Source organism: Ambystoma mexicanum, chromosome 6p, assembly GCF_040938575.1.
Source record: "Ambystoma mexicanum isolate Mex_15411 chromosome 6p, UKY_AmexF1_1, whole genome shotgun sequence".
In the NCBI taxonomy this organism is placed as follows: domain Eukaryota; kingdom Metazoa; phylum Chordata; class Amphibia; order Caudata; family Ambystomatidae; genus Ambystoma; species Ambystoma mexicanum.
The window spans coordinates 1532445265-1532589443 of NC_090935.1; the positions used below are offsets into that span (position 1 = coordinate 1532445265).

Here is a 144179-nt window from a genome sequence, read left to right on the forward strand (position 1 = left end):
TAATCAGCTGCAGCACATGGATTATAGTTGCCGTGAGCAACTATAAGTCCTCCAGATGTATGTATCTGTTAGTGCCCATAAGGTTACTCTGATCCTGGAAATTGGAGGCATTCACCTCTTTCTCTGTCCTTGTTGGCCCATCTAATGCATGCTTACTGCATTCCTCAAGCCATCAAAAGCCGATGCAGCATCCCTGGGTATATTAGCAGTGCCCCACGTGGCTGCATGTTGCTGTTGGTTTTGGGAGTGGTCTGGTGTAGGTTTCTTAACTTGGGAAGGCTAATTGCGTGCACCTTTGATTGATTGTGCCACTCCAGCCCTACATTTCCACCTCCTTTGTCATGCCAGTAATTCCATTTCGTGTTTCATGTGTAATTTTACCCAGTAATGTTATTCAGAACTATGTGCTAAATACTCCATCAGATATTGCCCAGTCTATGCATCCAGTATTATGCGGAGGCAGTAAGACTGCTCTGAGCTGGGGGTAAACATGCCATACTCATGATTGGTCAGACCCTGTTACCCTGTTACCACCGCATTTATGGCCTACCGCCCATCTCTTGATGAAGACAATAGTGTCAAATTCAGGAAAAGTAATGAAAGTAAAAAAAAATGCAGAGAGGATTTATTCTTTTTAGAATATTTTGAGATATGCACACGTCACTTTATTCACAAACTTTGTGAATAGAGTACATCCTTTTTGGGCACAAGTGATGAGATGCATTTGTGAATATCGTCACTTGAAACAACAAACGGTTTTTGAATAGGCCTCTTATTGTAGATGTCTTTTTCCCCCCCAAGCACAGAGCTCATAACGTACTCTCCTAACTGACTAAATAGTATTCCTTCAAAGGACGTCAGAGATGACATCATGGATCCTTGACATGTAACTGAATCTGCCTCAGCTCTTCTGGCCTTTTTGTGGTCATTGTCCTGCGGCCATGGACACTGCCTAGTATTATATAAATACCCTTAGTGATTCTCTTGGAAGCATACTAAACAAGATGCATGACTGCCCTTTTCCCCAGCCGTATAGGCTTTTCAGAGTTCCACATTAGATATGAATTCATTGTAATGTTATATCATAAACCGCTATAATATTCAATTTTTCAATCTCTGAATGCTAAAAGCAGACCCAGGCATGTCTGGCATGTGACTAGCTCTTCTGGTTTTCCCAGCAATCTTACAATTACCCAATTCAACTTATCAAATGTAATCAATTTCAGATAGATGAAAGACTGAGTTCTTCCGCACACTTTCAAACCTGGAGCTTCAGGTAACACATAGATCTCTGCAATATGAGATATCTTACTGTGGAGATCAATGTGGTGTTATACTTGTCATACGTGTCATACAGCTCTAGTTCACTGACTCTGATATATACATATATGTTGGCGCATGCAGCAATCTATTCACTACATAGCTAGCCTTAAGAATACGTGTAAAATGACTTAATGTCTTCATCTTTTCTGTAGCATAAGCATCTTCATCTCAAACCCAAAATGTTGGTTATCTTTGATACTTTCTTGACACCTATAGAATGTCTATGTTCTCTTGTTGCATCTCTTCTGGATGCATCAGTCTTGCTCCATATGACGTCACCAATATGCTCTTTTGCATTTTTCACACTCCTTCTGGTATCTGATTCAAATGGCCATCATATTGTCGCGCATGCAGTTATGGTTTTCGCAATGGGAACCCTGCTTCCAGGATTCTCCTTGGTGTTGGTATCTTCACTGGTACTGCACGTGTTTCACATTCTGGTTCCCAGCATATAGGCAACATGGGCGCGATGCTTGAGGTGGGGGTACTTGGCTCTTTCTCTACACTCCGATTGGCATTAATTAGCGATTCCATTGGGGGCAGGAGCCCTGGAATTCTTTAGGCCCTTAATAATAACCAGGATATCGTCCACATCAAAATGTAAGAGTCCAGCCAAAGAGGAAGGAAGCAAACCCTGAATGATGCAATTGCATCGGGCATCATATTACAATGTTTTTATTGCTGCTACCTACGCCGTCTCAGAGATGATCTTATCTTCCAGAGGTATATTGCCGGCAGTGTATCTTCTCGTCATTGACCAGAACTACTTGTTGTCATTAGTTTACAGCAAATTAAAGAGCAACATCCAGTCATTGTTGCACACTGACATTTTATGGACTTTTAACCACATTTATTAGTCTATCTTTCTCCATGACTGACAGAGAGGCATTTTCGTTGATCTGTGCACACGCCCAACAGCGTTCTCTTTTTTTGTTGTGTATTAGAATGTCAAAAGGGGGTTTACTATGATCATTGCAACCAGCTGCCCCATGGTTAGAGTAAAACAGGTGACCCAAAGAACTCAGCAACAATTGAAAGTCCCAATTGTGGTAGGGCAACCGTACTGACAGACTCAGCTCATTTTTTTACATGAAACTGGTAAAAATATTGATGTTCCACCCCATCCAAATTAGAGAGTTACCGCGAGAATTTACTGTTATCCTAGGTTGGATGTAATTTGAATAGCAAGCAGAATCTAGCGTCATAGACCATTTCAGAATCATATGATGACTGAGGCCAATGTGTTTCAACACCAGTTCATCACACTTCAATCTGGTCTCATAATCAGTAAAAAAGTAATCTAGACAAGAAAAGGAGCGTCCGTTAGATAAGTAGGTCCGACCGGCTTATCAGCCAAAATTCCTTGATTCAAAAGTGTAGACCATATGAGCCAATCAAGGCTCCTCATTTAAGACTTCAGAGGGATTCTTTCTTTGTTTTGGGAGTTAATTATAGGATAATTACAATAATTTCCTGCAAAAAGAGTCAGATGGGCGACTAATGTTGGTGAATTAAAATCACCTGCAAGAGTTACCTTTCCAATAGGGTGGGATTTCAACCATGAAGCCAGATTACCTACTACCGTGCTCTGTACGTTGTGTGGACCAGTACCTTTCGGTGGATCATATTTGTTGATTATCAAAATCTGAGTTTGGAGGCATTTAGTGCTACTTATGATTGCGGAAAGGACATATGGAGAATAAAGGCCGACGTCATAAGAAGTTCATTTATATTTGATCCGTGCACCAATAGCAAGGCCCCCCATCGGCCTACCCCTCAGTCCACTAATGGGAGGTGCGACATAAGACTTGAAAGCCATCGATGTAAAAATACTTTTTCAAGGATCACACGGTGAGATGCACTAAAAGTGCATCCTGGGCACATTTCGCTTTGCTCTATTTAAAGTGGGCCTGGCCTATGAACTTTGGCTCTACAGTGTATACTGCCTTTATTCCCTTGCTGAGAACTCCTAAAAGTGTTGGGATCTGTTTTATTTCTATGCTATGCCTTTTTCTCTCCCTTTAACCGAACTATTGGAGTGACATCAGATTATGTGCTCACATCTGTTTAACAAAATTGTGGTGTTTTAATTCTGACTTGTCTGATAGTTATTAAGGGAGGAGTGTATACTTTCCCTGACTGTGTTTTAACTTGCTTTTTATTTAGAGTGCTAGTGTATTGCCTAAAGTGTGTTTGAAATAAATAATTATATACTTTTTATACAAAGCTCTGGACAGTGTTTGTTTGCTCTACTGTGTTTTGGCCCTATTGTGTATACTCTATATACTGCCCTACTCTTCTTAAGAGAAGTCTGACTGCTCAGCCACAGCTACCAGGTAAATCTGGGTGGTGCAGACTGCTACCAATTGGGCTTACTGCTTACTCCTGTAGTTTTAGGGCCTCATTACAACCCTGGCGTTAAGTGGTTAACGGCGCCGTAAAAGGCTGCGGCATCGTTAAACCCGTAGCGCCCGATTCACGCTTTAACGCCTCCTTTTTGCAAGTCCAACCTGCTAAGGGACCTTGGTGCTAATTACGGCACCGTAATTTACGGTGCCGTAATTAGCGCCTTCCCCATTTCCATTGTGCCCTATGGGCCAAAAATGGGAATGGGGAAGGGACCATGGTGAATGGGGAATTACCGCCCCACCAACCTTGTAATGGGGCGGTAATTCCGCCACCCACCATGGCAGAATCCAGCATGGACCATGGTGCTAATAGGCAGGAGTCCCTTTCTGCAAAAACTGCTGATTGTTTAAGAGTTATTTGTAGACATAAGGATCTCCCTGCAAAAGGCAAGAAAATGGAACTTATAGAAAGATTGTTAGAAAATCAAAGTCTGGGTAGTGGTTCAGAGGAGCCTACCTCCCCAGCAAATGCAGACAACAGTAATGAAGGTAATATGGATCAAAGTATTGATAATATTGTTGTAGATTCAGAAGAGGAAAGTGAGACTAATATAACTGTCCTCACTGGCCCTCTGCCTGCTCTAGCACCTCAAGCTATGTCTACTGGACCTTTGTCAGGTCCCACATTAAGTGCTGAATCCATTGAACTAGAGAAAATGACACTTGAATTAGAAATCAAAAGAATTAGTGCCCAATCTGAACAAAAGCACCAAGAACTAAGGCTCAGAGAAATGGAGCTCAAGCATGAGCTAGAGATGAAGAAATTGTCTGTTGAAAATCCTTCTCTCCCCGGATCCTCTAGGAGTTCCAGTCCCAAAAGACCCCGGATGCCTAAAGAGAATGTGGGTATGTATGAACCTAAGTTGGACGTGTTGGATTGGTTGGCTATGTTTGAGTATAATCATGGGCTCCAGGACATCACAGGGAATCAGTTGCTTCCTTGGTTGTTCTCTAGGCTCCCCCCTGTTGCATCTGATGTGGTAATGGAGTTGGGGGAGGTGGATAGGATGGACTATGAATGTGTGAAGCTAGCTTTAATAGCTAGATTTGGGAAGACCCCTTCTCAGTACCTTAAAAGGTTTAGGACCCTCAAAAAGCATGATGGTACCCTTTAGGCTACCTGGGTGAATGAAAGTTTGAAAAACCTAGAGGGATGGATTAAGTGTTACAGAGTGAACACTTATGAGGGGATGAGAAATCTTGTTATGTTGGAGTCAATTTATGATGCCTGCTCTCCTGAGTTCAGACAGCACTTGGCTGATTCTAAGGAAAAAGATTCCAAGAAGCTAGCTAAGGCTGCTGGCTTGTGGGTTGCCAACAGGGACACTCACAAGGATTCTGGGGAAACTCAGAAAAAGGATGAGGGAAAACAGCCAAAAAAGGACTCCAACGAGAATTCAAATAATTCCTATTCCAAAGAGGGCCCCAAACAGCACCATAAGCGTAAGCCGCATGGGAAACCAAATCAGGCTAGTGTACCTTCTGGTCCCAGACCAGAAGGAGGTCAGACCAAGCCACCATTCCAGAAAGCATTTGGAACATGCTATGTGTGTAAGGCCACTGGCCATGTGAAAGGGGATCCCAGATGTAAAGGTAAACCTTCAGGGGTCCACACTGTCTCCCTAGCCTTCGCTCCAGAGGAGGAAGTACCAATGACAAGTGGAAACTTTCTACTACTGGATGATGATCCCATTGGAGTCTCAGCCAGTGTTTCTTTAGTGTCCCTGGGGTTGTGGGAACAACGGAATTTAGATGTCTATAATTCTATCCCAGATAATATTAAAGAGTATTATAAGGACAGTGTCCAAGTGAATGGTCAGGAGACCCCTGCCATTAGGGACACTGGAGCCAGCAAAACTGTGGTGGATGAATCTTTTTTCAAAGCAGAGGAGATTGCTAGGGCTCCCAAACGCCTCACCAAGTTAGCTGGAGGGCCTGTGCAGATGTGTCCCCAGTTACCAGTTCTCATCCAGTGCAATGATTTGACTGTGAAGATACCTGTCAGTGTACAATGTGAGGTACCAGGAAGGGTTCTGTTGGGAAATGACCTGAAAACTCTTGGAGTTGTGTCACATACCCCCAGACCTCCGAGTAAAAGGTTACAGGAACTAACCAGACCTGCAGAGGAGAACACCTTGAGAGGTTCTCCTAAGGAGATGATGAAGAGAAAATCACTTCTACTCCACTGGAGCTACTTACTGCTATAGCTGAACAACCAGAAGCAAAGGGGAAACCCAAGACTTCTAGAAGGAAACCAGCAGCAAGCACTCCAGTGCTTCCAACAAGGACTTCTCCCAGGTTGTCCAAAGTTACACCAGTAACTCCACCTCCAGCTGAGGCTGAGAGGGCGGTACAACCCTGTGTGGTTGAACTAGACTCTGAAGAAGAGCTAGTAGGGGGCCAAGAACTTATTGGAGATCTGGACCCAGCTGACCATCCTGAGCTGCAGTCTCTACTGGCAGAAGGTGAACCCAGAAGGTCAGCTTTTCATAAGGGACAAAGAGAATGTCCAACTCCGGAAGGTCTCTGCCACCAGGCAGCTTCTCAGGCTAATGGGCAAGAGCCTGGGAAGTATAGGTTTCACTGGGAAGATGGCCTCTTCTACAGTGAACCGACTGAGCCTGCACATGGAGACTACAAACGACTTGTAGTCCCTCAAGAAAACAGACTCCAGTTCTTGCAGCTAGCCCATGAGATTCCTTTGGCTGGTCACTTGAGTTTCAAGAAGACCAAGGAAAGGCTCTCATTCTACTTTTATTGGCCAAAAATGGGGGCTGAAGTATTTAAGTTCTGCAAGAGCTGTCACACTTGCCAAACTTCTGGTAAGAGTGGTTCCAAGAATGTGGCACCTTTAGTGCCCCTCCCAGTAGTGGGAGTCCCATTTGAGAGGGTAGGGGTTTGACATTGTTGGTCCCCTTGATCCCCCAACCTCCTCAGGCAACAGGTTTATCCGTGTTGTAGTAGACCATGCTACTAGGTATCCTGAGGCAATTCCTATGAGGACTGTTACAGCTCAGGCTGTGGCTAAGGCCCTTCTTGGTATTTTTACCAGGGTTGGGTTTCCTAAGGAGGTAATCTCTGACAGGGGGTCAAATTGTATGTCCCACTACATGAAAGCCATGTGGAAAAACTGTGGAGTTACCTAGAATTTCTCTACCTCCTACCACCCTCAGACAAATGGATTGGTTGAAAGGTTTAATCGGACAATGAAGGGCATGATAGGTGCTTTAGAGGAGCCCCTTAAAAGAAAGTGGGATCTTCTACTGCCATGCCTTCTCTTTGGTTATAGAGAAGTCCCTCAAGAGGGAGTAGGTTATAGTCCCTTTGAACTTCTCTATGGCCATCCAGTCAGAGGTCCATTGGCCCTGATTAAGGAGGGGTTGGAGAGTGCTCCTACCCCCAAGTCAGTCAGAGTGACTGACTACGTGATAGGACTCCAGAGAAGAATGTCACAGATGATGGCCCAAGCAAGTGATAACTTGAAGGCTGGTCAAGCTTTGGTCAAGCATTGGCATGATCAAAAGGCTAACATGGTTGAGTTCACTCAAGACCAGCTAGTTCTTGTTATGATTCCAACAAGGCAGAGGGCCTTGCAAGACAAATGAATAGGACCCTTCAAGGTTGTGGGAAAACTTGGAGAGGTGAACTATCTGGTGGACTTGGGCAATCCCAAGGAGGCTCCCAGAGTCTTCCACACCAACAGACTAAAAGCGTATGTCTCCAGACCTGAAGTAGGAGCCTTGCTTCTGGCTTCAGCAGAAGAGTAAGAAGAGAGTGAACCTCTCCCTGATCTCCTCAGAGGCCTACCTTTGGATGAAACGATTGAAGGAGTTAACCTCTCTTCAAATCTGACACCTGAGCAAAAAGAGGAGTGCAAATCTATGTTAAATCAGTTTGCCCTCCTGTTCTCACTTTCACTAGGCTTGACCCCTTGGGGCCAGCATGACATACTCACTGGTGACTGTCTGCCAGTAAAAAGCAGAGGATACAGAATGTCAGAGAATTTAAGAACCCACATCAAAGGGGAGGTCAGCATGATGCTTGACCTCGGGGTAATAGAGCACTCTACTAGTCCATGGTTTAGCCCAGTTGTGTTAGTTCCAAAGGCAGGATCCAAAGAATTGAGATTCTGTGTGGACTATAGAGCTCTTAATGCAGTCACCAAGACTGATGCCCACCTTTTACCAAGGACAGATGAGTTGGTGGATAGACTTGGTTCAGCCAAGTACCTCAGCACATTTGACCTGACGTCAGGCTATTGGCAATTAGCACTGACAGACCATGCCATGGAGAAAACTGCATTTTCTACCCCAGTTGGCTTATACCAATTTAAGGTTATGCCTTTTGGACTGAAAAATGCACCTGCTACATTCCAAAGGATGGTAAATCAGGTTCTGGCTGGGATGGAGGACTTCTGCATGGCATACTTGGATGACATTGCAGTGTTCAGCCAATCCTGGGTTGAGCATGTTGACCACCTAGGGCATGTTTTGCAGGCTCCCGAGAAGGCCAATCTGACCATAAAGGCAAGTAAATGCCAGATTGGACAGAGTAAAGTGGTCTACCTTGGACATGAGGTAGGAAGTGGTGAAATAAGGCCTTTGTCCAGTAAGATTGAAGCTGTGCAAAATTGGACAACACCTACTACTCAGACCCAGGTGAGAGCTTTCTTAGGCCTCACTGGGTACTACAGGAATTTCATAGAGAACTATGGGACCATAGCTTCTCCACAGAATGTGATCTCCTCTCCTAAGTTCCCTAAAAAGGTCAAATTGAATGAGGAGTGCAATCTGGCCTTTGAAAACCTGAAGAAAGCCATTTGTCAAGCTCCAGTGCTAAGAGCTCCTGACTACCACCAAACTTTCATTGTACAGACAGATGCCTCTAATGCAGGTATAGGTGCAGTCCTTAGTCAAATGGATGGGAAAGGTAGGGAACACCCCTTTTGCTTCATCAGTAGAAAACTGAAGAATCCTGAGACAAGGTGGGCAACTATTGAAAGAGAGTACCTCCTCACTGATGACGCGCAACAAGGCTGAAACATGTCTGGGAATGCATGTGATATCGTACAGAAGGGATGTGACCTAGCAGTTCGGGCTGGACTGCCCCTTTTGGGGTAGGACCAAGCCTGATTTGCATATGGTGTTTCCCCTTCTGTAATGGCTTGGCAGGCTGAAAAGCGATGGTCTGGAGGGATGCCCAGAGCGGTGACCGTGGTTATGATTAATTCAAAACCTTCCAGCCATCACCTTTTGGTTTGTTAAAGTCACACCGAGTGATACGGCTATGCCCAGATGTGGGTCCCGAGTCTCCCAGGCCTAGAGACCGAAGTTACTCCTCACTGATGACACCCAACAAGGCTGAAACATGTCTGGGATGCTTGTGGTCTCATGCAGAAGGGATGTGACCTAGCAGTTCGGGCTGGACTGCCCCTTTTGGGGTAGGACGAAGCTTGATTTGCATATGGTTTTTCACTTTCTGTAATGGCTTGCCAGGCTGAAAAACGATGGTCTGGAGGGTTGCCCAGAGCTGTTCCTGTGTTTATGATTAATTCAAAACCTTCTAGCCATCACCCTTTGGTTTTTCTGTTCGAAACAAGTACATGTACATTAGATAAAGAACCTTGAGTAATAGGTTTTGTCTGTAAATCAATTTGACCGGAGGGAATTGGTTTCAATATGCAAGACGCAGGAACATGTGATACAAAAGTAATGGGGGTCTGAGCAATCTGTTGGTGCAAGACAGGAGCAATAACATTAACACAATTACCATTATTGTGAACTTGTCTCAAATTAATGCTAGTGGTAGTAGTTGAAAGCACAGTAGGAGTGGTGTGAGTCATCCGAGTATTAGCGATAGTGTGCGCTATGGGTTGGAGCTATCTGTCAGGGGGCTCCTGAAAATATACCTGCCTTCTGATTCCATCTCCTTACTCTCTAATGATCTTCGTTAGAGTGCCCGTAGAAAGAATGGAAGAGAGCACAATACAATCCTGAGATTCACTAGGATAAAAAGTATTAGTTTCTAGTTCGATTTTATAGTGCTTGTACGTTTAGTGTTCTTGCGTCTATCTGATCGAGGGGGAACGAGAAGATGCCACTGGCACATTTCCTACCCTATTATAAATGGACACAGCCTCAGCAGGAGCCGGCAGCAGGATTAAGTGTGATATTACGCTAGCAGGATTATGGTTGTGCACATTTTGAGTAGGGGGGCAGGCTTTGTAGGGACATGGCGGAATAGATTCAACATCAATAACATTTTACGCGACAGCAGCAACGTGGCACGTTGATCAATACCACACTTAAAAATCACGTCTGCAACTTTCGCCAAAATGGATTTCAGTTCCTGTTGCTCTTTCGCAATTACTGAGCACAGGTCAGAAGAGTCTCAATTTTAGCCGAGACTGTGTTAATTGCTGTAGAAGGTGTCGAGATTTCGGTAACTTCGGCAAAGGAAATTGCCTGGGATAAAAGCGTACATTCACCTTTACTAGTCGAATCAAAATCTAAAGAATCAGATGAAGGTAACAGCAGATCATTATGTGCCTATTATGTTCTCAAGTCCCAGGGCTGTTGATATTTGATGCTGCGTACCTCCCAAAGAATGGCTTTGTAGTCCGATACGCATTTCATTTTTAATAGGCAATTGTCATTTTCAATGGTGGGAGAACCAGGCATTTTTTTCTCAGTTTGTGTATCTTTTATGGCAATTTGAGAGGATTATACATTCTGTTAGGAGTTCAGCTTATCTTTTTTCCTAAGTGCTGAAGGGGGCTATTTGTCGGGCTATGTGTTCTTTTGCCGATTGACCAGTCGTGCTGCACAGCGCATATTACCGTTGTCTGGGCGTTTTCATTATAGATCAATAAATATAAAAATAATTGGATCACGCAGTAACATATTCGAGGTGTGAAGGTTAATACCAAAAACTCAGTAGTTACAGACGTAAGCCCAGCAGTTGCCAATTTCAACACCTAACGGTGCCGAATTCACTAGCCAGCAGCCATGTGTTGCGGAATAAAAAGCGAGGATAAAGGGCTATGCGCCTACTGCTTATGGCACGCACTCCCGATATCTCTCGGAGCGTTTAATAGTGAAACAGCTGATGCCATGCGGGGCCAGAGGGGATAGTACATATTAAACTCACTGCACAACAAACACCAAAACACACTGCGCCTGATCTTTATTTTATGCCGGTGTTTAAATTTGATCTCTTTGGCTAATTTTGTGTGCCTTTCTTTCTGTGTTATTTGAGGTGTATTTTTCACTGGGAGAAAAGAATCATGGGAGACATTTTTCCTTCTGATTCTTCGTGTATTAAATGCGCCCCGTAGTGGGTCAGCTATCAGGATCACCCAGAGTCAACTCAATTTGGAAACTAAACCCTGCTTACAATGTTAACTAACTCACTTGCCTAAGACCGCAGCTTCACTGGCTGCCCAAAGAGAATATACGATGCATTCATGGTCCTCAAATACCATAAAACAGGGCTAGTTTAGATTACTTGAGTTTTTAAGGCCCGATTCCAATTGTATAATCCACTTTTAATAGCTGTGGTTATCCTGTTTCTAAGCACTCCGAAAGATTGACTGTTCAGAAATCATAAATACTCGGAGATGAAGTGAAGGGCTAAGAAAATCACAATGTTATGAAGCTAGAAAACCAAATTTGTAAAAGTAGTTTTCCTGTGCTGGCTTCCCACCACGAATAAGCAAAGACACCCTATAGTTTGGGCAAGGCCCTGTAATTAATAGGTTGTTTGCAACATCTAGAGCAGGAGTCTTTGGTTCCCCAGTTGTTTTGGACTGCACAACATCTGGAGTAGCACAGGGTTCAGGCACCAGTCTTTTTGCCCACTGTCTCTGAAAAGATTTCCAATTGCCTACACAATCAAACCATGAATTTATGAGTTTAAAAAACATAAATGGCACGAAGCCAAGACCAAAACAAAATCCTACCTACAGTGTAAACTTACAAGTATGGACTTTCCAGAAATTGTACAAATGAAGCCCACCATAAAATGATCCCTCTGACCATTGAAGGCATATACCTCTGTGCCTACACTCCAGAGTAAATACAACCCACTAGGGAATAAAGCCAAGCGATAGTTTTGCAACGATAACAAGGTTTTACTCATACAAAATACATGTGTCAGCAAAGGACTCTGTTGCCCGAGAGCGCTCAGGTCTCACATCAGAAGACTTGGTGTTATAAACAGAAAACATGTCATAGCTATGTGACAAATTTTGGTGCTCCCAATTGGAGGCACCTTACACATGCGCTCACTCCATAGTGGATTTCAAGCACTAATTGGCTGGCTCTTCTCCGTCGATCTGGTTCGACGTGGGTCAGGTGGGCTCATCCTAGCAATGAAGGTCAAAGCACACATTTGGTACAATATATTTAATCAAAGCTAAACACACATGTCACCTTGCACTACTGATCATCAACTCATGTCCCCCTGCACTCCCACCCCCCAGCAGTGCAGGGCACCTGCCAGCAGGCCCACACTCATGTCCCACTCATGTCCCCTTGCACCACCACCCCCCAGCAGTGCAGGGCACCTTCCAGCAGGCCCCCACTCATGTCCCACTCATGTCCCCTTGCACCCCCACCCCCCAGCAGTGCAGGGCACCTGCCAGCAGGCCCCCACTCATGTCCCACTCATGTCCCCATGCACCCCCACCCCCCAGCAGTGCAGGGCACCTGCCAGCAGGCCCCACTCATGTCCCCTTGCACCCCCACCCCCCAGCAGTGCAGGGCACCTGCCAGCAGGCCCCCACTCATGTCCCACTCATGTCCCCTTGCACCCCCACCCCCCAGAAGTGAAATGCTGATCTCACGACACAAACCAAAAGTCAAAACTATGTACATCAACACATGTCCGTCACACACATACACTGGTTAGCATTGCTTGTGTAAACCCACATTTTCACATGCATCAACCCAATGAGCGAATCCCACACATGGAACTAAAAAATGAAAATGTATTATGTACATGAAATCAAAAATGAAATGAAAGCATACCAGAATATGAAACATGAAATGAAAAGCATGTGAAAAAGATGATTGAATGAAAATGATAACCAATCCATATAAATTTGAAAGAAAAACAGTCCAAAGACACCCTCTAACAACGCAAATCCAAAGGAAATGTAAAAAAAAAAATCCATTGCTTCATGTTCATAAAAAAATAAAAGAGAAATCAATCCATAGTCCAACTATTTACAATCCATTGTCCGAGGAAAAAAAAGAGGAAAAAAAATCCATTGCTCCATGTCCATAATGCACAACCAACAAAAAGAAAACATGATTAAACTATATACAATCCATTGTCCAAGGATGTAAAGGGTCCATGATCCCAACCAAACAAATTAAACCTACCTACCTAACTACCTAAAAATATAACTATATACAAATTTGGGTGGCATTGTCCATTGACCACAAATAAAAGGAAAACATGAAGGAAACCTAACTCTAAAAACTATTTACAAGGGCAGCGGGCTAGTCCGACGGCTCACTTTTGGATGTCCCGGGCCAGAGCATCATCGAACTCCTTCTCAATGTCCTGGAGGCGGTCCTCTTCCATGGCCCCGAGGGTTCGCAGGGATGACGACATGTTCTCCTCCAACTCCCTGCGAATTGCCTCGAGGCACTAGTCCCGCCTCAGGGCACTCCGCATGGAGTTCTCCGCCCTGACCATCGTGAGCCGTGCCTCTTCTGCCCGCTGCCGCTCCACATCTATAGCATGGCCTAACTGCTGCCACACGGAAGACACTTCCAGTCCTGGGTCCTCCTGCCCTCTGGCCGATGCCTGCCACTCCGATGTCGAAGGCCCCGAGCCATCATTGCTCCCACCTAGAGCCTGCTCCTGCTGCTGCTGTCCATGTGCCGTGTCTGATGGTGCCTGCACATTCTCCATCAGCTGGTCTCCAGTTGTGGTGTCCACCCCTGCTGGGCCAACGACTCCCGACTGTGGCAGAGATGTGAGCTCCACCAAGCTGGCTGTGTTGGTCGGGCCAGGTCCACAGGGGGCCCTGGTGGAATCTGGGCCGGAAGACGGTGTGGAGAACGACTGGCGCATAGTCTCCACAGATGAGGAGAGGTCCGCCAGAGTGCGCGACACATGTAGGGACCCACCAACCAGGACGGAGCCCATACGTTCGTGGGACCCCTCGTCCACAGGAAGTGGAGAGGCAGATGACATGGCACTCTCCCCTACCTGCGGACTGGCCTGGGATGGGGCCTCCCTGCTGGTGCATGGTGGTGCAGCCACAGGGTCAGGGAAAGGCCCTTCCGCGGTGACCTGTGCTGCCTCCTGCCCCTGGTCCTGGACTGTGGTGGTACTACCCCCACCAGGCCCCATGTGCGGCTCAGTAGCAGGCTCCTCCTCCTCTGTGGAGACCACCAACCTGGATGTCTCCACACAGTCTTCCGCCATTGGAAGCCCCTGTGGGGGCTCACCCGGCCCTTCCACCACAGCCGTTGTGGCAGACGCAGCACCAGCCCCCTCGGTCCCGGATGATGGTAATTCCTGGGAGGGTGGCTGGGCCTTGCGTCGCAGCCCAGTGGAGGCATCCCCGCTGCTTGGCTCCACAGCGCCGTCTCCGCCCTCTTCTTCACTTGACGCTGCGTAGAGGGAGACATAGAACACAAGCATCAGGGTACAGTACAAAATACCCTAGACAGGAAGCTATAACACATGAGTGGCACTGTCAAATGTCACTTCCATCCTGTCATTCCACAACCCATGGGTCAATGCACACAACACACATGCAGAAACAGTCCCGTCGTCTGCAATCAACATCAAAATCCATATAGAAGGGCCCCTGTAAACCAAGATGTTGCCTTCAAAGTCACATGCAGCCATGGTGTTTCAAAGTCACACACACACTTCTCTGGCACACACACACACGTGCACCATACAAGTACATGACGTCAGCACCCATTCCTCACCCCCCCTTCATGTCCAGGAACAGAGACAGCCATGCTTTCATGTGTGCATTCCGCATAGAGCTCCCCATGTTGCATTAAAACACATGCACCAACCATGTGGTTCACACATAACCGGTCTCACATGCATGACCATGATGTCCCTGCACACACACATCCATACATGGCCCATGTCACACATACAGACAAGCATCAGACTAGCAGCACACTGCAACATGCCCTGTCTCACACAGCATTGCTTGGCCACTTACCGCTCAACTCCGGACAGGTCTGCCTCCGAAGGATCTGGGCGTGGAGCGCTGGGCCTACACGTTCCAGGACCCTCATCTGGATGTTACTCATGCGTGCCTGGCCCCCCTCCGTGAGGTGCCGGGCCTTGTGGAGGGTCCTGGACCTGAAGTCCTCCCAGCGCTTCTTGACGTGCTTGATGTCGCGGGTTGCCACCCCCTCCGCGTTGATGGCAACCACTACGTCGTCCCAGATCCTCTCCCGTCCTTCCTTGTTGGCGCATGATGTTCCGAAGAGGGCATCATAATGCCCCAGGACATGCTCCACCAGGACACCAACTTCGGTGGCAGTGAAGCTCTTGGCCCTCTGCCTCTCTGGCTGGGGGTTGGCAGTGGTGCCAGATGGAGATGTGCCCGACATGGCAACCCGAGAGGCAGGAGTGAGTGGGCAACTGGGTCCAGGGGCTGGGCTGTGGAGCGATGGTATCCCAGTCGGGAGTCTTCTGTTCCAGCAGGGGTGGACACAGCAACTGGACCCCTGCAGATGGCTGATGTGCAGGCACCAAATAGCAGGTCACGTGGGCAGCAGACAGTCAGGCAGTGTAACGCTCACCTGATTCCCGTAGAGGCGCCGGTCTTGACTGGGCGTATACCGTATCTTCAAAGGTGATGTGTAACACACGGCTGGCTCTTTGGGCTGGACCTCTGTGCACTGTATGTCTGACTCGAAGGGTAAAATGTCTGCAGATAGAAAATATGGGATTAAGGAACTGGGTTATTGAATGTCTCTCTCTTCTTCCCTTTCTCTTCTCCTGTAGAACCCCAAAGGTTAACGCTCTCACCTTAGGTAAGTGAATGCCGTGCTCTCCATCTGCCTCGGGGCAGGGTGCTGTAACCAGTTTCTTCACTGGATAAGGGGAGCAGGCCTCTTGACTTCAGAGGACTGCTGTCCGTCGTTTACTGCACGAACGGTAAGTTTCGAGTAATTCTAATGTCTTTAAAGTCTTTAGTAATGATGTTTCTTGTTTTGCAGGGTTCCGGCGATGGCGGATGACGGGCTGAAGTGAGTTGAAGATGGAGCCCGTGCGATGAATAGAAGCGCCTGGAAGCACGTAAGTAAGCGCTTGTTGCCTGCTTCACGATGCGCTCTAACTGTCTTTTTATTTTGCAGGTACAAGTTCGGAGCGGCTGCAGGGTGCCGGAATACCCACTGGGTTAGATGTGGAAAGGAGTAATGGCACGTGAGTATTAAAGTTCCCCAATGTCTTTAAACGCACCTTGTTTTGTCTTTCAGATGCGGAATGCAACGCCGAAGGCCTCCGGAGCGTGCGAAGAGTTGGTAAGCTTTTGTCTTTCAGATGCCGGAATGCAGTGTGAAGACCTCCGGAGCGCACGAAGTGTAGGTAAGCCTTTGTCTTTCAGATGCCGGAATGCAGCGCGAGGCGTTAGTGACAGCCGATGGACCAGGTAAGTGAAGAGCTGTCACTGAAGACCGTAATGCTAACCTGTTCTTTCTTGTCTTTATAGGTGTTGCTGAAGACTGGATTCAGGATGGTAAGCCTTTTTCCTTAGGCCCAGGATCAGATGCAGAAGACACGATGAGCGTTCTGCTGCAGAGGATGCAGAATAACGCAAAGCAAGATTCATCCATCGGGTGTGGTTTAAATAGCCTCTGTAGTGCTTAGGTGTCTCCTTCCACAGCCACGCCTAGGTAAGAAAAGAGTTCCTGCTTTCCAGAAGAGTTCCAGTGTTCTGAATCTAGGGAGTGGCTCCAGCCCCACCCAACAGGAAAAGTAGTTCCAAACAGAAGAGGATCAGAGGCTCAACTGGCAGGCAAGTAAGCAGCATGGTCTGCTGCAGGTAAGTCCACCCAAGCATTATGAGCCCGGCGCTTCCAGCGCTGGGACTGGGCATATTTATGAGCCTGGTGCCACTGGCGCCAGGACTGGGTCCAAAAGGTCCCAATTGGGACTGGTTGGCACTCGGAACCTGGGTTATGGATCTGCTTCCAAGGGAGTTGGGAAAACCCTGACCTTTTGGAAGCAGAGATCATGACAGGCAGCAGCAGATGGCAGGTGGGAGTGTGCTCGGGCCTCTGGGGGCAGAAAAATGGCCTTCAGGACAGGAGCGTGGTCTTCCGTGTGTATATGCGTGGCCAGCTTGATACGGAGTGATTTGGCACGTGAAGAATTTGCACGTCAGCGTGTAATTCGAGGAAAGGCCCTTAGCGCGTAAGCGGGTCAGCACTCGTACGCGATTTCATTGGACCAAATGCCCTTAGCGCATAAGCGCGTCTGTGACGTGTCACGCACAGGCCTTGCCCTTTCGCGTGTCAAACTTCACGCGAACTCCAGGAATACACGTACCCCACTCGCACAGGGCCCTTTCGCGTGTAAAACTTCAAGCGAACCCCAGGAATACACGTACCCCACTCACACAGGGCCCTTTTGCGTGTAAAACCTCCTGCGAACCCCAGTTATACACGTACCCTGCTGAAATCGCATGTGAGACTTCCCACGAACCCCAGTTATACACGTACCCTGCTGAAATCGCGTGTGAGACTTCCCGCGAACCCAGTAATACACGTACCCTGCTGAAATCGCATGTGAGACTTCCCGCGAACCCCATAATACAAGTACCCCGCTCGCACAGGGCCCTTTCGCGTGTAAAACTTCACGCGAACCCCAGGAATACACGTAACTCACTCGCACAGGGCCCTTTCGCGTGTAAAACTTCCCGCGAACCCCAGTTATACACGTACCCCACTCGCACAGGCCCTTTCGTATGTGAAACTTCCCGCGCACCCCTGAAATACACGTAACCGGATCCAATCGCATGTGTGACTTCCCATGAACCCCCGTAATACACGTACTCTGCTGAAATCGTGTGTGAAACTTCACGCGAGCCCCAGTTATACACGTACCCCACTCGCACAGGCCCTTTCGCGTGTGAGACTTCCCACGCACCACAGTAATACACGTACCTGGATCGAATCGCGTGTGTGACTTCCTGCGAACCCCAGTTATACACGTACCCCACTCGCACAGGCCCTTTCGCCTGTGAAACTTCACGCGCACCCCAGTAATACACGTTCCCCGATTGGCTTTGCTGTTTGGCAGGCCTGTAAACTGGTCCAGGGTTAGCGCAGCCCTTTGCGCTGAATTGGGGATTTTGATGGCTTTTCCTTGCACGAGGCGTTCTTGGGGGCGTAACTGGTGCTGCTGCAGCATCGCTGCGCCACTCTGCGCCACGGCTGGTTTTGGAGGCTAAAATCCATGAATACGTTGTACGCGGAAATCGATTTTAGTGCACGCGGCTGGCGCAGACATTCGCATGCGCACACTGTGTGCCAGACGCATGCGCCACTTTTGTGCGAAATTCTATGAATTACCCTGAAAGTTGTTTACTTGACTTGTTGCTGAAACTGGTTTAAGGAAACTAAAGTGGCATTTGGTGTAGTATTTCCCTTTGTTTTTATATTTGCGCCAACAATACTTCCCACATTTGTGTCTTTGAAATTGTAAAATTTGTGCATGAAGGTCACCATGTGTTGTTTGTGAAGGGATTTCACAAGTGACATATTTTTGGATGAACTGCAAATACAGTGGCATCACTGTCCTCACCAAATTTAGGAGCATCTTTAATCCACAAAAGCATATGGATGTGTGGTGCTCCTCTGGCTTGGTATTCTTTTCTCCAAAAGAAGTGTTGCACTTCTCAGAGGGGAGGAACAGTTTTATTACAAATGAAGTGTAGCATAGCAATGAAGAGATGATGGAAATATCTTGATACATTTACAGGATCTAAAGAGTAGAGTTCTCCTGGTGTTTTTATATCTATATTTGTTTTGTTTTTGTTTGCTAGGCATAGGAAATCATGTAAATCTTCCCATGCATATTCTGCACAACTTAATGTCACAAACCAGGTGGGTGGAGCAAGGTTTCTTATCATACAGCGTACATCTCTGTGACGTCGGAACCAGTATTCTTTTGTACCACGCATGTTTGCTAAAAGATTTGTAATGCTTGACTGTAAAACCTCATCTTTTTCTTGCACTTTTTGTAGTAATTGCTTAGGTGACATATTTTGAAAATTGGTACCTGATTTCAATGTGTGTGCAACTCCATAGCATAGAGTTGCTAGTTCACTTTCAAAGAAAATGTGGAGTATGTATTCCACGTTTTGTCTGAATCTGGGGTCTTCAGAATACATTTGTAAAGAGTAATATTGTGATGCTGTTATTTGTGTGGGTCTATCATCGTACCTTCCTCCTTTTCGAGTAGGAAAGAGTAGAGGTGCTGATGTGAGATCCTTTGGCTTCTCACAATTTGGTACGTTTCCCGTGCGTCATCTATGGTGTCTTTAGAGTGTAATGGTCGAATTGTATAATGGTCTAAAATATTGGATTCTGCAGCAGGAGCTAGAAGTTGAAATTGACCAGTTTCTGATGAGTCTTGAATTATTTCAGCGGTTTCCCTCAGGTTTTCTTCAATACTTATTTCTTTGTAGTATTCATTGTTGTCTTTTAGATATTGCAGTGCTTGTCTTACTTTTCCATGAGTTATTGCCTAATGTTTTTGTCTTTTGTAGGTACGCCATTTACTAAGATTATTAAAGATTGATGTTTTTGATGTTGCACTCCCATAGTGTGTACATTTTCTTTGAGATCTAATGGCAAATAAAGTACTTTGTCACAAAGGCCTTTCAGTAACTGGGAGGTAGTTTTGCTAGTTTTGGGTAAAGGCGTATTCTTGCTTGAAATGGGTGCTTTGTTTGAATTATGATGCTCTCATACAAGTTAAGTTGATGCAAGGGTTTTGGTAGTGGCAATAATTCCAAGTTATTTGTGATACCACGTGAAGGTGTTTGGTTGTTGTCAAGTTTTGCAGTGCAGTAACTGTGAAGTATTAAGGGGTCAGTAATTTCGTATTTGTTAGAGAGCTAATTGCAACCACTTGGAATCTTCATTGTCTTCTATTTTGTACATTATGCCTACAGTTTTTGTGCTATTCTTATAAAAAGTCCTGCGGCAACACACACACACATGGTTTGGTACTTCAGCAGATGTACTTTTAAACTTTAGTATTTCTTTTTTGTATGTGTGTAGTAGAAGGTTGCCATTTGTAAAGTTGTTGGTAGTCTGTTCTAGCATTAGCCGTTTCCATTAATGGGGTTTGGGGCTTAGCTGCTGGGGGTTATAAAACTATGATTAAATTAGCCTGTCTGGTGTTGAAGGGGCTTAATGAGACCTCACAAGCCTTGACTGAACTGCTGTTAGACAATAGAAACTTTAGGAAAGCAATTTTGCAAAACAGAGCAGCTATAGATTATTTGTTTTTGAAGCATAATTTAGGTTGTGAAGCAGTGGGAGGCATGTGTTGTTTCGACCTGGGTGACCATTCCCTTTCTATTGAAAAACATATTAAGGGTATAAAGGATCTGGTGGGCCGGGTAACACTAGATCAAGACAGGGATTTGTGGGAAAACTTATTTTCATGGATTGCTGATGCACTGCATTCCGCATTGGTTTGGCTTTTTGGATTTGCTATTGTAGTAATTAGCTTTTATTGTTGTGCTTCATGCATTCCTAATTTCTGGAGAATGAATGCCCGTCGGCTTATGGCAGTTGAGTGTCCAAGGGGTGGAGTGTAATGCTTGTGCAAAATGCGAGCTAGAACAACATCGCATCGGTGTGCAGCCATTTTGGACACACATCTCCCATCACGGTAATAAAGCCTACTTCTCTGCGGGCCTCAGATAAATAAACAAGCATTTCAGTAGCGAAAACAGAGCAAGGTCACATAGCTACGTAAATATTATTGCTGAGTGGACTTACTGTGGAGAATAGTTATTGTATTGTCCACTGAAGGAGGGAGTCGGAATGTCCTGCAGGTGCATGATAAGGGGTTCTGGGAATGAATGCGAGGAGAGGGGAGCTGGGTTTTTCCACTTCTGACAGTTTTTTTCCACCCTCTATCCCTTCGACTTGTGATCTGCTCTTCGGCCGAGCGCAGACACAACTGAGAAGGGAGGGGATATTCCCCCATAAATGTGAGGGCATTGCGTGGCAGAGTTAATTAGAAGTTGGACCCCCAGGTGATGAAGGCCCGCTGAGAGGAAGGACGCTCCGCCTCAGACCCCGTTAGCACGCGTGCTTTCTTCAACTACCTGCTGAGGGACTAAGCAGTGTCGTAGTGGCCAAGATGAAGGTGTCTTTGACTTCTTTACTAACAGTGAAGCCAATTATATCTATACTTCTTTATATCTAAGTGTATGTTTGTTTATGTACGCCAAGTTCATATATATATATATATATATATATATATATATATATATATATATATTTTGTGTGAGTAAAGGGCCTGTAACGAGCCATTGGTGTTATCATAACAACTAGCCTATGTGTGATTTCTTGCCTGTCTGAGTCCAACAACTTGTTTTGCCAGGGGGCCCGGGAAACATAAGTGTAAGTGTTCTCCTAATGTGGCCAAGCAAAAGCAAAACAATCAGCAGCACTGGCACTCTTTGCCACTGGATCCTACCTTTTCTGGTGATAATCCGGCCGCTCAAACCTGCATTCGAGACTTAGATAAGCTGCAAAAGGACATCCGGCTGCAACTGCTTCCTGCACAGGAAAGGGCCAAAGTTTTGCGGACGCTCATCATTCTCCAGCCACGGCCTATCAGGTTGGAATGCAGGTTTGGCTCTCCACCCGCAACCTAAATATCCCAGGTAAATTATTGCTTCTCCCTCGCTATGTGGGTCCTTACAAAATAACCTTGCCCATCAACCCTGTGCCGGTGCGCTTGTCCCTTCTGCTTCCTGGCGAGTGCACCCGGTAATTCATGTCTCATTGCTCAAACCATGTTAACCTGATACTCGCCTGCCCTCCCTTCCGGCCCCTCTCATGGTGGATGGTGAGGAAGAGTACAAGGTAGCTCGGTTTCTAGACTACCAACTATGGGGTGGTCACCTGTACTATTTGGTTGATTGGAAAGGCTATGGCCCTGATGACAGGACCTGGGAACTGTTATCCAACCTGCATGCCCCGGATCATCTACATTCTTCCATGGGTCCAGGGGGTTGCCGCTGCCTTTGGGGGGGGATGCTGTTACGATTCGGGGTTCCCGCTCCTGAGGTCTGGCTTCAAAGCCTTGTGTTACCTTTTTGTTTCCCGATAGGAATCATTGTGCCACTGTTCCATTCTTCAGTCATTGGCAGTTGCCTTGGAGACAAGCCAATGCGTCCTTCCATGCAAGAAAAGCTGTTGCCATGACTCCCACATGGAGAGCACCCCATCTGATCACAGCAGCTATTTGCTTTCGCAGGTTCCACCCTCAACAAAAGCATAAAAGCCGCACCAGCCCAGTGAGCGCTGCTTCTGTTTGCAGCTAATCACCTGCGACCTTGATTCTGTGTTTCCGTCTGATCCTGCCTTCTCTCCACAGACCTCCCTTTGCCTGATGATTTGGTACCTTTCAGACCACTGTTGCCAACCTCTGCCTGCTGAACGGACTCTAGCCTCCTCCTAGGAACCTGTTTGATTATTGTGTTGCAGACCCTGCCTTCCGTACAGACCGCCTTTGTCTTCCCGTTACGGGACGAACAAATACTACTTGCATAGCATTTGGCAATCTTTCACCAGAGCCTAGCTCCAACTCCCGCCACGCAACGCTGCACTTACCCTGCTTTCATTCTTACATAAATTCAGGAGTAGGACTGCCCCTCTCATGCCTCTGTGTAGTCTTCTGGTGATTCCTGCTGAAGGGGCTCACTTCTTGTCCTACGGTTCTGGACTTACCTACACACACGCATACCCCACTACAGGATTCGTAAGAACTATTCTGCTGCTTTTTTAAGTCTGATCCTGGAACTAGTGCACTAAGAGACGCTCTGCTGAACCATGCACCATCCCAGCGCTAGTGCGTCCCTCGTGCCGCCTGGGTTTATTACCCTACTAACTCCCTGTTTGTTGTTTTCTCCTTTATTGTTGAGGTTAACTGACTTCAGTCCTCCTGATCACCATTTTCCAAACCTTCTGTCCTCTCTTTATTTGCACTGATAAGACTTTTGTTTTTCCTATGTCACGTGGTATAAACAACCTCTAGCTTCCTAGATTGATCTGGTGTTATTATCTTGTTGTTTTTAGTAAACCTGTGTTCAGACAGATATTCATCCAGGCTTAATCCAAGAGGGGAATCAGGTGGCTATTAAGGTTGATATTGTAGTATCCAAACCCTTAACGCCTATTGACCTGCCTCTTTTTACCTTGCAGCCTGTAGCCGTGGTTTGGTGTGCTTTCCACTCTTTTATTTGATTTACCCCTCTGTCTGTTTTGTTGTCACAGCAGAGGGGCGTATCATAGAAAATAGTTTCCTCAAGTGAGGAGCCCTGCGTTTAGGAAAACCCATGCTCGACTACCCAGGCTGAGACCCAAGGGAATCGGCTTATCTCATCTCTCCAGCTGTAATCAAGTTGGTGAGTAACATGCACAGTCTCTATATTGTTGAAACTTTGCGTTACTACTCTGGGGTCTGTGAGTGGAAAAGACAGCTTCCCTCCCAGTTCGAGCAGGTGTAAGACTTGAAGAAGCAGAGTATTTTGACTACCTGGGTGTCAGCTTCATTAGAAATACCGAATGGGGACCACAACTCAACTGAAAAGGAATATGCTGGTTTTAGCAACGCAGACAGGAGCCGTTTTTTTTCTAATTGGTTTGGAAGTAAAGGCATACAGTCCACTATGTAAATACAAAAAGCATTAGCTGTCCTAACCTATGCACATGAAGCGCACATTTTTGACCTTTTCAGAAACCCTCTCAATCAAAAAATCTGAAAATAGGATTCTGTAAATGTTATTGGGAATGCATAGAAATGGCCCAACAATTCCGTTACTTTTGGAGCTGGGTCATGTGGGCATTGATAACTTGATTAGGTTGGAACCACTGTTATAATTGGCTCAGTTATGGAGTAACCTTTGTCTAGCGAAACATACGCAGGCTGCTAATGATTGTTTGTCAATTCCAGGTGCTCTATGACGTCACTGGCTTAAAGCTGTCAAGTGTATGTGTTATGCATTACAACTCCCGGATGCAGAGGTAAATTGGGCAAATATATGAAAAGAAAGAAATTGGGAATTAAAAATGCGTTTGATTTTTGGCTCTTGAGAGAATGGCTATGTGAACTAGATCTGCTGCATCATTGTTGAATTAACTTGCAAATAAAACTACACATGCATTGAAGCGGTATTTGGAGACGCGGTCCCATTTTTATATGAAATATCATATGTGAATACTCTCAATAGCCTTTGCTCTTTGGTGGTCCGGTAACTTCGCACGGGCAGACTCTTGTCTGGCTTGGAAGGGGATTAAGGAAAACCTTAAGCATTTCCTGTTATTCTGATCACTTTATTATAAGCCAAGGAACCAGTGGTGAAGACCAATTTTGGAGAATTTGGTTATCCGAAAGGTAAAGAAGCAGTTTTATTTACGAAACAATCAGATAATGTGCATATTACCCTTTATACACTGATATGTTTAAGGGAAGCCTGGAAAAAAACGTTTAAATGACTCCCCCTTCTAGAGAAATGACCACAGAAGGCCCATAGTTTTCTGTTAAAACCTTGCTCCTATTCAATGTTATAACCAGTATGTGTTTCATGAAGAGGGTTGGCATAAGTGAATGACGCAATCGCAATCTACATGTAGCACAGTAGATGCAGATTACATAACATTATATGTACTAATTATTTAAGCATTTGCGTTTTTGCTTCTGGATACTTATTTTATAATAGTCTGTCCCAGCAAATTCTTCCCAAAGAGACTGACAGCCTTTTGAAACTCAATACAAAAGCTAATAGAGCCAACGGATTTTAATGAGCAATTCAAAAATCCAGGCCGCCAGTCCTGTCTAAGCATATGCTGAATTGTATTTCTTGAAACCGACTCTATATCATTGAGGAAGTTGGGCGTTCGTTTTAGACTCAATGTTTTAGGAAGTAGTGAGGAATTCTGAGACGCAATGTTTTATGTATTAGCTGCACATTTTATGAGGGAACCACGTGGTCATTGATAGTTCATAATAGATCATTGTTTTGGCACATGATTCTTACTACTATTTCCTATGTATGTTATTTTGTGTATCTTTCATGATAACTGATGCCGTAATAAAGATTGCTGACTGACTGATATAAAATATTGAACATTTTGACTGCAAAAAATATTGACGCAAAGTTATAAATTGGAACACGAAGAGGGTTAGAATGTACAACTAAGCCACAAATGATATTGCCCTTTTAGGTTTGCAATTGTATCTGTTCAATAAAAACACTGGGAATGCAGTGGGGTGAGTGATATGGGCATTGACAGGTGCAGTGGGGTCGTTTTCATGGGACAAGAAGTGGAAAGAATCCATGGGGATATGGAACAGTCTGGGAGGAGCATCAAAGATTGATGTGGAATAGCAGAGGCCACGTGTCAGAAAGTGGGACAACACAGTGGTGAGATTGAGACAGTCAGTCAGGTAGATCACAGACAGTCACAGTGCAACAGGTGCATCCTGGTCTGTGGGCAGAGCACACAAAGTCAAGCGGCCTCTGCACATGAATGGTGATCTCTCCAGTGTTTATGGCTGGAGGCGTACTGGTGCAGTAAGCATGCCGTACTTGTGATCAACAGTTGTAAACAGTACACCACTGCACACCTCTACTAACCGGGCACTGAAAACAGCTACAGTAAGTACCACGGTTGATATTGTTCTAGATGCATACAGGTATTGTCAGAAAAGGAAACTACAGTACAGTAAACACACTCTATCTGGAAAAATAAAGTACATGTACCACCCACTAGTAACCAAACACACACAGCAATTGGCTCTCCTTGCTTTGACTGAAAGATGTTGCCATATCCAAGATGGTCGTCTGCCATCTTGTAGTTAACAGTCTCAACGGACTAAGGAAGGAATTACCAGATCAGTATTTTGATTGGCTCAAATATAATGACATTTGCATTTTGATTTTAGTCTGACATTATTCAATCGTGTGTTCACATTTCTGAGATCTCCTGGAGTCTCATTCTGAAATAGGCACTAAAACCTGGCAGATTCACATCATTTAAGTACTTTAACTGCTAGTCTGCCCTGTCTCTAATGTTATGACTCAGCACCTATCCTTGCTCTTTATTCAATGCGCTTTCAGCTTTAACACAAACCAACTTCTTTTCTCTCCAGCGTGACTGAGGTATTTTTCCTTGAGCAAAGCTTTTGAGTCATATAATAAAAATGGTGACTCAAACCTGCATACAGTTGTTGCACTTATTCCACCCACTATTTATTCAGCCCCCAGTTTCTTAATCAACTGAACATATTCCTGCCTCTCTGCTCCTGTGCAACAGTAATATGCTTCTTTTCTCCATAATGTAAAGCTTGCCACATTCTGCTCTGGCCGGTATTTAGCCTTCCAGTGTCAACTACTTATAGTGCCATACCGCTGATATGTTTTCTAAAATGGCCGGATGCATGCAGACAGGAACACTGGCTATTAAAGGGCTGCAGAAGATGAGGATGTGAAACTGGAATGCTGTGAAGAAGCAGGAAGAGAGAAGTAGGCTTGCAACGAGACAGTGCCATGACAGATGTGGTTCAACACATCAGCTGCCTGGTAAGGACTTACCATGTATCCATAAACTGCATTTTTTTATGTCTTATGAATAGAACATATTGTGCTGTCTTGGCTTGCTACGTTGCATTGCAGTTTACCTTCATTCGTTTGATTGTGAAGCTCTGTTTAACGATTCCCTTTGATCCTGTCACTTAGGGATATTATGAAGGGTACACATCTAGCATTAGGTGTTTTAAAATCACACAACACGTGCCACCGCTCTATTGCATGCAAAGATTTAATGTGACACCTTGGAAAATGAAAAAGAATGTTGTGCAGCATCACCAGCGATGAAAAACTTATCCATGTACATTTTTGGCATTGAAATGCCCGTCAGACATTTGTCTTTTAATACACGGGTATGAAATAACCCGGCTTATTTGTTAAGGAGCTGGTTGAAATCTGTAACGTGCAGATTCGCCAAAACTTGCGATTTATTCGACCTTTCTTTTAAAGTAAATATTGTTAACAGCATGTTCCTGCATAATGAAAGTCGGTATGAAAATGTGGGCAATTGACCAAAAATCAAACAGGAAACAGATGCTGCGTTTTGAAGTTGGATTCTAACAGAACGCATACAAAATGTCACCTTCCAATAATTCAGTGGCGTAGCTAAAGTGTGACGCAGTACTCCTTTGCATCTCAGATAGAATTCGCATTCCAAACGTATTGAAGTGTTGACTTAACTTCTATGTATCTTGTGCAGGGTAAGGTTTGTAGTGACTGAGTAGAGGAAGGAAAGAAGAAAGTCGTATCAATTGGTGTAACATCGCATCTTTATATGTTGCGTGTGCCTTGACCTTTGGCAGAATGCGCATGGCCATGTCAGCTGTTGCCATAAATAGCTCATTAGGAAAACCCAGTCTCCATAGCCAAATTATTTGAATCCGCGTGCATAGGCGTTGCTAGGGGGCTACAACCAAAGGGCTAGCTAGCCCTGAGTCCTGACAGCCCTGATATTAGGGTACATCTTTTCCAGACCTAGCAACGCTCCCGTTCATGGGTGCTACCTCCAGGAGGATGTTTGAGAGAACACATGCCTATTGTGCATTAATAGACCTCCAGCTACAGTTTATGTCAACGTCCTGTTTAATTGGTTAATTCTGAAAACGGAAATACTCTTCTCATCGTTTGCTTTGAGGAGCTTGACAGATAAACCCTCGTTCCACTGATGAGGCTTTTTGTGTACATTTTCTGTTTCTTGATGTTTACCGCTGCACTTGAAAATGTTATTCTACAATGTTGCACTGACAACGTATACTGCATTCTTTCTTACATGTTTAATGCATGGGCTGGATGTTCATTTGTTAATGGTACCCTCTATACACTTTCTGTGTTCCAATGAACTTGATGACCAATGTGCTGCAATGCATTTTTAGTTTACTAGGTAGGTAACTTATCCACCAACTGCCACCTGCTATCGTCTCAGTGTGGTAGTGTTAAAAGTTGTGAGGAGACCCTACCCAATGAGCTGAGCTGGCCTACGCACTACTTTGGGATCCAGGATAGTGCCCAATAGGGCAGACTAGGCGATGTTGCATCAACCCCCTATTTTCGCCAGATGTCAAAGTGGGCGGGAACTAAAGTGTAGGTCGTTCCCTTACTTTTCTGGAAAATGCGGTTCCTTTAACTGAAGCTGCACATATTTGGTGATCTACCTGCCTTGGACATTACTCTCCAGTCACTGGGAATGCATCATATAGCTAAACACACGATTTCATATGATATAATAATGGGCTAACATGCATAGCTCTTCAAGAATCTGAAGGCAGGAAGCCTAAACAGCATAACATATTCCTAACAAAATATTTCACCAAATTGAGAACGTCTATAAACTGTACATTATCTAGATATGATAGTAAAGCTCTCAGCTGCTTCTCCAAGCTAGGGCTGCGGTCGTTAAATACCCAAATAAAAATAATAATAATAATAATAGATGACTGAGATAGGTGGCAAGGATTAATAAGAACATGAACGACAAAGGAACGTAGCTGGTGACATATCTAACATAACTGATTGACGAGTTAATAGTGATTGATAGCAAATGCTTACCTATTATAACTCAGGTGTCTTCTTTGCCTAAGGGTGCATGTGTGGGTTAATGATGTGGATTAATAGAGTGGACTCAGAGATGGGTGTGATCAGATTTGGTGTTTTCTGGAAATAGGCTGCGCATGGTAGTGGCTGTCAGGCCTGCAGCAGAAGAAGGGGAACCAGCATAATGCAGAGCGTAGGACATTGTTTACGAAGACAGGTAGTTCCCTTCTCTTCTCCCTAGTCCATGGCAGCCATCTTGGTGTGTACATTTTTTTCATGTTGAGAAACAGTAAACACAATGTTTTTAAACTTGAAAAATACTATTGGCATGCCGGTAAAACATGCCGTGATGCTAATAGCATTAAAACCCTCTGGGCAGAGGCATTACCGGGTCTGGTAATGCCTGAGGCTAACATTAAGACCCTTGCTCTACTCGAGCCTGTATCCCGGGCCCAGGGCATTACCCGACCCAAAAATACCCCTACTTGTCAAGGTATATTGCTTACATACATACTCAATGAAAAACATCCACATTATAGTAAGCAGCAGATTGGAAGTGGTTTGTCTTCAGTAACTCACGTTGGTGTCCTCTTCTATAAAGTGCTTTTACATTTCACCTTAACATGTAGTTTACTTTCAATTTTTAAACTGCCATGCAAGTTGCATAACACACCATATAAGAACACTGTTTGACTTTCTTTCGATTGGGACCATACATAGATGAATTTAATACATGGCAACCAGCAAGATTTGTATAAATGCCGACACATATTTATGTTATTACATGCTAGTTGTGACATCACTACTGACCTATGATAAGAAAATGACATCAATACTAATCTATAATCAGTTATTACAATTCATTTGTGACGTCACAATGCCTGCTGCTTGAGCCAGCACAGAATGGAATTTCACCTGCCACTGCCAAGCTGTACACATTCCTTTCTTGTAAAATCGCTTTCTGTGACACTTTACAGCAATGAAAAGATAGGGAGCTATTTATGGTAGCATGTTTATTTTGTGCACTGCTAGAGTTTAACACATGTGAGCAGGAATCGGCATGCTATTCCTTATTTCAAAGCACAAAAAGAAAACATTCTTAGACACATTTTATTAAACTGCTTAAATAGTTTGTCTGCAACACATTAGAATCTTCATATTAGATTTTGCTAATCCAAACTGATTCTGCATTGATTATATGTATCAGCAACTGGAGGATCTCTTACAATATATTAAACAAGGGGCCACATATTATCAAATACTCAAACACTGTGCTGTCAGAGGAGGAAGAGCGAGAGGGAGAGAAAAGAGCAGGAGAAGGAGAGAAAACGAGGGAGAGAACGAAAGGTACAGATGGAGAGAGGGAGAGAGAGTGGTGCAGCATGGCAAGCTTGCTTTATTTAGTACATACCAAAGGGTATGCCTATTACCCTTTAAAATGTGTTGTACTGTAACTAATGTTGATGTCTCAGCAGAGATGGTCTGTGATGATATGGCTTGATGAATGATTTTATCCAAAGGAAGGCACATGATTATATTGAAAGAGACATGGCAGCGTTGTATGTAAATTGTAAGGATGGCAGCCCAAAAACGGGGGAATAAAAACAATCCAAATGACAAAATAATCACTGCACTTCTTTGCAAGGGAAAACAAGATTCATTACATGCAAAAAGGGCCTCAGATGGTCCCGTAAAACTGAGCTAACACACAGCTCATTTTATCTCAAGACGTTACATCTTTTATAGTGGAAAAACCTAAAGTTAACAATAGTATGCATAATAATGAGCACAACATAATCCCACCACACCACCCTTATTGGCTGCCACCTGTAGAAAATGCTAATCACTCCTATAGTCCCATGAACGATTGGCCACATCTACTCTACTCCCATTCCCTAAGACATGCGGTCCTTTACATTGTCACTGTCGAACCCAGGTATATGATTGGTGGGTCCTTATCAATAGGTTCGTAAACTTGGAGCCATCACGTGATATGCTCCCTCCAGTTCCAGACCGGATCAAAATAACTTGGCGAGGCCAACCCTGCTTTTGAGTGAGACTATAGGCTTCCTCATTAACCCAGACTCCATGGGCACATGATCTGCACTTCCAAACTTGTACTAAATTTATTGACATCACCCCCGCTTCTTCTGCCTCAAATCACAAGATGTTCCAGACACAGCTCCCCCCTTATCTCCTCCCAATTCCAGGTGCCCAGGGGTGACGTGTCCCGGACACCACTCTTGAGCATACATTTCGAGAATTTGTTTGCTTAAGGTATGTGTCAAGGTGCAATTCATATGAGGTGTCTGCCCCGGAGGGAGGGCAGTAGTGTTCTAAATCTTTGCTTGAGTCATTGGCATCACAGATCCTCGTGCCCTATTCTTATGAATTTGTCCTTCAAAGGGCGCATCCCATCCTGCTCATCTACAAACTAACATTCCATTCCTTCACATTCAGGCCCTGCAGCTGGATATAATTGGTGCTTATCTGCGCACCATGGGTGCCTGTGGCCTCAGCTTCTCTCCTGGAGAACGGGAAAGGGGATTTGTTTTTGGAGCTGAACTACCAAAGCTACAGCACCTCACCAATGCCTGTGTTCTCTTGTTCATCATGTTCTACACCTTAACATAAAACATTGTGACAAGTTAATACACTGACCTCTCTTCAACCCCACTACCTTGCTGACTCCATCTTCTGCTTATTTAAATCCTTTACACATATCACGCTATCATATGCCACTACAGTACATCAACTAAACACTGGGCCTATAATACTGCCCTATCTATGACATCTGAATGACACAAGGCCTAGTAAGGTAGTTGTTTTGTCCTTCTTCTGTCCTCCCTTCCTTGTCTTGTCATGCCTAGAAACACTTGTGTACAGGCGCGTTATAAATTACTTATCATATCATAACTCTGCACCCACAACATTAATACATTTGTTGCTCTTTCTGCGTTGCTACATATGAGAATCTAATATGTTTCAGACCTAACTAAGACAATGTAGGCTCTGTCTACAGCACAACCTTCACTCTGCTCCCACGATTTTGCACTCTAATAGGTTTCCCTCAAACTGAAACTTTTTGCCTGGCTGCGACGCTGCATGTACATCCCAAAAGAATATACTGAAACTCTCATATAAATTGCGTGCAATGATATAAATGTTAATATAAGATTAATATTTAAGCAATAAACCCTGACCTGCGGGGGCATTACCAAGTCAGGTAATGCCCCAGGCCCATAGTTACAGGCCCGAGCGAAGCATATGCATATGGTCTTTCCCCTTCTGTAATGGGTTGGCAGGCGAAGAACGATGGTCTGAAGGGTTGCCTAGAGCAATGCTAGAGGTTAAGATTCATTCTAAACCTTCCAGTCCTCACCTCTTTGTTTTTGATAATTCAATGGCATCAAGCAACTCTTTCTGAGTTTTACGTTTTTTCAAGGTTTGGCACAAAAGTGCTCTTGGCACAGAATCATATGCCTTTTTAAGGTCCAAAAACATAACATATGGCTTCATGTTTTGTAATTTTGCATATTTCTGGATTAACATAAATAGTAGAAACCAACGATCCACTGTGCCCCGGCCAGTTCGAAAACCCAGCTTGGGCATTGCTAATGGGCTCTGTGTCATTACCCATTTTTGAAATTTTCCCAGCAAAACTTTGCCGAACGTTTTTCCGGCGCAATTGAGTAGTGAGATCAAACGATAGTTTTCAGGCTGGTCTTTAGGCCCTTTTTTGTGTATCGGTACTATTGTCGCCTCCCGCCAAGTTCCTAGTACTTCTTTGGCACCAATGACAGCATCAAATACTTTGCATATATCTGGCACTTGTGAGCCATTTCATCACGGTAGAAATCTAGCAGAATAAAATCAGGCCTTGCTGCTTTCCCCCTTTTTAGAGAACCCAATTCCGCTTCCATCTCCTTGCGTGTTACAACCAAAACTGCCTCTAGGGAATTTGTGGCTGGCTCCTCCCCGCAGTGCTGTGCAACCTGCCTTCCCAGACTTGAATAAAGATAAGGAAAGTGCCTTCTCCAGGTCGTGCCCGAAATACAGCATTGCGGGGACTGTTCGTCAACCAACTTGCAGGGAGAGGCGAACTTCCATAAACGCACTATATCCCCTTCTTCCATTGCCTCCCGAAGGGCGTCCCAAGAAGCTTTTGCATGTGGATTATTTTGATGAGTGCACAAGGGATTTGTGGTTTGCCCTCAATGGGTGCAGGGCCCCTTTATATATGATCGCTTTGTGGTGCAGGGTGGGTTAACTGGGGACTCTTATGTTTTAGGGGGATTGTAGTCATGTAGCATTTGTTATTTTACATCCAGAGATGTGTTTATGGTGAGAGGTTACAGTGCTATTATGCATTGTGTTGGTGGGTAGTTGAGTGTTTCTTTGTATGATCCTTAATGGGGATTTAGGAGCCCTCCATTGTTTTCCTGTTGGGGAATGTATGGTGGCGGGAGCCCTTGGAGTTGGTTTCCTCTCCTACAGGCTTTGTCAGAGTTGTGTTTGCGATGACGAGGTGGTCATTTTTTGTGAGCTGATCAGTAAAACGTCTCTGTGTGTCCTCCACTGTTTTTCAAGTGAACAACAGGAACCAGTGCGGATTTCCCTCTGAGTTTGTTTGTATTCATGATTCTGAGTGCCATGTCCACTAATTTTGCTTCCTTTATTTACGCTAAGCCGTTTGACTTCTCTATCAATTATGCATTGAACAGAAAATTCAAGATTCTTTCTGACTTTAATGTGCTCCTCCATATTGTGCTCTTCACAAGGCAGTCTGTTACAAGGTGTTGCCACAGTGATGGAGAAGGCATTGCCTCCGTGCTTTTCTTTGGAGTATTGCCTTTTTTCGATTTGTGGGTCTTTACTCAATTTTAGTTCTCTGGTTGGTTGGTTTTGTGAGATTTTGGATCTGATCAAATCAGCTCCTCGACCTTGCAGAAGCCTGTGGGTTATGCAGAGCACTTTTAAGTGGATTCTTTTCTTATGCCGTAGGGAACCCATAGCACTTAGAGCTGCGGTCATATATTCCCTCTTGTCCATTTTGAGTATTGGTCTAGCCTCTGTGCTTTCGGTATGTTGTAGTTTCATTTTGAGTTATCCATAGATAGATGCTTTTAGCTTAATCAAATTGGCCAGAGAGGTGAACATATTTCTAATAAAATAATCTAATGAGGCAATGGGGTACATCAACAAATTAGTATTTACTTCCTAAATGAGGAGAGAATGCTGGGTGTGAAATTGGTCAAACACGAGAAGATCAGTTAGAGCAAAATAGCTCACAAGGTAGTTTGATGTATTTAGGGTGTGTGGGATACAATACTAAAACTAGTTGTAACAATATAATACACTAGGCGAAATAATGTATTTGGGCTTGTATGGGATAGCACTCTTTACAAAGCGATGCCTAGAACACAGGAGTGGGGTACAGTGTAATGTGCCTTATCTTTGACAAGGTACTTCTTACATAGGATCATGTTTATAGCAGGATACATGCTTACAATGTGAGCAAAACACAGTGGTGTAATGTAGGGTATCTTTAATTATTAGATGGCTTGGGAAGGCAAGGCCATATACATTAGGGCGTCAGTCTTTATGTGGTTATAGATACATCTGGTGCAGGGGCTGACCCTGGGTTGGGCTCTAGGCAAACTGGCAAAGAGGCTGCACCCTTTGCAGTGCCCTTTTGCTGGGTGCCTGGGAAAGCTGCCATAGGCAATCTGGATTTGTCTCCAGGCAGCAATATCCCCAACAACACCAATCTGTTGCAGATAGAGTAGGAGAATGAACATAATAGTATGTGCACCCTTTTCAAAATACTATATGGGCTCACTAGAGTCCTGTTGCTGGCTTAAGGTTTGAGGAGGGGATAACTCAAGATATCCAGCATCAACGGTCTTCTGGGCCAATGGGGAGTCTGAGGCATTGAAGTAGGCCACAGGAGAAGGAGAGGGTGCAGATCTATCAGAGGAAGACTCAGCAGCAACATGTGGCACAGAATCATGGAAGGAAGTTTCCCATGTGGATGAACCCACAAGGGATGGAAATTAAGTAATTGGAGGAGCGGACAGCATGTTCCTCATGTGGATGGATGGGGAAGTCACAGCATGCAGACTGGAAGAGGAGTTTGGGATGGCTTATGTCTGTTTCTCCTCATAGTGCAGAACGTGGTCTCCATCCACCAGAAGTGTGATGATGCTGCTGAAGATGATGGGGTCCTGAGGAGAAGGCTCAACAGAAGGTCCAGCCTATGGGGGTGGTACAGCAGATGGCATCTCTACATCAGGGGAGGAGGAACAAGTAGAGGCGGTGGCAGTGGAGAAGAAGGAAAAAACACTTACTTTTCCTGCAATGATGGAGGTGACAGGTCATGCCCAGGATGGGTCACAGTGAACTGAGACTATGTGTCCATGCTGCCAAGGAAGACTGCCAGAGGGTAGTAGCCTGAGGTCTTCTGAAGAAGTGAGGGTAGAAGGGAACGGGCAAGGACAGTGTCCTAGAGACAATACCCATGAGAAACGGCATGCACCAGTGGCACAGGACAGTTTAACATGTGCATCCAAAGACACCACTAGCAACCATGCAGCCACCACTATCTACAGTGCTGGTGAGGAGGCAGAGTGCACCACCACATCCCTGGGGTGGGGTGAAGCAATGCAGAAGAATTATGTATTTCATGCCAAATCCCCACACCCATCCAGATTTCCCAAATTATGCGAATGGGAAAGGTAACTTTGTCCAGTGGCAGACAAGCGGTTGGGGTGGAGCACCACAGCTAGTGCACATCTTTGGGCAAGGATGCAAGGTCTACATAATGTGGCATTGCCAGGACCTTCAGCAGTTATTGCAGACACTTGTTTAGCTGGGGGAGTTGAATATCGGACTGATTGTGAGGAAGCATATGAAGCTCCACCCCCCCTTCCCTCTTGTAAGGTACTGTTCAGAGGGAAACAATGAGGAAGTCATGGACAAGAAACTGACCACATAGAAAATTCCCCAGGCATGAGAATTTCTGTAGTTTTTGGTAGACCAGAAGAACTATAATAAATGCACTGTGGTAGAATTTAAGAATTTTAATGGCTTGCTGTGCTCTGTGTGAGGATCCAAGATCCTTGAGGGGTTGCTAGATCATGTGAAAACACCGTGAGACCCTTGGTGTGTACTTACACTGTATGGGAGAACCTCAAATCCCAAGTGCATGACTGTGCCCTGTGAAAGAGCCTGAAAACCTCAGTTAAATCCTGCACACATCTGTGAAAGAATTATACAGTCTTAGTGTATGGTAGTGCTCTGTGAAAGACCCTCAGCACCTTGGCCTTGATGGATGACTGTTCCCCCTGTGGAAGAACCCAAGAAACCTGGTTGCTAGATGCACTCTGTGAATTAGCCCAAGAACTGTAGTATGTGGCTGCCCCTGAGAACTTTGGTGGATTGCTGCACCCTTTGAAAGAGCCCAAGAGCCTGGGTGGCTGGCTGTGCACCACCTCGCCTGGGGGGGCAGGAACATTAGTGAGTGGAACCACCCTTTCAAATAGCAAGAGAAACTTGCTGGTTAGCTGCACCCTGTTAAGGAGCACAAGAACCTTAGCCATTGTTTGTCAAGAATCTTAGTCATTGTGCCCTGTGAACGAGCCCAGGAAACTTGGTGGGTGACTGTGCCCTCCTGTAGAAGAATCCGAGAACTTTGGGGGATGGCTGCACCCTGTAAAAGAGTGAGAGGACTTTGGTGGGTGACTGTGCATGGCATCACGCTATGAAAGATCATGGGAACACTTGACAAGTGTATGTTAAGCATCTGAAAACATTAGTTGCTATGTAGCCGAACCAACAGTATGTGAAAGACAATAATGTCTGGGCCTCTGAGTCTTTATTTATTTTATTTATTGGATATTGTTAAGGTGCCTATAGAACAAATGGTGTTTCAACACTCCATAAGACAAAAAGGGGGGGGGAACAATGGAGAAGATAAGCAACTATCTGCAGTCAGTCAAGTGGCACAGTGAGTAGAGCGCTCGCTTTGACATCCGTGCAAGAGCATGCTAACGCGGGTTTGAATCCCAGCAGGGCCAAACTCATACCTGAGGGTTCGTAGCGCTATATAAATGCAAAATTATTATTATTATATGGTCACAGTCATTGGTTATCGTTTTTCTCAGGTGTTTTTGGAAAGGAAACGGCTGCCATATTTTTTTTCTTCTTGATGCAAGAGATAGCCACGGCTATAGCCGAAGGTATCGGAAAATTAAACACAGAAAAAAGGCATTTGCAGGACAAAAAACATGAAAATGCCATCAGGCAAGAGAACACCAACTGAAATTTGGGAGTTGGAAGTGGTCTTTTCTGTAACCTCAGCTATTGGACAGAATAGCTGCGAATAGCTGACATCCCAAAAACAGCATGTGCTGTGGAGGGGATAGGAATGGGCACGGAAGGCGAGAGGCCATCATGGGTGTGTGGCGAGTGTGGGCAGGGAAGCATATTTTCTTCATCAGTGTTCCCAATATTCGTGGTTATAATGACTACAGATATCTGTAGTTCTGGCGATAGAAAACAATATATCTTCACAGCTACAGTGATATCAGGGGTGAAAATGGCCATTGTTGATCTGGGACTCCCATAGATGCAGTAACCAGGACTGACCTTGCTTATCTTCAAAGTAAGAAAGCCACTGGCCCTCTTAGGCCATGTTGCCTAATAATTGAGTGTAAGTTACAAGACCACTTAGAGCAATATGGTTTTAGGGGGCCGGCCCCTTGCTTGCTTTGAAGCTAAGCAGGGTCTGTCCCAATATTCTACTGTCTCGGAAGCTGTGTGTTTTCTTAGTTTTAACTATCTCATAACACACTAAGAAAACAGACGGCATCTGCATTCTTTTTTTTAAACCCTGCGCTGCCAGACCTTGCAGTTGTTGCACACTAAAGGCCAAGCTGCCATGAGTCACACATGAAAAGAGCAGGTATATCTGGGTATGGAGTTTGCAAATCCAGCTTGCAGGTGCAAAGCAAACAAGAATAACCTTTTGATGTATATAATATATTATGCTCCAATATGGTTTAAAGATCTTCTACATTCCCAGTAATGTCGCAGAGACAATTTTTGTTGCCTTTTGCTGAATTTCATTATGGCATTTGTAGTCTCCTATTTGATATTTTTATTTATATTTTATTCTCCCCTTCTCCTACTCAAGAACAGAGGAATAATAACACAATTGTACACGTTTTGGGCTAATATATTTCTATAAGGATTAATATATTTGAGTAACACTATGCTACTTGTACTTTTCAAGTTATCTTTATAATGCAGAGCATTGCTGAAAGCCAGAAATTATGAAAGTGCAAGTAAGTCATGAGTATTTGCCCAGGATATGGCAAGAGAGGTTTCAATCCTGTAACTGCTTTATTTTCCCCTGATTGTAGCTGCATTTCAGGGCACAAGTAAAGGGCACATGTGGGTGGACAGCGTGACTTTTCTAGAGGGCAGACACAACACTTTGTTTTTTTTTTGAGGTTGGCAAGCTTGCACAAGTAGTTGGCTACGAGGATATTACTCATGTTGTCACGTTCCCAGTGCAGACGCTTACCCACAAGACCACATGCACTTGTCTCGTATTTGGGATTTTGTTTTCCAGGGATTATTTCACTAGATATTGCTGGGTTTGAAACAAGAGCACCTTTTAGACCATGCCAGCATATTTAATTTCCTCTCTCAGGTTATTTATTCTGGTGTACATTACTTTTTTTAAAAGTCCAATTGAACAACATTTGTATATTTCACTTTAAGATATATGTTCACTTACTTTGCGTATATTCATGGTTGCCAGCTTTTGATTTTCGCTACGGGGGCAAGAGTAACTGGGCATTTGTTATTCTTGCAATTAGTAATTCTTTTCCATTTTCTGTGCTGTTTAAATGTGGTTAGTTGAGGTAATGCGATGTATCACACCAGTCACCAAGAGACAGGCCATAAAAATAGGGGCTTGTAGCACGCTGCTTAACCGAAGTGTCTGATCCATGGAAAATAATGTACTCTCACTGCGCACTGCCTACAACAATTGTGAGTTCCCAAAGCCTGTCATCTTTTATACATAACAATACCACTGTCAACACAGGTCAAAATCAGTCTGTAATTGATTAATGTCTTTGAGCGATGGGTTGCAAGTGTTCTAAAGAATACAGTGGAAACGGCCAAAGGCTGTGGCCGGTGGTGCATAAAAAATCTATGGAACCCTTGAAATTCAAGAAAAAAACCTTTGTTGCGGGGACTTTAAGGGACTTTAAGGTAAGAACGCAACAAAATCCCTGAAATTTAGCAAAAGCCATCTTAACTTTGCGCCCCTGTTGTGCAGCCAATGGCCACAATGGTGACATCACAGATGTAGCGGCTCTGTAGTTATGGTTAAGTTGCTCAACCCATAGGAAGAGTACTTTTTGGATGGTGTATAACTTTGCCCCCCTGGACGAATCCTCACTCTGCAAAAAAGGTATATGGCCACATCAGAATGATTCTGCAAAATTTGGTGATGTTTCGTATAGGGGGTGGTATGAGGGGTTCCATGAAGTGGGGTTTTTCAAGTAGACGCAATGGAATAAAATGTTTGCTCACATCTATAGCCCCAACCGCTGGACGGATTTTGCACAAAATTTGTGCCATGAGCAGTGGCTTGGTCCCAAAAGTATGCTTTTGTAAATTTGGTGTAAATCCGTCTAGTATTTCTTTTTAAAACGCAGACTCACTTCCCTGTTCGGTTCACGGATGGGCCTCCGATTGGTTATGAGTATGAGGTGCGTCATATTTTCGTAAACGCCTGCCATGATGGATCCACGGACACCAGCCGTTGTTCTCTGATAGCACAGCAAAGAAAAAGTCTGGAAAACACTTTTTGGGTTATTCATTGGTGGAAAGAGGGGCTGTTAAGGGTGGTGTAGTGGCAATAAGATGATATGGGGCTATTTCTGTAGGTGAAAAAAGGTTGGGCTGGTGTTGTAGCAGTCTGCGCACTGCCGTAGTTTATGGACAGCGCTGTGAACCGACGGCTTGGTAAACACATTTAGAGTTATTTGGTGGTAAAAGAGTGTTTGGAAATGGTGGAGTAGGGGTATGAACATGATATGGAGCTGTTTGAATAGGTGAAAATAAGGGTTTGCAGATGCCGCCGAGTCCATGATCAATTTCGTTGTCCGCAGACATTGTTTCATTTTCAGGGGGTGCAGGGTGAGTTTTATTAATTGACAGTGTATGGTACATACTTGTTATATGGTTAATTGTATTGTGGCGGTTGTAACTCATGTCTTCTTTAAAGACTGTGCTGCCAATATCAATCAATGCTTGATCTAGGGTTAGACCTTGTGATTAGTCCGCGGGCGCAGCATCTGTTCTATGGACTCCCTTCGGCAGGTATTACAGGGTGCATGTGCTGGGTGTCCATAGAAAAGGCGTGGTGTCTGTGGACTAATTAAAAGTGCATCAGGCAAAACAGATATGTCCGGACATCACACCTGACTAAGGGCACCTTCATCTTGGGTTTCGGACACCCGGACATTGGTAGTGTCCATGGACCCATAATTGGGGTTTAAAAAAAAATAGAAATGTCACAAACGAATATACAACACATTTATAGTATAAACAATATATTTATTTATGAAAGGTATCGGGTATCAGAATGGTAAATATAAATGAGGGAATTAAGAATTTCCATATAATAATGATCAGGGGAAGAAGGGAGTGAGGTTTCATCAAAGTGTCTTTGATTTAAATGTTTGGAATTTGTTGGGGATGATTGCTGGAGACAAGGGGACCAAGTGCAAGATCCTTCTGTTCTCAGTGATAGGGAAACATTGTAATTACATGATTTTTCATATATTGTAAACGTTCTTTAAAATCATTACTTAGTTCATCCAATTTTGGAGACAAGTTCATGATTATGTACAGTTGATTGTGTTCAGTTGGAGATAGGGCTTATCTTTGTGATTCTTGGGATTCTGAATAATTAAAGTAGGCATGTTTTCTTCATGAAAACTATGCACTGTAAGAAAAAAACATAATTTTAGTGAGGTCTATTCAAATTTCATTATTTGTTTACACCACAACATGTTTTGTATACAATTAGAGATGTTATCGTCACTGATGTCTTCTTTTGGGAAGTTCTCCATTCAAGTGGTTTGCCATTTCGGTGAGTAAAATAAGTGCTACTGTCTTATAACAAATGTTTATATAATGAATGTTAATAATATAGAAATAAAGGCAATACACTTAATATTTAGTGAGAATTTGGATTTCCAATAGGCACCTGGTGTTTCTTGATCTTTGTGCTTAGTTGTACTGAGGAGATTATATGAAGTGTACAGTTATGGTTTCTGATTGGTGCATTCCATTACAATGTGTGCTAAATGAAAAAATATTTAGAATTTTTTTTAAGTAATTTTAGAAAAGGGTATATTTGTGTGTCGTAAACATTAGCAATGATGTTATGTACATCTGTTTCTTGATTGATGGGTACAACCTTTTTGAGTCTCTGCTATGATTGTAGACTTTGTGAATGCTGTTCCAGATCTGCGGACTACCGCATTGTCCATGCACTCCATATCTGCCACATTTGGGGTGAGTATCATATAAGGAACTTGTAGCAGATTAAGGGTGCACTAGTAAAAACCTATAAAATTCACTGAAACTGTTTTGTTAAAGCAACGTCATGGTTAAGCTACACTAACAAAAACCTATGAAATTCAATGAAAAACCTTTGCTAAAGAGACATTAAGGTTACAAGTAAAGCCGAAAAACCCTTGGAATTCGTGCTAAGACTAGCACCCAGGACATCAAAGATGCATCACAAATGTCATTGATGACATCACCAATGACATCACATATGAAATTAATTTTGATAAAGTCTCTAAAAGGGGTTGTGTTCATAATGTTAGTAACAAGATGTCAGGGGTGATCGGGAGACCTGTCATTAACTACTTAATGAATTAAAGAATGTAATCATCTGAACAAAACAGGATATTGGAGTGTTGTTGTTTATACATGAACCTAATCATACGTACACATCAGCAATGGCTGCAGCTGGTACTACAGAAGTACAATATTTTTAATCTGGTAATTGTGGAAACTTACACTAACATATTATATCCATACTACCACACACATGTATTCTGTATGATGTATATTATTTAAAACTACGTATTATTTATGAAGGTCAAAAAAGTAAATCTGTATATACAATCGAATGCAATTAAAGGTTTTAAACTATCTTTTTTAATACCATATTACAAATGCTGTATACTCCCCCCTATTGTACCTATAATAGCTATATACATATTACTATAATGTGTGCTGCAAGAGGCCATATTTGTGGGGACACAGCCTATTGCCATGCCCCCAAGAATCTGGGCACTGGCCACAACCACCACAATAGATGCAATCTGCGGGTGCAATATGGCGACCGGTTCAAACATTATGACGCACCTTACATTTTTGAACATCCAATCACCATGCCCATTTGATGTCCGCAAACATGACACAACCCCCTTATTGGTCCAGAGGTGTCAGTGGACTCCGGATCAGGAAATAGGCCCACGGGCAGGATGCAGATATCAAAAATTGTGTTTGACCTACTTTTTGACAACTTTTAAAAACTACAGGAAGGATTACACCAAATTTTCAAAAACATGCTTTGGGACCAATACGCCACTCCTCACGCAAGTTTGGTGAAAATCCATACAGCGGTTTGGGCTATAGGGACGAGAAAATTTTGCTTCCATTGTCTATTAGCATTTCAAACCCCCCCTTCAATAACTCTGCCACCCCTCAACAAAACCGCACCAAACTTCACAAAATTGTTCCGAGTTGGCCATATACGTTTTTTGCAAATTTTGGTGAGAATTTGTCAAACGAAAGTTATAAGCCAACCAAAAAGTGTTCTTTCATTGAAGTGAGCAACGGAACCATAACTGCACGGCCACTACTGCAGGCCGTGTAATATATATATATATATATATATTACATGGACTATGGTTAAGTTGGTGTTTCCATAGGAAGAGCATTTTTTGGGTGGCTTATAACTTTGCTCCCCCTGGACGAATCCTCACCAAACTTTGCAAAAAAAAAAGTATACGGCCCACTCTGAATTTGTTTGCAAAGTTTGGAGAGGTTTAGTCCAGAGGGGGCAAAGTTATAGGGGGGTCCCAAAACCTTTGTTTTTTCCCATAGACATAATGGGGAAAAACTTTGCGCACGCCTACAGTCCAAACTGCTGGACGGATTTACACCAAATTTGTGGCAGGAGCGGGGGCTTGGTCCCGAAAGCGTGCTTTTGCAAATTTGGTATAATACCATTCAGTAGTTTTTTTTAAAATGACCAAAATGTATGGCAAAGAAATTAATGATATCTCCGTTCGCTCCGCGGATGGACTTCCCGGTTCGCTCCGCGGACAGTGACCTGATTGGCCGAGCAGCTTGCGTGATGTCTGTGGACATGCGACGTGTTTGGTGATTGGACGGCGTGGTGCGTGAAGCGCGTCAGATTTTCTGTGGCGCCCGCCATCTTGCGTTTGCAGACGACCGCGGACAGCGCGGTGAAACTTGGATTAAAAATGGTATTTAGTGGAGTGTGTTGGTGTGTAAGAGTGTTTGGGGACGGTGGGGGAGTATGAGATCGGTTCAATGTTCTGTTTTCTTTATGTGCTAGACACTTTTGTTGTGTTCGATTTTTCTGCGGACAACACGGCTGTTCTGAAATGTTCGTAAATAAACAGAATGGATTTGGTGTCAAGTTGAAAGTGTTCTAAGAAGACTCGTGGGGTCCTGGAATGTTCACAGGGGTGTCCTGAAGACGTTGGGCCTCATTACGACCCAGGCGTTAAGGGTTAACGCCGTCGTTAACCCTTAACGCCTATTCTGATTTTAACGGCTGCTCTTAGCAGCCATTAAAATCCATGGCGCTAACCTGCCATGATGCTAATTACGCCACCGTAATTTACGGTGGCGTAATTAGCGCCTTCCCCACTCCCATTATGCCCTATGGGGCAAAAATGGGAATGGGGAAGGGAAAATGGGAAATGGGGATTTACCACCCCACTCACCTTGGAATGGGGCGGTAAATCCGCCATCCACCATGGTGTAAACGTAGTTTACACCATGGTGGTAAAGTTGGCGCAATTAGCGCCTGGGTTGTAATGACCCCGGTTGTCTGTATTGTTCGTTGTCAAGCTGAAAGTGTTCTAAGAACACTCGCGGTGTCCTGAAATGTTCATACATAAAGGAAATGGGGATGTTCTGAGGATGTTGTCCGTATTGTTCGCTGGCAAGTTGAATGTGTTCTAAGAACACTTACGGTGTTCTGAGGACGTTCTCCATATTATGTGCCTGGTTAGCTGTATCCAATGAGGGAATGGCACAGTGAATGAAGTAGAAATGGTAGAAGGCTGTCTAAGAGTTATGCATTCTACTGACAGGGCGTTCTACATCCGGGATTTTCCAGCAAATCCAGCATGGAAAAAAGACTGTAGGGATCAGCCAATCAGATGTTGAGGTTGTGGATTTGTGTTCAAAGAGACTGTGTGTAGTGAAGATGGCAGAAGTGGAGAAAGTCAGGGTGTTGGTGCTCGGAGATATGTTTGTGCAAGGTTTACAACAGTATGCTCAATGCAGGCATGTTGCAAAGAATGTTAATGTTAAAAGAGTGGAGGTGGTGTGGAGCACTGTGTCTGATTGCAATGTGCAGGGAATTGTACAAGTTTGTGAAGATATGGGCAGGATCAACAGTCCCCATGTGGTAGTTTTGCACTATGGTGCTTTCCATTTGGGCTATGTCAGTGCCCCTACTTTGTTGGCAGATTTGGTACACTTGGTTCAAGCAGTAATGAACATCCTTCCAAATGCCAAAGTATTTTTTTCTGGATTAATACCTAGGGCAATATGGGACAATAGTTCAGTTTTTTGTCCTCAGCAAAACAATGCTAGGTGTGTAATCAACCTAGGCATGTGTGCCTTCATAATGAGAATATTGATTCCAGTAATGCTGTTTATTTTAAAGAAGATGGCATTTCCTTATCTTTTATGGGAAATGCCATTCTGTTTTGGAATGTAAGGGTTGCTTTGGAGAAGGTTATGTGAAGATTTTAGGAGTAAAGTAAGAAAAATAAAAAAATAAAAATACAAAATAACAGGTGTCTGTCAAGCATCTGCAAAAAAACCCAAAAAAAGAGGAAATGGGGCACACCATTTAAATTTACATTCACCACGCTCAGATTTTCGATATGTCCGCGGACATGGCGGTGGTCCGCGGACATCGAAATCACTAGCTAGGGGTTCAGTATGTTCTATGTTACATGTATATAAAGTCAGGGATATTATGGTTAAGTTGTGCTACTAAAAACATGAAATTCAGTAAAAAACGTTGTTAAAGGGACGTTATGGTCAAGTTGCGCTACTAAAAACCTCTGAAATTCAGTGAAAAAACTTTGTTAAAAGGGACGTTATGGTTAAGTTGCGCTACTAAAAACCTATGAAATTCAGTGAAAAAACTTTGTTAAAAGGGACGTTATGGTTAAGTTGCGCTACTAAAAACCTATGAAATTCAGTAAAAAAAACTTTGTTAAAGGGACGTTATGGTTCAAAGTAAAATCGAAAAACCCCTGAAATTCAGCAGTTATGGTAAGATAAGCAACCATAACTCGCGCCACTGTGCACTGCTAACACTAACACCCAGGACATCAAAGATGACATCACAAATGTCATTGATGACATCACTGATGACATCACATGTGCATTTACTTTTCATGAAAACTCTGTAAGAGGGATTCTTATAATGTTGACCAAAAAGCGTGAAGGATCATTTCAATAAATATCATGAGCTAATTAGTGCATTAAGCAGTGCATTGATATAAATAGCATTCTATTATGAAGTTCTATCAAGTATACTAAGCAACTCATGCAGAAACATAGGCAGTGTGTGCAGTATACATGATGAAGGTGCAATATTCATAATCTAACATGTAATAAGTAGCTAATAAAACCCACTTAATACATAATTACACTTAATACAGACAAAACACAAAGAGACAACAACACATACAAATATGAGTATATACAGGGACAGAGAAGTAAGCAAACAAGCAGAAGTAGTAGCAGAAAGAGTTCATAACCTAACTGATTATCTTTATGCAGAGAAATTATTGCTCTGTTTTAAAAGGTGCTACTTACTGTATGTATGTGTATCAAATGATGTCAGTGAACCCTAAGGAAAGGAGTGGGAGTACAATGTATACAAATATGAGCATATAAAGGGAAGGTATAGTAATAAAAATAAAACTATGAGAAAGTGCTGATAACTCTAATGATAACTCTAATGATTATCTTCATGCACAGAAAGGATTGCTCTCTTTCAAGCCTGTGTCTTCCGCTATATATGTGTTTCATATGATATGACTTGACCCCAAGTCTACAAATATAGTACCTTTTCAATTTATACTTCCTGACTGTTACTGAAGAAAACTATGTGGCTTAGATATGTCAGTAAAGGAAAGAAAGGGCGAGCCAGCCATGTGATGTCATCAGTGATGTCATCAATGACATTTGTGATGTCATCTTTGATGTCCTGGGTGTTAGTGTTAGCAGTGCACGGTGGCGCGAGTTATGGTTGCTTATCTTACCATAACTGCCGAATTTCAGGGGGTTTTCGGTTTTACTTTGAACCATAACGTCCCTTTAACAAAGTTTTTTTACTGAATTTGATAGGTTTTTAGTAGTGCAACTTAACCATAACGTCCCCTTTAGCAACATTTTTTCACTGAATTTCATAGGTTTTTAGTAGCGCAACTTAACCATAACGTCCCTTTTAACAAAGTTTTTTCACTGAATATATATATATGTGTTTATATTACACAGAGAAGGTAGTGGCTGTGTAGTTAAGGTTAAGTTGCTGTTTCCATAGGAAGAGCACTTTTTGGGCGGCTTATAACTTCGCTCCCCCTGGACGAATCCTCACCAAACCTTATTGGGGGAGTCCCAAAATGTCTTTTTCTCCCATAGCCTTAATGGGGGAAAAACTTTGCACACGCCTACAGCCCAAACCGCTGGACGGATTTTCAGCAAATTTGCGGCAGGAGCTTGGTCCTGAAAGCGTGCTTTTGTAAATTTGGTGACAAACCATCCAGTAGTTTTCTTTAAATATAATCAAAACCAAAAAGTATGTCTCAAAAAATTAGTGATATCTATGTCCACTCTGCGGTCACACTTCCCTGTTCGCTCCGATAGATAACGATTGGCTAATGGGCTTGTGTCATGTCCACGGACATGTGACGCATTCACTCATTGGACGGTGAAGAGCGTGAAGTGCGTCAGATTGTTCCAATGCGCCCGCCATCTTTCATCTGTGTTTTGGTGTCTGGGGACATTGCCTCTAAAACATATAAAAAAACACAACATTGCACTTGTTAAACTTATCAAATACTTTCAAATACTGTCTTGGAAGGTCAGGGTTGATGAGGCTGGGATGGGATGTGACAGCAGGAAGAAAAAAAGTGGTGTTTTTTTGTCACGAAAGTCATACGGTACATTTGAAGTTGTTGCTCAATATAATGTCCATAAAGTACAGGCGAAGAATTAATGTGTCTGTGTTACAATGTATTTAAAGTAATATTGTAGTCAGACTGGCACCCTAGAGTTTGAAATCTGAGGCAGCCACCTGCAGTGTTTGATGGAAACAGAGGGTCTCCAAGTGTATGGGAGTACCAGTTCTCATGAATGCATTGAGCCATGTTGTTGCAAAGTGAAAATGTATTTGGATTCTGAGCGAAGGTCACTGGCTTTGCCTTTTTGGTTGCAAACTGAGGAGGCCCACGCATTGGACTGAACCCATAAGGGTCAATTGTTTTTTTACCTTGAGCGAAAGGGAATATTCAGTAGGAATGCAGGGAGTGGAAGTTTGCAATAAGGCAAATTTGATAAGGTTATGCATTCCGAACGTTTGTAAGGCACATGTAATATCAGTTCATAAAGATTCTTTGGTGCAAGCACATTGCTGTCTGAGTTTCACGAAGAGAATGGAGACGGTCAATATCGTGTAAGTTTGCTTTTGACAACTCTACACCGGAACAAGATTTTATTTTTTATTACCTGAACATTAATTTTGCCAATGTAACTGAAGTCCTATCTTTCTGTGTAGTTGTCATCTTTTTGTAGTTATGGGGAGTCCAAAATCTCGGCGTTTGTATACTATCACTAGATTCACCCATGTTCAACGCTAATATTTCTTTAAAATGTCATGTATGACCACATCGATTTGTGTATCAGTTTCTACTTTCTTTTTGTCATTTTTGAAATTGTTTGCTGTGTATAGTTAAACTGTATGCCGAATTAAGAAATCAATAGATGTATTGTAATAAAGGGTGGGTATTGATACGTATTTTCTGTTATGTTTTCGAAATAGTTACATGCTGCCTTACTGTGATAGCCATGGATTCCAGATGCCAAGTGATGGATTTTTTGCACACCAGGTGCACGTACTCGTGAACGGGACGATTGCGCAGGGCCCATGTGTCCATACGCTGCACTGGCGCTTAGGAGTAACATAACACCTTTTATGGTGGTCTAGGCCCAAGTTCATGCCGACGCCCTGGAATTCACTGTGCGACCGAAGCGGTTCATTTATCGAAAACAAATACATTTGTGATGTCATCTTTAATGTCCTGGGTGTTAGTCTTAGCAGTGCACAATGGTGGCGCGAGTTATGGTTGCTTACCTTACCATAACTGGCGAATTTCAAGGGTTTTTCGGTTTTACTTGGAACCATAACGTCCCGTTAACAAAGTTTTTTTAGTGAATTTCCTAGGTTTTTAGTAGCGCAACTTAACCAGAACGTCCCTTTAACAAAGTTTTTTTACTGAAAAAAAAAAAATATATATATATATATATGTATATGTATATATATATATATATATATATATAAAACAAAAAAGGAAGATTGGAAGCCAATCAGGGGCACAACGGCACTCCGGCTATGCTCTTGATGAAAAACTGGATATCACAAACAAATCCGCAGACAGTCAATGTGTACCGTACAGCCAAAGTGTCCATTATTAATTAAACATGCATGGACAAAGAAGGCAGCAATAGTTTCAGTGCAAAGAAGAACGACGCGTTTCAGCCTACTCGGGCTTCGTCTGCTATGTGACAGAGAGAGAGGACTGTAGTATTATAGACAATGGTGTGTAAGTCCATTTTCAGTGTTTAGCACTTAGGTGAAATAGCAGTTGTCAGACATAAACATGGCCATGTTGGAACTATGTGACCACTCTTTTAGTGTCCTCATTTGAAACATATTGTTAAGAGTACAATATTATAATTCCTCTTGCATTTGTCCCGAACACCAATTTTCCCTAGTGGGTTAAAGGTGGACAGTTAGCACGGGATTAGTAGTTTCATATATGTGCCATTCCGATTTCCACCGTTACAAAAGTTGTTTAAAGGAATAATTGTTCAACATTTCCTTTTTACATCGGCCAAATTTTTTCAGCCCAAGTGGGCAAACACAATGTCATTACTTACACTACAATAAAATGTCTGGTGCTTACAAAGTACATATTGCAAACATTACTATTAAAAATACAGATTATTCATATGTATTAAAGTGCTATGTCCTATGTAAACATCAATGGACTATTGAATAACAAAGTGCTAAGTGCTATCATAAAAGTGCATGTTGTAAAGCCACGTATGATTCATACATAAACCTGTGAGGCTGTATGTAACCCTTGCGGGTGCCTCTATGGTATGTTCTATCATACGCATTTCAACATGAGTATACAGAAAGAAACAGGAAGATCAAAAATATGTGTTATACGTATTCATAGTAAAACACATGAGTTGATCTAATGTAACAATGGAGGTAGTGTGTTACCCTTGCGGGCGCCTATATGTTGTGACTTAACCAACCTATATCTTAGATAGTCTAATAAAGGGTAACAAATGTAAATACAAAAATATATGTTACCTTTTCACATTATTATAACGACATATCTGGTATGTTAAAGTGCTCAGTATATATATGTTAGTATTCTATATGTTAGAATCACATCTCTTGAATTAAATACAAACATATTAAAAATAAATGATCCACAATGTGTAAATATGTCGCTTAATGAGATAAAATCTACAGCTAAAAATTCAAAGTGCAGGGTGCTGGATGTTACAATCATATACTAATATATTATACCTTAGGATTTTTTCGGGGAAAATAGGTCATAATATTTCTAACATTAAGGTTATTATCTTATCCTTGGTCTAAATCCTATTGGTTATATTGGAAGCAATCCGTGCAATTCGTAAATGATTTTAAACTTTCCATACAGTCCACAACTTAATGATAGTACATTTTGCATATTAATAAAGACAACACACAATTTCTATGCATATAAAACATCCTCTCCTATTTTCCAAACATATGTGCTAGAATAGTGATTTAAAATTGTTACTAAATAAGGAAAAACAATAAAAAATAAATGCAAAAAAACTGCAAACTGCTGCATGAACGTCCAAATCAAACATAATATACTAGAAACCTTAATTTGTTATGTTTGCACACCGGGTATACAGAGATAGAGGGTACTCAGAGAGTTTGTACAATCACAGAAAGAACTGTGTCATCATATAAGTACAACTCAATGTAATAATGATGATCTTAAAACTTCAAGATCCCAGGAATACATATAATTCTTCGTCACGATTATGACCTCCCGGATATTTGGTGTTAAAATCCACTATATATCTAGATTCCATTTGTCTTAGAATTCGCAATCTGTCCCCTCCTCTTGGATGGATTCCTACTGAGTCAATGATAAAATATTTAAAAGACCTAATGTCATTTTGATGAACCTCCTCAAAGTGTTTTGCAAATGGGTAGGACATGTCATGATTCTTGATTGCACGTAAATGTTACAATATTCGTAGCCTAGCTTCCAACTTTGTGCTACCAACATACCACAAGTTGCAATCGCAGGTGATCACATAGATAACAAATTGTGTATAGCATCTCAGATCTTGTTTGATTTTAACTTCTTTCTTAGTTCGAGGATTTGAGAAAACTTTGATGTTCACCCATGACGCCATGCTTTGCATTTAGCACAGGTGTGGAAACCTTTTATTCTTGTTGTTAACCAAGTGTTAGTACTTTGTTTAGGTGACTGGAACATACTAGGTGAAAGTTTATTTTATATAGAGGTGGTTTTCTGTATGTCAGAGTGGCATGTGTTGGCAAGTGTGGACTGATATCAGGATCTCGTTTCAAAAGGTGCCAATGTCTTTTTAAGATCTGTTTTGTTTCTTTGGCTCCAGAATTAAATGTGGTAATAAATCTGAGTGAGAAATCTTCATGTGGTTGATCCTTTGTTTGATCCCTAAGTATTTTTTTTGGCCAAAATCATCTCCCGGGTTTTGTTACAGGTTCGGTTGTAAGCTTTATTTATAACTGTTTTCATATAGCCTCGCCTTAGGAATCTGCCTTTTTGGCATTGGTTTCCCATACTTCATTCTCACTACAGTTTCTTTTCACCAGCAGGAACTCACCATACGGAACACTATCCTTGAGACATTGTGGATGTGCACTTGTAGCATGTAATAATGTATTGGTGCTTGTCTCTTTTCTGTGCAGCTCTGTACTTATGTAATTTCCAATAACTTTCACCTTTATGTCTAAATAGACTATTTCCGTTTTGCTGTGATGTTCCATACATTGTAAGTTCTGCTGATTTTGATTCAGAACATGAAAGAAATGTGTCCATTCAGTAATCGTCCCACTCCAAATGATAAATAAGTCATCAATATATCTTTGCAACATAATTACTTTGTCTGTGTGTTCCTTATAGTTGTCATTGGAGAAAAGATCTTCTTCCCACGCACCCATGTACATATTTGCAAAAGTTGGAGCCACTGCTGTGCCCATTGCCGTTCCACAGATTTGGTTATAATATTTGGAATCAAACATGAAAGTATTGTGAGTCAAAATAAAAGAAAGCATATCCAGAAGCATAAGTGAATGTTCTCGGTAACTCAAAGATCTTGTTGACAGAAATCTTTTAACTGCTGGTAAACCTTTAGAATGGGTAATACAAGTATAAAGAGAGACAACATCTAAATTGACCAGAAGAAAGTTAGATTGCCAAGGAATGTGTGCTATTTGGTTAAAAAATGCTGTTGTATCTTTTGTATAGGACGGTAAAGTTTCCACAAAAGGAAACAAGAAATTATCAACACATTTTGAAGTATTTTCAAATAGAAAGTCTATTGATGCCACAATCAGTCTTCCCGGCGGTCTAGTCATTGATTTATGGATTTTTGGTATAAATTGTATGATTGGAGTCTTAGGATGGTTTTTGGTTAAATAATGTTTCTCTTTGATGGTAATGAGTCCTAAACTATAACATTTATCCAACATAGTATCATACTGCACTTTATATTCCGGGTAGGGTTCACAGGGTAATTTGACATAATTACTCGTATCACTCGTGTATATATATAATATCACTGAAAAAACTGTGTTAAAGGACATTATGGTTAAGTTGCACTAATAAAAACCTATGAAATTCAGTCAAAAAACGTTGTTAAAGGGATGTAATGTTACAAGTAAAATCGAAAAAAAAAGAAAAATTCACCAGCTTTGGTAAGCTAAGCAACCATAACTCACACCACCACTGTGCACCGCTAAGAGTAAGCAAGACAACACAGCGCAACACAGGTTAAAATCCCAATCCTACGCTTACAAACCACTCGTTGGTATTAAGCGCATTATCAATGAACTATTATAAATTATCATCACAGTGGACTTGCACCAGATGGTGTACAGTTAATTCCTGTGAAAGGCCAACCTATATTCTTAACATAGTGGTATTTCTTTTATTTTCTGATTGGGTCTTCATTGTTTTTATGGTGGGCGGGCACTGATGGGAATAAAGTACTTGAGGTGCTCTGGCTACTGAAGAAGTTGTTTAGTTAACTCCATTGAAAGGTCAGCCTGTATTCAAAATATAGGAGCGGATGAAGAAAAACTGAAGAAATAACTTGGCAAGGGAACAGAGGATTAGGTAAAAAGTAGATGTACCTCTGTGTGAATTTTATGTTATTGCATCTTTCATGGAAATCAAATTGTGGCTTATGGAACACTTTATTTTCTTAACAGATAAATTGGTTGAAAGTAGATTAGCAAGAGGTTGAATTGAGGCAGTGACTGCAGAAGTTGCGGGTTGTTGAAGGTTTTCCACTGGTGGATGGACTTGCTAGATGAGGGGCTGATTGTCTGTGATGTAATTCACGAGGCGCATGCATTTTCATTTTGTGGTCCCTGTGTGATTTCCGATATGCATCGTTCACATCATCCCAGTGGACCCGCACCCGATGTTGTACAGTTAACTCCAGTGAAAGGCTAACTCACATTCAAAACTTAAGAGTGGATGGAGGTGGTGGTTGATGAAGTATTGCTTTTATACATTCATTGTCCCAGTGGACATGAAACAGAGGGTTGATTAGTACTGATGTTCCTCAGCTTTGGGATGGAACATTGTTGACTAAAAATAACTGTTTGCAATGACCAATACAAAGTTATTTTTTTGGGTGGGGTAGATTTATCATCTATGGAATCTCTCAGATGTCCACAAAGGTCATGGATACTGTTTCTATCTGTGTGACTGTTTTGTTTCCCATTTTCTCCAAGTTTACTTAACCTATATGATGCTTTCGTGTTCTGCAAGTTTACTTAACCTATATGATGCTTTCGTGTTCTGCAAGTTTACTTAACCTACCCGATTCACTCTATTGTAATTCCTTAGCATAATGTCCTTTGTTCTTACCTAGTTTATGTATGTATGTTCATTTTATATACTTTTATTGTACCTCTACTGTGTTATTTAATTAGGGATGGCAATGGACATTGTGTTTGGATAGAGCCATTTCCCAATGGGCTAGTGTAGCATCTCCCAGGAGAAGCATATGGTACACATTACTCACATAACTGAAACATTGGGAGCAGGAAAATTGGAACAGGTGAATTGACAATGCTGCAGAAGTTGAAGGTTCATTCACTGTCCGCGTCCCACTGAAACTGGATGTTTCCAAGCTTTGAAATGGAACATTTGAAGGCCCACATCTTAGTGTCTTTTGCACATTGTGCGTAGGATTTTCAATTTTTTTTTTATTTCAACAGTGTTATTTTACCTTCAAATATTTCAAATTATCTTCAGTGGACTTCTCAGAGGTTTGTTTCCTGCAGGGTCAAAAATAGAATGCTAAGGAGACAAGATGGCCGCCCGCAGGGATTAGACGTGCCTGCAGAGCTTCCAAGCCCCGATGCTGGAAGAGGCCCACCATCCAGCATTTGCGGCATAAATCTGGCCCCGAAATCAACGTTATATCGCTCCCCCGGGGAGCCGGTGCAGTGTTAGCGTTAGTAGGCTGAGAGGATCGCAGCTTCCCCGACGGGAGCGCAGCCCGCGTGACAACTGGTGCTGCCGTGGGAGGCATTCCGGCGGGCACAGAGCGGCTCAGCGGAGGAGACAGGACGTGAGCGGTGCCCGGAGGCGGAGCGATGGAGCTGGCCGAGGGGGGACCGTGCATAACCTCGGTGAGGAGAGAGAACATTGGGCGGTCCGGCCCGATCCGAGCACCGGTGGCGGGAGGAGGAGGAGTGCCCCGGCATGGCTCAGGGCTGCTGGAGTGAGCGGACTTGCATGCCGGGAGGTGCCCCGGGGATTCTTCAGGCGAGGCTACGCTCCAGTGGGGGAGGGCCGAGAGGGCCCCCTGGCCCCCGCCGACCGTGGTACCGCCGGTGAACATCGAGGCGAGGCAGCGCAGAGTGAATTCCTGAGGGGAGTCCGCAGCCAGGCAGCCGGAGGCCTTGCGGCGATCCGCCAGCGAAGAGGAGGAGGCGGGGTGGCGCCCGACCTCGCGCCCAGTGAACACCACACATCTGGGCAGGGTCTGAAGATTGGCCTTGGCTGGGGGGCATTCGGAAGGGCCTTATGGGTCCGGGAGGCAGTACCCCCCAGTGGAGAGAGGAATACTGTCAGAGGGGAGACTGAGGAGTGAGCCCACATGACTGTCTTAAGTAGAACGGCCCCGAGAGGAGGGCGGAAGGCCTCTCCGGCCTCTGGCTTTAGTTGTCTGGGTGCCCCTCCTAACCGCCATCAGGAAAATAATGTTTTGTTTACTTGCACACAAGTTTGGGTCTGAGGTGTGTCTCCCCCCTTGGAGCAAGGCTGAGGAGAGCGGTACATTGCCAGCCCTAAGTGACCGGAAGGCAGGGTCAGCTTCACGAAAGGACAGTACCCACCACTGATTGAGAAGTATGCGGCTCGGGTGCAGGAGGGACAGTGGTGAGATGGGTCTCATCCAAGGGGGCCGGTTTCTTAACTGGGATGGCCACAAAGCTTAAGGGGAAGAGTGGAAAGGGCCAGACGACCCCAGGAGAAGCTCCGGGCACTATTCCCTCCTTTTGGCCGGGGCGGGAGACGAGAGAGCTGGCTAAATCCGCAAGGGAGGGCACAGTAGGGACTGTCTCACCACTCGGAGAGGAGGGCACAGCGATGATGTCGCGTGAAGATCTAAAGGGGGAGATGCACGCCCTACAATCTAGCATGACTAAAACATTCCAGGATCAATTTCAACTTCTCCGGGCGGACCTTAATGCAGCCATGGGTGAAATAAAACAGGAACTGCGCCAGCAGGGCGAGAGAACAGACCTCCTGGAGAAAGGGCTACAAGAATTGGATAGGGAAGTGACGGATAACAGTGCGGCAATTGAGAGGCTGGATGTGGCTACGCATAATCTAGAAGCGCAAATGGAGGATATGGAAAATAGGTCCCGTCGGATCAACATAAAAGTTAAATTGCTTCTGGAATCTGTTCAAGACAAAGATCTAAAAAGAGTGGCCCAGTCGATATTTGCAGAGATCCTGGGGGTATCATCCCCGGAGGAAATTGAGCTGGACCGAGTTCACAGAGTGGGCAGAGGGAGTGCAGGGTCACAGTCAAGACCCAGGGATGTTCTTGTGGCATTTGCCAGGTATGCCCAAAAGGAGGCAGTCCTTCGGGAAGCGAGCAAACAGGAGCCTAATAAATATCAAGAGCATCGCATAGCATTATTTCAGGACCTCGTGGCCATCACATTACTGAAGAGACGGCTAATGGCTCCAGTCTTTAAGGCATTGAGTGAGAGAGGGATTAAATACCGATGGACATTTCCTTTTTGACTGGTGTTTGACTTGGGGGGGAGCTCAGAGACGAATCACCACTCTTCAGGAAGGCGCGGGTGTACTCAGCCTTGATATTGATGATGCTGCAATGAGCTCGGGGAGGCAAGTGGCGGCGACTGCCCCGGAAGCAAGGTCTTGGGTATGGTTGATGGTGGGGGAGAAGAGAAGAAGGGTGAAGCAATGTGGCAAACCTTCTCCTGAGAATAATGCGACCGGACCCAGAGAGGCGAGAAAAGCAGTGCAGGATGGGCCTTAAGTTTAAGACTGGTATGAGGCTGGTGGGCCACCAAAGGGTATAATGGGTGGAGGGGAGCAACCATCCATGACTCAGAAAGGGTGAGTTTACCCGAGGATGGGGGAAGGGGATGCGGGAAGAGCATGCCCTTCAGAGGGGGGGGATGGGGAAAAGGGAGAGGAGGGAGGAGGGGTGGTGGATGGGAGGGTGGGCAGCAGGAGGGGCGGGCATGGTTTGAGAAACAGGGCTCAAAGAGCGTATCTACCATGTTGGCGGGTAACGGGGTCCCGGGTGGGGCAGAAAGACAGTACTGTCATAGGGGAACTCATATAGGGGGGAGCTCCTGGGATCTTAGGGCTCTGCATTGGCTGAGGTTTATTAATTTACTCTTAAGTTGTTAACGCATAATGTGAAGGGCCTCAATACCCCTTTGAAAAGGAACAAATAGAACAATTTACGAGAAAAGAAAGCCCGGATATTTTAAGGTTGCAGGAAACGCACCTTAGAACCAAGGATCAGGGGCGCCTCAAACTTCGGGATTTTGACCAGATTCTACATGCATCGGGGGTGTCCAGATCCAGGGGAGTGGCTTCGGCCATTAAAACCTCTGTGGGCCTCAAGATATCAGAGAGTATACGAGACAAGGATGGTAGATACATCCTTGCTATAGGGACTTATCAGGGTAGACCCTATACGATAGTAGTAGTGTATGGCCCGAATGTGGGGCAAGAACAATTTCTGAAGCGGGTCCTGGGAATGATTGAGGAAAAAGCTCAGGGGCACATTATTTTGATGGGTGACCTTAATGTAGCATGGGAGAGGGATCGGAACCGGTCGGGACATCTAAGGGGGGGAGGTGGAGCAGTGATATCAGCGGACCTCAAGAATAGGATACGGGAGGCAGGGTTGAGGGATGTCTGGCAGGAGATCAAGGGGGCAGGGGAGGGTTACACTTTTCTGTTGGGAGTCCACGGGTTTCAATCCAGGATCGACTATATCTGGGTGTCCTTGTGCTTGGTGGGTAGGGTACAGGAGGTTGTGACGGGACCCATGGTATAGCAGATCACAAAGTCGTCTTGATGGTGATGGACTTGGGCCCCAGAGAGAGAGGGGTTTGGTCGTGGAGATATCCAGGTCACCTTCTCAGGGACCCGTTAATTAGGCAGGAAATAGAGGAGAAGATTCGGGACTATTTCGCTACCAATCAGAGGGAAGAGATGAGGGAAGAGATGAGATGGGATGCCTTTAAGGCTACGATGAGGGGGGAGTTAATTGTAGCAGCAGTGCATAGGGAGAGACAACTGAAGGCGCTGGAAGTGCAGTTGGAGGAGGTAGTGGAAACAGCGAGATGGAAGGCATGGACGACCCCGACAAGGCTTCCTATGAGGGAATACCGCTGGGTGCTAGGACAATTGGAGGTTCTCAGGACCAAAAAAGCGGAGGGGGCTCTCCTGAGGGTACGCCAGCACTACTACGCCAGAGCGAACAAAGCGGATGCTCTTCTCGTGCGATTACTAAGAGGGGCGAAGGCTAAAAATGCAATTACGGCCCTAAAAACAGCCTCGGGGAACAGGGTTACCGAAGCAGGGGAGATTAGAGAAATGTTGGCATTTTTCTATGAAACTCTTTATGCATCGCAGAATCCCTGGGATTCCCAGCAGGAGGAGTTTTTAGACAAGGTTGAGTTGGAAAGGATCGGGAGGGAAACAGGAGAGATACTCAATGGGGAGATCAGGGAGGAGGAGGTGCGAAGGGTGATTGGGGGTGTATCACTGAACAAGACACCAGGGCCCAATGGCTATACTGCAGATTTTTATAAAACCTTTCTTAATATCCTGGCCCCACAGTTGACCTATCTTTTTAATACCTTTGGGGATTCAGAGAGAATAACTCCTTCTATGGAGGAGGCTAGGTTGACCCTTGTTTTGAAGCCCAACAAGAACACCAAGGAGCGGACATCCTATAGACCTATTGCGCTGATTAACGTGGACGCTAACATTTTTACGAAGGTGCTGGCGAATAGTCTGGAGGATCTCCTCTCAGGTTTGGTTCACCCTGATAAGGCGGGGTTCGTTAAGGGTCAGCAAACTGCAGATAATATACGAAGGATTGCTCATTTGGTAGAAAAGTCACACAGAACGGATACTCCCGCTGTCCTCCTCTCCCTGGACGCAGAAAAAGCTTTTGACCGCGTGGAGTGGTCCTTTTTGTTTAAGGTGATGCGGAAGATGGGAATCGGGGGACATTTTCTGCATATGGTGCAGGCCAATTACCAGACGCCTAGCTTGAGAATAGCAGTAAATGGAGCCATGTCTAGGCCTTTTTGAGTGAGTAGAGGAACCAAGCAGGGTTTTCCTCTGTCCCCTATGCTTTACGCGATATATCTAGAGCCTCTCTTACAGTCAATTAGGGAAGCGGAGGGGATAGGATAAAGGGCATTCCCTTCGGGGGGGTTGAACAAAAAGTGGCGGCATTTGCGGACGACCTATTGTTGGCCTTAACGACCCCAGCGGAATCCATCCGGCTAAGTAGGGCTCTATTAGAAACTTTTGGGGAGGCCTCAGGTCTCAGGATTAATTTTGGCAAATCGGAGCTTTTGAATCTGACCCTAAAGAGGGAGGAGCGGGAAGCCTTGCGGGAATCTACCCCGTTTATTTGGAGCCCAAACAGAATTAGATACCTTGGGGTCCGAATCACTCCGAGGCTGGCAGGCTGGTATCGGGCTAACTACCCTCCTTTGCTAAAGAACATTGAGCGGGACTTTTGCAGGTGGAGGAATCTCCCGATCTCTTGGCTGGGCAGGATGGCTACCGTTAAAATGGTGACTCTACCTCGCCTCATATACCTATTCCAGGCGATTCCCCAGGCGGTCCCACAGGATTTTTTCAAGAAATTGGGATTGTTGACTAAAGACTTTCTGTGGGTTGGGAATAAGCCACGGGTCAGTAAACAAATACTGTTGGCTCCCAGGCGGGAGGGGGGTCTAGCTATGCCGAACTTCCAAAGGTACTATGAGGCAACGCAATTAAGGGTGGTCAGGGACTGGCTGCGAGAGGGTGAAGTCACACAAAACAAGCAGTGGGTGGCAATGGATAGGGCTGTGGCACATCGCAGCCTTGCAGAGGTACTCTGGCTCCCGAGGCAGCAAAGAACCGGCCATCTATATGAGAGCACCATTACAAGCTTAATGGTGCAGAACTGGGACAAACTGGTTAGGAACAAGGGAATTACGACCTTCCCTTCACCCTTTACACCCCTGTTTTGCAATGGAGAGTTTACCCCAGGAATGGAAGGTGGGGCCTTTCAGCAATGTGAAGAGGGAGGATGCAGATGGTTGGGCGATATGTTCCGAGGAGGGAAGATCCTCTCTTTTGAGGATTGTAAAAAGGAGTATGGGGTGGGGGAGGGGCAGAGACTTCGCTATGCACAATTACGCCACTGGCTTATGAATCCCGTCAATAAGATGGCTGCTACAAGAGGGAAAACGTGGTTTGAGAGATTTCTTCTCTCGAACGATGGATCCAAGGGTCTTATTTCTAACTTATATCGGATATTAGATGAGACTCCGAACATGGGCCCTTGGAGGCACATGCAAAAGTGGGATCAGATTTTGGGTAGGACAATTGAGTGGAAGGAGTGGCAAAGACTTTGGCGGACAATCCCCAAGGTGGCAAAGGCTTCTCAGATCCAGGAAATGTGGTATACGTTCCTGTTTGGGTGGCATTATACACCAGTCAGTCTTAGAGAGATATTCCCTAATACCTCTGGGATCTGTTGGAGAGGATGTGGGATGGAGGGTACAGTGCAGCATATCTGGTGGGCATGCCTACGCATTAGACCCTTTTGGATGGAAGTTTAGAGGGCTCAGGAGCAAGTATTTGGGCCAGGACATAGCAGGACTCCAGAAGAGACCTTGCTGGGCCTGGGGAAGCCCGCTGGGGTGGTAGAGCCTAAATCTCGGGACACGACGAGAGTAATTCTTGTTCTGGCCGCTATGACAGTTATAGCACAGAGATGGAGAAGTAGGGAGATTCCTCTTTTTCAAGATTGGTTACAAAATGTCTGGGACATTGTGTCCCTGGAATGGGCCTCGTATGCAAAGGACAACAAGCTACAGTCCTTTGCAGCAGACTGGGAGGAAACCCTGCTCTTTCTAAAAGATGATTTTCGAATTGGATGGCGTCCACAGCGCTTACGACTGTTGGACTTGGGTTGACCGCTTTTGAAGGTCTCACAGAAGTTTCGAACCATGGATGAGGTGGAACCTGCTGCAGGGGAGGGGGAAGGGAAGGAGGGAGTATTACTGGGTTTGTTAACACGAGGCACTCAGAGGGATCTGAACTGTGATATTCTCGGCCAATGGACAAAACGAAGATGCCTCTGGAGGAAGTGGGGAGGGGGTATGTGGGGGGGAGTTTGGAAATGTTCATTTACTTTCTGTGTTGTAAAACCAATAAAAAGAAGCTAAAAAGAAAAAATGAAAAAATAGAATGCTAAACAAAATGAAAACATATATTTTTTAAAGTTTTTAAAGTACTAGTGTTTGTACCTGTGTGATTGTTTTCTATCCATTGTTCTTACCACTTATCCTACCCTATTCTCACTTGTTTGCCAAGTTTACTTAACCTTCACCATTCTCTTAAGGTTACCCACCCAGTATCATCTACCCCGGTTCATTCTTACTCAACTTATATATTACTGTTCATTTATTGAAGTGACAGTTTTAATACTTTTTTATATTATTGTATGTTTTTTTAAAAAATTCAAGCTGGATTTTCTTCTCCCAATGACCCAATGATTAGTATGTGCAAAGAGAACAACAGTGTTGCATGCACAAATGTACCTTATACAGTGCATGTGATGCACTGCATACAAGATATAAGGGTCATAAAAACTTCTGTGTTAAATTGTGTTTCTTAAAGTGTGTGTGTTCTTTAACTAATTATGTTCTACTAGGAGGATAGAAGGATATGGTTTTTTTAAACATAGATGAATAACTACGGCTACGATATTTGGGAATGGGGTGTTGAATTTCGGAGGCACTGTCAAGTGCAGCAACGACTGGGGAGGGTCATAGCCACTGATTCGTTGGACCTTAGCAACGCTATAGGCCTCAATGTGCAAAAAGTACGCTGTTTGTTTGCCCACAGTATAATATTGTAGCTGCGGTTATGAGTGAGTGATGATTTATTTTAAGAAAGGTTTGTTGATGGTATTTCATTGCATTTGTTTAGTTGTATGTGATAAGCAGTCCTTAACATGACTGTTTTGGGGTACACTGGGTGTAGTATTTTAGCACATTTGACATGCTCTTTTTAAATGTACCTTACATAACTTCTTTCAACTACCATTGTTTCATTACCGTCTCTTTTGTTCTTCATATTCCATTGTCAGTTTAAAAAAAAAACAATCGTTTAGCCGCGGCTACATAGAAAAGGGGTCAAATTGGTGTACTGAGGATCCCGCTTAGGAAAAGCAAAGACTGAGGGTGTTTACCTGTGGCTATCACAAACCTGTCCCACACCATGGGTTGTTACCCGCAGGTATACTGTGCAGCCACGGCTAGGAAACAGCAATCGGCGCGTCATGCGTTGTGTATCCGCGGCTATACAAATGTATTTAAAAAAATGTATGTACATGTGTGTGGGAAGTCATCTTGGAAATATTTTTAAGATGCATTGAGTGTAGTATTTGTAAATAATTATTGGAACATTTTTAGTAATTTTAACTCATTAATAATACATATAAGTGTGCATACTTTAAAAAGGTAAATAAATATGCAAAGTATGTTAAAAACAGGTTTATTTGCATGGGATGTGGTTGTGTTTTTTTTCTTTTTGTTTGATCACATGATACATCTTCCTCAGCCCAATTATCTGTATTCTTACTGTGCATGATTTGTCTTAAATGTTCAATGTTCTTTTTCATTGACTGTACTTCTTTTTGAACATTAATGGTTGTTTTAATTCTGTTAGTGAATCCATGATTAGTTTTGTGGGTAGTTCTTGTGGTGCTTCTTGTTTAATTCTTGGAGATACTTGAATAACTTCTTCACCTGTTTGAAAATATTTGACATATTTTTAAACAATTGAAGACATGATACACTTCAAAAATATGTGTGTTGATTGCATCAATATTTAAAAGTAGTTAGATAAACTATATCTGTTTGGTGACTAACAATAATATGGTATTGAACAAATATCAGTATAATTTTAGATAAATATAACGAATGGACTCTATTTTATTGAGCATTTTCTTGTTTAATTTCTTCTTCTGCCGGATAATTCTCCCCAGCCATTCGATGTGGTGTTCAATTGTACTGATACAAGGAAATACTGCTTGTAACCTCAGATATTAGAATTAGAAATGGAGGAAGATTACACGAAGAGAGAATGTGGAATTTCTTGTATTTACTTTCTGATTGTTTTTTTATTGCTTGTGTGGTGTATAGCTGCCAATAGGATGTCAAATACCTCACATGCTGATCAACTGTTAAACCTATCAGAGAATGGGCTTTTTTGAGTATGTTTAAATGCGCCAATAAAACTGTAGATTATATTATGTTTTTCTATATAGTACATTTTAATTTCTTGTGAGTGAGGTGTACTTTTAGGAGATTATGCTATTTCTACGGTATATTTATTGTTTCATTGGATATTTGAAACATGGAGCCAATTTCGGAAGGAGAGGGATTGTATTGTTCTGAAGACTGTGGAGATTTTCAGAATTTTGAGAATGGGCTTAATAGTGATGTTTAGGACATAGGTAATGGGTTGTCAAAGCATTGGCTTATAGAGTTTTTTTGGTTCTATAATATTATTTTAGATGTAGTGTTTGAAATGAGAGGTTTATACTGCAATTGTTGAGAAATATTTTTGAAAGGGAGCACAGGATTGCTCTCTTCAAGAAAATAAAATAAATTAATCATCTAAAGAACGAGCACAGAGAAGTTTTCCAAGATTTTTTTGAATTTTAACAGAGGTGAAGAGTATTGAAAATATATTTGTTGGTTATATATTGGTAAAAGAACCCAAAGACTCTTTTAAGACCCACCCAGAGAATTGTTTAAGTAAAAAAGGAAAATACCTTTGATTGATGACTTTTTTCATAAGTAGCCATGGTTACCACTGTAGCCAACGGAACGTTGTGTCCTGTCAGAGGGGGGTTATAGCCATGGGTACCAGTAAGCCAATGGGACACCGTGCAATTTATTGGTGGGTGAAGCCACATCTGCTTTAGCCACAGGTATAGCAATACCAATTCTTGTGCATTGATCATGATATTCCATGGATTTCACAGTATATCATTTTACATGTGTTTCTGATTCTATGCCCTTGTGTTGTTTGAATTTTTCACCCTATTATTATGTCTTTTTGAAACTTGAAAAATGTTATGGGGAGCTGCGGTTACTGAGGGTTGATCAGACCCATGGCTGCATATGCCCCAATTGGACGTCATACTTTATGGCAGGCTTTGGTAACTGCAGGTATGTGCCCATCTGCACTACCCCCTACTACAACTGTTTGAATTTTAGTGCAGTGATCATATTATGGAAGTTTTAGCACAGATGTGTACATGTCCTTCGTTTGGATGTTCGCCCCTGAAGGCATGTGTGATTTAAATGTGAAACCTTTTCAATATGTGTTTTCCAGTGCATTTGAAAAATATATGTGTTCGTGCAGCTGTGGGAAGGTCCTCTCAGTGTAACCAGGGTTATAGCCGCGGTTTTGTAATTTGCCAATTTACATATTTTTTTTACTTACTTGTGTTCCTAAATGTGCTACAAAGTATTCTTTAGAAGGATTGTTTTGGGGTTTAGTGACTGTTGTAGGTTATGCTAAACATGTGCTGGGCATTATCCTTGTTTGCTTTGTACAGTACTCTTTTTGTGCTATTGATTTCTGAAAGCTATGAAAGTGACATTTTTGTGAACTTTTTGCATTCTGATCCCAGAACTCAGAGTGTACACATGTTCTGTGTTTGGCTATTGTGAAGATCTATTCATTATTTGGGGCAGCTGAAGGTTAGTGAGTGTGTGTTTTCCTATATTTCATGTATGATATGAATTGTTGTTTATATAAGATAAATTAAGTATGTTTAGATTTCTGATTTAGTGAAGTTTTTAAGTATTATTTGGAAAGTAGGGTTTTTCATATTTTACTTCAGTGTTTTCATGAGAATGAATAGCGCACGCTATGCTATGGTTATGTGTGGGAATAAATACATTTTCATTATAGGTTGTTGCTCACTGACATTGGAAGATGTGGAAAAAATGGGGGTGCATAAGAACCCCTAGCATCAATCAAGCAGCATAACTTTACCTTTGACAAATTTTGCAGCTGGGTATGTGCTTTGTAGTTGGATATCAAGGTATTCCTGTGACCCTATATTAGTGATTTTCTACTGTTTCCAAGTTACGTATTTGAATGTGGCTTTACATGTGAGAAGTCTTCTGAGGCTGTACACCTGACGAATGCTAAACAGCAATTGCCCCTGTTTAGATCTATTAGAAGCCCTCTTAGTACCTACTCATGAAATAAAGTAGGCATGATCATTGACCTCTGTACCCCAAAGTGTATGCTCACTCAAAGTAAGTACAGAATGAGACTATACACATATGGATCATTAAAATAAAGGGAGAATGATAAAGTACTTGTTCCTTACCATTGCATACAATTGATTGATTTGGTACTCTCTTGTTGAACCACAGGATTCTAACACTTATTATTGCAACCTAAACACCAGATTTTCTTTTTTTTCATTTAAAATTTCTTATTAAGCATATCAACTATTCTAAACATGTGTCCTTGGGTATTTGGGACGGATTTTTGAGTGTCATCTGAGAGTCTTACATCAGCCGGATAGTTCTGGTGAGACCTTTACTAAATAGAGGAGATTGTTCACACAGTTTTACATTTTCTCTCAGACTTTGAAGAAATGTCATTCTCATGTTATATGTTTAGGTATGCATACCAGAGACAAGACACATAGAGGAGGACTGCTGGTTATTTTACTGCAGTGGCTCTTCAGGTAAGGCACTTTTTGATCAGTATGATACCCTATTAGATTTAGCATTCATCTAGTGATGGATGTTTGGCCATAATATGGACTTTCTCACATATGTTCAGATTAGATTGAATCTGGAGCTAGTGACTGTGAAGCATGATTGGGGGAGAATGCCCCAGAATCGACCTCATGATAGATTGTATAACAGAAGAGGTGAATTATCAAGCCTATTTTCCTAACACTTTGCTAATTATTTTGATAAATGTTTTACTGACAACCGTCTGTTTATGATTATTTGCAGACACTGTAAATCATTATACACCTGATGAAGAGAATCACTTTTCGAAACACCTTGGGTTTAGTTATATTTGTTGTCGTTTGACATTAAAGAGATTTACATGTGAAAATATGTTTTCTTTAATAAATGGCCATTATTGATATATAATGTGAAATTGTTTTCTACACTAATTGAATGCATAGTGGAGTAGACTTTTGATCAGCCTGAATTCCAGATTGAAATGTTTGTCTTGTTTAGGTCATGGATAGTGTGCAAGGGAGGTGGGTTCCCTCAATTTGTGAACTTTTCTTCTTTAGTTTTACAGTACAGTTCATTTTCCAGGACTGCTTATTCTCCCCTGCACCTTGACTTGATAGCGAACTATCGCATTTAGAGTCCATTTAACTTTCTAGGAAGATTAACACACAGTTACATTAGAGAAAGGAGTGCATTGCAATTCATTTACCAACTATGGGATTTGCAAGTTCATACCCACAGAAAAAGAAGCAAAGACATTTGCTATGGGAAATATATGTTTCTCACACATAACTATAGCATAACATGTACTACTGCTTGAGCACTCTTCAGAAAACACTGAAATAAAATATGGAAAACCCTACTTTCCAAGTAATACCTATACACTGTACAAAATTACAAACATAAATATACTGAATACATTTTATATAAGCAACAATTCATATTATATATTGAAAATATTTTAAAAAACACAATCACTGACCTTCACCATCCCAATTGCTTCTTTAAAGATTTTTTCTAAGATGCCATCCAGCAGACAACGACAGCGTGCTAGAAGGAAGAATCATGTGCAGGTAAGTAAAGTCTTACAATACAATATTTAACCAAAATAGTGTTGCCAAATCTGCAGATATAAATACTGTAGATAATACAACAATACCTGTTATCGATAATACTTTTGAAAATCTGTCATTTAAAAGAGATGTGCCAACTAAACTCATTAATGGAACCCCGAATGTTTTAGTGAAAGTAATAAAAGAAAAAATGTATCAAATCTGTTAGTAGTAGGTAAAAAATCAAAGGTTTTTCAAAGAAAAGATAGCAGATGTGCTATCAATTGGAAACAGAGGAATAAAGGCATGCATAGATAAATGTACCACTCTCAAGTTTTTACAAATCTTTGGGGAAGTGTGAAACCAAAATCTAGTGTTTTTTGCAAAATAAAAAAGTTGAAGTAGTAATTAAAAAAGCTTTTGAGATGAAAAGAAAATTGTTCATTTATTGTATTGAATAAACTTAAGAAATTACTGAAGGTGACTACACCATTGCATACAAATAAAGAAACAGTTCATGTACTTACTTACACATGACAACTTTTGTGACATGTTTGGCAGAGAGTGGAAACACACTTCTCATACAGAAAGATTTTTTAATGAGGAGAGTTACATTCCAGGAAAGAAAGTGCCTCTTTCTATTGATGAGAGTGGGCGTAGCTATGAAGTCCAAAACTGTGTGATTTCTAAAAAAGAAGCAATGCTACGCTGTGATAATACAGAAATTGAAAGTTTAGGTCAGTCTAGAATAAAACCTAAAAAGCAAAGTGAGGTATGACCGTGCAATTTCTTGTGCAATATTGATATGTTTTCTTGTAAAGCCTTAACGAGATTTTTGCACAAAAATTATAATGTTCAAATACAGATGAAGATGATACAGAGACTAGATGACTGTGAAGTTTGGAAAAAAACAGGACTTCTGTGTCAATCTCTAACTTGTCTTGATAAAGGTAGATGTAAGAGTCAGTTTCATCATATACGGATACTGGCTGTATGTCATACTAAAATGATATACCTTGTAGTTAAACTATATGAACGCAAAACACCAATTATGTCTTTTGCACTTTTGAATCAAACACTTTTGACTGGAACTGTAGAAAGTTTAGTTTGTACACTGGAAATGATAAATATAATGCATTTAAAAGAGTATGTGTACGTAGATAAAACACTTACAGGTAGAGGAAATGATGATCCTGTGCTTTCAATGGATCTGATTTTTCAATACTATAAAAAAGTTTGTCAATATTTGAGTTGTCTTCTACTGTAAGACCTGACATTGTTTGTGTACCCTGCCAACGCACATGTTATAAGTCTCAAGTGCAACTAGTGTACATTGAGGAGAAAATTAAACACAGTCTATAAGATGTTTGGATAGAACTGTATCTGTATTTGTTTGTAGAAGAATTATTTGACACAAGTGAGGCACTTTATGTTTGTAGACACAGTGTTGGGTTTTATAATCAAACAAGTATTCCTCCAAGAAGTGTCTTGAATGACATGGAGTGCCTAATATCCCGGTTGTGCTCCAAAAATTGAACATGTTTGAAGTGATTGCATTGCAAACTGTTCATCCTTTTCAAGTCATTGGTAGATTGAAAACAAAGATGCCAAACTTGCCTAAAAAATTATTAGTGCAAGCTGTGAGAGGCAACGTTATGTATTTACCTCTCAATTTGGAAGAAAACATCAACATTCTAGGGGCCTTATCAAGGGTTGGTGGTACCACCCAACTTTATTTGTGTTAGCGCCCACCCATCCGGCGGTATTACCACTGGATCACGGGTTGGGTGTTAAGCATTACTCCACATTCCCCATTGGGTCAATTGGACCCAATGGGGAATTTTCAGTGCAATTACCGTGTGTTTATACCACTGGTGGTAATTGTGCCGAAAATGGCAATTTTTCCAGTGTGTTTACCTTCAGCTCTGAGCTCGGGGTAATCAAGCCAGACTCGAGATTGGACAGAGCAGTAAATGCGGCGGTAGCACTGTTACCGCTGCATTTGATTTGGGAGGATAGCTCAGGGGCAACATGCTCATCTTGGAAGCAAGATGATGCTGGACAACACAGGACCGATCCCTGGGTCCGCGCTTAGAAACCTCTGGGTATTAAGCGCGTTTATAAATAACCCATTACATTACATTTAAGGGCTACCACCTAACTCATGATGAGGCCCTAGGAGTGAAGCGTGACTATTCTTTATTTGTATATGGTGTCACCACTAAAGATAAGAACATTTGGCAACAGCTTATAGATATTGGAAAGGTGAAAAATACGTTGGTGTTTCTATTGGCGCACAATGATTTATACAAAGGCAGTGTGACCAGACTTGTCTATGCTTGTCTATGCTTCATGTTGAGTAAACAAACAAAATCAGTGAAGGTCAGTTCCAACGTCTATCTTTTGCGGAAAGGAAAAGTTTGTATGAACATTACAATATTCATCCTCTGCACTCACGTGATGTCATGGGCGACAGTTTAGAATTGTATCAAATGAAAGCAACAAAAGGTGCACCAATAAGTGTCTGGGAAAAGACGTTAGAAATGTGTTATTTACCTATGCGTTTTGCTACTAGTACAGGAGGCACATTGGATGATTGAAAGGTTCCAATCTCTTCTTCAGAATATCGCTGTACAGGAATGTATTCTGAAGATTCCTGATTCCCCACCAATGGTGAATATATTTTTCACTTATTGTATGAAAGTGAATTGTCAACATTGTGTTATGCTGTTGCTCATACACTTCAGATGGGAACTAGATTTCAAAATCATTCTGCATATGAGATGCTGTAACAGATGAAAGAATAAAATGAAGTTTTAGAGGGTAAACTTGCCAATGTTCTTGCTTCAATGAGATGAACCAAGGAATATTGGTATAGGAGACACTCCGAGGTTAGATGCATGATCAGAAACTTGGACCCTCCAACTTGGTTTGTGACTTAAAGTTGTGCTAAGTATGCTGCTTAACCAAAGTGTGTGGTCCATGGCAAATAATTTACCAGAACATTGTGAGTTCTCAAAACCTGCAATCTTTTATACATAAGAATACCACTGTCAAAACAAGCCAAAATCAGTTTGTGATTGATGAACGTCTTTGAGCGATGGGTTGCAAATGTTTTAAAATATAGAGTGGCCGTGCCCACTTTAGTTGTAGGCATGTTAAGGTGAGCAATATATTGTAACACAATCATTGAAATTCAAGGAAAAAAGATTAGTTGCGGGGACGTTAAGGTGAGAATTGTCACCTTAACGTCACACCCCCTGTTGCGCAGCCTATGTCCACAATGATGACATCACAGATCACATCACTGATGACATCACTAACCACAATACAACAGTAACTGCCATTAAGCATGGCCTTACAGATTGTACATTACACAATCAACAGTTTGTATACTACGCAATTAACATTTCTTAAAAACTCAAATCAACATGTTTAGTTTGACTTTGATGTCAGTTTTAAGGTAATGGAATGAATGCACACTTTTCATATGAACTGTACACAGAACATATGACTTTTACATTTTGTACACAAATAACATCGAAAAACTCCCATCAATGGCACGTGACAGCTGGCTTTGATGTCACTTTTAAAGTAATGGAATACATGTATATTTTTCATGGAGAAATGTACACTTTTCATTCGAAAATGTAAACTTTACAAGGCATGAGAAGGTACATAATATATTAAAACCCTGCTCGTACATTGGTGATATTAATAATGTGTATATGAACACTAATTACATTCTCCTATAGCACATGCACCTAATACACACAGGCTTGCTGCACATAACATGTAGTCATGTGGCAAATGCTTTCACATGCATGCACCTCGGAAACATGCACCTGTGACACATACTCCAACAATAGTCTCCAACGACACATAGTCCTACAACAGATGCTCCTACCAAACACATTCCTTCCACACATGCTCTTTCATCACACACTTACCGCACACTCTTATGGCACACACACTAATGACACACACTCCTATGACAGATAGTCCTCTGATCTGCAATGCTATTACAGGCGCTCCTATAACATACATGTCTATAATACTTTTTCCGATCACAAGCACACATACTACACACGCGCCTACTACACATAACATGCTTCTACAACATGCACTTCTATGACATGCAGTCCCACAACACATGCTGCTATGACACACACTCTTCAACACATCTCCTACCACAAAGGCACCTACAGCATGTGCTGCAATCACATACGCAGAGAGTCTGAGTTTTACAGTTGGTACATTACAAAATGAGCTTCTCCTGAAAATTCACATCAAAGGCAAGCTATACGAACTGTACACACAGCATATGAGTTTTGCTGCTCATACATTACACAATTAACATCTCCAACAAACTCACCTGAAAGGCAAGTCACAGCTGACTTTGATATCAGTTTTAAGGTGATGGAATAAATGTACACTTTTCATACGCAAACATACACTTTTCATATTTACTGTACACAGAGCATGTGAGTTTTACAGTTTGGCCATTACACAATTAACATCTCCTAAAAACTCACAGTAAAGGCAAGTCACAGTTGACTTTGATGAGAGCTTTAAGGTGATGAAATAAATGTGCATGTTTCCTACGACACTCCCTCCTAACACACATGCTCTTTTGACACACACTCACTGTACAATCGAACAACAAACACCCTAATGACACCCACTCCTACGAAACATGATCCTACTGCATGTGCTCCTATGTCACGTGCTTCTACCACACACCCTCCTATGAAACATGTTCCTATGACACACGCATCAACTGCACACACGTGGAGGTGTGAAATGTGCTTACACATGCAGCTATGACATGTGCTCTTACGTCACATGCTCCTATGACACACTCACCTACCACACACACTGTTATGACAAACCTTTACCACACTAACATATAACACATGAAAAACTCAGGGGAAATTTTTAATATGCCATGAGATTCATCCCCCTAGCAAGACTTACGACTATTTCTGGACTAGAGAAACTCGTGGCTATTATGTGGGGCCTCCTTAGGAGTGAAAATCACCAGGGGCTTGCTTCAGAGAATGACATAATCATTGACTGGAGAAAAATACGAGACCACCCGAAAACACCAGGGTAAGACAAAGGGGGGAATGACAAGGCAGATCAGTTAGCCAAAATGGGGGAGGTGATGGGAAAATGATGTCCTATTGAGCACCTCCTTGGTGAAATCCAGGTGGATGCAATAACACACTCCAAATCTCAGGGAACAGTTGATCAGCATGTGGCACAATGGAGTTTTGATACCCCTAACCAGGATTTGGTCAAGGCACAAAAAGAAGATACCATTTTAGGTTTGTTCTAAGACCATTTATTAGATGCAGAGCAAAATCCTCTGATAGAGGAGGACTGTAAAGGGAGAGAAAAATTGAGGGTATTGTTAAAGGAAAGGAAGAGAATTCAATTACAAGATGGACTGATGGTTCGGGAGTCTCTCTCAGGCCAAATCTAGCAGGTGGTACCTTTGTCATTTTGGGGGTTGATGATACATCATGCCCATGACGCAATAACTGCGCATCACAAAGTTTCACAGAAAACAATGGAAACTTTGAAAGAATATGCTTATTGCCCACACATGTCCCAAGATGTAGAGTTGTATCTTCAGGGATGTTTGGTATGTGCATAGTTTCAACCTGCCTCTCCAACAAATAGGGCACCATTGATAAAAATAGGTCTGACACTTCCCTGGTCAGATTTACGAATAGACTATATTGGCCCAGTCCAAAGATCAGCACAGGGAAACAGATATATGCTGACAGTCACTTGTTTAATGTCCAAATGGTTGGAGTGTGCCAACAGTGGCCACATTGCTGAATCATACTTTCTCTAGGTTTGGTTTGCCTCAAAGAATAGAATCAGACTGTGGGAGTAATTTTAATAGTGCAGTGATGACTAAGATGTGGCCAATTGTGGGAGTGAAAAGGAAACTGCACATCTCTTATCGGCCATCTTCTTCTGGTGGTGTGGAACGATGAATAGATCAATCAGGGTCCAGCTGGGATTTACGTCTCCCTTTGGTGCTAATGGCTATTAGGTCAACACCATTTAAATCCACAAGCCTCAGCACACATGAAATTATGACAGGAAGAAACATGGTCTTGCCACAACATTAATTGTGCAGAACTAATGAGCAGGTCCTGGTAAATGCATCCACGATTCACGAATATGAGGAAAACCTGAGAGAGCACCTGGAGCATGCATGTGCATTTGTGCAGTGGAATTTATGATATGATATGATAGTTTATTTATCTAGCGCCTATACACAATGTGTTTCGGAGTGCTTCAAGGCAAGGGAGGGAACAAGGGAAAATACAATGACATTCTTACAGGCCATGAACAGTAAGGAAATTAACTATCATACTCAGTCTGACGACATCTCAGATAGTGCAAGAGCTAAGGCATAGATAAGGAAGGGAAGGGGAGAGTGGGAAGGAAATGGAAACAGACAGGCGACTACCGTAACAGCCCTGATGACATTTCTGGTAGAACCGGAGAAAAACAAAAGGTGAGGGAGAGTGATGCAGAAAGGGAGGGGAGAAACAAAACAAGTGTCTATCGTACTAGGCCTGTCGACATTCCAGAGAGTGCTGTAGGGGGTGGGGAGGAAAAAAAACAAGTATGGGGAGGGGGAGGAGACAGACGAGGCTGCTATCAAACTAGGTACAGGGACAATTCTGAATGAGTAAGTGCATAGAAGAAAGTAAGTGGAGGAGGGGAGGAGAAGATAGGAAAAGGGAGAAAGGGAGAGGAGGAGATAAAAGAGAGTAAGCAGTCAAAAAGAGTGGATAAGCAAGAGGGGAGAGCGAATACAATTGCAGAAGTCAGTAGTAACACATATTGTTGCAAGCCAGGATATACGATGAAGATGGGAGCAGCGTGATTCAGGGCCACCATGAGTACAAGATGCAAACAAAGTTCAGCATGAGAGTTGAGAAAGGGTGACGCACCGTGAATCAATGAAGTCCATAAAAGTCAAATCCAGCATTGGCCACAAGACGGTGATGGTGAAACCAGAATGTATCAGGACAGACTCCTGCAGAAGTAGGCTGGGGGTGGGCAAGGGAGAGCAGAGTAGAAGAATCAAGCAAAACAGACAACACCTGTGTGCGCGAAGGGGGGCACACGGAACATCACAGGGGGACCAGAGAGGGTGGGGCTGGCCTGTGGGGACAGAGAGAGTAAACATATGTTGGTGCATGCTTACTTGCTGTCTGAGCAGGGGTTCGGGCCAAGGGTCCTCCTTGACCAAACAGGAATTGCCTTTTCTTTGTCTGCCCTTCGCTTCGGAAGCCCGGGCGAGAGACGCCCTTGATCTAAGAGTTAAAAGCAGGAAGGAAGAGGCAGGGCTAAGGAGATGGGCGGGGCTTAGGCCAGGTGACCTAGATCCACTTGCACCTTCTCGCCATCTGCAAAGGAAAAGAGGCTGGAGGGCTCCTTAAATAGGGAAAAGAGTGGCAACCAGGAAGCCACCAGGTGGGCGGGGCTTGCTAAGTGGGGAAAAAGAGCAGCAACCAGGAAGGCACCAGGTGGATGGGGCTTAGGCCAGGCAACCTAGATACACTTGCACCTGCTCCCCATCTGCTCAGAGGGCAGCTGACAGTGCCAAATTATACTTTGACAAAAAAAATCTGTGAGGGAATATGAAGTAGGTGAATCTGTTTTCAAATTTATTTTTGCAAAAGGAAAACACAAGAATGCCAAATTTCTATCATCCTGGCGTGGGCCATACAAAATTGTGCACAAGGTTTCACCTGTGGTCTACTGAATTATGGTGAAGGAAGGAAATCTGCTTGTGGAACAATTTGTCCACGTGAACCAAATCAAGCCATTTCACCCAAAACATGAGGTTAAAAGGCTAGAACACGCTGCAGAAACAAGTAGGGAATTAAAGGTTTAGTTGTTACATTAAAATCAAAGCGAGTAAAAGAAAATAATGGCATTTTACTTTGAAGGATTCACCATAGCAGGTAAGTAAGTGTGCATGGAAGTATTAATATAAGTTGTAAGAAGGAGGAATACAACAGGTGAGTAGGTGTGCATGAGAGTATGGCTGTGAGGTTTGTAAATAAATAATAATTAAAAAAGAATGAATAAAAGTGTAGACTTGTAATATTGTATTTTAATTTTAATCATATGCTGGTAGCCAAAAAGGTAGAACAAAAGGGGGATGTGGTTGAATTATATGTTGGTTGAATTGGTTTATTTATATGTTTTTATTATCCGGCGGTTGAGAAGAGAGCTGTTGTATAATGTGTTTGTATACTATATAAAACATAATGAATTTTAGGTTGCGAAGGAAAGTGGTGTAATGGCAATATAAAAAAAGTATGTTACTTGATACTTAACCTGTCCGTTTCTCTTCCGATTTAGATTGCTAACTCATTTCCTTCACCAGCGTCACTGCAGGTGGGCGTCCTTGGAGTAAGGAGTCCACTGGATTGTAGGCCCCTGAAGCAGAATCCCCTGGACGGAAAAAGGGGGGAAGATGGTGGAACTGGCAAGCGTAAAGGAGGAATACAGATGTGGAGAATGTAGGACTGCATCCATGTTGTGAGAAGGTTTGTGGCATATCCGGCAAACAGGTGCATTTCAAAAATTGCCCGGACCAGCAGTGGGCATTGTGACGGATATGTCGCCACCGGTCTGAAGGAGTTCTCAGTTCAGACATTTCTTAATGATTCTTTACCATTGAGATATAAACATGTATTGACATTTTTCTAGGTTTGGACATTTATTGACATTATTCTTGACATTAATTGACTTCTTGGACTATTTTGATGACTACGGCCAAATAGGGTTGTACATTTATTGACTGGTTTATTATTATTTTTTTTGTAAGGAAAACATTTTTCCGTAGTATTTGACAGACTGAAATTTTATACATGAATTTCAAATTGTTGAGTTGAAAATAAAAGATTTAAAAAACCCATATGCAAATTGGATAATAAAGAATGCATATTCACAGGTTTAATGCCATGAAAATTAACGAATAGTTGTTTATTTAGACAACTGTTACGAAATAAAAGTTGATGTTTTCAAATACGTTATCACCTGATGTGCAATGGATTACATGGATTGATGGAGGTACAGCCAGGATTTTTGTTTCTGAATAGGCTTTTTTTTTAGGACCTTACAGACACAAAGGGGGGATAATAGTAGGAAAATGTGGTGTGATTTGAACAATGCAAGGATATTAGTGGCACCTCACACTCTTACGGAAAGGTGTTTGCGAGTGTACAAAAAATTATGGTGTTGCAGTCAGTGTGTGTGTGACTTGGCACTGATTAGAGACACTGAGGAGAATCATACAAACCAAAGAAAGATGTGAGCATAGTATAGCTTGGATTGAGTGAATAGACTAGTGTAGCATAGTATAGCATGACAGTGCAGTGTAGTATGGCAAGGACTAACCATTAATGTTTTGAACCTTCCTGACATACTTACCTCAATAACATTAACAAAAATAATCTAATTAGTGATTAGAATGGGGTTAGCCTAGGCCATAGCCCACGGTACAAACTGTATGTGCAAACTGTGGATCAAGCCTTAAAATGCACATATGGCAAACTGATCCCCAGTGTGGATGTGAAGCTCAGAGCGCAATGAAATTGCGGAATTCAGTTTGAAAATACAACTCATTTTTTGAGCAGGATAGAAACATTGCATGTTCACCCAGGCCTGGTGAATCAATGCCGTACAAAGGTGATTAGAAAAAAAACTAAAAGACTTCTGGAAGCTTACTGAAGGCCTGGTCATGCTAGGGAAGATGTTTGATTGAACGGTGATATCACGGCCAGGGCTGGTGGAATAATATACTTTGTGTATGATGAAGAGAAGAGAGAAGGAGGAGTCTTCTGCAGGGAGAAAGAGGGATCAAGAGGAGATTTGAGAGAGAAGAGAACAATTGGGGAGTTCGAGACTGCTGCTGTGTGTTGGGAATTTGCAACAGAGAAAGAGGGGTGGCGATTGGCCTTTGCTTGACTACTGTGGCTGATGGAGGCACAGCACCCATGTGCTTTGGAGAAGGGGTCTCTCTGTCAGCAGCTCAGCCTGGGCTCTTCTAAAGCTCTTGGTAAGCATAAGTGAAAAAATTAGAAAGATATTTTAAAAGACCCACATCATGTTTTATTTTCTTTTTTCATGCAATAGAATATAAAGGTTTGTTCTTGGTGCACAATTAGTCACTTGCAGGATTGGGTAATCGCCCTGAGCCTTCTAAAGTTGCTCACATAACTCTGCATCGCCTGCCAAGTTGAGAGTGTTTTCCACATTTACTGAGATGTTCAGGAATGCATAAACTGAGAAATGCTCCATGTTATTCTCGGTAGAGAAGAGACATCCACGTTTGCATTTTATTAATGTCTATTTCCATGCATATGAATTTTTGATGCTGTTATAAGTTTTTCATATTGTGTTTTGATAAACGGTATTTCGATTCTGTCACATTTTGAAGAAATCCAAATAAATGTGAAAGAGCACTATTACGTGTGTGGCCTATCATTTTGTGAGTTTTCTTTCATCAGGGTTGTGGTTTCAGCACTGCACTAAGTCTGGATTTGTAGCCAAATAGAAAGAGTATTACAGCAAGCTAATTACCCATGTTTTAGATGTATGTTTTTGTGGCTTGGGTGTGTTTGATCGCGTCAAACTGACTGCAATGTATTTGCTTGGGATCCAATTTAAACACACATTCATTTAAAAAAAATGTTTTGTCCCTTTTCTCCAATTTTAATGAAGTGTGGGACACCCCTGCACACCCAAAATTGAAAAATATCAAACATTGGGAGCGGGGGACATCCCTGCAACCCCCGATCTTCATGGTTTGGTATTTTGCAATATGTGCGACCAAATTGCCCCGAAGGCCAAATCAACCATGTCAAAGTCGACCAAATTCGTCATTAGGTCAATTGTTTTAGGTCAAATAGGCTAATACCTGTTTCTGCAAGTGGTGAATATAACCAGATAGGTTCATGGTTAACAAAACAGTCATATGCCCTATGTGCAGGTAATATCTCATATCTTGTGTAGTGATGGCACCTGAAGGTAAACAGGAAATGTCCACTGAAAGCACTGGTTCAATAATTTCCTTACTTTTTGTAGAAACTCCTAATTTATGAGCTAATGCAATGTCCAGGAAATTCCTCTTAGCACCTGAGTCACCCATGGTGGATACTGTTTCCTTGTGATCCGAGAAACATAATGTCACTATTACATATACATGGGGTATCTTATTTTGTATAGTGTTGGCAATGGAACTTGGGAGTTGCACTGCAGATGGGCCCGATTAGGTAGCTCCCTCTACTGCAGAGTCATCTATTTTCCTGCCTCTGCTCTACACCTCTCAGGGTTACGTACCGGCGTGTCGGGACAGTTGTGGATATAATGCCCGGCCTTCCTACAGTATAGAAATAGGCTTTTTTGTGCTTTTTCTCTTTCTCCTTGGCTGACAAAGGACTCCTGCCAGTGCCTATATGCGTGGGTTCGTCTTCCCTCAGTTGAGGACTTCCTTCCAATCCCTTGTCTAAATGGGCAAAAGGAGGCACCTCAGGTCTCTTCCTTTCTCCTTTTCGCTCACTCATTCTGTGATCAAGATGCAGGGCTAGATAAATCAAGGTGCCACATGGCTCCGGTTGAGTATCTACAAGCAGAATGACATCCTTTAATTCTTCCTGAAATCCCTGATAGAAAATTACCACTTGACTAGGCTCAAGCCATTCAGTCTCCACCACCAATGTATTAAAATGGGGTTACACATGTCACCAAATATTTAGTATCCTGTTTAAGTGCTAGGAACTCTTCATCCTGTGCCAAAGTAACTGTGCTTCGATCAAATAGTCTCCCAAACTCTCCTGTAAACTGATCCAACTTATGCTACATGGAATCCTCTTTTCGGACCAGAGGTATAGCCCAGGTGGCAGTATCATCTGACAAATATGACATAACGAAGGCAGTTGTGGCCTGTGTGTCTTCAAAAGTTGTTGACTTACAAAGAAAGTGTAGTTTACAGTGAGTAGAAAAAGTAGTGTATTTTCATGGGTGCCCTGAAAATTGCTCCAGTGGCGCTAAAGGTACCCTCAACGGCTGCTGCAGCACAACAGTGGATGGTCGAGGAATAGAACCTGATGAAGAATCAAAGGCCTGTAGTGGTGTGCTCTGTGCAAGTAACCCATTAACCTATGACTTACACGGCTGGACTGGGTACCAAATGTGGCCCTGGAAAAGGTTTCTAAAGTGGCCACATATTGCAGCGAATGAGCCCAACCTCTCTAAGGAAGGTTCAGCCCCCCCCACATACAAATGTTGAAAAAAGGATCCATAGGGTGCCTTTCGAAGCATATTTTTCATGATATAGGGAGTAAAACGCCGTGTCTTAAATAGGTTATGATCTCACAAAATTTGGATCTGCAATGATATCAAGAATGATTTTAAATGTGAGGTTTGAGTGAGGTTAAAATAATAATTCTACATTGTGTAACTGAAGGCTGACATCACAGTGGTGGTATATTTCACCTGACACCCTTTTTAAGATGTTTTAGGGTCTTATTGCAAACTCTTATGGTATCCCTATATGGGCATGTTAGGTGCATTCTAATAAACACTCTTGAACTGTGATCACTTGTGTCTGCCTTTACTTTTGCAACCATGAGTTCCTTACATATGGTGTCAGGGGTGAGATGTGACTCAATTGAAACTATTTGGGTAACCCTACAATTTCAAAAGCTTAGTCAGAGAGCCTCTTGCCCTTCCATCACCACCAAAGAATCAATAGGGTTTGATATCTGTAGCATGAATGATTACTACAGGCTTAGTTTTGATACCTCCTCTGGGGTTTTACATTCGACTGGTCCCAAAATCTGGCTTAGCATGGAAGTTTGGGATAGACGTCTTAGCAGGCGTTATTGATCCCGACTTTCATGGGGATGTGAAGGTTCTCTTACAAAACCATGGTGAGATCTCTTCTGATGTACATCAGGGAGACAAAATTGCTCAGGGAATTTTGGAACAAGCTCTATTTCCTCAATTTAAAGAAAGTGAACCAGATAAAACAGAAAGAGGTAACTTAGGCTTTGGGAAAGCTGATAAATCGCTTAACATCAAAGAAAGGAAGGGAGAAGAAACACCATATATCCCGACCTAGCCTTCGACTAGCAGAATGATCATGTTATCGCTGAAGCATTTTTACAAGCAATTCAGGGAGAAGACGGCTAAGAAAAGAGGAGTCCTTTTTTCTTCCTAAAACAAGGATTGCTTTATAGAAGAGAAACCTCCCCAGCAGCTATGGTAAAAATGCAACTGGTAATCCCCAAAAACCACCGAAAGGTTGTACTGGGAAACTTGTATTCCCATTTTACCGGAGGGCACTTAGGACAACCTAAAACACAGGCACTTATTAGTGGAAAGTTGTACTGGCCGGGTATCCACGCCGATGTAAAAACTTTCATCCAGACCTGTGAAATATGTCAAAAGACCAGTATGCACATCCCATCACCAGCCCCTCTGAACCCATTGCCGATCATATAAATCCCCTTTTCAAGAATTAATATGTACATAATTGGACTGCTTGAAACATCCATCTTAGGTCATAAATATGTCCTGGTAATCGTGGATTATGCAACCCAATATTCTTAAACATCTTCTACTGTATTTCTCCAGGGTAGGTTTTCCCAAGGAAATACTAATGGACCAGGGCTCCAATTATATGAGTAAGCTTATGGCCAAAGTCAAATAGCTACTTGACATTACCAACTTGCAAACTTCTGTGTACCATCCCCAGACCGATGGCATGGTGGAAAGATTCAATAAAACCCTAAAACTAATTTTACAAAAACTGTTAGACAAGGACGGCAAAGACTGGGACCAAATGATCCCATGGGCACTATTTCCAGTGAGGAAACCCCCCCAAGCTTCCACAGGTTTCTCTCCCTTTGAGTTGCTCTACGGGAGAGAGCTGAGAGATGTCCTGGACATGCTCCGGGTTACCTGGGAAAAAAGCAAGGAGGCCCCTATTCCCATCTCGCAAACCGTCACCCGATAGCAAGAACATATGAAATTGGTCCGAGACTTAGTTTGTACTGATATGGAAAAAGCCCAGAGCCAACAAAAGACCACTTATGACAATGAATTTAAGATCATTTTCATTAGGACAGAAAGTACTGGTCTTCTTACCAACCTCAGAGAACAAGCTCGTCTCCAAATGGCACGGATCTTATGAGATAGTAGAAAGAACAGGAACCTGTACTTATAGAGTAGCCCAACCAGATAGAAAACAGAAAATCCAATGATATCATGTAAATCTCTTGAAAGAGTGGAAAGAATACCCGTCAGCCACCCATGCCAAAGTACTCACCTGTCTGGTTCCCGAAGACATAGATAACTTTGATTTAATTCCTTCCTAGTTATCTACTCAACAACAACAAGATCTAAAAGATGTAGTCATTTCATTTCTTGATGTATTCTCAGAAAAACCACAGAGAGTAAAAGGTACATACCACTATATTAGAACACCTAAAGGTAAAGTGGTACACTTAAAACCTTATCGACTCCCAGAGGCCCATAAATAGATAGTGATTGAGGAAGTCAACAAAATGTTGAAAGCCAACATTATTGAGCCCTCCTCAAGTCCATGGTCCGCTCCTATCGTGTTGATCACTAAACCTGACCGTTCCTGGAGATTCTGTATAGACTTCCGTCAAGTTAATGCCATATCAGATTTCAATGCCTATCCCATGCCACGCATTGACGATCTAATTGATAAACTCAGAGCAGCCACCTTTCTATTGACCCTAATCTTAAATAAGTAGTACTAGCAAGTTCCTGTACATGGAGCAGATAAGGAAAAGACATTGGGCGTCATTACGACCCTGGTGGTAGCCGTGCTGGTAAAAACAGCACGGCTGCTGCCAGGGTCAATTTTTTCCAGCACCTGTCAATGGGGAATTACCGGGGCATTACAGGCCTAGTGTTCCCGGTAATTCCCCATTGCCAGGTGCTGGGAAAAATGACTCCCCATTCCAATTCAAGTCCCATAGGACTCAATGGGAATGGGGAGGACGGTAGTACCAGCACCACCCATAATGGTGCTGGTGCTACCGTCAAGGTCTGCGAGTGGGTACCGTTCCACCTGCCAGGTCAGACCTAGCAGGCTGAAAGGCACCCGCTTGCAGAACTTGGAGTATGACAGTCCGGTAACAACAGTGCTGGTAGCTTACGGGCACCGTTGTTACTGGACCGGCATACTTATAACGAGTCCCATTGTTTTCAATGCCACTAGGATTATTCCAATGTAAAGTCCTCCATTTCGGTCTACACGGTGCACCAGCCACTTTCCCACACCTCATGGATTAAATCCTACAAACCTATTCTGATGTCTGTGGTTCTTATAAAAAATCATGAAAGTCCTCAGAAACGCTGTCCTAATTGCTAATCCAGCTAAGTGCAGATTGGCTCAATCGGCCATAAAATATCTTGGCTTCTTCGTACGGAAAGGGAATGTACAACCCCAACATTAGAAGGTAACAGCCGTCTTAGATACACCAACTCCCAAGACCAAAAGAGATCTAAGAGCTTTTCTCGGGTTAATAGGATATTTTATTCCTAACTTTTCAGACAAAACAACCCGGCTGACAGATATGCTGAACCCCAGAAACTTAATTGGAACGACGAGAATGAGGTATGTTATAACACCTTGAAGCAGACGCTGTGTCAGAATCCAATCGTAAAGGTCGTCAGCTTCTCTAAGGAGTTTGTCTTACAGACAGATGCCTCCCTTACAGGGTTAGGAGCAGTCCTGTCCCAGGTTTGCGATGGATTGGAACATCCCATACTATTCATCACCTGCAAGCTGCTCCCATGTGAAATAAATGACTCTGTGTTGAAACTGGATGCCCTGGCCATCATGTGGGCCATTATCCATCTTATGTACTACCTATTGGGATGAAGGTTCACACTCATTACAGACCACTCACTCCTAGTTTGGATTAGCCAGCGCAAAGACTCCAACCCTCGCGTCATGCAATGATTTGTAGACCTACAACTCTATTGTTTCACTGTGGAACACCGAAATGGAAAAGACCGGGGAAATGTAGATTTTCTTTCCCGGTTCCCCTGTGAAACAAATTTGGCTGCATCACCTGGAGGAAGGGTATCTGAGAAACCTGAAGTTGTCTCCCTAGCTAGTCCCCAGAGATTTGTCATCCAGGTGGCCAGGACATGGCCATCGCTATTGGATCCAGTTCCTGGGGATGGACCAGTGAGGGAGGATCACCGGAATGGGGGGTCCTTGGGGAGTGGGACACCAATGGGTGAGACGCAGTATCCCCGTTCTTTCAACACCTTTTCCCCATCCTACCATGTAGGTTATTCCAAAACACTGCCTCCCCTTTTCCCGAGATGAATACTTTCGCACAACACGAAAGACAACGGACTAACACCAAAGTCATTTACCTGACATGTCCCAATGCAAGGGTCAGGCAAAGTCAGGCAATTGACCAGAATTACACACACCCGACGGCCCTTTCCCTTCCCCACAGGAATAAAAGGTGGAGCAAGAGAGCACAGGAAGAGCAAGGCAGACCGCATGACATAAGAGCTAACTCAGCATGGCAGTTCAAGAGGAAGCAAAAGACAACACAAACAAAGAGGCTGGCAAGGAGAGAAGCGACCTTGCCCTTTCCAATCAAGGCCCGTGAAATCTCCCCAGACAGATTTTAGACTGTGAACAATGACCACCATGTGCTGCAGCAGGTGTCAGAGGTACACAAGACCCTCCTCCGCTGATTACAAAGCTAGGGAGAGATGCTTGTCTTGGCGGTACCATCCTTGACTCCAAAGAGAAGAAAGCCAAGCGGTTCATCACAGTCGGTGAGTCGAGGGGAGAACCAATAAGAAACCGCACTGTGTTGAACAAAAAGTAGCCAACGGCTAATTTGAACTTTGAACGTTTTAAAGAAATTATTGATGAAAGAGGAGGAAAACCAGCAACAGAGGCGTCCGGCACCACATGGGTGCTCACGCAGGAAACTCTGGCCGATTACCAAATGGTAGGTACTACCATAACCCGAAGGCCTTGGGAAGAGGTGAAGAGAGGTCAAAGTGGTCATGTAGGGGTCTTGCAAGATCCTCAGTACCATCGAGAGTCTTTGACTGACAGATGATTGTGAAAGCTAAGAGAAGTCCCATGAACAGTGTGTTGAAAGGAGTGAACCCAATGGAGGGAAGCCCACAGTGAATTGTTTGAAAAGACATTTAGATTTGTGAGTGCAAGAAAGATTGTAAGATCAAGGGAAGTGTATTGCCCCTGTTGGCATTAGTATCCGAGCCCAGCTGAGGGAGCTTCAGGTGTGGAAAGTCATCACCCAACATTCATTTGGAAAGGAACTTTTTGTTTGTTTGTTTGTTTCGTTGAATACATCAGGCCCTAGGAGGCAAGGGACTTTTTTTGAAAAGAGAATTAACCACCAAAGAACCTGATAACTGGTGCAGAACTGTCGACTTGTGCTGGGACAGCCTGATTGTGTACTGTGCCCTGGAGATCCATCTTGTCCCGTGCTCAAAACATGGGAAAGGGAGAAGCCTGGCAATCACATCCTGACTTATTATTTGTGAACACTTTTTCCTTTATTGAAAACCAGAGGGTAACACTCTTTCTGTAATTAGTTGTAAGGATTTGGCAATCGTTTTTTTTTTTAGTATAGGCCTTTTTACCTTGAGAAGACAAGGACTGCCTTATTTTTAATTTGATGGTCGAAGCTTGCTCCCATTTTAGGTTTAGCTTTAGATTAGGCGTTTTTCCACTCCTGCAATTACAGTTTAACACCTTTGAACCGCAATCACTTGTGTCTGTCTTTTCTGTTGCCACAGTGAGTTCCTTACACCCCAAAGCTCTCAAACTGTGCACAGGGAACCGGGCTTCAGTGAAAACAGTCTGCAGGGAATCATCATATATACGATAAGGGCTGGTTGTAGCACACAGCCTTGGCACACCCTCCTTTATTTCAATCGAAGCTTGTTGTTTCTTTGACCAGTGTACCATATTTAACTGTGGCATTGTTCTTCGAGTACAGCAGCTGGGCGGCTCTAACAGTCAAAGTACCCACAACCTGTTCCTATTTACCGTGCCAAAGGCTCCTCTGAGGTTTGCAAAACTTGAGAAAATTTGACATTTCTTGAGTACCACATTCTTCACGATTAAACAAAGTAGTCTAAAACTGATAGTGTCTTGTCTCTTTCTGAAATAAGCATTTGTGGTGGATAATAACGGCTAATTGTCCTCTGTATAGTGCTCCACCCATACCAATAATAGATTCCCACATTTTGTACCCATAGAATTAAAAATGCATAATGCTATCCAACCTGAAACCCCATTTCTTAAATGGGCTGGGAGGATAGCATAGGGGCAACATGGATGACCCCAGTCTAGCACTTGGGCACTTACAAACTGGTCACTGGTATTAAGTGCGTATTAAAAGATTAGTTAATAGAAATACGTATGCGTTAATAGGACAAAGATAAATGTTGTGAGAAGAAATCCCTTTGTCATCCATCTCTGGATCAACCTTCGGTGTGATACATTTAATTAGTTTTGAATTTGGCAAGATATACACAAAAAGTAGGTTTTGTTCCCATACAGACTTATTTAAACTGAATATATCACCAGTGTTTGGGCATCCTGGTTATGCAGCAATGTCAACAAATCACATTATTTAAAGTGTTCAGGCAATCCAAGGCAAATTAGTACTTAATACAGTTGAATCTTTGGCTGCTCGTTTTTTTCACCACTCAGGCCCTTCCACTCTTTCACTGCCACTTCTACTGGCTCCAGAGCATCTCCTTCATGATGGGGCTCTCCACCTGTCTCATTGGGGCTGCCACAACACCCACAGGTCTGCTGGGGTAGGCCTGGTGTATTTTGCAACTAGCGCATGTGACGCAGCATTTCTTGGGAAAAAATGCATTTAAATTCAAACTTACCATTGTGCTTGCAGAGGATTGACTTTGGAGGAGCAGCGCTTCTCACCTTTACTGCATTTAGAAACTTTCATGTACTTTCTGTTACCCTGCCTCCTTATGTTCACTGCCTTCCAACATGGCTGCACGTTTTTTTCACCACTCGAACTGCAGTCTTGTGAGTTGGCCCTGCTCCCCCTCCCATTGGTTGCACTTGGCTTTGATAAGCCAATGAGGGCAACCGGGAGACGGGAGATGGCCATTCACCTAAGGCCCACAAACAAGGTCCTGTCTACCCCTGTCCACCACAGTATGCTGCATCGCCTGTGAGTGTGGATGCTCCCCCCACACCACCCTTGGTTGCCTGTGAGTGTGGATGCTCCCACCACCCCCCCTTGGTTGCCTGTGAGTGCCGATGCTACCGCCAACTCCCCCCTTGGTCGCCTGTGAGTGTGGATGCTCCCCCCCCTTGGTCGCCTGTGAGTGGGGATGCTTCCCCCCTTCCCCCTTGGTCACCTGTGTGTGCGGATGCTCCCCCTCGCCCCCTTGGTCACCTGTGAGTGCGGACGTTACCCCCACACCCACTTTAACAAAAAATGAACCCTAGGCATCCAATGCTGCAGCCCTTCTAAATTCCGGTTGTGCATCATATCTATGCCACTTATTTGACTCTCTGCATTGTATGCTGATGCCGCCCTTCAAGATGGGGCTTTGCATCATGTCTTTGCCACTTATTAAGATGGGGCTGTGCATCATGTCTTTGCCATTTATTTGCCTCTCTGCATTGTATGCTGATGCCGCCCTTCAAGATGGGGCTGCGCATCATGTCTTTGCCACTTATTAAGATGGGCTTGTGCATCATGTCTTTGCCACTTATTTGGACCCGCTGCATTGTATTCTGATGCCGCCCTTCGAGATGGGACTGTGCCTCATGTCTTTGCCATTTAGTTGACTCTCTGCATTGTATGCTGATGCCGCCCCTCATGATGGGGTTGTGCATCGTGTCTGTGCCACTTATTTTGACTCCATGCATTGTATGCTATTGCCACTCCTCTAAAGGGGGTAAGGCAAACTGTATGTATCTGCTAGCACTTCTGTAACTAAGCTTACTCACAAGCACTTCTGTAACTAAGTAAGCCTTCTTAACAGCGCCACGATGCCCGAGAGCAGTTGTGCACTTTACAAATGCAAATAAATAAATAAAATAATCTAGAATTGAATGATTTATTTTCATGCAAAGAAAGATCAAAGACATACAAGACAAAAGATAAAAAAAGGAAATGTTTACATGTTTGCATGCATATACAAAAACAACATCAAATACAATAGTTAATTATAAGAGCAACTGCAAGTAGGTTGCCTAGTTCCATTGCAATCAGCCTACAACTTGAGTGGGTCACAAAAGGAAAAAAGTCAAACTTAGTTGTATGACAATAAATCTACATCAGAACTAGGTTCTAGGGAACAGGAATCAATGTTGCAACAACATACATGGACATTAAAAATAAGTTAAGTAAACAGTGGCTAGGGTCTACTCCAAAGGCTGAAAGGAGGTGAAATAGTAGAACACATATAGATCAAGATGGAGTTTTGGCGGAATTGGGTACTTGGAACCGTCTTCTTCAGGAACAAAAGCCAATATTCGACACTGTGGAACATGGACAAAACAAAATCTCAGAATAATATACAATTTGGGTTCAAGAAGTGAAACATGTAAGCCAAGGTGTTGTGAGATACAGAAAAGAAGAAGAGGAAGGAGAGATAGCACCACTGAATAAGGAGACACACATAGTGCCACCTACACCACTCAGGACCCATTCAACAAAGTGTATGTAATTTGAATGGAAGTGAGAATCACCTAGAGAGCATGACACCAGAAGGCCAGGAGTGAGTATGTATACAGGGTCGGGCCCACGTGTCTGTGTCCAGCTGAGAGTCATGGACAGAAAAGGTAAACCGATAGGAAAAGGGGAGAAACGCTCATAACTCCCAAAATGTACAAATATATTCTTGCCTCGCACGGGCGGCTGGTAGCAGCAGACCATTGTGAACATGAATGCGTGTTGAATAAGGCAACCACCTGAAATGTATCATGTTCATTGGCTACGGGGCCAAAAGTAAAAATATATCAAGATTAGAAATAGAATTGACCCGCGTGATACTCATTGAGCTCTCTGTGTCACTGATTAATGACATACAAATATATCGACCTTCAAAGAGGTAGAGGACTTAAGAAGGGCAGCCCGGAGCCTACCTCAAGGGAGTACCAAAGGTGAAGTGAGCTTGTCCGTAGACAGTCAAACCAAAGCAAGAAAAACAGACCTGGACGGTGCACGCTGAAACTAATTATGAGTCCTCGGGATGTTGATTTATTTATGGAGTCTCAATAACTGAGGACTGGAAAAGAGAATGAAAAGGATGCATCTAAGCAGGGGCACATCTGCGCAGAGAGCGTCAGGTACCGCCATGTGTAACAAAGGTATAAATGTGCCACAAGGAATTATTGCAGCGCGTATCCATACGCAGCAGTAAACGGTTGCACTAACCTGTGATCCGAGTGAATCGAGCACCACCGAAGCCTGGGGAGGGAGGATCCTGCCGGCGCGTGAGTGACGTAGCCATAAATTAGGGTAAACCTAGAGGAAGGACTAACCAGGTGCTGCCGAGTGTGCAAATGGAAGAAAAAAGAGGACTACGATTGCTGCTGCCTCACATTGAGGAGCACAGGGAATGTGATGACTTAATGATTCGCATTGCCGCCAACTGGTCTTAAGCCATGGCTGAATCAGTGTCAGGGAGGTCATAAGGGGAAGCTACCAAATAGAGGAAACTGGCTATGGAAAGGACACTTTGGAATTGTCAAGACAGCCAAAAGTAATAATGCAAGATGTTACCACACAGGCATTGCATCATTAAAGCCATGGGCCTCATTACGAGTCCGGCGGTAACCGAGCCGGAAATTCCAGCAGGTTACCGCCAGACTCGTATTACCATTCCGCCTCCTTGATTGCCGGAATCACCAGGGCATTACAACTCTGGTGACCCGATAATTCCGGAGGCAGAATTCTGTTAATCCCCATTCCCATGGAGTCCCATGGGACTCCATGGGAATGGGAAGTGGAAACACCGGCACTATGCTGTAAAGGTGCGGTGTTTCCATGTCTGCCTGCAGGTGGGTGGTGTTAAAACCGCCAGGTCAGACCTGGCAGGAGTGACACCTCCCACCTGTAGGACTCTTAATACGCCAGTTTGGAAAGAACGGTGGTGGCGGATATATCACCAACGTTCTTTCCGGAACGGCTGATTCGTAATGAGCCCCCATGTTCTACAGTGTTCAGCCTGAATATTCATCTAGCTTCTTGTGTGGCTAATAAGTTATGTGGATTTGAGGCATTTGGCACAGTATCAAGTACCCACCAGGTGATGCCATCGGCTGAATGGCTGAGTTCCATGAAGTGACATACCATGGGGGCTGTAGCGTTTCTGCATCTGATGCGAGAACAGTGCTCAGTGATTCTAGTGTGTACGGGTTGGGTCGTTTTACTGATACAGCAAGGACACCTAAAAAATAAAAAAATATAGAATTGGCTTTGTCCAAATTTCTTGAAAAGAGAAATGTGGACAGTGAAAGCACACCTTATTATCAGAGATTTAAAGTAATGAAGATAATATTTGTCAGACAAGTTACTAATTCAGGAATAAATTTGAGGTGCAGAGGAGCGAGATGCAACCTTGACACCTAGGTTGAGCTAAATACAGAGAAAACAAACAAGTTCCCATATCGGGAACTCACGTCCCCTGCACACTATCGTTTGTCTGGAATACCAGACCAGTAATTCACATTTTCAATTCACGATATTTCAGGGAAATATATATATATATATATTACATATATTAGAAAGAAAGCGATTTTAAAATGATGCTAATTCAGTCAGATTGGGTCACAAGAAACCATCTTCATTTTATTCATGATGATGTAGTCGATGAGGGCCCAACGTGTTTCGAGTATTACACAGTCTTCATCAGGGGCATTTAAATTTCTGGGAAAAGATTATATACAATATTCACATTCAGTATGAACAAATAATTTCAAATCAAACCTTGAATTTTATCAAAGCAACTTTAGATAAACATTCTACAATTCCTCAAGTAAGTCTTAGACCTCAGAATGTGATGATTTCATAGCACTACTGTTACAGTGTATTGTTTCTATGCATTTTAGTACAGTAGAAAAAACTCTCCATCAGAATCCATCAGAATCAAAAAACCATAGGTCATATTATGTCTAAAGCGGCTGGGGAAGTGAATTAGAAGTAGGAGCCTAATAGGTCACTACGATGTGATCCGTTTGTCTATGTCAGTTTTAAGCACCACTTTCTCCACCACTTGTCTAATACTGATACAAATATTGTTTGTCGGGTCATTGTCCAATGGGAGTTATATCTGTCTATCTTCCAGTAATTTTAATCAGCCCGCATTGTACAGGTTCGTGTTCATGAGTAACAGAGCTCCCCCTTTGCCTGTCTGTTTAATTGTGAGGGAATTATCTTCCGCTAGGTCCTTAATTGTTTTTAGTTGATGTCTGCAGATGTTTCGTTTTTTAGGTACATCATATTTAATCCTCCTCAGGTCTTTTGTAGTTTTCATTTTAAACAAGTCCACCAGTGGGTTGTTGATTTGCGGATGAAAAGTACTTTTGTTTTTCATTTCAAGGTAGTCATGTTTCTTTGATGTAGAAGTTTGTCCAAGAGTATCAAAGAAGCTCTTTATCTCCATTTTCCGGATTAACTTAAATAAGTTAATTTCTTCTTCAAAAAGTTTGTCGAGTTTGTGCTTTTGACAGTTATTTAGAAGAGATATTTATGATTAATGGTGAGTCTATTTGTTCTTTTGGTGTGGCTTTCTTTTGACCTCGTCTGGTCTGACGTCTCCTAAAAAAGGCTGGAATGGAGTAGGAGGGATTGAAGTTTCTGTTGTTCTTGGTGTCACCATCAAAGTGTTAGTTGCAGTTGGAATCTGGACAGAGTTGGCTGAGCTTGTACTGGGTTGTTCTTCTTGTTCTCCGCTGGTTATTTCATTGCTGTCAGTGTTATTGTTGGAGGGTGGCTTTCTAGGTGCCCCTGGTGGCCCGGGTTTTCTACTCTTAAAACTGACATAGACATAGGGATCACATCGTAGTGACCTATTAGGCTCCTACTTCTAATGCACTTCCCCAGCCGCTCTAGACATAATATGACCAATGTTTTTTTTTTTATTCTGATGGATTCTGATGGGGAGTTTTTTCTACTGTACTAACATGCATAGAAACAAGACACTGTAACAGTAGTGCTATGAAATCATCACATTCTGAGGTCTAAGACTTAGTTGGGGAATTGTAGAATGTTTATCTAAAGTTGCTTTGATAAAATTCAAGGTTTGATTTGAAATAATAGTTTCATACTGAATGTAAATATTGTATATAATCTTTTCCCAGAAATTGAATTGCCCCTGATGAAGAGTGTGTAGTACTCGAAGCGCGTTGGGCCCTCCTCGACTACAACATCATGAATAAAATGAAGATGGTTTCCTGTGACCCAATCTGACTGAATTAGCATCATTTCAAAATCGCTTTCTTTCTAATATATGTAATATATATATATTTACCTGAAATATCGTGAATTGAAAATATGAATTACTGGTCTGGTATTCCAGACAAACGATAGAGTCCAGGGGACGTGAGTTCCCGATTTGGGAACGTGTTTGTTTTCTCCAAATTTCTTGAAATCCAGTCCACTGTAGAAAACACTATGGGCCTCATTAGAACAGACCTGGTATGGAAACAACAGTGGCGGTAAACCCCCCGCAGCCATTGTTTCCATGCCGGGTGATCACAACTCCTGCAGGCAGAGGCGTCAAACCCGCCAGGTCTGACCTGGCGGGTTTAACACCGCCTGCCTGCAGGCGGACGAGGAAACACCGGCACCATCATCAGATGGTGCCTGTGTTTCCATGATCCCCATTCCCATTGAGTCCTATGGCACTCAATGGGAATGGGGATTAACAGCATTCCGCCTCCGGAATTCCCGGGTCACCGGGGTTGTAATGCCCCGGTAATTCCGGGAATCACAGAGGTGGAATGGTAATACAAGTCCGGAGGTAACCAAGTGGTTTTACCGGCCCTTTATGTGCTTTCAGCCTAGTTATTATTTTGTATTATTTATATATTCATTTATTTGAGGTATTTGATAGAGTGCATTGCTTGCCTGGTGGGCTCTAGGGAGCGCTGCACAACCAAGAAAAAATAAAGAGAAGGAAAGAAGAAAGAAATTAATCAAGAGCAGCAGTCATAAGGAAAGCTGGAATGTAAAACAAATAGAACAGGGGCAGTCATTTTCTTTTATCCCTCAAGTCCCGCGGCTGCTGTTGAATAAATAATCCGTCACTTGTGTGGAGAACCCCGGCTGCGGCCGTGACGCGACTAGCTGGATCGACCCTAGTCAGGTTCCTTCCTTGCCCAGACAACGCCATCTCTGGGCCACCTAATATTGCTGCAGACACCAAGCAAAAAAGGAAAAAGAAAGAAAAGGTGAAGAAAATAAGGTGAAATAAAATGATTTCTCATGTGTGGATTAAATCCTCCTGTCCCTTAGACTGGGGGGGGCGAGTGTTAGGCAGAATTCTCTGTTTAGGCTGAATTTCCTAACCTGTGAGTCCCCCAGCAGCTTTGCTGGATTTCTGGAGTTTGTTTTCTTCTCCTGCCAAGAGTGAGACTCTTTTCCTCACACTCTTGGACATGATTTGAGGGGTTCCTTTGACTGTGAATGTGTTTTATGGGCTATGGGGTCTTTTACTCCATAGGGTCTCATGTGTTTTTACTATGTGTCTTACACAGCATCCTCAGTGCAGTGACACAGGGGTGTCATAGTGACACCCCACCATAGACTCCATACCCCGGGACTGACCACTGTCTCCCAGGGCATGTAAAGTCACCATTGGCTTTACTAGTCCCAAATTATGAACAGAAACCAGTACAAACCATCATATTGTGGACATCCTGGTCGGGGCAATTCGATTGCCCTGGGGTCTGTTATTCGAGGGGGCACGTCTCCATCCCCCCTGATCGAGTTTTGGCTGGTGGCAGTGGCTACTACTTTTTATATTCGACCGCAAATATATCTCTATTGGATTTTCCCATTGTTCGAGGCTACCAACTTTAATTATTTAATTCCTATAGCCTCGAACATACCGCCGGGTTATTTATTTAATATTAATTCACCGGTTGGTATTTTTTGCCAGAACTCGATTCTAAAATGGCGTTTGTGTTCTCTTCTGTGACTCCAACCCAAGTTGAGCCCTTTGTTTCACTTTTTGGCGGGCTTCTCCACAGAAGCCTCCAAAAGTGGTGCCACTCACTGGGTACCACAGGGGGGTGTGGGAGGGGGTTTAGGCACCCTGGACTGAGTTGCCGTGGCAACTCAAGTCGCACTCTTGTGTGATTGGGCCAAGTGGTGAGCCGGCCGGCTCACCACTTAGCATGCTTGATTGACAGCAGGGCTTTTGGGACTGGAACTTCAGAAGTCGCCACAGGACCTGAAAATCCAAAGAGGGAGAAGCTGAGCCGACCTGCAATGACGACACCACCGGTGGAGCCCTGCTGAACCGTCTCACCACTTCCCGACGACAGAGGAGATCTTCTTGCCAGAGAGTCTCTTACCCTTGAGCTGGTGGGGACAACCAGTTTGCTTTCCTTTTCGCCTACCAGGAAGTCTAGTGGTCAAATTGCCCGTGCCAAGCACTCCCGCAACCGGATAGCCACTTACCACTGAACCGCGAAAGAAAGGACCGCTCCTTTGAATCGAGAAACTCCGCGGCTGGTTTCTTCCCTGGCAGCACAACGACCTCCTGCTTTCCTCCCCGACGAGACCTTCTCTTCTGCTGGACGAAGCACCGACTCGCAACCACTGCCAGGAACAACTGCCCCCGCTGGAGTGTTCTCACCATTTCAAGGTACTGTGTCCGCCTGGCCTCCCTTTTTATAGATTACTACAAGGTGACAGTAAATCCTTAACCTTCCAGACAGGGCTGGCCTCTTGACCATCTAACTGGTCCCTTTCTTTTGGTCCAACTTCTTTCTGAACCTTTTCGAGACTTCTTGTGCACTTTAAAACCGTGTGACCTTGGACACATTTCGTTCTGATCCTCTTAAAGTGGATCCGGCTTTCTGAACTCTAACTTCACAGTGTGATTCTGCCTTCCTCTCTTGCTGTGCTCTTTTGAAAGTGTTGGGATCTGTTTCAATTTATGCTCTGCCTTTCTCTCCCTTTTAAACCGAATTATTAGAGTGCCATCTGCGTTAAGCGCTCACCGCAGTCTGAAAATAAGTGGTGCTTTACTTAAGACTTGTCTAATATTCTTTTAAGGGAGTGTATATACTTTAGTGACTGTGTTTTGAACTTTCTTGATATTAGTGCCAGTGTGTTTTCCTAGATGTGTTTTTAAATAAATAATTGTATATCTTTTAAACCAAAGCTCTGGTCAGTGTTTGCTTGTTCTACTGTGTTTACCTGCCCTATTGTGTATGTTCTGTATACAGCCTAACTCTTCTTGAGAGAAGTCTGACTGCTCAGCCACAGCTACCAGGTAAATCTGGGTGGCACAGACTGCTACCAATTGGGTTTACTGCTAACTCCTGTAGTCCTAAACTTTTTGCAGTGGTCCCTAAGGGAACTGCACAGGTTTCTGCCTACCACTGGTGTACAGTGTGCTTGTGGATACTTTAGGACAACTAACCACAAGGCTTAGCACTAAAAAGCTGATTTTCTAAACCTGTCTACTATGGAAAGTTATACCCTAGAATCATTGTCTGCCAAAACTGCTAATTGCTTGAAAGTATTGTGTAGACATAAGAACCTCATCTCTGGGAAGGGCAAGAAAATCGAACTCATAGAAAGATTGTTAGAAAATCAAAGTCTTGGTGGTACAGAGGAATCTACCCCCCCAGCAAATGTAGATAACAGTGATAGTATTGATCTGAATCAAAGTATTGATAATCTTGATAATGAGTCAGAAGAGGAAAGTGAGCCTAATGCAGTTAGCCACCCGGAAACTCTGTCTGCTTTATCAACTGTACCTACTGGACCTATACCAGGTCCCACATGTAATTCTGAATATTTTGAACTTGAAAAAATGAAGCTGGAATTAGAATACAAACGTTTTATTGCTCACTCTGAACGGAATCAAGAGTTAGAGTTCAGGAGAATCAATGCCCAAGCTGAGCAGAAGCAAGCTGAGTTGAAGCTCAGAGAAATAGAGCTTAATCATGAACTTGAAATGAAAAAGTTGTCTGTGGAAACTGCTTCTCTCTCCTCTAGGAGTTCCAGTCCCAAAAGACCCTGGATGCCTAAGGAATTAGTGGGTATGTATGAACCTAAGTTGGATGTGTTGGATTGGTTGAAAATGTTTGAATATAATCATGGGCTCCAGGACATCGCAGGGAATGAGCTACTTCCTTGGTTGTTCTCTAGGCTCCCCCCTGTTGCAACTGATGTGGTAATGGAGTTGGGGGAGGTGGATAAGAAGGATTATGAGTGTGTGAAGCTAGCTTTAATAGCTAGATTTGGAAAGACCCCTTCCCAGTACCTTAAGAGGTTTAGGACCCTCAAAAAGCATGATGGTACTCCTTGGGCTACCTAGGTGAGTGAGTGTTTGAAAAACTTAGAGGGATGGATTAAGGGTTGCAAGGTGAACACTTATGAGGGAATGAGAAATCTTGTAATGTTGGAATCAATTTATGATGCCTGCTCTCCTGAGCTCAGACAGCACTTGGCTGATTCAAGGGAATTAGATTCCAGGAAGCTAGCTAATGCCGCTGACTTGTAGGTTGCCAACAGGGCCACCTACAAGGATTCAGGGGTCACTTAGAAAAAGGATGAGGGAAAGCAGCCACAAAAAGGGAACCAAGAGATTTCTAATACCTCCCAAACCAAAGAGGGGCCCAAACAACAAAATAACCAGGGTAAGTCCCAGGGTAAACCACAACAGGCTAGTGTACCTTCTGGTCACAAACAAGAAGGAGGTCAGGCCAAGCCACCCTTCCAGAGAGCATTTGGAACATGCTATCTCTGTGGGGCAACTGACACATCAAAGGAGATCCCAGATGTAAGGGTAAACCTACAGGGATCAGCACAGTCTCCTTAGCCTTCACACCTGAGGAGGAAGTCCAAATGGCTAGTGCTCACTTTGAAGTCTTTGCTGAAGAACCTTTGGGTCTTCAAGCAAGTGTAACAGTAGAGTCCATGGGTCTGGTTAGTGATCAGAATAGGAGTGTGTACAACTCCATGCCAGAAAACTCTAAAGTTTATTATATGGACAGTGCTCTTGTCAATGGCCAGGATACTCCTGCCAGGCGAGACTCTGGGGCCAGCAGAACAGTAGTGGATGAAAGCTTTTTCAGGCCTGAGGATGTTGCTAAGGCACCCAAAGGTCCCACTAAGATGTCTGGAGGCCCTGTCCAAATGGTTCCAATTCTACCAGCCCTCATTCAGTGTAATGACATGACAGTGTTGATTCCTGTCAGTGTTCAGACTGCGGTGCCTGGGAGAGTCCTGTTTGGGAATGATCTAAGAACTCTAGGAGTAGTATCCAGTACCCCCAGGCCTCCCAGTATGGAGACCCAGAACCAAACCAAATTGGCTAGAGAGGCCACCTTAAGGAACCACTCTAAGCCTGTGGGAACCTCTACTGAGAAACCCACTACAATCCCTGGTGTTGGTAAGTTGACCTCTGACCCAGGCACATTTCAGGCTAAAATGTTAGGGAAATGGGAGCCCCAACCAATCTCCATCATTGTTCCCCCAATTATAGAGTCTGTGACTCCCCCTGCTTCTGAGGAAGAGGTGGATAGACCTACTGGACCCCTAACTAGGCCTAAGAGAACTGATAATTCTCAGTGCTGGTGGAAAACCAGAAAAGAAAAGTCTAAGGCCAAAAACCTTCAGACTGTTGGACCTTCCACAGAAGACTCCAACCCAATTCCTAGTCTTAAGGGGGAAACTCCTAAAGTAGGTAAAGTTAGATCTAAGAGGAAGGAGAAGCCTGTACCTTGCTTATCTCCATCCCCTCCAACCAAGAGGCCTAAAACCCAACCTTCTCCCAACAGAGAGGTGGTGAGGACCTCTGGAGGCCCCTCTAGATCTAAGGGAATCCTTTTTAAGGACCCCTTGAAAAAGCCTAACACAGGTTCAGACGTTGTAACAACTTCTGAGGGACTGGTCAACCAGATCCCCTATAATTTTAAAAAGACTGATGTTCCTCAAAGGGTTTGTAGGTCATATAGCTTACAAAGGAAAACCTTTGATTTGACCATAGAACATAGGTCAGGGTGTCACCACCAAAATTCTGATGGTCTCTCTAGGATGTATGTCATCGACTAGAGGTATGAGATTTATCATGTGTGGATTAAATCCTCCTGTCCCTTAGACTGGGGGGGGCGAGTGTTAGGCAGAATTCTCTGTTTAGGCTGAATTTCCTAACCTGTGAGTCCCCCAGCAGCTTTGCTGGATTTCTGGAGTTTGTTTTTTTCTCCTGCCAAGAGTGAGACTCTTTTCCTCACATTCGTGGACATGATTTGAGGGGTTCCTTTGACTGTTAATGTGTTTTATGGGCTATGGGGTCTTTTACTCCATAGGGTCTCATGTGTTTTTACTATGTGTGTTACACAACGCCCTCAGTGCAGTGACACAGGGGTGTCATAGTGACACCCCACCATAGACTCCATACCCTGGGACTGACTACTGTCTCACAGGGCATGTAAAGTCACCATTGGCTTTACTAGTCACAAATTATGAACAGAAACCAGTACAAACCATCATATTGTGGACGTACTGGTCAGGGCAATTCGATTGCCCCGGGCTCTGTTATTCGAGGGGGCTTGTCTCTGTCCCCCCTGATTGAGTTTTGGCTGGTGGCAGTGGATACTACTTTTTATATCCGACAGCGAATATATCTCTATGGGATTTTCCCATTGTTCGAGGCTACCAACTTTAATTATTTAATTCCTATAGCCTCGAACATACAGCCGGGTTATTTATTTAATATTAATTCACCGGTTGGTATTTTTTGCCAGAACTCGATTATGTTCTCTTCTGTGACTCCAACCCAAGTCGAGCCCTTTGTTCCACTTTTTGGCGGACTTCTCCACAGAAGCCTCCAAAAGTGGTGCCACTCTGTCTGGGTACCACAGGGGGTGTGGGAGGAGGTTTAGGCACCCTGGACTGAGTTGCCGTGGCAGCTCAAGTCGCACTCTTGTGTGATTGGCCCAACTGGTGAGCCGGCCGGCTCACAACTTAGCATGTTTGATTGACAGGTAGGCTGAATGAATGGGGGTTTCTTGCAAAAAAGCAGGGCTTTTGGGACTGGAACTTCAGAAGTCGCCACAGGACCTGAGAATCCGAAGAGGGAGAAGCTGGGCCAACCTGCAATGACGACACCGCCGGTGGAGCCCTGCTGAACCGTCTCACCACTTCCCGACGACAGAGGAGATCTTCTTGCCAGAGAGTCTCTTCCCCTTGAGCTGGTGGGGACAACCAGTTCGCTTTCCTTTTCACGTACCAGGAAGTCTAGTGGTCGAATTGCCCATGCCAAGCACTCCGGCAACCTGATAGCCACTTACCACTGAACCGCGAAAGAAAGGACCGCTCCTTTGAATCGAGAAACTCCGCGGCTGGTTTCTTCCCTGGCAGCACAGCGACCTCCTGCTTTCCTCCCCGACGAGAACTTCTCTTCTGCCGGACGAAGCACTGACTCGCAACCGCTGCCAGGAACAACTGCCCCCGCTGGAGTGTTCTCACCTTTTCAAGGTACTGTGTCCGCCTGGCCTCCCTTTCTATAGATTGCTACAAGGTGACAGTAAATCCTTAACCTTCTAGACTGGGCTGGCCTCTTGACCATCTAACTGGTCCCTTTCTTTTGGTCCAACTTCTTTCTGAACCTTTTCGAGACTTTTTGTGCACTTTTCAACCGTGTGACCTTAGACACATTTCGTTCTGATCCTCTTAAAGTGGATCCGGCTTTCTGAACTCTAACTTCACGGTGTGATTCTGCCTTCCTCTCTTGCTGTGTACTTTTGAAAGTGTTGGGATCTATTTCAATTTATGCTCTGCCTTTCTCTCCCTTTTAAACCGAATTATTAGAGTGCCATCTGCGTTAAGCGCTCACCGCTGTCTGAAAATAAGTGGTGCTTTACTTAAGACTTGTCTAATATTCTTTTAAGGGAGTGTATATACTTTAGTGACTGTGTTTTTGAACTTGCTTGATATTAGTGCCAGTGTGTTTTCCTAGATGTGTTTTTAAATAAATAATTATATTTCTTTTACACCAAAGCTCTGGTCAGTGTTTGTTTGTTCTACTGTGTTTACCTGCCCGATTGTGTATGCTCTGTATACTGCCTAACTCTTCTTGAGAGAAGTCTGACTGCTCAGCCACAGCTACCAGGTAAATCTGGGTGGTGCAGACTGCTACCAATTGGGTGTACTGCTAACTCGTATAGTCCTAAACTTTTTGCAGTGGTCCCTAAGGGAACTGCACAGGTTTCTGCCTAACACCCTTCTTCTTCCAGGGCCTTTTCTTTTTTGCCCTGCTGGTGTCTTCTGTTCCTATACTTTTTCCCCTTTTTTCTCCTTGGTGTAACTTGATGCTGTTTGTTTTCATAATACACTATGGGCCTCATTACAACCCAGGTGGTAAGTGGTTAACGGCGCTGTAAAAGGTGTCGGCGCCGTTAAACCCTTACCGCCTAATTACGAGGTCCCTTTGCGGGTCCTGACCTTAACGGCTGGTTCTACCAGCCGTTAAGGAAGGAACCCGCAAAGGGACTTTCGAGGTAATTATGGTACCGCAATTTGCGGTACCGTAATTACCGCCTTCCCATTCCCATTGAGCCCTATGGGGGCAAAAATGGGAATGGGGAAGGGCCAATGGTGAATGGGGAATTACTGCCCTGCCAACCTTGGAATGGGGCGGTAATTCCGCCATTCACCATGGCGGAGTTGGTAATTTACCGGCATCAACCATGGCGCTAATAGCGCCATGGTTAACGCCAGGATCGTAATGAGGCCCAATATGTCTTTATCATTTATCGTATTCAGTGTAATGCCTCTCATTTTTACCTTACCCTACTTGTTTGTTTGTTTATTCACTTATTACGCGCTCCAGACCCAGAGGTAATAGGGCGCAACAGTATGCAGATGCAAGGCTTACATAGTTATACAATATACAGAGATATGCAAATATAATAGAAGTTGCAGCAGATACAGAGCACAGTTCAGAGTGCAAATAGGAAGCTATATAGTTACAATAATATCTAATGTACAAATATACAATTTACGGATGATTCGCTCAGACTCACAGGTAGAGTAGAGACATAAATGGCTGTAAGTTTCAACAGTAGGCAATGTTCAAATATACAAATTACAAAATGTTCCACTATCATGTAGCAATAGAGTCACAAGTGGAGCAGATTCCACATGTGTATCAAAGGTAGCATACCATTATGTAGGGATGATAGGTAAACGGCCAGCAGGGGTAGGAGACTATGGGTCGGTCGAAATAATATGCTTGATAACATTTTTCCTAAAGTGTGGGAAAGGTTGGTCCCTATGCAAGTCTTGAGGAATAGTATTCCATAGTGTCGCTGCCTTTACAGGGAAGCTATTGCCACCAATAGTGATGAGCCTATATCTAGCTATAATCAGACAATTAGTATTGCCAGCTCTAGTTGGTCTGGTAGAAATTCTTCTTTGGAATTTATCTGAAAGGTAGCTAGGGGCAGCATTGTTAAGGGCTTTATGAGTCAAAGACAGCGTCTAGAGCTGAATTTTGTTGCCTGTAGATAGCCATTTATGTTGGCGTCTGAGGGATGAAATATGAATTATTTTATTAGTACCTAGGGCTGCTCTTAAGGCATTATTTTGTAATATCTGAAGCTTCCAGATAGTAGTCTTATTGGTCCCACTGTAAAGGGCATTACAATAGTCAATTCTGGAAAGTATTAAGGCTCTGGCCAGAATCAGACAACTATCCTCCGAGAGGAAGGCTTTACCTGCTCTTAGCAACTTACAGGTGTGAGCCGTGGATGAATTTAGGGATTTTATCTCTTTGTGAAAAGACAGTGTGGAATCCAAATAGAACAGAAGGGTTTTTACCTCCTTGGAGACTTGTATGGTATTCCCGTCAATATTAAATGAGGCAAACTCTTGTCCTCGTTTTTTAATGTTGGCTTGTGAACCCAAAATCAACAGCTCAGTCTTGTCATCGTTCAAGCATAGGCCATGAGTGGCCATCCATGCTTGGATGATAACATATACCTTGTTCACCAACTCCGTGTCCTTACTATGATCGCCTGAAAGCAGGAGGAGAATCTGAGTGTCGTCTGCATAATTCGTGTAGGTGACACCCAGAAGGTCCAGATCATCAAACAAGGGCTTGGTGAAAATATTGTAGAGTGTTGGTGAGACACAGGAGCCCTGCGGAACACCGCACAGAATAGGGGTCGGGTCAACAGCTGCCGATGGGGAGAAAACTCTCATCGTTCTCTCACTCAGGAAGGATTCAATCCATCGGATAGTTTCCTGGGAGAAGTGGGCAGCTGAGTCAAGGTGTCTGCAGAGGACCCTATGATCAACCAGATCAAATGTGGCTGAGAGATCAAGTAAGAGCAGAAGTACTGTCCTCCCTTTGTCTCTCAGTTCGTCTATTTGTGATTTTAAATCTATTAAGGCTGTTTCCGTTCCGTGTAGTGGGCGGAAGCCAGATTGTCTCTTGCCTAGGAGTTTGTGCAGCTTTGTCCAATATTTTGAGTAGAAATGGAACCGTGGTGATGGGACGATAATTAGTCGGGATGAGGGGATCTATTGTCTGTTTCTTGAGGAGAGGGAGCACCCAAGATTGTTTAAGATTGGCCGGGATGGTACCTGTTGCGAAGGAGGCATTGATTAGTTTAGTAATGAATGTAGATAATTCTCTAGCAGCATCTTTTATTAGTTGTGCTGGACAAATGTCACCTTTACAGTTCAAAGGCTTCAGTGACAGGATTATTTTTTCAAACAAACAAACATCGTTTGCGTTCCTGTTCTAATCATGTCACTTCTGTACAATGGTTTTTAGATGTGTTACCTGGAACATTATGGGCTGTAATAACTCAATTAAGAGGTATACAAGTATCTCTCATCTCAAAAAGTTAAACCTGTCTGTGGTTTGTATACAGGAAACACATCTGTCTCTTATAGAAGCTATGAAACTAAAATCCTTTTGGGTCAAATATGTCATTGCTAGTCCAGTGGTTGAGAAGAAAAATGGAGTGGCCATACTAATCAATAAGAGGTTATCATATAGGATCTTAAATCAAGATGTTGAGGCTTGAGTCAAATTGCTGGTTGGATCTGACATTATTACTGTTATGTGTATTTATGGCCCCACCCTACCTGATCCTGATATTTGTGATTCTACCAGACAGATTATTCTCAATTCAAATGTCACCAACCTAATTTTATGCAGTAATGTAACCATGTCCTGGACCCCCTCTTAGATAGAAAATCCAAGTGAAAGAGTTCCAAGTCCCATAAAGCTTTAACGCACTGCTTAACAGAAACAGGGCTCATCGACACCTGGAGACTTGCCCACCCAGTTGACCTAGAATACACATTCTATTCTCATGCCCATGATACCTTCTCGCGCCTCGACTATATTTTTACTACCAAATCCCTCACGAATACTATAACGGACTCCCTCATTTCTAACATCATTTTTTCTGAGTATGCCCCAGTCATCACTACCTTTGATCTCTCCGACATTAAAAAAAACATCCTCTAGAAGGAAATTCAATAACTGGCTTCTTCAGGAGCAACAATTTATCCAGTAATGTATGTCTTTCCAACAGACATTTTTTGCAGAAAATGTAGATAATGATACCTCCATCACCACTAATTGGGATGCCTTTAAAGCGGCCTTAAGAAGTCACATAATTGCTGACTCTAGTATGAAAAAGAAGCGATATAAAAAAGACCTTGATACCCTATACCTTCAGCTTACCAGTACTGAGAAGCAATATTATCGCTCGTCTTCAAACATAGACCTTCATACCGTTTTGTCCTCATGCTTTCAAATGAATAAGAAAAGTACTGAACAAGCATCAGGAGCCATCTTAAAATATAAATCCAAAATATATCAAACCTCCAACAAAGTGGGCAGAGCCCTGGCCTCCTATCACAAAGCTAGAATAGAGAAAACAGTTATCTCCCACATTAAAAATCCCTCTAGATCTATCATTACAAACCCCTCTGGTATTATGGAAGTCTTCAAGGATTTCTATACTGACCTGTATTCCCCAGAGACAATGGTCCCAGAGTCCAATTTCAAAGCTTTCTTTGAGAACATCAACAGACAACTTAACCATCAATAGATCTTAGCGGCCTGGAAGGAGACCTCACTACACAGGAAATCAATCATGCCATCAAGGGATTGGGAAGGGGTAAAGCTCTGGGCCCAGATGGTCTATCCATTGAGTTTTTAAATCAGTTTTCTGGCTCCTTAACTCCCAGATTCAAAATCCTATACTCCTTTTTCAACTCCAAAGTTTCTTCATCCAGAACCTTCTCCAAGGCCCTCCTTATCCTATTTCCAAATGTTGAGGAAGATCAAGAACTCCCTAAATATTGCAGACCCAAACCCCTTATTAATGTAGGCAGCAAGAATGTTGCCAAACTAATTGCCAACAGAATCGAATCCTACCTTCTCAAATTGCTCAAACCCGACCAAGTGGGTTATGTTAAAGGTTGGAACATCTCGGCCAATGCAAGAGTCCTACTTAATTCTCCTACTTAATTCCTTGCACATTATTTCACACAAAAATCATAAATTGGGTTATGCCGCTATTGCCTTAGATGCCGAAAAAGTATTTGACTGGGTGAATTGGGACTATATGTTCCAAGCTCTGCGTTGGCATGGGAGCAGTGAGCGCTTTATATCCTTAGTTAAATTTCTCTATTCTGATCCTAAATCCTATATATGAATTAATGGACAGTCCTCATCCTTTTTCTCTTTACGAAGAGGAACCAAGCAGGGGTGCCCCTTGTCTCCTTCTCTGTATGTTTTACCCCTTAAACTCCTTTAAGAACTCATCAGATCTGATAGAAAATATCCCTGATATTGCTTACAGCATTCATGAAACCAAGACAGCCGCTTACGCGGACGATATTCTTTTCTAAACAACACCTCCCACATTTGATGGCCAGATTACATGATTTTTCATCTGTATCCAGGTACAGGTTCAAAAGAGACAAATCAAAGCAATTACCTCTCAAACCATTCGGCATCAAGCATGAATTAGATGTCTTTGGCTTCAAATTGTGCAATAACTCCTTCAAACATTTAGGCTTACGGTTTGCCCCCTCTGTTAGTAGCACTATCAAAATAAATTTGGATATGTTACTCAACATACTTAAGGATTTATCCTCCAGCTGGTCCCCTCTTTATTTATCCTGGTGGGGAAGCCTTGACACTATCAAAATTATAATATTCCCTATTGTACTATATTATCTACAAATGCTTCCTGACCTCTTCCAATTACATTTTTTTAATCCATCAGCTCAATTTGTATCATTTTGTTATGGGGAAAGGGTAGAAGTAAAATAAGTGCACTTAACAAGCTCCAGTACCCTTATGAAAAAGGTGGTGTCAGATTTCCGGATTTCAAATGGATCACTAAGCTTTCCTACTTAAACAGGCCAGCTGTTGCTACACCCCAATGGAAACTAGCGATATCCCCTCTTGGTGCAGACTGAAGAAACACTTGCTTTCCCCTCATAACATCGTTGACATGCTATGTTTCTTTAAGCGTTCTACCACTACTTTTTCTGACCCTACCAAAGCCTCCAGATCTGCCCTAAAAATTCTCCCTTTCCCGTCAATCAAATCCCCATCCCAAGAGCTCTCACTGTATTTGTGGCATAACAAGTCTATCACTATTTATAACAGAGTACTATAGTATTATATCGTAGGTCATGGCTCACCAAGGGTATCAGATTTATTTATCATACCATAACATACCATAACATCATTCCAGGACCTCAAGAGTTCCATCTCCCTTCCTCTCTCAGACTTTACCTTTTACAAGTTGGTCAATGCTTGTCTGGACGGCCTTCAGACACATGCTAACAAAGTTCTTTCACCTGACACCTCTATGCTACAACTAGTGGCCACTGCCCCCGTCATCAGAGCCACACAATTCTACAAACTGCTGGCTACTGCTGATTCTCCTACCATCAAGTGGCTTGTTCAATCTCAATGGGGGACTGATTGTGGCCTTGTCTTCAATGACAGTACATGGATTCAGCTACAGACTCACATCAGATATGTCTCCACCTCCGCCAACATCACTCAAAACCTTTTCTTCTTCATTACAGAGTCTTTTTCACACCTATAAAATGGATAAAAGCTAAAATCGAATCAGACGGCAACTGTTGGTCATGCAGGGATACCCCTGGTTCTTACAAGCATATGTTTTACGATTTAGCTTTTGTCTTTAGGTTGTGGCAGGAAATTTGGAAATATCTGAAGGTGATTTTCAAAGTTCATATTCCTCTATACTTTGCTAATGTTTTTCTTGGCAGTATCACTGTCAAAGAGGATGAACGTCTACCCTCCCCTATCCTATACGACCTTTTTGTTGCTATTGCCATCACGCTAATTACTGCCAATCGGAAACATTCTCAAAACATTTCTGTTAAGGGCTGGTGGAACAATATCTGCCACACACACAGAATTGAACATTGTATGACTACTTACCTCGATACCATTCCCAAATACAATATGAAATGGGCTTGCTTTATCAATTACTTACATTATCATAAAATGTCTGCTCTATATTCATTTTATGCCAATAGCTGCATAAATTCTTCTTGATGAATGAGCCCACTTGTTAATTGTGCCCTTCCTCCCCACCCATCCTTCCTTAATCATTAATCTACTGCTAGGCAAATCACGCATCAGTGACGGATTCTTTTATTTTCTTCATGGCTTGAATTTTTTCATCCAATCCCCCTGCTCTTATGCACTTAACTAATCTCTGGTTTATCAGGATATTATTTGCCTCACCACATAATAGAGGTATTCTTCCTTTCCTCTCCTTCCCCTAGAAGCTCACTGTCTCCAGAGTTCTGGTCCTACCTAGGCTGGACTACTGCAACAGCCTCTTTCTAAATCTGCCTGCTTCTACTCTACACCCTTTGCAACTCATCCAGAACAGGACTGCAAGTCTTGCCCCTGGCCTCAAACACACGGATCGTATCTCTCCAGGACTGAAATCTCTGCACTGGCTTCCGGTGGCTGTGAGGATTAAGTTCAAAACCATCTGCATTGTCTACAAGGCCTTCTGGGACTTCGGGCCTTAATACTGTCAACTCTCTCTTCCTAAATATCTTCCTTCTCAAGCTCTTCACTCATCCGCATCCAACTCCCTCAGGGTCAGTTGCTTCTCCAAGCAATGAGTTGATGGTAGATCGCTTTCTTCGGCTAGGGCCTCTTTCTGGAACAGCCTCCCTGAAACTTGAGGAGAACCATCTCAGGTTCCCGGAAGCAACTCATAATCTTCCTCTTTGCTTCTGCTTTCTCTCCTCCTCTCCCCTGCTGAACTCCTGGCTGAAACTGCACTGACCACCTGGCTACCCTCTGATCTCAGGCCCAGGTCCCCTCCCCCACCAGTTGCACACCTGCTCTGCCTCCCTGGCAACCCCTGCCCTTGGTGACTGTTTTCTGGATCCCTACAGTCCCCACCAGCACTTGACACCTGATGTCTGCACTTACCCTTGCCACTAGCTGGCCGAACTTTCGACTTATTGTTTTTATTTATTCTATTTATTTATACTGTCGAATCCATGTACTGCACTGCCCCCTACCCCCCGCACTTTCCCCCTTCCCCTGCACTTGCACGATCTCAATGTCACCTGGCCTGGTAAGATCGTTGTCTCTGTCTTCACTCGGTTCCCCATTGGTTGCAACGTCGCGCCTTGAAACACTTGGGTATGGGTGCGTTATAAATGCCATTTCATGTCACAATTACATATCAATTTTCAATCACATTTTTTCTTACCATCATATACAATTATTCAAATGTTTTGTGGTTTATTTACTAAATCTTAATAAAAGTTATCAAACAAAAAAAAAAGATCTTTGCATCTACATACATAATGTGCATTGGTGTATATCGTCCTGAATCTGGCGTGTCTTACTCTTGCTTCAATTAAAGAATCACCTTTGTCCCCCTCCTTAGTTGAAGGAATTGTCCAGCATGAACAGCATCCTCAAATACTAAAAGCAGTTGAAGCGAAATGTGGTCCATGAATGTGTACTAGAACTCTGCTGGCAAACTGTTGCATTCAGGTGTTTTGCCTCTGCTTTTATGTCGTATGGCTCAATGTATCTTTTCCATGCTAGGCAGAGCATCGAAGCCCCGCCTAGCTTCATTATGTGAGCTTGGCAAGTCTGCCTCGCACAGCAGAGCCTGTACTTGTTTTATATAAAGCTAAATGCGCAGGGCCTATAGGTCAGTATAACACTCCATGAATGTTTGATTTATCTTACCTGGACTATGCCTGATTCCGTTGTTCTGCTCTCTAGGCAAACCGATATCCCTGGCCTCACTTTGTCTACATGTATCAACCTTGTCAGCTCAGGCCCCCTTTGCCAACATCGTTATGTATTTTGGTGTTTTATGTGTTATAGTAATATTTACCAAGTATGCCTCTGGCTAAATACAATGCTCCAAACATACCTTTGCCATTTATGATGAACCACGCGCACTAGCATCTAAATAAGCCACCTCGGCCTTTAGTACATTAACCTTGTTTAACACACTCCCAACAGCAAATGCCATTGAAATGTACAGCCATCTCGATGCCACTTGCTTTGCCTCCCACGCCAGTACAAGACCAGTAGAACCACTCTCCTTCTCCTGAAATTAGCTGGTGACAGACGATGGCTACTTTCACCTCCAGTGTAATACTCCCTTTAGGGAGCAGGTGATCAGAAGAGGTCCTCTCTAAATAATTGCTCTCTGTGAAGCTGTGAGAATATTTTCCCAAACCAGAACGACATCAATTCAAGTGAAGGAATCTTGAATGTCTGAGTGGAAAGAAGATCCATTTTTGTGATGGATGTTTGGTGTGCCATACCTCACCAAATCTATATTTCTGGTTGATATCAAGAAAAGAGACCTTAAAGCTGAGCTCAACGGTTCGGTTCCCCAAAGAGTTTGTCTAACGTCTCCTGCCCATGTTAAAAACGATTGTGTTTGATCTTTCAACAAAGCAGCACATTTGTGAAAAAATGCTGTCATTGACGTTATGCGTGCAAACACTAATCAGAAATTATGATTTTTCGATATGAACAAAAAAGCTGCCGCACAGACTTGCCTTCTGCATTTTCCATCAATATTTTTATAATGACTAGTATTCATTGACTCGTCCAGAATAATGTGCACTATACTGTTGAGGAAAAGCATGAGGTATTGCTCACGTGACCACCCCAGTGTTTGCCCAATTTTGTCTACTCTTCCTTGGTTTAATGCTTGTGTTGTATTATCAACAGTTGTATCCTGCAACTATTTGTGTTGCCTTCAAAACATATTGTTCACGCCCCTAACATTCAGTGGCACAATATGTAATGAACCCTTTGTCTAACGTCCTCTCATTTGCCAGCACCATGTGGAGCTAACCCAAGAACGTGCTTTACTACATTCCCCGCCCGAGACTCCCTTGGACACACTTGGAAGTGTGACTCTAGGGCCTTCTCAGTTCCCTATTGTCAACCACTACAACTTAATAAAAAAGAAGTGGTCAATTCACAAACACCAACTGAAATGCGTCCTCCTCAATGCAATAGTCTGTAAGGACTGTCAACGAGTACTGTATATGCATCACGATTTATACCACCCCAATCCAGCGTTTCAGAGTTTAACATTTGCCTACCATTGTTGCTGTATATCAGACATCTTTATTCACTAGTGAGCCTGTGAATCAATACACTGCTCCATAAGCAAGCAGCTTTTCCTCATTGGTGTGTCATTAACTGCATCCACACAGGTGTGCTGACCCCTCACATGACTGAGGTTGAAATCAAAGCACGCACACTGTTGCCCCAGCAACCAAAGCTCGAGCATGTCCATGGCATTCTATTGATGTTTTCATTTCTTTTCTTTTATGTGGGCCTAAATACGTCACCTTTGGCACCTTCTGAGCACTTCAGTTATAAAAAAGAGTAGGTGGGTAATCAGATAGGGAATGACAATGTCGATGGCGGTTCTGAAGTTCCATTGGAAGAGTAAGATGATAGGGAGTGATTAACCCACATAAACCGTGTGTGGCACAGCAGGAATCATGGCATGATGAGATGATCTCTCATCCCGAGCTGGCATTGGGTGGCAGCACGGTGTGGATTCACTGTCCTCCTAAAACTGCAATGTGTGGGATCCAGAAGGGCAGCCTGAACTCGAAGGAACCTTAGCACGTGTTTCAGCTTCTTGGACTTGCTTTGGTGGTGCATGTGGGTGGCAACATGTGAGGTTTAAGGTCAGCGGTAGTGTTGGATGACCTTCCCACAAAGGTCATAATTGTGCTCGGCGTTCTGAATTGTACCCTGTCTACCGCACGAGACGAAGGAGCTCTCTCTAAGCTGCATTTCATGTTGTTTTTCTGTTCAAACCAAGGTTGCCAGTTTTGTTCGTGTTGCAGGCTGTCAAGGACAATAAACATTTATTTTTGCTCTTACGTATTTCTATCATTCATGCTCTCCAATGACAGGTGAACGTGACAAAACACCCGGTTTCGTTTTGCAATTCTGTCCTCTGCAATTGCGCGCTCCCAAAAATCCAAGTATGTGTGTACAATGAATGCAGCATTTGTAATTATGCAGAGCAACAGAGATTGACACAGGTCATTTGTAGATAATGTGATGCTTTTCGGTACATCTGTGTTTTATTGCTAATTACTACCTTAATAATGACAATCAATGTGGACAGGTCTTATCCACAAGTCATCCATAAAAACACAATTTGGCAGAGCACTGGCGTATAGGACACGGGTCTCTGCTTTGCAGTAGGTACTATCCTCAGCTTTACAGTTAACAAGGTGAGTTATTTATAAATATCCGCGCCTGCTTGTGCCTCCGTTCCAACCCCACAGCCATGGATGGAAAATTCATGCGCGCCCTGAAGTTATCTATAGACTGCTTTATTAGCAGACCCACAATTCCCACACCTCACCACAAAGAGGGATCGCTAGAAAGCACGCATCGGTAATTCTTAATTCAAAATGTTGCCTTTTTTCCTGTTAATAACATGGTTATTTACATGACTTATTATTTGTGTTCATTTTTTTAAATCAAAATTGTATGTCAATGCTTCTGAAATATTCGTTGAAAAAAAAATCGTATTTTTGAGTGGTGCAACGTGCAATAGGGGGTCATTACAAGCTTGCCGGTGTCCGTAAAAGACGAGGAATTTGGAGTTTACTTTGTTTTACCGCTCTGCCAAATGATGAGTTTCCTTTCAGAAACTCTTCAACTTAATTAAATACCAACACAAAAAGCATTAACGAATGAAGTATTACACATACATTAATACCGAATCCAGCAATATGGCATTTCCCCCTGGAGTGTCTGGGACTCCAGAATTGTGAATAACTGAAGAGCCTGCATGACTCAAAAGGACACTTCAAGTTAGTGCATGGTGAACGTAACAGTTCATCTGTTTGGCAGTATTACTGGAGGTAATAGCTCCAAACTTCTAATTACCCCCTATTTTAATTTGTATGATGGAACATTGTAGTGATACTTGTCAGGGATGTCTAGACTTCAAAGCGTTAACAACCTTTGATTTTGCCATAATGGTTGGGAGCGCCACTGCACACTTCCTCAGTCACACTGCCAGTCTGTCTTTACTTTGGTTCCATCTTAAATGTGTAAATGTGACGGAACTCACATTTCGTCTCCTTCAAGCCAATTTGTTTGTGGTGACCTGTCTCCAGGGAGTCGAATTCCTCAAACAGCTGGCTATATTCACTGACTGCATAGAAAGAAACTAGCCCAGTCCTCACTGAAATTCCAATGGTGAAGTGCTTAAATGCACATACTGGCTACACAACCACAGCATCTGTTATGATGTGTCAGGGTCATCCGGCACACCATGAGCCCCCCCAGCCAACAGAGCACACTAGACACACTGATCTCTGTTCGGGGTCCATGGGCGCACTGGTGCTCACATGGTACGCCCACTTTATTAACCCACACGCAAAGGAGTTGCGTCACTCTGCCTTGTGTGCCTGAATTAAAGGTACAGACACCACACTCCTCCTTTTTCATAACAAACACAATAGGAGGTACAAACCGGGTATACCACATTTAATCATAACAACATTTCACTGCAAACATTCCCCCCTCCCATTTCTTTATTCAAACAGGTGCCCATTGCCCCCACTCGGTCTGATGGACAGGCAGCGCAAGTTCAGGGGTCCAATATATAGTCCTGGAGGTGTAAATGCTTCCCCCTTCCCATTCTCTGGGGATATCTCAACCCCGGGAACTTGGCGGGTGTCCTGAGCCACCACCCTCTTTGGGCACCACGTGATAGTCTCTCCTCAGGGTCACCTCGGGTCTGAAATTCACAATCACTTCTGCTCAGCTGGGTTCCACCACCTTCCTGAAGAAACTGGCATTCTGTGTGACAGTTGCTGTTCCGTCGGATGCTGTCACCATGTAGCCATGGACTGCAATAACGTCCAGGGGTTTGCCTTGAGGGTGGCAGTTTCTCACCAGTCCCCCTTCTCCAGGGCTTAGCTGATGCTCACAGAGGCCCCTCCTCACGTTCTCGCCCTCTGTCCTTGCTCTTCTTTCCTGTTTGACATGAGCATCGTAGATCACTGCTGGCTCACACGCACTTGCATCAGGTATTGGGCCCCTCAGGCATTGCTGAAACATTACCTCCGCCGGTGCCAGTGCAGTTGCCCCACAAGGGGTAGCTCTATACTTCCTCAGGAATTGGTATAGTGCCAGCTGAAGGCTCTGGCCCTGTCCATGGGCAATTCTGAAGACTTTGTTGAGGGTCTTCATAAATCGCTCTGCCTCTTTGTTCGCACGCGGCCAGACTGACGTGATCTTTCGTTGATGGATCCCATATTCCTCCATGAGCTGTGCAAAACTGTCCCCTTGGAACAGTGGTCCATTGTGCGAGCACGGAGTCTGGGGCAGCCCATGGGTGGCAAAGATCTTTTTGAGAGCCACCGCGATCCTGTCAAATGACACTGACTCGACAAACTCAACTTTGGGGTTCCTAGACCACTCGTCCATCAGCACAAGGAAACGAACGTCCCTGCCAGTGTATGATTTTCCAGGGGTGTGTTTCTCGTGGCATGGCTTCAATTATGGGTTTCCACTGTGCAGGGGAAGCTGCTTGGGACCACACAGAGGCCGAGACAAAATCTTCCACCTTCTTCTCGAGATCGGGGAACCACACTTTCTGACACAGTCTGGCTTTTGTCTTGGCCATGCCCTGGTGTCCTTGGTGTGCTAGCTCAATGACCTGCTGAACTGCACCACAATGCGGTCTGCGCGGAGAAGAAGTCCTGACTCCGTGAACTTTAGCTCATCTCTCACTCTGCATAGGTGCTCCAATTTCCTCCGTGCCCCTTGGGTTCTTCTCCCGACGGACGACCTGGACGGCAAATTCTTGAGAAACCGACCACAGTAGGTCACCATCCCCAAGAAGCCACGTATCTCAGTCACATTCTCTGGTGGTTTTGCCTCCAAAGTCTTTGACTTCATGAGGATCTGGGGACACCCCCCCATCCTTAAATATGAACCCGAAGAATTCAATGTTGGTCTTCAAGAATTCGCATTTGTCCTTGTGCAATGTTAGCCCCAGCTCCAGATCTACTAGGGCTCCGTGGATGATGTTCTGAAGACTTCTGCCACCGAGGACACACCAAAACTCAGGCACTTATACCTATACAACCCTCGAAGTGTAGTGAAGGTTGTGATGTACCTCGAGTCAGGGTACACTACAAACTGGTGATGCCTTGCCCTTAAATCCAGTTTCTCAAAGAACTTGCTGCCTTGCAACTCTGCAATGATGTCATCAATTGTGGGTGTGAGGTGTCTCTGACACTTGATTGCCTTGTTCGGTAGCCTCATGTCCACACATATCCTGATTGAATCAGGTTGCTTAGGCTTGCGAACCGTGTCTATGGGCGACTCCCAGGGTGTGGGCCCATCATCCTTCTTTATGATGTCCAAAGACACCAAACTGTCCAACTCCTTGTCCAAACGGTCTCACAGGTGGAACGGGACTCAGCGATGCCTGAGGGTTATCGGTTGATTGGATTCGTCTATGTGTAGCCTCACTGGCTCGCCAGCCATCCGGCCAATTCCTTCGAACAGCCAACCAAGCTTTTGGACAATCCCTTCTATATCCTCTACATAGACACAATAAGCAAAATTGACTATGCCCAAGGCTTCAGCTGCCGCACAGCTCATCAGGGTGTTGTCGCTCACGTCAGTAACGTAGAAGCGGGCCTTGATCGAGGTACTGCCGTGGTCCACCCTTGCTACAAACGCTGCAGCCAGTGGAATGAGCTCACCCTCAAACGTGAATATGCGCACCTTTGGCTTGTGTAACATGGGCGGCATAGTCATTGCGTCATAGTGCACTCTGGCCATCACAATCAGCAGTGCACCCATGTCCACCAGCACCGGCACCGTCGACTCATTTACATGGACAGGGCATTTTTGTCGTCTTCGGGTCTTGATACGCAGTGGACTTATGCTGGAGATGAAAAATATGTTTTCCTCATCGTCCTCCTCTTTCACTTCTATGGCTAACCTTTCTTCCTCTTGCTCCACCAAAGCTATATTGAGCAGGCATTGTTGTCGGAAGAATCCTGCCTGGACCAGTCTTCTCTGTACCACCACCAGTACTGGCGCCCTGCACATGCGTGCATAGCGATCTCTTGTTCTGCACCTTCCACTTGCCTTTCCTTGTGCAGGTCATTCCGCAGGATGCGGGAGGTCGTATCCACATTTCAGGCACGACTCAGGTGATCTGTCCCCTCTGTCTCATGGGGTACCAGTTGTCCCACGTGCACCTCTACCCCACTGACCTCGGCCAACGGCACACACCACCTCTGCCTTTCCTGGCTGAATCGCTGCATCCATCCATGACGCCCTCACTTCTGCAACCTCTTCGGAGCAACCCAACTCCAGTATGCAGGGTACTGTGAGGCAAGGTTCAAGCAACAACTGACATCTGAGCTTCCGAGATGTACTGCCCTGTGTAAACTGGTACCTAATCATGGACTGTTTGTTTTCCCACGCACGCAAGTCTGCCATGCGCCAGAAGCAGCCATAAAAGGTGCCGTAGAACGCATCGTCTTTTTGTTTTGCACTTCACATAATGAAATGCTCATAGTCCACGTTGGTGAGGTGGCATAAAGTGTTTGCGCAAAGCATTCTTGGCCTCCACCTAAGAGTCATTGACCGGCAGCAGAGACTGGAAAATTTGATGAACTGCTGGGCCTGCAGAGTATAGCAATGTGGCAACCTTGCTCTCCTCATCCATCTCACCTGCAGCCCTGAAGTAAATGTCCAGGCGGTCAATCCTTTGTTTCCACCTTGGCCCCAGGCCCGATAGGACCCCAGAAACATCAAATTCGGGCATCAGTGTTAGTGGCCTCTGCTGGCGCAGAACACAGACTCCCACAGGGGCCACAGGCCCTGGCTATGCATTTCCACCAGCTGTGCCACCTCCATCCTGGTCACCTATGTTAGTGAGCGCACAAGCACCCCACGTAGCCTCCGGGCCGCAACTCACACAGGAGATCCAAAAGGTCCAAGAGTCCCCCACACAAAAATTGAGTGTGCTGCCAGAGCCACACTCCAAACAGTGTCCAACACAGACAACTAGCTGTGCCCCCGCATAGTCCAACTGACCATGTTGACCAAAAGAGCACAGATGATGAAAGCAAAATGAAAGAAATGAAAAAAAGGTCTATCTCCTTTCTTTTTCATTTTGTGCCTCTCCCTCCTCCTCACGTTGCCATCCAATGAGTCAAGGACCCAGGAACGAGGAGATCACCAGTGTAGCTGAAAGATAAACACCCCCATACCATGTGGGGCTTCTAAAAATGTATGGGAGGCGCACAAGCACTCCACGAGGGAGCCGCAACCATCTCCATGTGTAGTCCAAAATGGCAGCGTTCTGCGTTGTGTTCGCCCACCGCGCGGCATGAAACAATCGTGCTGCGCGTGAAAAAAATCACTGCCATGTTGGTCCGCGATTCCAAGCATCAGAGCAACCTTATTGCAATGTTATAATGTCCCATGGTCATCCGGCACCCAGTATTGGGTTCCATGGGCGCCCTGGCGCTCACGTGGTCTGCCCCCTTTATTAACCCACACACGGCAGAGTTGCGTCAATCCCCCGCGTGTGTCTGAATTAAAGATACAGACACCACAGAATCGAAGACAGAATCTGAGGAGGTGTTCCACTGGCGTGTCTCTAATGGGTTAAGACCTCCATCCATAAGACATGGGTTTCCTCCTCCAGAGTTTGTTCCTTAGTTTGTAAAGATCCTCCTTACGCTTTAAAAAAAAAAAGATTGTCATTGAGGAGGCAAAAAGCTTCCAATTCACAAAGAGTTTGACTGGAGAAAGTAAGGAGGTGTCTAAGCGCATCTCACACTGCAGCCACGTCGGATATGCCTAGAAGCTCTTTGATATCCTCATGTGCAAACATCATTTAGGAAGATTTGCTACTGGCATCACCAGATTTGCACCCGTTTTAGGTTTTGTAAATGAGTTATAAGGCAGCAGGTGCAAATTTGAGATATCGTTTGGCATTTTCTCATTTTACATTTTGCATGTACAATTTTATACATTTTTACAGAACTAAGATTGTACAGACATATACCATTTGCAGCAAATGCATCACAATATGGCCTATCTATATTTGAAATCAATTTAATTTCAGTCATTTTCCTGCTCACATCGTTTGCCATTTTCTCATTTACTCCAGTATGAATCTTTGGGAATCAAGCTCCCTTCAACTAATGCAAATCACGTTGGATGCAGCAAAAATCCTCTGCTTCACAGAATATGATCCACTTTTTCTGAAATTCTTCTTGCATGTTCACCTCCGACTGAAGTCCTCATTACAAGTTGGAAAGTATTGGTAGATAATGCAGTCTTTTCCTTACTCCACCTTTTTTTAGTATCCCCAGTAAAGACTTAGGGCCATGCTTTTGGTTCCAACAATGTCCCTTCCGCTGTCTGCCCAGTTCTAAGCGCTGGTGTGCTTTTTAGATGCGTTCAATGCAGGTTGTAGCACTAAAGCTGTTTATAGAAATGTACATGACTCATTAGTTGTCATCCTCCAGGATTAATTGGCTGTAAACAGTTCTCAATAATGGTAATTATCACAAGCAGGCCCTGTCGAGAATCGTTGAAGAAAGTGCTAGTGGAAAACACTTGATATATGTCTTTGCAACAAGTGCATTTCTTGCAATGGGTACTAGTGAAGATCATAAATATGGTGGTATGGGCTTTGAAGCCAAAGTTAACAAAGGGGGCTTGGAGCCAAATGTTCCATGAAGTCATGAACTATTCTAGCTTTAGTCTGAAGCTAAGAGACATTTTAAGTCAAATCAGTACATATGATAACATGCATAGAAAGAGAGCAACATTTCAGAATAGGGTGAGAACCATGCTAAAAATGTATGGTCAGGCCACGCAGTAAAAAAATAAACTAAAAATTCAAATGACTGTAGAAAATGCAGAGACAAAGAACAAGCGAAGAAGTAATAAAGCTAGAGGAGCAAAAATAAAGAAAACAATGCACTAATAGTAAAATAAAATGACTTTCAAACATGTCTATAGGCTTGCGTGTTACCCTTCCTGCTCCAGCTTCTCGCTATACATTTTCTAAAGCTTCCCCATTTCTGCTTCTGCAATATATCGGTTATAATTTCTCAAAGAATTAGCCACCCTTACTGTAATGAGGAGCGCAGGATTTTAGGATTTGATGATTAGATCTCAGACTAACAGTGGTTAAATCTTTGCTGAAACCCCCCATGCATGAAAACTGTGCTACAACATTTGTCTCAGCCAACAACTGTATCGGACACCACAGTGGATGCTTGACTCAAAATATATAGCAAACAATAGATATCTGTCATGTCATGTGGGTCTGGGCACTGTGGTGGGTCAGAAGAAGGATGCGGACACTCAGAGGACATGTTTCACGATATTTTATTAAAGTAACACTATAAGGACTAACTTTCCCTATTTCTATGGGTGGCCCCTGCCCATGTTACTAAGGTGTTCGTCTGTCAGTCGTGAATGTCCCAAAAAATAAGCCAGCTGTCCAAAACTACCCTAACTTACCTTATCACTATGTAAACTAACTTAGGTTAGAAGAATGTCTCACTTCTCCTGAGTGTGCTTCTTGTGTCAGTCTGTAGGATTCTTCCTTAATACCTAATCTTCAAATAGTATCTTGTGATTTATTGAATCTGTCTCTGTAACTCTTCAAATGGACTATTGTCTTTTCTTTCCTCCTTAGGAATCACTTTCGGAGACTTTTTATAAGATCTATATTCTTGGTTGCTGGTTTTAGCATGTCCTAGGAAATGATTTCCCTGATAGGTTTTCCCCTCTGGGTAATTAAATTCCAGCTTGTTCTGGTCTGCTTGACTTTGGATATAGTTTAATTGCCTATGTCCTCTGAACTATGGCTCATAAAACTCCTTCTCATTAATATAACACCCTTCTTGTGTAGAATATTGAGTTTCCTTCCCCTTTTCCCAGGGTATTGTAATGTAGGGTTCTTTTCTCTCTTTATTTAGATATTTAGCAATTTGGTCTTCTTAGTCATAATGGTTTAAGTTTATACATTTCAGGTTTAACTTCACCTCTTGATTTGTACTGAGACGAGTTGTTGGTAAGTGATAATGATTCCCTCTGGGCCTCCTATTAGTCCTGTTGCCCCTGTTACCTTCGGCTGCGAAGGAGAACCTCTTCAGGAGCTTTTTCTATTTTGTGCTAGTTTCAAACTTGCATGCTTCTTGGCTTCTGCTCACGCCGCCCTCTCTCTTCTCAGGTGTTATGCAGCTTGGTTACTTCTCGTGCCTCATGCCTGTGCCTTCCTCTCTTTTTCCAGGTGTTAAACGCCTCTGGGCCTTTCCATGCCTTCTTAGCTTCTCTTTCCTCTCTCCATTACTCATTGGGTACACGTTATTTAACGTACTAGTCCCAGTGGGTTGAATGTCTTGATATAAAGGGATATGTTCTTTTCTCATGTGACAATAACATCTCTTAAGAGTTTCTTCATCCCAGTCTTGATAGTTAAAATCTCTGGAATTTTAGAGCATCCCATGTACGCCTTGTCCTCTAAGGAGGAGTTTTTACCAGGGAGGCCCCACTTGCCTCTACCCGTAGGGAGGGAGTGGATTCAACTCCCTAGCCTCACAGGGATGTTCCTTTGGGGAGAAGGAAGGAATTCCCTCGATTTCCCACCCACACCCATATATTTGGAGTTGGTCTAAATTATACATTTGCTAGGGAGGAGGGGATACTACAGCACCTTCAAACAGTATGGGGGTATACTCCACCTACAGCTCTATTATAATGGAACCTTGCATTTATCGTACCTTAACACGTTTTAGTCCATGATGTCAGGCATGGTGGTGATCTCAACCATGGAATGAATCTATTTTCATTGGAGAAACATGAAAGGTAGACGCAGAGAGATATGGAATTTTTCAGTGACATGTATATTTACTTCATGCTGCATGTCTTGTTTTGTGAAAAAAAAAGTTCCAGAGAGTGATGGAGTGGAGAGGAAGAAAAACGAATAAAAGTCTTGTGAACGAGAGCAACCGAAATGTTGCAGACACTGAGCATGAACATAACATTTTGGCTGCACATGAGGCGACCAAGGAGAATCTAAAATAATTCGAAAGATGATCCCACTTTCCAAACAAAAGAAAACAGATGACTGTGTCAGTGATGAAGAGTGAGAAGATGAAGAGCACCAAGATCACAGTGAAAAGCCACATTACATGCAAGAAGAACAAAAAGGCAGAATTAAAAGGAGCTCTACACAATTACATTATTATTTAGAATTCTAATGGAAAAGCTCCAAGGTCAGTTTTATTTTGTCGCCAATGAACATCATGAACCTAAAGAGGATATCCTTGTAGAAGGTTAGAAGAAAACCAACTGCAAGCCCTAATTTGTGGTTTTAAAAGAGAAATGAAAGCTTCTGAAATAAAAGTTTATAAATTACAGTTATCTGACAAATATTTGTTAATGAAAACGTAATAGGATAATTCGAAGTATGCAGTCTTCTTTAGATGCTGTTCTTAGTGTATTGTATTAAATGCAAATATGCGACTTTTGGAGACATTCAACATTTTCGATACAGTTATATACTATATGTTTGTCCCCTCCAATGATTATTGTATTGCCAGTTTTTTTATCCAAGAAAAAGATAGTGACTTAGTATCTGAAGAACAGATTGTGTACCATGATATAATTAATACATTGAATTGAATCTCTGTGCTGGCAAATGGTGATGATGACTGTAACATAAACAACCATTGTAGAAGGAAACATGCATTAGCAATACATTCTATTAATACACCACTTAACAAATAGGACTCTAGGGGAATCAGGGTGGTGTTTATGACCAAAGTATCCAAACTGGAAAACGTTCTATGAACGAGGGGACCCTGCTATTACCAAATGCACTCATTAGATTCATCATGTAAAGAAAGAACTCTTACTCAATAATAAGGGAAGATATCATCAGTGCCACCCGATACCCTGATCCATATGGTATGTTGATGTACTCCTGGAGTTAATAAATAGATATTAGCCAGAAGGCCTTCTCTACATAGATATCATATCCTATACACTAAAGGAATTCCATTCAAATGAAAGCTTTTTCCCCTCTACAGAATATTTGTTACAGTACAACAACTGTATTGTGAACATTGACCAGGGCAATGGCAGATATATCCAAGACCTTCCACGCGCTGTTAACAGACTGGCCACTTTTCCAAAAGTAAGCAAACAAAGCAACCCAGTTTAGAACCTTGACACATGCTTGTCTGAAGAGGTACATGCAGACAGTGATATCCATAATCTGAGCTCTGTAGATTGACAAACGACTATTGCTGGAACATATTCTTTTCCACATTCCAACAGATCAGGTTGTTGTAGAGCTTGATTTTAGAAATATTAAAATTATCTCTTGCATTGTGGCAAACCCGGTAAATAAATGAGAAGGCAATAGTGGTTTGAGTTTATTATATCCCATAACATAGTTTTCCTACAAGAAACTTGGGCAAGGAAAGAAGCATTAATTGCAGGCCATATAAACATTTATTCTCCAGGAACGAAAGGTCCCAACGGTCGACTAAGCGAGGGCCTTGTAATCTGGGTAAGCTTTGATTTATCACCAAAAATTCAACAACTAGAAGGCGAGTCTCTGAATATCGTAGCCATTGCCTTGGAGGTGTCTAGTGGGATATACCTCATGGTTTTTAACAGTTACAAAAGGCAATTGAAAGGCACCAGAAGCTAAGGTGTTACATCTACTTGAGAAACTCATCTGCAAGTGGATCCCATTTTATAGGTGAAAAGGTGGAAAAGGTGAAGTAACGTGTCTTGTGATGGGTGACTTAAATGTGCATTTTGAACCATTACATGTTATGGCTGACATCGTCCATGAAGAATACTTTGCATCAGATATCCCTGATACTAAAACCCTGGAACCCAAAAAAGAGCACCATTTAGCCTCAGAGGTAGCCCAATTGTGGCTTAAAGTTGAGCTTAGATCATTAAATGGTAGACACAAGCACAATAATCCAGCTAGGCCAATTTACAGAGGGTTAGGATATTCTAGTTATATTGATTATGTACTGATTGGCATTTCTTCAAGGCATTATGTTAAGCCATTTTTTTTTTATTTTTTATTTAGTTGATTTGATCAAGATAAATCTCGATCTTTTCAACATACACAAATAAAATGATACAATATTCTAAAAACACAACGATTTAAAATTCGGAGTTTAATAACAATATAACGAAAACATTTAAACCCAAAACATATTATAACATGCACTATTGCATTTAAAATTATAATCAAACTTTGAAAAGAAATTTGGTTAAAATGTACAAAACACACAGAAATAATACAATATACTTGTCTTCTCACATTGACTTTGTCTCTAGCCATTATAATTTGCTTAACATTTCTAACTTTTTCAGCAAACCTAAACTATATAAGAAATTGACTGGTATACCTGACAGATCTCCTAGAGGTGTGATATAATAACTCCCACACTCTTGCGTTAGTTACATTTCGATAACCCTCAAACAAATGTTTAAAATAAATAATTCTATTTGATAATAACATGAGGGCATTCTGTACATAAATGTTTCAAGTTTTCAGGCATTGCCTTACAAAATCGACATTGGAGGTCAATTGCTGTTTATGCATGTTATCTTACGTTTATGTAAGACTTCATATATTGGACAGATATTTAATCGAAAGCGCAGAAAGTCGTCTCGTAGGCACGAGTTGGAAAACATAACTAGGTAACTTTCAGCAATGCCATATCATTTTAAAGCAAAATGATTTTCTATGAACTGTTGGCATTTGGAACATGCAGCCCTTGTTTGAATCCAATCATATTCCCATATTCTGTTTATTGCTTTGGCTGGGTTTTCAATTAACAATGTTATTGTAATACCCATACTGTCATAACTCTCTGCGCTTTCCTTCTCCTAACCATGGGAAAGGGTTCCAACGATTTTAAAAGGTAGTCTGATATAATTCGTAGCAGACCAGAATTGTTGGAATCCATCATACATTTACGATATAGTGAACACAATTTCCACTTGTATGAGGCATAAAGTGATAACAGCCCTAATTCATGTCTTATGATACAAATGGGTTCTGATAATGGGAGATTCAATACTCGCTTCCAATAGCACCCTTCCATTTTCGACCAATAGTCATATGATCTCAAATTTGATGCTTCAGAACCATATAGAATGACAGGAGTTAATTTTTGTTTATAATAAACAATTATTGGTGTTATCGCAAATGTACAGAATCTTGCTTTTATAATGCGAGCTTGAGAAACAGCTGTGAGTAGTTTTTGTTTTAAGTGGTTATCATAGTCAATGTCTCCAGGCTGATTATTTATGCAAGTTCCAAGATATATATATATATATATGATGAGACTGACTTTAGGGTTGTTTTCTGAAGTGGCCACCTTTGCATAGCAGTTCGCTGTTTGGAATTCCCAAATTGTATAACTTTAGTTTTCATTATATTGATTGATATGCAGTTTTTCTTAGCATATAAATCAAGAGCTTCCAATAGAGCTCGCAAACCTTTAGGAGTCTTTGAAAATAAAATCATGTGATCAGCATAAAGTAGAAATTTGATTTGTACTGCATTCATCTTTGGGGAGTCTGCCACAATCTCTTCAAAACAGCATCCTACATCAGAAATAAAAATATTAAACAAAGCGGATGCTAACAAGCAACCCTGCTTCAAGCCCCGCAAAGTTTTAATTGGCTCTGATAATAGGCCATCATTACTCAATCTAACTTGGATGGTGGTTCCAGTGTGCAGTTCAAGCAGCCATTTCAAAATAGACCAGGGGCAGCCTTTGTCCATTAGTTTTTTTATAGAGCAGCTTGCGAGGGACGGCATTAAATGCCATCTGAAAATCTATAACGGCAGTTTAGAGTGCCTGATGACGATGCTGAGCTTGCTGTATAATACTATTCGACGTGATTATATGTATGGCTGTGCCAAGACCCGGAATAAATCCCGTTTGAAATGGATCACGGAGGGCTTTTGAGTCTAACCATACATTAAACTGAACCAAGATTGAACAAGCAAATATTTTACCTGGACAGTCCAGAAAGGCAATTGGTCTATAGGATTTAGGAACATCCCTATTGCCTTTTTTAAAGAACGGTAGGATTGTAGACCGCTTCCAAGAATTTGGCATTTTTCCTACTGCAAATATATGCCTAAACATTTGATAAAGAATATCTGCCCATTCTTGAGGATAATCTTTAAGCATACTATTATGCAACCCATTTGGGCCCACCGCCCGAGAGCGACTTAAGTTGGTTATACAGTACAGAATATCCTGAATTTGCTTTAGCATACTCTCGCCATCTTTCTGATGTTGTATGACTCTCCGCCCTTTAAGCCATGTTTTGAACTCCAATTTCAGTTGTTTCTTTATTTTGGCTCTAACTGTGGCTGGGAGGAACTTCAGGCTACGAATATCCCACCTTAGATGGACTTCTTTATGTTTTAGCTCTAGATCAAAGGCATGGCAATGTCTATATTTGATACTTGAGATACTTGAGTTAGCCTTGCACTTTGATGACATTTCTACATCATATGTGGTTAGAAATGTTTTTTCCTCTTACTTGAGGCAGATCTTTTTTTATATAAACCTAACCCTATATCATCCTGTGTATTTTCCAGTCCTTTGTACAGAAATGAAAGATAAAGTTGCTATTTGGGGCCGCAGTAACAACATTCACAAAAGAAGTGTAATGAAAAACTTTTACATGATATGCATTACAGGGTTTTCGTATAAATAATTCTTTAAAATTGTCCTAGATGCAATATATCATAAATTGTATAGCACTATTATTCATAACATGGCAAATGTCAGGACAGATACATTTTGGTCTATGCCATTTTCAGAAGAAAGCTCCTTTTTAAATGTGGCTATATATAATATCTGTGTGCATTTTATGGCTACTGTGATATATGGAGTACTAATCATATTGCTGGCGATGAAGATTTTAACATTGTTCGTGAGATATTTGCACATATAATATCTGCCATGAGGATTTTAAAAGTATCTTATAGGATGTGTATGTATATATGTATATATATATATATATATATATATATATATATATATATATATATATATATATATATATATATATTTAAACAATGTATCAAACTACAAATTCCAGCCAGAGAGGTGTTTAAGGCTGAGAATATCATAGCACAATAATGCCCAAGCACTCTAGACCGCTTTGGTGAAAACATGTATATTTTATTTCTTCATTGCAATAATGAGCATCAGTGTTAAAAAATTCTTATTCCATTCTATGCAGACCAGGTAAAAAGCATGATGAGTACCTCACCGCGTGGAGTTCGCCATGCGTTCCGCTCCATTCCAAGAGCTTCGTCAGGCTATTTGTAATCCATTTGGTTGCACTCCCGCTATTGTTTTTAAAAGGTAACCAAGTGGGCGTTAACACGTTACGCGAGCGCTCCATCTCACTCTCTACATTGGATCATGTGATCACTACTGCCTTTCTGACCAAACACGTCATAGTCATGTGACTCTGAGTGAGCTGTGATCAAGATATCTCTAAAGCTCTAAAGTTGCTCGCAGAATAATATCCGCCATCTTTGAAGGTCTAAGAGTTTACGTGATCTCCCAATAAATAAGGCTGGTGCCTATATATTTGGAAAGGACCTCTCACACTCACGCAGTTAATACCCACTTGGTTAGTTACAATCTAGATAAAATTTCGCAGGAATATTCCACTAGTGTGATATCTATCGTTATGATAGGCTCGAGAGAACAGAATTACAATTTCCGTTCTCACGCCTATACAGCTCCCCGGTGATTACCATTACATGCAGAAACTAAGGAATGCAGTCTAAGTTACCTTTCCACATACTATCATGCACCTAGTGGCACTGGTATGTTAATATCCTGCACTGCCATGTTATACTAAGTTCTTAAATTGCTTCCTAATTGGTTCTTATAGCCATAATCAGAAAGCTAGTGCTCGTGCTCATGTAATAATTGATTCCAACAATAAGTGGAATCCACATATGTGTATGTATTTCTGAAAGTTAAATAGTTTGTTTATGCATGTTCAATTGTCTATGCATAAAGCCGTGCAAAATTGCATTTAAATAAAGTGCAATAAGTTTGTACAAATTTTCATTTATATAAAGTGCAATAAGCTTGTGCAAATTAGCTATTTAAAGTGCCAGTGTATTATTCATAGTATCATATACAATGTAAAAACATAAGGTGCTGACTGTATGTTAAAAGTACTTATCTCATTCTCTAAAAAACAGGTACACAATATATTGAATTTTTAGGATACAGTTTAGATGTCCATATGTCAAGTCATATTTTCCTAATAATACATCATAAAGAGAAGTCAAGTTCATAGTTATTTTTCAATTGGCTCTGAGCAGATTTAAAAGAGATAATAGTAGCTTCATCAATTTCATTTCTATTCATACAGGAACACATATAATTCTGCATCAATATTCAATCCATTAGGTTTTAGTGAATCAAGTTTACAAATTAGAGTGTCTTCAAGTTGGCGTAATTTGAGTTCTCTGTTTCCCATTCTTTGATGCTGGGGAACATGTGCCAAACCCACAAAAGACATTGCTTTCACATCACAATTGTGTTTGTCTTCAAAGTGAATTGGTAGTGAATAGGTTTGGTCCTTATTTTTTATGGCCCGATAGTGTTGCAAGATGCGTAGTTTTAAGGGACCTATTGTGGATCCAATGTAATGTAGTCAACAACTGCATGTAATAGCATATACTACATACTTGGTAATGCATGTTATCTTGTGTTTATATTTCCATGATATCCCTTTACTACTCACAAACGGTACTTTGGTTACATGATTACACATTTTGCAATGTCCACATTTGTTGAAGCCCACCTGATAGCTCCTATTCTGAAGCCAATTGGAGTCATTATTTTTTGTTTTGACCGTACTTGGTGCTAAAATGTTCTTAAGCGTTGGTGCTCTGCGAAACGTTACACTAGAATTTTCACTTAATACTTCATTGAGGTCTGGATCCGTAGTTAATACATTCCAATGCTTCTGCATTATGGTCTTGATTTGTTCTGCCTGTTGATTATATCCTGTGATACATCTAATCATTTTATCTTTGCTTTTTAACACAGGATTGAGTAAGTTGGTTCTTTTAACTTTTTCTGCCTTTATATAACCATCAGTTATAGTTTTTGTAGCATATCCCCTGTTGATGAATCTGCTTCCTATTTTCTTAGCTTCTTTTTGGTAATCATCTTCCGAGCTACAAATTCGTTTTGCCCTTAAGAATTCCCCATATGGTATTGACCTCTTCAGGGGAAAGGGATGGTGGCTATTTGCATGCAGTGTGGAATTAGAGCTTGTTTCCTTTCTATATAGGCTGGATTTCAAATTGTTATTTTCTATATTGAATTGAACATCTAGAAATACCAACTCTTTTTTGTTCATTACACTGGTTAGTTCCAAATTGAAGATGTTCTCATTGAGGATGTTAGTGTATTCCTCCATTAGTTGTTCACTGTCATCCCATATGAGGAATAGATCATCTATAAATCTATACCAGACTATTATATGTTTGGTATAGAATTCAAGCTCTTCTCTCCAGGCTACATTCATTTCCCACCATCCCATATAGAGGTTGGCATAGGTGGGTGCCATGCACGAACCCATGGCTGTTCCCTGTTTTTGCCGAAAGAGAACATCATCATACAGAAAGTAGTTATTTACCAAACAGAACTGAAGCATATCCAAAAGCATTTGATTATGCTTGCGAAAACTCACTGATCTTCCATCAAGGAAGTATTTGCAGGCTTTCAGACCATATTGATGTCCTATAGAAGTATAAAGTGATGTGACATCTAAAGATACCAAATGATAATTGGCTTTCCAATTGATGTCTTGTAACTTGATTAACAGATCAGCAGTGTTCTGAATATATGAATTTAAACTGAGAACAAAAGGCTGAAAAAAGTAATTAAAAAATCTTGACGTGTTCTCCAATAAACTTCCAATTGATGAAACTATTGGACAACCAGGTGGATCCTCTAACCCCTTGTGAATTTTAGGATTAAAGTAAATAATCGGTGTAGTTGGATGTGTTGTCTTGAGGAATAGGTATTCATCATCATCAATTAGTGCTTCTTCATACCAATTGTCTAGTAGAGAGAAGAATGTTGTTTTAGTCTCATTCAGAATTGTCATTTCAACTGTTTCATCGTGCATGGTGTTGTGTAGTTGTCTATTTGCTTCTTTGATATAGTTCTCACTGTTCATGACTACCACTCCTCCACCTTTGTCTGGCGGTCTGATCACTATTGTGTGATAATTTTTTAGATGTTCCAGAGTTTGTAGTTGTGATGGATTCAGATTTTTGATTCTGTTGTTCCGTGAGATTCCAGGTAAAGATTTTAAATCTTTGACAACTAGTTCTTCAAAAATGTCAATGGCACTTCATATGATATTAGGACAAAAAACTGATTTAGGTCTCAAATTGCTCGAGCTGCTCATGCCAGTATCAATACCAAACCTCTCTTGTAAGATAGTGATAGATACATATGTGGATGTGTATGTTTCTCTTTTGTCTTATCTTTTTATCTTTTTTCTATGATGAAGTCTTCTATTTAAATAATGTTGTATTTTATTGTTATGTAATGATGTCTATGCTATGGTGTAAATGAGTTTTCTTTATAATACTGCCAAAAAAATAAAATAATTAAATATTACATGGCCACGGTAGTTATGGTTAAGTTGCTGTTTCCATAGGAAGAACACTTTTTGGGCAGCTTATAACTCTGCTCCCCGTGGACAAATCCTCACCAAACTTTGCAAAGAAAGTACATGGCCCACTCTGAATTGTTGTGTACAGTTTGGTGAGAAATCGTCCAGGGGGAGGGAAGTTATAGGGGGGGTCCCAAAACATCTTTTTTTCCCATCGATTGAATGGGGGAAAAACTTTGCGCACGGCTACAGGTGAAACCGCTGGACGGATTTTGACGAAATCTGCGGCAGGTACAGGAGCTTGGTCCAGAAAGCGTGCTTTTGTAAATTTTGTCACCATACATGCAGTACGTTCATTTAGAATTATGAAAAAGTAGGTCAGAAATAATTTGTGATATCTATGTTCGCTCTGCGGTCACACTTCCCTGTTCGGTCGACGAACAAGAAACCGATTGGCTAAGGGGCTACCGTCATGACCGCGTACATGCAACGTCTCTGTCCATTGGCTACTGCGAGACGTCTTCTGCGTCAGATGGTTTGGATGCGCCCGACATCTTGGATCTGTGGAAAGCGGAGTAATAAACAGCGTATACATGCTTTTTCCATTATGCTATTTTGCTGTGGCACAGAGCACTGGGAAAGGTTCACATAGTAAGAAATGGGTGATCTATGCATTTGTTCCTCGGCCGTCAAGATGTCATTTCTATGGACACCTTGTACATACAGTAGATGTGGGGCATAATAATGATAGCACTTCAGTCCATATAGCGGGCAGGACATTTGTAACACTTGACTGAATGTAGTGGTTAGGAAATTTGTAACTCTTGAACCAACTGTGCCAAATCTGCCAACGAAGTACGGGTATAGGTAGGCAACATTGAAATTGACAACATGGCGTGTCCGTATTATTTTTCGTAATGCCTATTATTACAATCATTAGTACGCCGCCATGGGTGGCACATGCTACGGTGGTAGTGGCCAGGGGCTACCTGTTCACATATACGTTATTAGTGTACTTGTTCTGGGGGTCGGCCGTCATGATCTGAAGTATATGGACATCTTGTACGCACAGTACACTTATGTCTACTTAATGACGTATGTTCTATGGCCACCTTGTACACACAGAAAAGGAGAGGTGCAATAAGGGCAATATATCTGAGGCCGTGCACTGCATCGGGGAGCTGTTACATTTGTACGGACACATCTGATGGTAGGGAACATTGAAGTTGCCTAAATGCTGGGAATACAGTACTGTTTCCAATGCCTTTTATAATATTCATTACTACGCTGCCATGGTTGGCACATGCTACGGTGGTTGTGGCCAGGGCCTAGAGTCTTGGATGCATAGCCGTCGGCCGAAGGCCAAAGGCCTTTCTTCCAAGACGCTAGGCCCTGGCCTGAACCACCACCGCATGTGCCAACCATGCATACACCCCTTGTGTTGCATTTTCATTGGCAAGTTGTGGGGAGTGCGTGCAGTTTTGGGTCCATGGCCGAAGGCCATGCCCCCAACAAGAAAGTGGTAAGTACTACACTTGGAAGACACTGCACACCAATTCCATGTAAGATCTACAGACATACACCTAGGAGGGAAGCCTCTAGGCAGAGGTACAGCAGGATAACACACCTATAGAATAACCCCCACTTCCACACATTTCTGAGGTGGTTGTGGGGAGAGCCTGCAGTCTTGGGTGCATGGCTAAAGCCCATGCATGCAATACAGAAGTCATAAGCAGTGGAGTTACAAGTTAATGTGGGTGTGGTGGATTCTGGTCGTTCTTTTGATGCCCTAGTTTCTTCACTTCATGGCTGCAGACGATGGTCCGAAAAGTAACTTTATAAGCAGCTAATTTACAAGGACCATGTTTCACATATGCAGTGATGGTTGTGGATAGATGAAAAAAGGAATTCAGTCTGAGCAACTGTAACGAGCTACCTTGGTTGTTCAATTCTTGTGTATTATTTCACTGTATTTGTTTGTCTGCTGCATGCGGAGCGGAGGACATTGCGACTGACCAATGCCTGAATCAACATATAACAAACATTCTCCACAAATTCCACTATGCGCTCCAAATTGTAGTTTTTCAAAAATCGAGACTTTTTCAAAGTAATCCAATTTTTAATGGGTATTTAATTTTGTGATTAATCATCCGTTAGGAACATGATAATTCGTTTTCTTTCACATCAATTTAGCACATCATATTTCTTGCTTGTAGAAATGGTACATCCTCTTATTTCTTTATTTTCAGAAATAGTATACCCTCACATCCTCTTATTTCTTTATTTTCAGAAATAGTACACCCTCTACACGTGTTTCCCCATGTTTAATTCCACATGGTTCATCAGGAGGGATATGTAATTATAGGCGCTTTTTCACTATAAAAAAAGGGAACAAGACCAATATTGTACTTAGTATGTTGCCCCAAGTATGCCCTTTTTCAGTTGTTAGTATATACAGATATCAAAATTACTTACACATTGGTTCTTTATCCTTTGTCCTCATTAAGTGTAAATCCGCCAAGTTTGGCAGCTAAGTAGTCTGATGTGTAATCTCTAAAAGGAAACAGGACTATTTTAGAGTCAGAATACAAGGATGTATTCATGTTCTAGATGTATGTTTTCTAAATGGTTCGGGGCTTACCTGAGATCTTTAATTCTTTAGAGTTGTATATTCATGGCTCCATTCTGCAGAGATGCACCGGTTTCGAGTGTTCGATGCATCTCCCAGAATGGCCGCCATTTGTATCGCGTCCGTTGCGTCACGACGCCACGTAATGACGTCATGACGCTCCGGGAGCGAGCCGATCGCCATTTTGGATCGGGAGTGCCCTTTCTGTAACAAATATTGTTCGCGGTGAGTAAACAACAGGATAATTTCATTTTTTGTAACTGGCTTGGTTAAACCTCGCACAGTTTGTCGGGTTGGAGACATTGTCTTGTAACTTGTTTGTTGACTTTCCATAGGTGTCAAAAATTATGACCTATCATATATCAATATATATCTTGATTTATATTATTTGCATTAGCACAATTTTTAAAGATGACGTATATACAATCTACAAGAAATGGCCCATTTCTGTATCTGAGTTCAGACCAGTATTACAGCAGTCAAATATGCAAATCCATTTAGCTTCACATTGGCGAAGTTTTTGTTCTCTGTTTCCTCCTCTTTGGCCTATTTTAACATGTTCAATTCCAAAAAATCTTATGCCATCTGTATCTTGTGTTGGATGGTCCATTAGGTAATGTTTTCCCAAAGGGTATCTAATGTCTCTGTTTTTGATTGATCTCAAATGTTCTGAAATCCGGATTTTCAAAGGCCTCACAGTGCTTCCTATATAGGTCTTGGTACATATACAGGTGACAGCATAGACTATGTAGTTCGTATTGCAATTCATGGTTGTGGATAGAACCTGTACTCCTTGAATCTTGTTTCTAAGGCGTAGGTGGTAGGTTACTCACTGCAGATGAAAGGCCAGCCTACAGGCACTGCAGCATATTACTACCACACACTAGGCGAGTACATTCCCATGTGTAGAAAATGCCTGCCAATATACTTACTCCTTACTTTGTTCACAATCCAGAAACTTTTTTTATGTTTTCCTTTTCGTACTTGGTGGAAGTATCACTTTTTCCACTTCTGTGATAAAAGAAAAAGGTGTGTTAATGTTTGCAGATTTTCCACATTTACCACATTGCTTAATAGACAGATATTTTTTTTTAGACACTCATTATTACTTAACAAACCAGTGTACTGTGCATTGCGCTCAGTTTCTGTGTTTGCTTATCTAATCCTTGGGTCTGGGGAAGAAAATCCTTGTCGGATTAAAAAAAACCTTCATTTCTTATGCAACTAAGTACTTCATTTTTTCCGTTCAGTGTTTTCCTCATTTTTCTGATCAATGTTATGTGTGTTGCCTTCCTGCCCATTTTTATCAACAGTTAGATACCTGTAGGTGTATTCAAACTGTGCATTTGTTCCTACAAATTTTCGATACTCATTCATTTGTGTCATTGTTACATCCCGTTTCCTTCATCTTTCCCATTAATGTTTTCTTTGTTGCCTTCCTGCTGATTTTTAACAACACTTAGATACCTATAGGCATATTCTACCTGTGAATTTGTTTCCAATGATGTGTGATAATCATTTATTTGTGTCATTCTTCCATCCTGTTGGGTATTTAGATACCTGTAGGCGTATTCTAACTGTGCATGTGTTCCTACAGATTTGTGATACTCATTCATTTGTGTCGTTGACATATCCTGTTTCCTGTATCTTTCCCATTAATGTTTTCTTTGTTGCCTTCCTGCCCATCTTCAACTACAATTGGATACGTATAGGCGTATTCTGCCTGTACATTGGTTTCCAACAATCGGTGATAATAATGTATTTTTGTCATTCTTCCATCCTGGTGGGTAGTTAGATACCTGTGGGCGTATTCTAACTATTTGTAGTCTTTCACTTACTTTGTTCACAATTATGAAGTGCACATTATTTCATAAATTTTGGCTTCAAGAACATTAAATATGCATTTGTTAGGTTAGCTGGCAACCTCTGCTTTAGAGTGATGGTGCTATCATTGCATTCAAACCATCCACAATTCTTTTTAATGTATGCAGTGTAGTGACCTGCATTGGTTGTAGCTCCTGCATGGTAGATTATTCCTACTGTTGTAAAGGTTTTCTTTCCAGGTGACACTTGACCGTGTGTAAATCCAGTTAGTTTGCAGTTGTTTTTGGTGCCATCTGCATTATAACGTAGAAGCATAAGTATTATGTAGGCACTATGTGATTGTATCAGTAGGATAGAGCGATTATCTGAATTGCAAATACTACATAATCTGCCATGGTTTGCATTTTGTACAAGTTGCTGAAAAGGAATGCTCTCACAATTTGGTATGAAAATATACACAAATCGCTCATTTGGGATTTCTTCCTGTATCACTTTGTTACAGAGAGTGCGTGTATGTTTCCCCATGTACGAAATTTGGAAGATTTCATTTACAGGTATACTTTTGTTTTCCAATACTAATAGTATGTACATTAGAAATTATTGTGGATCTTTTTGTGAGTTCATAGTGAATCTCACCATTCCAGTACAGTCGTCCAATTGTTGCCTTACTCCATAAACACTGTATTTGTTGTCAGGATTGGTTGTTGCATTTCTATGCAGTACTAACATTTGCAAACACAATTGGTCTGTGCTGTGCAGGTAAATATTGTTAACAATTGGTGGCAATTGAAATAGAATATTCATTGCTACATTTGCAGAGCAACTTACCCCACTTTCATTTTTAAACTTGAATGGGCCAGCAAGTTCTGTAGCTGAGTGCATTTTTCGGTTTTTTTGTTGTTTGTTTGCCGATGTGCCTGATTTACATTCCCTAATAGGTTGTTCTATGTTTGTGGCAATTGATGACACTTTAGTTTCTTTTCTTTTTTTCCAAAATTTCCTGTTGCATTCTGTTGCATTTCTGTTTCATTTACTTTTCTTTTACCACGTTTCACTTTATCTGGAACAGGGTATTGTTTCAGGTGAGGGGTGTACAGTGAATGCAATCTATTGTATTCTAGAATGCAAGGAATATCAGCTTTGACTTTACTTGAATCAAAGTTTATTAACAAAAGACCGGCAATTGTACGTAAGCATGATAATGCTACGTAGCTCATGCCTTCCTTAAATACTGTCTTTCCTATATCTATCAATGCTTTATCTAGGGTCAGACCTTGGGATTTATGAATGGTAACTGCATATGCAAGAGTTAGACGAAATTGCTCTCTACGTACATACATGTCTTTGAAGAGAAGGAATCGAGCCATTGAGCGCCCTATCCTTTTTACTTCTGAAACTTTATCAAAGCAAATATTTACAAACTGAATGCTGTTATCACGTGGGTATGATTGAAAGCAAACAACTGTGCCGGGTGCTCCATTAAATAACCCTTGCTCTACGTCAAGGTTACATTTAAGCATTACTCTACAATTTAATGATACTTTCAATACTTTTTCCAATCCAGCTGTGTTGGAGATTGAATGTTCTAAACTATTTAGTCTTGTTGTGGCTTGCTCACACATGGATACTGTCAAACCATGTACATCTAGTTTGTCCGTGGCGCTAATTTCTACTATTGCTTGCCTTTCTTTCTTTAGCATTGTTTAATTGAATTTGAAAAATCTTGCAAGAGTTGGGATTAAGGCCATACAATTGACATTTTTGTGCGCTATTTGTTCCATAATATCAGTTGCGCATGCATTATCGGCATAAAATGCATGTATATGCCGCTTTTTCAATACAGCTTGGGCTTCTTGCGATAATACACCAACTCTAATACTTTTTAAGATGTTGGCATAAGTGAGATCACTACCAACAGTTTTCCGGCAGAGTTTGTGGCCTAAGGTTTTAAAAATCGGTTCACCTTTTATTGGTGTCAATTGTAGAAGATCTCTGAAAATGATAATGTGTTTCCCAGCAAAGAGTTCTTCCTTATTACTTTTAAGTACGTCTTGCAATCTGAGATGAATCAAAGCCAACATTAGATTGGAGACCATACTGACTTCATCCATTAGTAGCATTTTCATTTGCTTCAATACTCTCCGTAATTCCATTGCAGCTTCTGCAGAAAGTTTGTAGTAGTCTAATTTATTTTGATGCTCTACTGAAAACAGTAGTAATTGGTGTAAAGTCACACCACCTATGTTGTAGGCAACTAAACCTCTGGGGGCTGTTATAACAGCTGACAGCTTGTTGTTTGTCATTTGCTGCAGGAACTTGCTAATAATTTTGATTAAGAATGTTTTCCCTGATCCAGCTTCACCACTGACATACAGCAGTATAGGTTTGTAATTTTGGGAGGTGCATTCTTTATTTTCGTGCTGTACGCCATGCACAATTTGTTTTGTTACCTCTTCAAAAATGGTGCGCTGATCGTTGTTAAGTTTTCCTTGTTGCACAGTTAAGTCCTCTGCATCTTCTTGATACTGATACATGGTATTTTCTACTTCTGCTATAGTAACTTCAGCCTCATTTGCTATCAGTGGTTGTCCTAATGGCTTTTGACTTCCTGTTACAGAAGTTTGACTACTGACGGAAGAGTCTTTATCTAATTGGGACTGAATTTCTTCTTCGTGTTGCTGCTCATTGTGTAACATTGTTTTGTACTGTGTAAAGTTAACATCGGTGATAGTGCTTTCATTTGCTTTGAAAGCATCTTCATAGCACTCATAATTACCTAGTATGTCTTCCTCTTTTCTCCATGGTTTAAGAAGTTGCAAAAGAGACATGTAATATAGTTCTTTCTGTTGAGGAGTTTTAAATGTCAGCTTCACATGATTAATTAAGCTTCGTTTGTTAAGTTTCACTAAGCTCCCTTCACAATCGGTCACTCTATATGTACGTTTACTTTCATCGGGTTTTACATTATTTTTGTATGCAAAGTTTTGAGCTATGTCATACAGACACATGCTTTCCAGAGTGGTACTCCTGTTCGGATAGTATGTGTCCAGTAAATTGTTTTACAGAATGTCTTGGCTGTTGGGATCATTTCTGGCAATAGTTTTGATGTCCTCATATGATTTTAGCAATCTTTTTCTAGATTTTGCAGGACCAAGACTGAGCCATACTATGTTGTCTGATTTTCCGTACCAAGCAGTGCCGGTTAAACGATCTGCTGCTTCATAGGCCCCACATTCTCTATGAGAGAGCATTTTTATGCCTAGGCTGTACAATTTCTGTGATAATGTTTTGCCTGATGCTAGGTCATCCCAGAGTTCTTGAAGCTCTGTTTTTTCTGCTTTTGTTAAGTAGGCTGTAACATATCGTGCAACAGCAGTTGAATTGTCTGCAATGTACTGCACATCTATGTTTGCACTCCATAATAGGGCAATGATTGCATTATAATCATTGATATATTTGGATTCTTCCCTTCTTTTTATGTAATACGTGTGTTTAGGTGATTTACCTTTTAACACTATATCGAACTGAAGACGTGAAGTTGTTTACTTCACCTGTTTCTGTAACTGGTCTAGGGAAACCAAAGCGGCATTTGGTGTAGTATTTATCTTTGTTTATGTATTTACAGCGACAATATTTGCCACATTTGTGTCTTCGAAATTGCAAAATCTGCCCATGCAGCTCACTATGACTCTGTTGTGAAGGGATTTTACAGGTGACATATTTCTGAATAAACTGCAAAACAGTGCTATCACTGTCGTGCCCAAATTTTGGAGCACCTTTGATCCATAACAGCATGTGAATATGAGGCGCTACTCTCGCTTCATATTCTTTTTTCCAAAAGAAATGTTGCACTTCTCCAAGGGGAGGAACAATTCTATTGCAAATAAAGTGTAGCATTGCAATGAAACGAGGATGGAAATATCTTGAGACATTAACTGGATCTAGAGAGCAAAGTTCTCCAGGTGTTAATATATCTATGTTGTTTTTGTTACTGTTTGCTACACATAGAAACTCATGCAAATCTTCCCATGCGTATTCTGCACAACTTGGCGTAACAAACCAAGTTGGTGGTCCAAGGTTTCTGATCATGCAACGCACGTCTCCGTGCCATCTAAACCAGTATTCCTTTCTACCGCGCATTTTTGCAAACAAATTTGTAATACTTGATTGTAAAACCTAATCTTTTTCTTGTACTTTTTGTATTAGCTGCGTAGCTGACATATTTTGAAATTGCGTTCCAGATTTAAGAATGTGTGCAACTCCATAGCATAGTGTTGCTAATTCACTTTCGCAGAGTAGGTGGAATATGTATTCCAGATTTTGTCTAAATCTGGGATCTTGGGAATACATTCTTAATGAGCGGTATTCTGATGCCCCAATCTGAGTGGGTCTACCATTGTACATCCCACCTTTGCCAGTAGGAAATAGCAGTGGAAAAGCACGTGCTTCTATACTTTTTTCCCAAATACTCATTGGTGACCCTTTGGTTTGTCGCATTTGGTAAGTTTCTAGTGCATCATCTATACTTTCATTGGAATGCAATGGATGAATTGTGTAATGGTCTAAGAGAGTGGATACTGTAGGTGGATCCAGAAATTCGAATTGTCCAGTTTCTGATGGCTCTTGAATTATTTCTGTTGTTTGTGTTAAGCTTTCATCAATATTTATTTCCTTGTAGTACTCATTATTTTCTTTCAGATATTGCAATGCTTGTGTAACGTTGTGTACGTCTACTAATTGTTGCCACATTTCTTTGTCCTTTGTTGGTGCTCCATTTACCAAGACTATTAAGGAATGCTCTATTGAACGTTCCACTTCTAGAGTAGCACATTTTCCGTTAGATCTAATGGCAAGTATACAACTTTGCCACAAATGCCTTTCACCAATTCAGAGAGAGGTAAATTTGCTGTTTTTGGATGAAGGCAAATAATTGCTTGAAAAGGGTGAACTGTTTGAATTATTATGCTCTCATAAAAATTGAGCTGTTGCAGGATTTTTGGTAATGGAAACAATTCCAAATTATTTGTAATTGCACGTGAAGGAGTGTGGTTGTTGTATAATTTTGCAGTACAGTAAGTGCAACATATTACACGTTCAGTTACTTCATACATATTTGCCTTCAGCTAAAAGGTACAAAGCTAATTCAAACCATTTAGAGTATTCATTGTTTTCTATTTTGTATGCTATGTCCACATTTTTTGTGTTCCTTTTGTAAAACGTTCTGCGGCAACATACACACACATGGTTTGGTACTTTAGCCGAAGACCTTTTAAATTTTAGTATTTCTTTTCTGTATGTGTGTAATAGAAGGTTGCTATGTGCAGAATTGTCGCTACTATGCTCTAAAACGGTTGCATTTTCTAAGTGGCTCTCACTTCCAAAATACTTTTTCTGAATACGGTCCATTTCTTCTTGTAAGTATTTGGGTGTACAATGCAGAAGAGTGGTATTTAAGTTGCCTAATTCTGAAGCTGGACTTTTTGCAGAATATATTTTATACACTAAATTTCTTACTTTAGAATGATGTACTGATATTCTTTTGATATGATGGAAGGTACTTTTGCAAATAGGCCCAGAAATGCAGGCTAGTGAATGTCCTTTTAGTCCTGTGTGTTTTCACACTACACAAATATTCATATTTTGCAGTATTTTGATTTTACTTTTGTCTTTACCTTTTACATATTGATTGAGGAACACACGTAAAGATTTGAAAGCTTTATTTGTAATGGAACACATTGATGTGCACAGCCATTTGTATACTGGACGGTGTGGTTCTGCTGAATCGAGAGGTAATTCTGAGTTTTCAGAAGACAGTTTTGTAAGCAGTGTTTCTTGTTCCATAATGGTAGTATTGATTTTCTCATACCCACGTCCACTGCTCTGGATGGCAATTGTGTTTGTTTGATTTTGTTTGTATGCTTCTTCATTGAAATATGGCTCTGTGGTTGTTGTGTGACTCCATTCACCACCACAAACATGTAAAAAATTATTTTTGTTCACATTCCGTTTATTGCTAAGTTTCATTTGTAGTTTGATACTTACTTTTGTTAGTGCTTTCATCCTTTTTAACACTAATATGAACAACTTCTTTTTGAGAAGGGTTGCACTGTCCACGAGTGCTTGCACAAATAACTTTCTACGGTACATTTTAAGGGGTGAGGATGACTTTGGTCCTCTTCTTAGTAGATTCTGAAGGACTCTGTGGCGAAACATTTTTGCTAAAATAATTTTTTTACTATGGGTTCTTCTTACACTATCAGGATTATTAGGAACATTGTTAGCTGTACTGGCAGACGTTTCTTTGACATCATGTCTGTGTTTTGAGATACTTTTTTGATGGAGGACGTACAGTTTCGGCAGTTGAGACTTCTTTTATTATGTTACCCAATTGCATTAGGTGGTTTGTACCAAGAATCTCCCCTAACTCTACAACAGGTGGATGCTTACATTGGGTACCTTTATTTTTATTTGCTCTAATTCTTTGTTCTTTTCTACAGAGCTGCTTTTTGGTAGGCATTCTTTGGTGTCTGTTGAGAAAAAAAAAATATTCTTTGGTCTGTTGTCCAATGTATGTGTGCATGTGTACACAAGTGTGATGGGGAAACTGTTTGGCACAGTGTGTAAATGCACAGTGACCTCTAACTATCATTTGGTAAGTCTACATTACTGTTTCAATAGTAGTACAATGTGCTTCAGATGAGAGTACACTGTGCCCTACTTGTGCCAAGAACCATTATTAATAACCAAAATGGCAAAAACTTGCTACCGCCACTTATTTTCACAATCTAACCTTCTACGGATTTCCTATCTCATTTCAGTACCAAACTCACAGCCATTTGTCAGCCCTTCCACCTGTTAATCTTTGTCCTATAAATGGATATTTGTAGGCAGAATGGTTTACAAATGCCTGCTTCCTTTGCTGCCCAAAATAAACAAATAACCCACGCAGCCTCTTTAAGGAGAAGTAAGAATATGAAGGTTGTACTCTACTTACGTTTTTGTGCAAAATGACAAGGTTTCTTCGGATATGTCATCTGCAGTGCAGATGTTGTTGATTCTCAGGAGAGTAGTCTTCACTGTGAATTAAAAAAACAATATCAATTACTATGTGTGTTTGCGGCCGTCATGATACTGCAGCCTTCACTTGTACTTATTTCGTCATACGAATCAACTTTCATGTTTCAACCCAATCCACGTGCACATTTCACTTCTCTCTGCGCACTCTTTCTATACTAATTTCAATATGGTACTTCAAAGTCCTTCAAAATAACTATCTTTTTTTAGGGGTTTGGAAATGCCTTGTTCTTTACAAAGTGTACTATGCATAGGAGAGAGGTTTCTAAGCGATAAGGCAACGTAGTAGATGGGCAAACATTTTGTAATTCTTAATGAAAAGCACGATGTCCAAAAATCGGGAGACCCTCCGAAGGACATGTCAGCACCACAATCGGGAGCGATTACTATTCTCATACTATCACATTGCAAGTAGCATTACTGTTGGCAGTACAGAGGACAGAACTGCGTCATTTTCAGATACAAAATTAAGGTCTGCCCTAAATCATACTTCTCAACTCACATGCTTTTGGCGGGTGTCACCTGCCTTGTAAAGTTCAAACTCACCCGCCTAGCCTCCTTCACGGCCATTCATTCAAATGGACGTGTCACCCGCCAAAATCGGCTCATTTCACCCGCACTTCACACAAAAATGGTTGAGAGCTATGCCTAAATAGGCATGCTTGCAACATATGTACAGGTTATGCAGAAGAAAGTAATCAGTCGTGCAATTTGTTAATGGCAAATCGGCAATCTTGCACTTTACAAGGGGGAGCGTTTTTATGTGCTCGCTATGGAAATTTACCAGTAATTATTTTGTCTATTTTAAATTATAAGGCTTCCACATGTACTCTGATTAGAATGAAGATACCTGTACTCTATACTGATGCATGTGGTCATGCATGGAGCTGTATGTAGAAATTCGCAATACGTGCACAGTAGTTTGTGAAGTAGGTGCTTTGCAATGGTATGCACTTTTCATTAAGAATCATCAATAGTCATTTTGAAGTGCGCAATGTTGATGACAGAGTTACAATTGGTGAGGTTCAATGTGATTGGTGGCTGATTGTGCGCCCGCTTAGTTGTGTTTAATGATGGACTCGCTTTGGTAGCGCTGTAGAAAGGGTGAAAGGACTGGGTAAGAGTTACGTGCCGCACGTAGGCAACGCATGTCCGCTAGTAGGGCGTGTCACATATGGGTTTCTACAGCTAATCCTGCATGGAAACACGACTGTAGCTATCAGCCAATCAGATGTTCAGATTAGTCTTTTGTGTTGAAATACGGTGCGTACACTGAAAATGGTAGAGGTGCAGAGGGTCGGGTTTTGCTGCTCAGAGACATTTTTGTGCAAGTCCTACAACACTATGCCAAGAGTAGGCATGTGGCACACCATTTCGATGTGCGCGGAGTGGAGGTGGTCTGGAGCGCTGACACTGATGCCAATACTGCAACAATTCTGCAAGTTTGCAGAGATATGCGTAAAATGACCACTCCTCATGTGGTAATTTTGCACTACGGTGCTTGCCACTTGGGATACCTGACTTTGCGTACTTTGTTGGCAGATTTGGCACAGTTAGTTCAAGCAATCATGGCCATCTTCCCAACATCCAAAGTCATTTTTTCTGCTTTACTCTCCAGACTACAATGGACCAACACTTCTGTTTTCTGTCCAGATCAAAGCATCGGGAGGTCCATCATCAATTGCGGCATGCGTGCATTCATGCTCTGAGTTGGTATGTTTTTTTGTAGCCACGATAACATTGCTCCCAGAAATGCGCATTACTTTGAAGGAGATAGCGTTGCACTATCCTCTTTGGGAAATGCGATGTTCTTTTGGAACATAAGGCTTGCTTTAAAGAACTTTCTGTAATGTTTGCAAGAGCAAAGCAAGGACAAAAACTACAAAAAAATGCATAAAATACAACATGTCTGTACAATATGTGGCCAAAAATAAAAAAAAACGGCTCTTCTCAGAGCCTACCTTAAAGGGGAAAAAGGGGACTAGTACTTTAATGTACCGTTGTCACCTTCTGTTCCTCTACATGTCCGCGAACATGGCGGTAGTTAACTGCCAGCACATATCACCACTGGGGATTGAAGGGTGGAGCCGCATGTAAATGAGAATGAGCAGAGCTAGGGATTGGTCCACAAAGTTCAGTAGGTGTATTCAGCCCAACGTACTTTGGTAAAACCGTCTTATCCCTCACAGGAGACCACACAGCCAAGGCTTTCCGTGCTCGAAAATATATTGTCTGGATTGTGGGAGACTCATGGGTCCACTGGTTGAAGGTGCATGCCGAAAGCTGCAGTTCATCTACAAATCTCGTATTTCCACATGAGGAAGTGCACTGGCATGGCGTGCGCGGCATGAGATGGCTGGACTTGGTACCACTTTGTGTTACTTTACAAAGAGAGCGTCCTCCAGACATACTCATCATTAATTGTGGCGGAAACAGTTTAGGCCATGTATCTGGAATTTCTTTACAATTTGCCATGAAGGAAGGACTCGCGAAGCTCATGGACATGTTTCCAAATTGTCAAATACTGTTTTCCCGTATTGCCCAAAGACACATATGGTTGCGTTCTTCTGCATTTGGTCCACAAATGGAGAAAGCGAGACGCAATGTGAAAAAGGTTGTGTGTGCCTTTTTACGAGATGTTGGTATGTCCTCTTTCCACAATGAAAACATTTTGTTTCTTAGCAATTTCATTTTCCGCAGAGATGGAGTCCACCTCACACATGCAGGCAATCAGATATTTCTTCACAATATACAAAATGCATTGCGCCCTCTTTTGCAATCACACTAACCTATCTGACAATCCGTTTCACCCAATACACTGCTTTTCAACCCACACAACACCCCACCAAAAGGCTCTTTTCAGAGCCGCCACTTACTCCCAACATACACTTTATTGCGTTTGCTCCGCTTGCACCCTCCCTTTTTGCCCTCCACGACTGTCTACGAACATTTGTTGACCTCCGCCAAGCTCTACGGCCTTATCTTCATGGTCCTATTGTTACACTGAGAAAGGTGGCTCTGAAAAGAGCCTTTTCTGTCATTTTTGCTGTTTTTACGTTCATTGATTAAGAGCACTCCACACACTAGGAGAAGAGGCGAGAGGAGGGTAAGGAAGGGACACAAGCCATGGGGATAAGGAAGGGCAACAGAACAGAGAAATATTAAGGGTGATCTCTATTTAGGTAAGGAGCAAATCTTCTGGTGCTCACTGACTGCAGCCTCAAAAGCACTTCGAAGACTCTCACCCCTGCAGAGTACTGCATCACAATACGTGCACACTACTGTCACCTTCGAAAGGTAAGGGTCCGCAGCATTGCGGATGGCTTGTGAACCAGCTGTAGGGAGGCGCTCCCCCACAGGAGTGTCTCTTGTGGTGGCAGGATCGGATTCCGAGGATGCTGTGGAGGAACTCAAACGACTACGCTCTTCACATGGCACCACCTTGCGAATGTCCGCAGCGTGGAAAGAAGTGAGGTGGCGCTTCATGGTTGTCGTACCAAAACTGTACGCTCCACATCTCCCGCGACTCAACACCACATCGCACTGGTTACACTTCACCAGGTTTGCACGTGCTTTTGGTATGTTCCCAGAAACGGAAAACAACCGCCACACCCACGACTCCCGCCGAGTGCTCCTAGTGCGCGATTCCTCCACTTCATTCTCTTCCTTCTCTTCTTCCTCAATCTCTACATCCTCACCCAAATATCTCTCTGCAGGCCCTTGGTGAGGTGGTGATGGTGGCGGGTTTGGGGGAGGTACAGAGGCTAATAACCCAACAGCAGCCATGGAAGGCATAGTAATTCTTTTCCTTTTCGTCACTACAACAGTAAAGGCAATGCATCTCTATCTGCTATAGCTAGAAGGACAATGAAGATGTGCTCCAGGGGTGTGGCCTTTTGAAGGGGTGCAGGGATGTGCCTCGTGACCATCTTCATCCTTACAAAGTGGTTCACTCACTTTTACACCTCATCTCTTGAGGTGGCCTATTGTTTGGGATGTGTGAAATTACATTTTTCCACTCCACAATACTTTGCCTTGTGTCTACAAGTTCATTTTAGTGTTGCGGAAGCACACAAACCGCGGAAACTAGTACCCACACTCAGCGCAGGTGTGGTCACAAGATGACATCCTTAACACATCGGCCCACTTCATGAAAGTCCCCTGGACAGCAAATGCAAAGAATCACGCATGCGCCCAAGTGTCCCACGGACAGTGTTCGGGTTCTCAAAGTACTTGAAAGTGCGACACAAGTGAGACGGTCAGTTAGGAACTGGCGCAAGTTGGCAATCCTTTTGTTTTTACTGCGCATGTGCTCGCATGCTATGTTCACTGTACGGACAGTTCCAGTGTCCTTAGGACAACTCCATTTTGTTTGCCTACAACCTTGCTGCCCACCATGCCTGTTCTACAGACGGAACCATTTTGACTGCGCCCAATACGAACCGCTATACTGTCCTTCACACACTCCCTTTCTACTCATTTACACCCATGTCGGCCATTTTGTGAGTTCTACGACCATGTATTATCTCGTTCCCAAACGGTACGCCGAGTTAGTATATCGTTTGGACACCCCTTTCTGTTTATGTATGCACCTTGTGAAAAGATGTTGCAGTCACACATCACATTCGTCTTACTTGGCATTAGACAGCACCCACACTCCATTGCTTGTGGATAGGTCAAACAGGCGTGCTGTTCGCGAACATTTTACGTCTTTTAAAAAAATAAATGAAACACCTACTCTATCTCTAAAACTACTATACAAAACTATTTACTATACACACAAAAACACACATAACTCTAAAGAAACAGCAGGGGAAGCGGACACTGAAACAAATATGGGGGAATTTGGATTTAACACAGGCTGGTTCTGAGGGGAAGATTTGCGAGGGGAAGAAGGGATGGATACTTCGTCGAAACGTCTATTTTCCTGTTGCAGGTTTGGGGATGGGTCACTAGGGAGTGGAGAAGCAGGGCAGGTGCAGGTGGGGCAATGATACAGAACTTTCCCTCTCAGGACATCCTCCACAAACTCCCGTAAACTTTGAAAATTGTCATTCAAAACATCAATTTTTAACTATCCTTTTTATTCTGTCTTCTTCTACCTATTCTTTTGCCCTTTTCTCTTCTTTTTCCTGGTCTGTTGAAAAAAAAAACACCTCAAGTTAAATGCCTATAGAATACTGGTCACTGTTCTCCATATGCAGACCAATATGTACCATTGTTGTCATTGTCTTCAGACATTTCCCCGTGCGGGAAATACTCCTCCAGCCACCCCAAAGTACTAGCCATTTCTGAGTCAAAACAACAGAAATAAATTATTATTTCTGCACCACATACCAAAAAAAAGCACACCCACTTAAAAAAATGACCTGCACTCACTCTTTTGCTGTAATCTCCCTTCGTCCAAATGCGTCCGCCCACTATCCTTCCAGGCTGACGAGTTTCTGTGAAGTAATTACAGTGGTGCCATCCTTTCTTTTTTTTGGTACCATCCTCTTAATTCTGCATGGTTATTAAATGTGTCATTTCCATTTCCCACCTTCAGGATTCCATATTTACTTATTAGTACTTACAATATCTTTATGCCCTTCTTCACCGTTTCCCACTGTTTGTGTAAGACAACAGTACATTTTCAGATACCCCCGCCTCTTTGGGTCATGTTGATCCTGTCCGCCCCCGTCCGCAAACAGGCGCTCAGTCCATCCCTTTCTAAAGTCAATTGGGAGGGGGTTCTGAATGTTCTATGTTAAATCTATGGCAATTACATGGCTTATACTACATATCTCTCAAAATCACATGATGACAGTGCATATTC

At 42.5% G+C, this 144179-nt stretch overlaps 1 long non-coding RNA gene across 1 annotated transcript; it reads left to right on the forward strand.

Moving 5' to 3' along the window:
• Window positions 1-26149: 26149 nt before the first annotated feature.
• On the forward strand, window positions 26150-76632 carry LOC138510618 (uncharacterized). Its single transcript, XR_011280424.1, has 4 exons — window positions 26150-26568; window positions 65049-65115; window positions 66136-66198; window positions 74584-76632. It is a non-coding gene; the product is annotated as an uncharacterized lncRNA (long non-coding RNA).
• The last annotated feature ends 67547 nt before the right edge of the window (window positions 76633-144179 follow it).